The sequence below is a fragment of the Gossypium arboreum genome, chromosome 3, assembly GCF_025698485.1.
Source record: "Gossypium arboreum isolate Shixiya-1 chromosome 3, ASM2569848v2, whole genome shotgun sequence".
Lineage (NCBI taxonomy): Eukaryota > Viridiplantae > Streptophyta > Magnoliopsida > Malvales > Malvaceae > Gossypium > Gossypium arboreum.
The window spans coordinates 46,316,056-46,460,234 of record NC_069072.1 but is presented as its reverse complement, the minus strand read 5'-3'; positions in this window follow the sequence as shown (position 1 = coordinate 46,460,234).

The window sequence follows — 144,179 nt, the reverse complement described above, 5'->3', positions numbered from 1 at the left end:
GATTCGTCTTAGGTTTCATTCCCCTTAGGTATTTAGGGGTTTTAGCTCATACTAATGAAAGAAAACATCTCAAAAGAATAAAAATAACAAAACATAAGAAAACCTAAAACTCCTGAGGGAATTTGAAGGGAGATCTTCAGTCTTGATGGTGAATCCGGCTCCTAAGATGGATCGATCGGCTTTCCTTAAGCAATTCCTTGCTTCCTCCTCTGTGTCCCCCCTATTCTCCTCTTCTAGGGTGTATTTATAGGCTTTGGAATGCCTAAGAGCCCTCAAAATTGGCCTTTTTCAAATTGGACTAAACTTGGGCTTGACAAGGACACGCCCATGTGACACACCCGTGTGTGTTTGCTTAAGGCTGTGGTCAAGGCTGTTAAATGGGCACGGGCGTGTGATCTCCCCGTGTAAATCATGCTTTGACCTTTCCAAAGGGACACGGCTGTGTGGTTTGCCCGTGTGAGGAAGTCTAGGTCGTGTTGATTTTGTACGTTGGCCCATTTTCTCCGTTTTTGGCTCGTTTCTCGTTCTTTTCACTCTCCTATGCTCACCTAAGTATAAAACATGAAATTAAGGCATTAGGAGCATCGAATTCACCAAAACTAAGGAAAAATCATCCATAAAATGTGTTAAGCATAGGGTAAAAATATGTATAAATTACGGTTTATCAGTCTCTATGGAAAAAAAATGTTGAGATTTGGCCGGAAAGACAAATTGAGTTCTCGATTTACTGGACCGTACGAGATCATTGAAAAAGTTAGACCGTTAACCTATCGCTTGGCATTGCCACCTGAACTGGAAAGGATTTATGATGTGTTCCATGTATCTATGTTAAGGCGATACTGATTAGACCCCTCACATGTGATTTCGCCGACTGAGATTGAAATTCAACCGGACATGACTTATGGAGAGGAACCGGTTAAGATACTGGCTTGTGAAGTTAAACAGTTGAGAAATAAAGGTGTGGCTCTAGTAAAAGTTTTATGGCATGGACATGGTGTGGAAGAGACTGCATGGGAGCCGGAAGAAACCAGGAGAAGCCAATATCTGAACCTGTTTACTGGTAAGACTTTCGAGGACGAAAGTCCTTAATGGGGGAAGAAATGTAACATCTCAAAATAGGGCCTAGTCGGAATAGTAGTTTCGAGACCAAAAATCTGACATCAAAATATTTATTTTATGGTTATTATGAGAGCTAGAATATGAGTATATGCATGTGTTAAAGTTTCATGAAGAAATTCTTTAAGTAATGTGTTCAATTGGAAATTAGGGACTAAATTGAATAAATTGCAAAAGTTGAATTCTAGAAGCAATTTGTATGAATTTGCTTTGGGTTATGAATTAGAAGGTCTTGGAGAGTAATTTTCCCAATTTCTAAATTTTTGGACAAAAATGGGCTTGCATGGATGAAATTTTAAAGAAAGGGCATGAGGGTATTTTGGTCATTTGGCTTTTTAATGAAATAAAATGGGAAAAATCAAGCCAAAATCAGCCATTCTTCTTCTCCATGCTGCCGAAATTCTCTTGTCACCATAGCTAAGGTTTTCAAGCTTTCCAAGCTCAATAGTAAGTGCTCCCAAGCCCCGTTTTTAATGTTCTTTGTATTTTTGAAATTCCGGTAGCTTGCTCTCTCCATTTCTGCCCATATTTCATGCTAAGGTTCATGTTTAAAAATTTACCTATGCATGAGTCACTTGTATTTTGATGGATTATGGAGGAACATGAAAGATGAATATGTGTTAAACATCTTTTCCTAGGTGATTTTCATGAAAAACCCTTATAGAGACCATTTTGCAAAAGTTGTAAAATGTGTGGTAGAAGTGTGAAAATAATGGAAAATGAGGGCTACCATAAGAAGGAAAAGTGTTCGGCTAGGCTTAGGTAAGGTAGAAATTGCATGTGTTTCATTATATGAGCTTAAGGACTAAATCGTAAAAATATCAAAGTTTAGTGGCAAAACGGTCATTTGGATCGGGGGGTGAGAATTTGACTTGTGATGTATAATGTGGGATATTAATGATATAATTTTGTTGTTATAGACCTCGAGGAACAAATTCTAGAGGTCGATTGAGGTAAGCACAATGTTTCAGAATAACTGAAACACAACTCCGAAACAAATACGAGGTAAGTTCGGATAATTTAAAGTAAACCCCTAATATGCATAATTGTGTGATTTATGAATGCATGATAATTGCATTTATTATTGGCATGAAATATTACAGAAATGCATATTTGATGGTAACATGTGAAAAATGTCTCGGTTGAGGTTGACAAAGGGAATTTGATAGTAACCTGTAATTACATGTGATTTGAGATCCTGTATGTGTTGCAGTAAGGATTTAGCCCGGACGGGTAATCCATTGATCTCAATTATGAAAAGGATCTAGCCTGGACGGGTGTTCCTTGAATGATCGAGCCTCTCGAAGAATATGTGTGTATTATGGATTTAGCCCGGATGGGTAATCCGATTAGGGTCTGAATTTAGCCTGGACTGGTAATTTAGATCTGAGCTCAGTAAGGGTGTATGTCTATAAGGGATTTAGCCTGGACTGGTAATCCCGACATCACCTTATGAGTTCATGATATGGGGAATTTAGCCTGGACTGGTAATCCTGCCATAAGATGTGAGGTTTGCAGGAGTGCATATATGTGAAATGATTATTCATAAGAATTGAAGGATAATGGGTATTCCATCGAGATTTCCTATAAACTCAACGGGATTAATATGATGCATGTCAATAAGATGATGAATGATGAGCTCATCTACATAAATTACATGATGCTTCGTTATGTGACTAACTCATTGATTGAGTGCTTGTGATAGGGAATCATTTCATAATTGATGATTTCATGATTTAAATATGGATGTATGATAATTACTTGGTAAGTTTACTTTCCAGTTATTCGAGCTTACTAAGCATGTAAATGCTTACCCATTTTTTTTTCCTATCTCACAGAGCTCGAGGACTCATAAGGACTGGAAGACGATTGGAGAGTCGACACACTATCAACTAGTCAAGCTTTGGTATAAAGACATTTTTATTTTGTTCAATGGAATGTATAATATTTTTGAATATTTTTGTTATATGTGTCATTTGATTTTCCAAATGAAGGCATTTAAAAATATATTTATCATTTTGTTTGTGGCCATGAAAATTGGCTTAATTGAAGTAGGCTTTGACCTATGAATTTTTGTATGGTTTTATTTACAAGTGATGGGTTGTTACTAATTGGCAATGAGTTACATGAACGAGCCAATTTCGGACGAATTAAAGTGACATGGAAACCCATAAACACTAAATGGGAAATAACCTATCATGTATGAAACCAATGATATGAGGTTTCCATACAACTAGTTTTATCAAGATTATTTACAAGTGTATAATCATGTTTTCCTTCGAACTTGGTAACCACTAGGTATAAGGAGTAGAAAGGGGTGGCTTAAGGCTTGGAAAATAGCCTATTAGGGTCCACATGGTCGGACATACAGGCGTGTCCCTTGGGTGTGGAATATGGTTGTGTGTCCCTTGCACTTAAAATTTTAAATCAAAAACGCACACGAGTAGGCCACACGGGCGTGTGTCCTTGCTATGTCTAAAAGACTATGTTGTCCATGGGCAGGCAGCACGGGCGTGTGCCACGACCATGTTGATAAGTCATTGTTGCACACGGTCGAAGGGCATAGGCGTGTCCCAAGTCACACTGGCGTGTGAGCCTGCACGGCCCATCTACGCTGGTGTGTAACACCTTAAGATAAGGAAAATTTTTATTGAGGAGCCCAAGGTTTATCGAACGTGCCCAAATTTGTCCCGCACTGCCTCTAGGCACGTTTTAAGCCTCGAAGGCCTATATAAGGGACGAGATATTCATGGTTGAAAGGTTTTAAATTTGAGCAAAAATTTGTGACCCAAATAGTGTGTTATAAGTGTAAAGCCTGATAGTGTCTCGAACCCTATCCTGACGTCGGATACGGGTTAAGGGGGTTACATCTTTTAACATCTCAAAAAGAGTTAATAAATATTTTCTAACTTTTATTGATGGTTACTCTAGAAAAGTTTGGAGTTTATTTCTTGAAATAGAAAAGTGAAGTCTTCGAAATCATCAAACAGTGGAAGACATTATTAGAAAAACAAATCGAAATATTCGTGAAGTGGTTGAAAACGGATAATGGTCTTGAGTTTTGTTCAATAGAGTTTAATGATTTCTACAAAGGGAAAGGAATTGAAAGGCATCTAATTGTTGTTGGAACTTTGCAGCAGAATGGAGTTTTTAGAAAGAATGAACAAAACCTTGTTGGAAATGGCTCGATCCATGCTTTCTAATGTATGCTTAGGGAATGAATTTTAGGCTGAAGTCATAAACCTAGCAAGTTATTGGGTAGATCAATCTCCTGATCGAGCATTGAACAGTAAAGTTCCAGAGGAGATATGGTCAGGTAACCCTCCTAATTATTCCAATCTTAGAATTTTCAGTTGTCTGATCCTCCTAATTATTCCAATCTTAGAATTTTCAGTTGTCTTACTTATGCTAAAGTTAGCCAGGGAAAACTCGAACCAATGGCTGTTGAATTCATCTTTCTGGGATATTTTGCTAGTATAAATGGTTTTAAGTTGTGGTGTTCGGAATCCAACAGAGTAATTGTTAGCAGAGATGTTATGTTTGATGACTATGTCATGTTTCGATTAGAGAATGAGACTTTTACCTTTACAGACACAACAAATCATAGTGTCTCGAGCAAGGTGGAGTCAAAACCCAAAATAGGGGTGACATCACGACGAGCAAATGCCCAATGTCGCAATGACAAGACGAATAGAGGTCTCATCTTGAAGAAGAGTCTCACGACGTCACGGTGACACTACAAAATTTTGATTCTTGCAAGTTTGAAGCTGTTTCAGATCTGTTTGGGGTTCCATCCAATCCTCAAGTATCCTTACCATCTCAGTTAACTAATTATAAGTTAGCTCGTGACAGGAAAAGACAAGAAATACGACTACCACAAAAATATTATGAAGGAAACATAGTGGCTTATGCTCTAAGTGTTGCTAAGATCATTGATTCAACCAATTCTTCGTGTTATTATGAGGTAGTTCAAGCTTCTGATTCTAGCAAATGACTCGTTACAATGGAAGAAGAAATGGAATCGCTTTAAAAGAATGAGACTTAGAAGCTAGTTAAACCATCCATTGGTAAAAGAATCGTTGGTTACAAATGGGTGTTTAAAAATAAGGAAGGATCGGGTCCTAACGACACTAGGTACAAGGCAAAACTAGTTGCAAAGGCTACAATCAAGTGGAGGAGTAGTCTCTTCAGTAATGGTATAAAAAGTTTGACTCCTTGATGTAGATATAAGTATCACATTTGTGTTTATCTACAATGTCTTAATGATGAGTTTTTTTATATATTTTTTGCTTTATGTTGATGATATTTTAATTGCGGCTAAGAATCCATCTGAAGTTTATCATCTTAAAACCATGCTTAATTCTAAGTTTGAGATAAATAATTTAGGTGCAGCAAAGAAAATTTTGAGGATAGAAATTTTGAGAGAGAGACATTCTAGGAAATTATTTTTATCATAACAAAGGTACATCAAGAAGACCCTTAAGCAGTTTGAGATGCAAAATGCAAAAATGGTAAGTACTCCTTTAGCCGCACACTTTAAATTCTCATTTTTAGATTCCCCACAGAATGAAAAAGATGAAAGGTACATGTCAAAAGTACCTTATTCAATTGGAGTTGGAAGTTTGATGTATGCAATGGTATGTACACATCTCGATATTTCATATGTTGCTAGTGTTGTTAGCCGATACATGGCCAATCTTGGTAAGTTGCATTGGCATGCGGTTAAGTGGATTTTTAGATATTTAAGAGGCACCTCTAACATGTGTTTAGAGTTTGGAAGAACTCAAAAGGGTTTAGTCGGATATGTTGATTTTGATTATGTAAGAGACTTAGATCGAAGAAGTCTCTCACAGGTTACCTATTTACTTTTTGGAATTGTGACATTAGTTGTACTACTGAAGTAGAATACATGGCAATTACAAAAGTAGGAAAAGAAACAATTTGGTTAAGGGGCCTTTTGGATGAACTGGTAAGTGAAAAGGGGCAATTGTCGTATATTATGATAGTCAAGGTGCCATATATCTCACCAAAGATCAAATGCATCATGAGAAAATGAAGCACATAGACTTTAATTATCATTTTGTTTGAGAGGTGATCATTCGAGGGGATATTCAGATTCTTAAAATTGACATAGAACACAATCTGGTCGACATGTTGACAAAGAGCCTTCCAGTTTCAAAGTTCGAACATTGTTTGGACTTGGTAAGTATCCGATGAAGAATCAATTAAGCCCGTAACAAGGCTCGGTAAGGGAGTTGGTCCAAATACGACTCAAGGTGGAGATTTGTGGGAGAATGCCTCTTGTTTTGACCAAAATTTATTTTGGCTTTTCTTTTCCTAGTTAAACTCTATTTTTAATTTCCCATTTAAACTCTAATTACCCTAGAGTTGTTGTGGTCATATATGCTACAAATTTCAACCTATAAATATGCTTTAGTTACTCTAGGTTTTACAACAACAAAAAATATTTAGATTGAGAGAATTTTGTTCTTCGTTTCAAAATGTTTTTTCTTCTGGGGCTTCGGGTTTTTTTTTTAAATTCTCTTTATCTTTTATACTCTCTTTTATTATAGTGAAATCTCATTTTGCCCGTGATTTTTTTATCTTCTTTTGAGGAGGTTTTACGCGAAAAATTTGCGTGTTCAGTCTTTTCAATTCTTATTTTCTCACTTTGTTCGTTGTCTAACTGGGTTTATCCCATACACTATATTTATAAAAGTTAAAAAATATTTAAAATTTAAAATTTAAAATTTAAAAGAAACATGATAAATGTCTAGAAAATATGCGTTTAGAATATCCAGAAATAGAATATGGTGGTATGAAATCTCAAGTATTTTGAAATAAATTTTGAATCATTTTCTCCAATGTAAAGATAATTCGTTATCATCTAAAGATATAAGTAATATGCTTAATTGCACAGCCATAGGTAAACATATCTTTTCTTTTCTATTTAAACCAAACTTTATTTCTTTTCACAACTCCAATTTAAATATATAACTTATAACTTTATCTTGAATGTCCTTTTCTTTATTATCATCTTTTTTTCTTCCTTTTCCCATCCTTCTTCAAGCATCTATTTTTTTTTAAAAGTACGTTAGTTTTAATTTAATATTTAATAATTTTACATCTTATTTTTATTAAAATTTTAAATACATACAACTTAAAATATTTTTAAATACTTACGAGTATATCATTATACATTTAATTTTATATAATATAAATTACATAATATATAAATAAAATAAAAATATATTACAAAAGTATAAAATGAGTTTGGCTAAGCCTGAGCCTTCAATTTTAGAGCCCAAGCCCAACTCGTATTTTAATCGAGCATTTTTTTGCCTAAGTCCATTTTTTGGACGTCATACTTTTTTCTAACCATCCTATATTTTGGGTTGGACTTCGAGCTTAAATGAGTAGCTCGATCCTTAAACAAGTCTAATCTGTAACACCCCGAGCCCGAGACCATTGCCGGTGTCGGACGCGAGGGGTTGACGAGCTAAATCCTCTTAAAGTACCGACCAATTTGGCATTTCCAGACAGGCTGAAAAACTGCGTCACTGTCGTCTTAAAAATCATATCTTGAGTTTCAAAACTCGGAAACTGATTCCGTGAATTTTCCATGAATTTAGACTTATATATTCTTCCATGGATTTATTTCTAGAATTTTTGGTTGGGCCAATTGGTACAGTTTATTAGTTAAAGTCACCCATGTTACAGGGATCGACTGCTCTGACCTTCACGCGTTACAACTTGAATATCTCTCTGTACAGGGCTTTAATACTGGTGCCGTTTGTTTCTAATGAAACTAGACTCAAAATTGAATCTGCACATATAAGGCATGACTTCTAATTCTTTCTGGATAATTTATAGAAAATTTTTAAAGTCGCAACAGGGGACCCAGAAACCGTTCTGGCCCTGTCTCACAAGAACTTTAATATCTCTTAACAAGTAACTCCTATGACCGTTTCGTTTCTTCCATATGAAAGTAGACTCATCAAGGTTCATTTACATAACTTATTCACTATTTAATACCATTCCTACAAATTTTGGTGATTTTTCAAAACCATACCACTGCTGCTGCCAGCATCTGTTTTCAAGGTAACCTTTACCTATTTCATGATTTCCACGATTCAATTGGCCCTTTTTGCATACATAGCACAAGTGTGATCATGATTAACCATTCCAATGGCTAATCTTTTCAAAACCATTCCATACCCCATAATGATCATCATACAAACGATTATAGAATCATACTAACAACGATATCTAAGCCATTTTCGCATGGCTATCCAAGCTTACATAAAACCGAAAGGTACATGACCTTCTACAATAGGGTAGTCCTATACATGCCATTTCAAAGTTCAACCAAAATTATACCCAAAATGGAGGCTTTGATAGTGTAGATGACTTCAACTTTAATGATCCCGAATCCGATCGCTAACGAGTAAAATCTATAAAGCAGAGAGCCAAAGCAACGGGTAAGCATTTTTATGCTTAGTAAGTCTCAAGCAATAAAATCAGCTTTAACTAAAGCATTACATTCACATAGCCAAATGAATCATTTCATTAATACACATTCACATAATCATACTTACTTCACACTTCATCATTGTATACTTTCACAAGATATCAACCAATTCAATAGCTGAAAATTCGTTAGTCGATTGAACGAATGTTACTCAAACATATCGACTTTTCCAATGCACATATAAACATACCTTTTCCTTTGGGCTTTTCGAGCGTACTAATTAAATTTATTACAGCAACCAACGCTCACCTTCGCCCAAGCTTCTTGAATACAACCGGATATAACCACATGCACGAATGCCTTGGTCTTAGCTCGGATAGAACGACTTGCACAAATGCCTTGGGTATTAGCCCGGATTTAACAACTTGCACGAATGCCTTTGGTCTTAGCCGGATGAGGTCAACGGCACAATGGCCTTGGTCTTAACCGGATATAATTACTAGCATAAATGTCTTGGGACTTAGCCGGATATCATTCAATTGCTCATGCACACACATACATCAATAATCATTACACATCCATGTTTCATTTTCGTTACTAAGGCTCAAACACAAACATATCACTTGCATAATCGCCTTCGGGACTTAGCCGGGTATCATTCAAATACTCATACACACATAAATCAATAATCATTACACATCCATATTTCATTTCACATAATTCGAGTAGGGTCATTTCTTGAGGACTTACCTCGGATGTTGTCGAACGCTTCGACGGCTAATCGATCACTTTTCCTTCCCTTATCCAATTGTGGCCCTCTAAGCTCTTGAGCTAATTCAAACAAATTCAATTCATTAAAGTCTCGCCATAGCCTTGGCGAATACACATATCATTGACTCAACATCACATAACTAAGCACTTTAGTCAATTTTCTTTAATTACGCACACATTCGGCCTTAGCTCACAACAAGGTAGCCGATTACCTAAGTCAAGAATAGGCATCATTAAGCTTGCCTCTAACCGAATGCATGCACAATAATTCCCCTCATGTGGCCGATTATACTTAGTCATACTTGCACAAAATCAACAATAAATTGCAAGATTTTCACATCATATGTGTACTAGGCCGATTGTACATGCAAATTTCACAACATTCTTCAACAAATTTCTTCTTTAAACAACATATTTATCACTTTCTTCATAATCAAAATATCATGTGCAATCATATATACACATATAGGTGCAAGGTCAATTTCAAGGTGTCCATAGCCATCCAAAACACAAATTTTAACTAACATGCAAGAAGCATGAACCATGCTCATGAATGCATCATGGCCAAATACATCACAATCATGCCCCTTTCAACTTCAATCATGGTTAAACAAAAAGAAAACTCAATGTCTTACTCAAGATGGCTACAAAGAAATTTCAAGAGTAGACAATCCATCATTGCATGTATCATTAGCAAGCTTCACATTTAGCATGCAATGGCTTTAACACAATAACAACTTTGGCCAAATACCATTCCCATGGCATAACAAGGATTTGAACCATGGCTAACATGAATATCAAGTTAGCAACTAAAACATGCATGAAACTCATAACACAACCTCATACATACCTTACTCTTGATGCAAGTTTAGCCAAATTTCCTTCTAGATCTCTTCTAAACAAAGAAAATGAAGCAAAATCTCTTCTTCCTCTTAGTATTTTCGGCCAAAAAGGAGAGAACAAGGATGAACAAAATTTTTTTGTTTTCTTTCTTAGTTGCACGGCAATGGGGGGGGCATCCATGCTCATCTTTTTTTTTGTTCATTTCTTTAATGCTAATTCTTATTTTATTTCTTCATACATAACTCACTAACCAAACATGTTGGAAACATGTTTCCCTTGCCCATCAACACCTACCTTGGCGGCCACTATGCTTCTTTTGGGAAATTTGACATGCAAATCCCTTATTTTTGCATGCATGATCAACTAGTCATCCCACATCTTCCCATCATACTTTCAAAGTTTACTACTAGGCCCTTTCTAGTGAAATTCATATTTATAACACTAAATCAAATCATCAAAAATGTCACACACAATTTAACACATATCATAGGCATCAAAATAAATTTTAAATTATTTTTATGCCTCGGTTTTGTGGTCCCGAAACCACATTCCGACTAGGGTCAATTTTGGGCTGTCACATAATCACTATTTATATACATAAATATGATGAAACTTAGGCTTCTAAAATTAAGTTATGAATAAAATCATATCAAATATTTATGACATAATTAAAATTTAACATTAATTTGATTTAAAAGTTAATAATATTATTCAACATTAACAATTAAAATACAAGCAACTTATTTAACGAAGCAAATAAACCTAGTTAACAAAGTAATATGTGCAAATTGTGGTAACTAAGTATTCAGTTTCACATTTGAAATTTGTAATCAAGAAAGTGTTGTTCATTGTACCTTTTTAACTAGTGATGATAGGATAATATACAATGTTGTAAACAACAAATCGTAGTTGAACTTGTTAAGTCACTAATTTTCAATTTAATCGATTGAATCATCAATTAAATTATAAAAAATAAATTTGATAATGCTCTAGAATAACGTATTTTTATGTATTAATCATGTGTTTATTCTGGGTTTTGTAACACCCCAAACCCGAGACCATCGCCGGTGTCGGACCCGAGGGTTAACAAACCAAGTTCACATGTTTTTGCCCACCAATTTGACATTTCCAGTCAGGCTGGAAAACTGCGTCACTGTCGCCTTAAAAATCATATCTCGAGTTTCAAAACTCGGAAACTGGTTTCGTAAATTTTCCCTGAATTTAGACTCATATATACATCCATGGATTTATTTCTAGGATTTTTGGTCGGGCCAATTGGTACAGTTTATTAGTTAAAGTTACCCAAGTTACAGGGATCGACTGCTCTGACCTTCGCGCGGTATAACTTGAATATCTCTCTGCACAGGGCTTTAATGCTGGTGTCGTTTGTTTCTAATGAAACTAGACTCAAAATGGAATCTGTACATATAAGGTATATCTCCTAATTCTTTTTGGATAATTTATAGTGAATTTTTAAAGTTGCGACAGGGAACCCAGAAACCATTCTGGCCCTGTCTCACAATAGCTTTAATATCTCTTAACCTGTAACTCCTATGACCGTTTCGTTTCTTCCATATGAAAATAGACTCATCAAGGTTCATTTACATAGCTTATTCACTATTTGATTCCATTCCTATGAATTATGGTGATTTTTCACATTCACGCCACTGCAGCTGGCAGCATCTGTTTTAAGGTAGGACTTACCTATTTGGTAGTCTCCATGATTCAACTAATCTTGCCATACATAGGTTCATATATGATCATTTTAACCATGCCAATGGCTGATCATATGACCAACATTCCCATTTCCAAACCATAGCCACATCATGACCCCAAATATATATACATACAACCCACAATAAGTCTAAGTTCATGCTCCCTTTTGAGCCATTTTCGCATGGCCATACAAACTTACATTACAACGTATTTAACAAACAAGAGGTAGTCCTATACATGCCATCTCAAGTTCAACCAAAATTTATACCAAAATGGAGGCTTGATAGTGTGGATGACTTGACTTCAACGATCCCAAATCCGATTGCCTCGGCGAAATCTAGAAAACTAAGAGCCAAAGCAACGGGTAAGCATTTTTATGCTTAGTAAGTCTCAAGGAATATAATGAACTATAATTTACAGCAATACATTCACATAGCCAAATGCATCATTTCATTAATACACATTCTTACTTCATACTTCATCATTGTATAAGTTCGCAAAGCATCAATCAATTCAATAACTGAAATTCATTAGTCGATTGAGCGAATGTTGCTCAAACACGTCGACTTTCCAATGCACATATAACGTACCTTATCCTTTGGGCTGTCCGAGTGTACTAATTAAATTCATTTCAGCAACCAACACTCACCTCCAGCCCAAGATTCTTCGAATATAACCGGATATAATCACGTGCACAAATGCCTTGGTCTTAGCCGGATAGAATAACTCATACGAATGCCTTGGGCCTTAGCCGGATATAACCACTAGCACAATTGCCTTGGTCTTAACCGGATATAATTTCAGCATAATTGTCTTGGGCTTAGCCCGGATATCATTCAATTTCTCATGCACACATACATCAATAATCATTGGACATACATATTTCATTTTCGTTACTAAGGCTCAAACACAATTAATATCATTAGCATATTCGCCGGGACTTAGCCCGGTGGAATTCAAATACTCATACACACATAATCAATAATCATACACATCCATATTTCATCTCACATAATTCAAGTAAGGTCACTTCTTGAGGACTTACCTCGGATGTTGTCGAACGGCTTTTTCGGCTATTCGATCACCTTTTCCTTCCCTTGTCCAATTGTGGCCCTCTTAGCTCTTGAGCTTAATTCAAACAAATTCAATTTATTAAAACCTCATTGTGCTTGCTTATGGCGAATATGACAAGGATTTTAAATGGTCATATGGCCACTCTTTAGCTTGAATACACAATGGTCATGCACATTTTATACTACATCAAGCAATTCAATACAATTTATTTGAGCATCAAGGAAATGCTAAGGCCTTCAATAGGCTACCCAAGGCGAATATTCATGTACATGTTGAGGTCAATTTTGCACTTAATACCTCACAAAAACAGCATGCAATCTACTAATTTATGCTTTGCACATTGTGGCCCAAAACTTATAATATAGCATCAAGCACTTATATGTGTGCTAGGCGAATTGTGCTTGCAATTTCACAAGCATTCTTCCACATTTTCTTCTTTAAATCAATATATTCATCACTTAGTTCATAACCAAACATAATGTGCAATCATATATATGCATATATGAGCATGGCGAATTTTCAAGGTGTCCATAGCCATCCAAAACACAAACTTTTAACTAACATGCAAGAAGCATGAATCATGCTCAAGAATGCATCATGGCCAAGTATGACAATCATGCTCCTTTTCAACTTTAATCATGATAAAACAAAGAGAAAACTCAAAATCTTACTCATGAGTAGAAAATCCATCATTGCATGCATCATCATCAAGCTTCACACTTAGCATGCAATGGCTTTATCACTATAACAACTTTGGCCAAATACCATTTCCATGGCATACCAAAGATTTGAGCCATGGCTAACATGCACATCAAGTTAGCAACCAAAACATGCATGAAACTCCCAACACAACCTCATACATACCTTAATCTTGATGCAAACTTAGCCAAATCTCCTTCTAGATCTCTTCCAAACCAAGCATGAAGCAAAAATCCTCCTTCTTCCTTAGTTTTGGCTCAAAGAAAGGATGAACAAAATTTTTTCTTTCCTTCTCTACAACTCACGGCAATGGGGTATGCCACTCTCTCACACACATTTTTTTTTCATTCTTTTCTTACCCATGCTTATTTGTTTACTATTTCTCCCTAATGCCCAACAAAACATGTTTCATGACATGTTTGACCCATATTCTTTGTCATGGCGGCCATTACTTGTAGAAAGGGGAATTTGACATGCAAGTCCATTATTTTGCATGCATGCTTTAATTAGTCATCACCTATTTTCCTATCGTACTTTCAAAGTTCACTACTAAGTCCTTTCTTATAATTTAGCACCTAATTAATAAAAAATCGAGACACGAAATATTTACGCATACCAATTCCACATACAATAAGTACGGAATATAACACTTAATTATTCTTGTGACTCGGTTTCGTGGTCCCGAAACCACTCTCCGACTAGGGTCACATTCGGGTGTCACAACTCTCCCCACTCAAGAGATTTTCGTCCCAGAAAAGCTTACCGTAAATAGGTTCGGATATCGCTCTCTCATTGAGTTCTCGGTCTCCCAAGTAGCTTCTTCTATCCGTGCTTGAGCCATAACACTTTCACTAGCGGAACCCGCTTGTTTCATAACTCTTTCACTTCTCGTGATAGGATACGAATTGGTTCTTCCTCATAACTCATATTAGCTTGAATTTCAATTTCGATGGACTAATCACGTGCGTTGGATCGGATCTATAACGTCGAAGCATCGAAACGTGGAAGACATCGTGAACCTTTTGAGTTCGGGGGCAAAATCAAACGATATGCCTTTGGACCGACTCGCTCGATATCTCATATGGCCCAATGAACCTCGGGCTCAACTTGCCCTTACGGTAGAACACGAGTATTTTTTCCAAGGCGATACCTTGAGGAACACTTTATCACCCACGATACTCGATATCCTTACGCTTCATATCCGCGTCACGACTTCGACGATCGAAGGCTATCTTCAAACTTTCACGGATTACTTTCACTTTACATTCGGCATCCCTAATCAAATCCACCCGAAAATCTTGCTTTCACCAAGCTCGGTCCAAAACAATGGTGTACGGCATTTACGCCCGTACAAAGCCTCGTAGGTGCCATCTTAATACTCGATTGAAAGTCGTTGTTGTAAGCGAATTCAATCAACGGCAAATACCGTTCCCATGAACCACTAAACTCGAGGACGCAACATCTTAACATATCCTCAAGTATCTCGAATTACCCGCCGGATTGACCATCGGTTTGGGGGTGGAAGGCGGTCTTGAAATGCAACTTGGTACCCAAAGCTTCTTGCAACTTTTTCCAAAACCGCGAGGTAAATCTCGGATCTCTATCCGACACGATAGAAATAGGCACCCGTGTAATTTCACAATCGAGAAACGTACAATTCCGCTAATTTGTCCATTGAAAAATCCGACGACGGGGACAAAGTGGGCCGACTTAGTCAATCGATCTACCACGACCCAAACCGCATCCTTCTTACTTGTCGACAATGGCGGTCCGGATACAAAGTCCATTGTGACTCGATCCCATTTCCACTCGGGTATCGTGATTGGTCAAGTAATCTGAAGGCACCGATGTTCCGCTTTCACTTGTTGACATATTAAACATCTTGAAACAAAGTCGAGATGTCTCGCTTCATACCATGCCACCAAAATCGACGTTTCAAATCATTGTACATCTTCGTACTCCCGGGTGGATTGCCATTCGGCTACAATGGGCTTCATTGAATTATCGAAATGAGTTCAATTCTTTGGGACACAGACGACTTTTGAACCTCAAACAATCGTCATCGTCGATTTGAAACTCCGAGTCCTTGTTCGAACACACGCGCCCGCTTTGCAACCAACTCGTCATCGACTTTCGAGCTTCTCGAATTTGGTGTGTCAATAATGGTTTGGCTTTCATTTCAGCCACTAACACACCTGTCGGATCGGATAGACAAGTGCACATTCATCGTCAAAGTGAATAACGATTTACGACTCAAGGCATCCGCAACTACATTCGCCTTTCCCGGGTGATAGTCAATGATCACTCATAATCCTTTAATGTACTCGAGCCAACGTCTTTGTCGCAGATTTAAGTCTCGTTGGGTCATCAAATACTTGAGACTTTTGTGATCCGAGTATACATGGCACCTTTCACCGAATAAGTAATGTCGCCAAATCTTTAAGGCGAATACGATGGCGGCCAATTCGAGATCATGAGTCGGATAATTTTTCTCATGTGGCTTTAATTGCCTCGACGCGCAGGCCACAACTCGACCTTCTTGCATTAATACGCAACCTAACCCAAGTAGAGAGGCGTCGCTATAGATGACAAACTCCTTGCTGGGACTCGGGTTGCACTAGAATTGGGGCTTCATCAAATAAGTTTTCATTGATCGAAGCTTTTTGGCATTTCTCCGTCCATTCGAACTTAACATCCTTTTGGAGTAAGCCGTCATCGTGGCTATCGTTGAGAAGCCTTTTACAAATCGTCGGTAAGTAAGCAAGCCCCAAAAAGCTTGAACCTCGATAATATTTCTCGGAGGCTTCCAATTTAGTATGGCTGAAATTTTATTCGGTCGACTCGAATACCGATCTGATACCACATGACCCAAGAAGCTTACCTCTCTTAACCGAACTCACACTTGCTGAACTTAGCATATAATTGCTTGTCCCGTAAAATTTGCAAGACTAACCGCGGTGTTCAAAGCATGTTCGGTCTCATTTCTTGAATAGACCAAGATGTCATCAATGAACACGACTACGAATCGATCCAAATATGGTCTAAAGATTCGATTCATTAAATCCATAAATACCGCGAGGGCATTAGTGAGCCCAAAGCGGCATCACCAGAACTCATAGTGACCATATCTCGTTCAAGGCGGTCTTGGGCACGCCCGAATCTCGGATTCGCAATTGATAGTAGCCCGATCTCAAATCTATTTTCGAGAACACCGAGGCTCCCTTGATTGATCGAACAAGTCATCAATACGTGGCAACGGATATTTGTTCTTTATCGTCGCTTTGTTAAGGTCGACGATAGTCGATGCATAGTCGCATGGTTCCATCCTTCTTCTTCACGAACAACACCGGCGCCCCAAGGCGAAAAACTCGGGCGAGCAAAACCTCTATCCACCAATTCTTGCAACCGAGTTTTCAACTCCTTCAATTCGTTGGTGCCATACGACACGGAGCTATCGAAATTGGGGTGGTACGGTACCAATTCGATGCCAAATTCTATTTCTCGAGCATGTGGTAAACCGGCAATTCTTGGGAAAACATCCGGTATTCACAAACCACGGCACAGATTCGGGTTTCTTCTCGATTCCTTGTCATCGAGTACGACGCAAGGTACGCCGCACCCTTTTCTTACATATTTCGGGCCAACATCACGATATTACGGTGGCAACCCTTTAAGTCCGTGGACTCAACCCGAATTATTTCATTATTCGCGCACCTCAAATCGATAGTCTTGCTCTTGCAATTTACAACCGCATCGTGCATGGTCAACCAATCCAAACCAAGAATAACATCGAACTCATCGAATGGCAAAAGCATTAAGTCCGCGGAAAACAAGAACCTCGGAACACTAGGGGACTTTTCTTGCACACTTTGTTAACAAGCACGTAATGACCCAAGGGGTTTGACACCCGAATTACAAACTCAGTAGACTCAATGGGCAAAGTCTTACTGGATGCTAAGGTTTCACATATATAAGAATGAGTAGAACCAGGGTCAATCAAAGCAATTACATTTGTATTGAAAAGAGTGAAAGTACCGGTAATAACATCTGGAGAGGCAGCATCCTCGCGTGCGCGTATGGCATAAGTCCTAGCAGGAGCACGAGCCTCAGATCTGATGGTAGCATCTCTAGATCCTCTCGACCGCCACCGACATTGCCCATATTTCTAGGTGGCCTACCTCGGCGATGGTAGCACCGGGTTTGCACTCGACTTGCATTCTGCTCATGCATCCTCGGGCAATCCTTCATAAAATGGTCGGCCGATCCACACTTATAGCAGAGCGATCACGAAACCAACAGCTCCCGAATGCCATTTGCCACAATGTGGACACTCCGTCCTCTCTCGGCGATCATTTCCGCCACCGCAATCGAGGTGACTCGTGTGGTCACAGGGGTCGATCGCGTCCTCGTCTAGAAAATCCCAAACGCCTCTAGACCGGCTCGCATCATCTCGAAATCTCTTCGATGCTTGTTGAAGAGACTTTCCGAGGACCTCTTCGAATTCTCCAATCCCACATCAGCTTTTTGTTTCTCCTTTCTAAGCTCTTGACTTTACAAGCTCGCTCAACAAGTACTACGAACTCTCGTATCTCGAGAATGCCAACAAACATCCTTATATCATCATTCAGCCCATCCTCGGCGTTTGCACATAATAGCTTCGGACGAAATGCATTCTCGCGTCTGGCTAAGCCTCACAAACTTTCGTTCAGTAGTCGGTAGCGGACATAGAACCTTGCTTAAGATCAAGGAACTCCTCCGCTTTTGGTCGATGAATCTCGGTGATATACTTTTTTTGAACTCGGTTAGAAAGAATTCCCAAGTCACTTGCTCTCTAGGCACTACTGAAGTCGAGTACTCCACCAATAGTAGGCGGACTCGCGTAGCAAGGAGATGGTACACTTTAAGCACTCATCGGGTGTACAGGATAGCTCATCAAGCACCGGATAGTGTTATCTAACCATAATTCAGCTCGCTTCGGCATCATCATCATCCGTAGCCTTAAATTCAGTGGCCCCATGTTTTGAATCCTATCGATTGGGGCTTACCGACCTTATTGGGTCATCACCGGAGGTATTGTAGGTGCGGGGTTGCATTCGTCGGGAATGGAGGTGGTGGAACAGTACCGTGTTGGTTCGAATGTATTGATTAAACCATTCGTTCATCACACTATAAAAGGCTTGCTTAGCCTCGTCATTAGGATTGCTGGCCATAGGTTGAGAGTCCCGGCGCTGTCCCTTCTTGCGGGGCAGCAGCGCCACACTCTCCACATCATCGCTATCGCTTCGGTTGGGATCGGGATCCATTGCTATAAACAAACATGAAGTCAAATTGTCGAATTCATCACACTATCGATTCATCATTTAATGGCATGTATAGCTAGACCCCAAACACATCACGGTAGTCCTAGAATCGACTAAACCGTGGCTCTGATACCAATAAAATTGTAACACCCCAAACCCGAGACCATCGCCGTGTCGGACCCGAGGGTTAACAAACCAAGTTCACATGTTTTTGCCCACCAATTTGACATTTCCAGTCAGGCTGGAAAACTGCGTCACTGTCGCCTTAAAATCATATCTCGAGTTTCAAAACTCGGAAACTGGTTTCGTAAATTTTCCTGAATTTAGACTCATATATACATCCATGGATTTATTTCTAGGATTTTGGTCGGGCCAATTGGTACAGTTTATTAGTTAAAGTTACCCAAGTTACAGGGATCGACTGCTCTGACCTTCGCGCGGTATAACTTGAATATCTCTCTGCACAGGGCTTTAATGCTGGTGTCGTTTGTTTCTAATGAAACTAGACTCAAAATGGAATCTGTACATATAAGGTATATCTCCTAATTCTTTTGGATAATTTATAGTGAATTTTAAAGTTTCGACAGGGAACCCAGAAACCATTCTGGCCCTGTCTCACAATAGCTTTAATATCTCTTAACCTGTAACTCCTATGACCGTTTCGTTTCTTCCATATGAAAATAGACTCATCAAGGTTCATTTACATAGCTTATTCACTATTTGATTCCATTCCTATGAATTATGGTGATTTTTCACATTCACGCCACTGCAGCTGGCAGCATCTGTTTTAAGGTAGGACTTACCTATTTGGTAGTCTCCATGATTCAACTAATCTTGCCATACATAGGTTCATATATGATCATTTTAACCATGCCAATGGCTGATCATATGACCAACATTCCCATTTCCAAACCATAGCCACATCATGACCCCAAATATATATACATACAACCCACAATAAGTCTAAGTTCATGCTCCCTTTTGAGCCATTTTCGCATGGCCATACAAACTTACATTACAACGTATTTAACAAACAAGAGGTAGTCCTATACATGCCATCTCAAGTTCAACCAAAAATTTATACCAAAATGGAGGCTTGATAGTGTGGATGACTTGACTTCAACGATCCCAAATCCGATTGCCTCGGCGAAATCTAGAAAACTAAGAGCCAAAGCAACGGGTAAGCATTTTTATGCTTAGTAAGTCTCAAGGAATATAATGAACTATAATTTACAGCAATACATTCACATAGCCAAATGCATCATTTCATTAATACACATTCTTACTTCATACTTCATCATTGTATAAGTTCGCAAAGCATCAATCAATTCAATAACTGAAATTCATTAGTCGATTGAGCGAATGTTGCTCAAACACGTCGACTTTCCAATGCACATATAACGTACCTTATCCTTTGGGCTGTCCGAGTGTACTAATTAAATTCATTTCAGCAACCAACACTCACCTCCAGCCCAAGATTCTTGAATATAACCGGATATAATCACGTGCACAAATGCCTTGGTCTTAGCCGGATAGAATAACTTCGACGAATGCCTTCGGCCTTAGCCCGGATATAACCACTAGCACAATTGCCTTGGTCTTAACCGGATATAATTTCAGCATAATTGTCTTGGGCTTAGCCCGGATATCATTCAATTTCTCATGCACACATACATCAATAATCATTGGACATACATATTTCATTTTCGTTACTAAGGCTCAAACACAATTAATATCATTAGCATATTCGCCGCCGGGACTTAGCCCGGGTGGAATTCAAATACTCATACACACATAATCAATAATCATACACATCCATATTTCATCTCACATAATTCAAGTAAGGTCACTTCTTGAGGACTTACCTCGGATGTTGTCGAACGGCTTTTTCGGCTATTCGATCACCTTTTCCTTCCCCTTGTCCAATTGTGGCCCTCTTAGCTCTTGAGCTTAATTCAAACAAATTCAATTTATTAAAACCTCATTGTGCTTGCTTATGGCGAATATGACAAGGATTTTAAATGGTCATATGGCCACTCTTTAGCTTGAATACACAATGGTCATGCACATTTTATACTACATCAAGCAATTCAATACAATTTATTTGAGCATCAAGGAAATGCTAAGGCCTTCAATAGGCTACCCAAGGCCGAATATTCATGTACATGTTGAGGTCAATTTTGCACTTAATACCTCACAAAAACAGCATGCAATCTACTAATTTATGCTTTGCACATTGTGGCCCAAAACTTATAATATAGCATCAAGCACTTATATGTGTGCTAGGTCAATTGTGCTTGCAATTTCACAAGCATTCTTCCACATTTTCTTCTTTAAATCAATATATTCATCACTTAGTTCATAACCAAACATAATGTGCAATCATATATATGCATATATGAGCATGGCGAATTTTCAAGGTGTCCATAGCCATCCAAAACACAAACTTTTAACTAACATGCAAGAAGCATGAATCATGCTCAAGAATGCATCATGGCCAAGTATGACAATCATGCTCCTTTTCAACTTTAATCATGATAAAACAAAGAGAAAACTCAAAATCTTACTCATGAGTAGAAAATCCATCATTGCATGCATCATCATCAAGCTTCACACTTAGCATGCAATGGCTTTATCACTATAACAACTTTGGCCAAATACCATTTCCATGGCATACCAAAGATTTGAGCCATGGCTAACATGCACATCAAGTTAGCAACCAAAACATGCATGAAACTCCCAACACAACCTCATACATACCTTAATCTTGATGCAAACTTAGCCAAATCTCCTTCTAGATCTCTTCCAAACCAAGCATGAAGCAAAAATCCTCCTTCTTCCTTAGTTTTGGCTCAAAGAAAGGATGAACAAAATTTTTTCTTTCCTTCTCTACAACTCACGGCAATGGGGTATGCCACTCTCTCACACACATTTTTTTTTCATTCTTTTCTTACCCATGCTTATTTGTTTACTATTTCTCCCTAATGCCCAACAAAACATGTTTCATGACATGTTTGACCCATATTCTTTGTCATGGCGGCCATTACTTGTAGAAAGGGGAATTTGACATGCAAGTCCATTATTTTGCATGCATGCTTTAATTAGTCATCACCTATTTTCCTATCGTACTTTCAAAGTTCACTACTAAGTCCTTTCTTATAATTTAGCACCTAATTAATAAAAAATCGAGACACGAAATATTTACGCATACCAATTCCACATACAATAAGTACGGAATATAACACTTAATTATTCTTGTGACTCGGTTTCGTGGTCCCGAAACCACTCTCCGACTAGGGTCACATTCGGGGTGTCACAGGTTTGATCCTACTAATTTGAGCTATTTGTCTTTTTATCGATTAGGGACTGATTTGGAGGCAAAAGCAAAATTAAGGGACAAAAGTGCGAATTTGGAGACACAATGGGCTGATATGTGACACAGGAAAAAAGATTGTGCCAAAAGTGCAAGCATGGAAGACACAAGGACTAAAAACGGAAAAAAGAAGAGATTTTATTTTATAAGACTCCATTTTATTAGGATAATTAATATTAAGATAATTATTAGGATTATTTAATTTTAGGATTTTATTTTAATTATCTTTAATTAATTGTATTTATCTTTTTAGAATTTAAGTTAAATTGGACTATCTCCCTAGCACTATAAATAAGGGGTGAAGTGACTCTATTAGGTGTTCATCTTTTTCTGTAAACACTCTCCCCCTGAAAGTCTAGGCTTTTGTTTCTTCATATTTTCTTTCAATAAAACTCCCTTTTTCGTTTTTATATTTATTTTCTTTTCCACCATTATCATGAGCCACTAAAACCTATCTAGCCGAAAGTTGTCAATATTCCCCAAAAAGGGTTCTTGAGGCCTAGAATCTGTACTTAGCCTTCTCGCCAAGTATTCATTGTTTCTCCGCACTACGGGCTAACGCTTCCGTCCATGGCCCTTAAGAAGTAAGCTTTTCAGCATATGCAAAGGCGGCCGCTTTGTATGTTTTGGAAGGATTGCATAGTTGGTTCGTTAACTTACTGCGTCAGAGGTTGGCGAGCCAAAGAGATGAAATGGCGTGCGATTTGCCATTGAGAAGCATTGATCTAGCATAGATCACTGGCTAGAGTCAGGTTCCCTAAAAATCGTAAGTCTAATCTTTGGAGCTGGTGGTCGTAGGCGTCCTCTTCCACTATAACTGGCTTACTTAAGTTGAGAAGGGTTATTTAAAAGCCGAGGATTGAACCCAAGGTGGAATGAGACAACTGGAGGCTTGAATCTACCAATAAGAATTTCTTTTCCTTTAACTCTCTTTATTATTTTTATTAATTTCGTAATCACAATTTCAGTCAACTTTAGATTCTGTTTTTTCATTTTTTCCAAATCAAATCTTTAATTCTGTTATTTTTATTTTCCCTTTGTCACGCAGGTTTTCTTGGGCATGATTTTGCCTAGGATTTCGAGAAACAAGCATCTGTATAATCCGGTCCCTGAGGATTCGACCCTACTTCCCATTTACTGTTCTTTTTCATTATTTCTACTATTTTATAGGGAATAGGATATTTTTGGTGCTCTCAACGACCGCATCAAATTTTGGCACTGTTGCCGGGGATCGGTAACGTACTAATCTTGTTTTTTGTTTTTTATGACTAGATCTGCTCTAGGAACTCTTGTGTTTGATTCAGAGATTGAAAAGACTACAAGAGCTAATCGCAAGGAAACAAAGCTAAAGAAAAAATAGTCAGCGGTGGTTGAGACTCAAAGTAATCCACCGCCAAAATCAAAATCGACGACGAAGCAGAGTCTAGGGTTAATGAAAACCCTACTCAAAATTTTGAAGGCGAAAAAGTAGAAGTCGATTCCTCTGAAGAAGTGCTTAACACTAGGGTTGACGAAAACCCTAATTTAGCACCTCAACCTATGGCTCAGACAATTCGGCAACTGGCCGAAGTGCCGACAGAACAACCGCCACTATGCATCGCGTATCCTACTATGGATACTGATTTTGAATTAAAATCAGGCTTGATCCAGCTACTGCCAACTTTTCGGGGGTTACAGAACGAAAATACCCGCAAGCATTTGAAAGAATTCCATATGGTTTGCCTTAGTATGAAACCTCAGGGGGTAACTGAGGATCAAATTAAATTACGCGCTTTCCCTTTTTCCCTAGCAGATTCAGCTAGGGAATGGTTATTTTATTTACCTCCTGGATCCATTACAACTTGGGCTGTTCTATCTCACTTATTTCTTAGCAGGTTTTTCCCAGCGTTGCGTGCAGCCGAGTTAAGAAGAGAAATCGTGGGAATAAGGCAAAAAGACGCAGAGTCTCTGTACGACTACTGGGAGCGATTTAAGAAGTTGTGTGCAAGTTGCCCACAACACGGTATAACGAAACAGTCTTTGCTCCAGTACTTTTATGAAGGCTTGAAACCCATGGAGATGAATATGGTAGATGCCACAACAAGCAAGAGACTTAATCTCCACAATGGTTGCAAATTCTCAGCAATTTCGAGCTAATCCTGAACCCCCTAGAAGGGTTCATCAGCTAAGTAATCCAACCTTAGAAGATAAAGTTGATAGAATTGCTAATATTTTGAATTCTCTTGTTGCAGAAAAAGAAAAAATAGCTCGGTTATGTGGAATATGTGCTACCCTTGAACATACAACTGATGCATGTCCCAGTTTGAATGATGATATTATAGCTCATTTATATACTGCGGGAAATTTTCTTAGGCCACCACAAAGGCGATACGACCCTTATGCAAATACCTACAACCCAGGATGGAGGGACCAGCCTAACTTAAGTTATGGGGCCAATCCACAATATAACCAGCCATACCAAAATTGGGTTCCACAGCAGCAACAAGATTCAGGTAATTCTCTAGAAACATTGGTCAATAAATTAGCAGCTAATATGCTTGATTTTCAACAAAAAACTGAGGCATCTATAAGAGAATTGACCATATCAATTGAGAAATTAAACTCACAAGGGAAGTTGCCATCACAAACAGAACCTAATCTAAGACAACACGCAAATGCAGTGACGTTGCAAAGTGGAAAGGTACTAGAACCAATTCCTGGAAGAAATCTTGGCCAAGTAATCGCCCAGGAAAAACCCGAAAATGACGAACAAGTCCGAGCGAAACCCTCACTGCCGAAAATCCAACCTCCATTACCAGGACAATTAAATCAGTGTCGAAAAAGTAAGGAAGATAAGGAGATCCTCGAAACATTCAGGAATGTCGAGATCAATTTACCACTGTTAGATGCCATCAGACAGATTCCGCGGTATGCCAAGTTCCTCAAAGAGCTTTGCACCAACAAACGAAAATTAACAGGTAATGAAAAGGTAAGTGTTGGTGAGAATGTATCTGCAGTGTTATAGCGGAAAATGCCAGCGAAATGTAAAGATAGGGGCATGTTTGCAATACCTTACAAAATAGGTCATTTAGGAATTAAGAAGGCTATGTGTGATTTAGGGGCCTCCATAAATGTTATGCCTTATTCTATTTATGAATCACTTAACGCGGGTTTTTTGACAAAGACAGGTGTTATCATTCAGTTGGCAGACAGGTCCATTGTGCATCCCGAAGGAGTCCTCAAGGACGTATTAGTCAAAGTTAATGGGCTTATCTTCCCTGCATATTTCTATGTGATAAAAATGGAGAAGGATAACGCTTCTGGGTCTTCAGACATCTTGTTGGGGTGACCTTTCCTTAGTACTGCGAATACTAAGATTGACGTATGAAGCGGAACCCTCACGATGGAGTTTGACGGGGAGATCGTGAAGTTTAATGTTTATGGCACTATTAGTCACCCAAGTGAAGTCTTGGACGTAAACTGTGACAGCCTTAAAACGACCCTAGTCGGAATGTGGTTTCGGGACCACAAAACCGAGGCATAAAAATAATTTAAAATTTATTTTGATGCCTATAATGTGTTAACTCATGTGTGACATTTTGATGTTTTGATTTAGAGTTATAAATGTGAATTTCACTAGAAAGGACCTAGTAGTAAACTTTGAAAGTATGATGGGGAAATGTGTGATGACTAGTTGATCATGCATGCAAAAATGAGGGGTTTGCATGTCAAATTTCCCCATTTAAGAACTAGTGGCCGGCCATGACAAAGGGGGATGGGTAAAACATGTCATGAAACATGTTTTGTAAGTGGTTTATGTTGGAATAAATAAAATAAGGAGTATGGAAAAAAAAATGTGTGTGATGGCTTCTCCCCCCTCCCCATTGCCGTGAAGGTAAGAAAGAAAACAAAAAAAAAAGTGTTCATCTTTGAACATCTTTGGCTGAAAAATTGAAGGAAAAAGGGAAGAATGGAGTGAAGCATTCGGCTATCCTAGGTCACTATTAAGGTAAGTTTGATGTTGTGCCATGAGATTCAAGCATGTTTTAGTAGTTAGCTTGAGTTCTAACTAGCCCATGGTTGAAATCTTCACTATGTCATGGAGATAATGTTCGGCTAAGGTGGATTTGTGGATGTCATTTGCATGCTAAAAGTAAAGCTTGTAATGATGCATGGGATGGTGGATTGATGACTCTTAAATCTTCTTTTTAGCATTTTTAAGTGAGGCATTATGTTCCTTGTTCAACCATGACCAAAATTGAAATGGTATGGTGTTGTATGGCATTCGGCCATGGTAGGAAGTAAAAGAAAAATATGGTCGTTGTTCATGTTATTTGAATGAGAAATGGTAGTAAAGTGAGGTACAAATGTTAGTGTTTGATTTACTAGTGTATATGTGTGTATTAGCCTAGTTTTGAACTTGAAACAAAATGGTGTTTAGTCGATACAAGTGACAATACTTGTAGAATGCATCAAGTGTTGCAATCGGCCTCAACATAGATGTGTATGTTCGGCCACATGAATGAGTACATATGTTGATGTGTATGTTTGGCCTTAGGTAGCCTATTGATGGCTTTAGCTTGACTTAGAAAATTCGGCTAAGGGGGAAATATTAGCTAGTATGTTGAATTCGATTCGTGATTTCGTACACATGTGACTCTAATGTCTAATGGATATATGGGCTAAGTACCTTGAGCTTCTCTTTGATGTTTGAATGAATTGTATTGAATTGCTTGATGTAATTAAAAATGTGCATGACCATTGTGTATTCGAGCCAAAGGGTGGCCATATGACCATTTAAACTCCTTGTCATATTCGCCATAAGCTAGCATAATGAGATTTTAATAAGTTAAATTTGTGTGAATCAGCTCAAGAGCTTAGAGGACCACAGTTGGATAAGGGAAGGAAAAAGTGATCGAATAGCAGTTAAATCGCTCGACCATGTCCGAGGTAAGTCTTGAGTAATGATCCTACTTGAATTATATTGAAATGATTTGTCATATTATGGCGGATAGCCGAATGTGCGTAGGGACTACGTTGTAAAGTCAATTGAAATCATGCTCTTTGTGTGTGGCTATTGAGCCGAAATTGGAAAGGTTTGATAAATGTTTTGTGTTTGAGCCTTAGTAACGAAAATGAAATATGGATGTGTCGTGATTATTGATATATGTGTGCGTGAGCAATTGAATGATACCCGGGCTAAGCCTCGAAGGCATTTATGCTAGTGATTATATCCGGGTTAAGACCCGAAGGCATTTGTGCGAGTTGCTATATCCGGGTTAAGACCCGAAGGCATTTGTGCGAGTTGTTATATCCGGGCTAAGACCCGAAGGCATTTGTGCGAGTTGCTATACCCGGGTTAAGACCCGAAGGCAATTGTGCTTGTGGTTATATCTGGCTAAATTCCGAAGAAACTTGGTTTGAAGGTGAGCGCTTTGTGCTGCAATAAATTCAATTAATACGCTCGGAAAACCCAAACGATAAGGTATGTTTGCATGTGCATCGGAAAAGTCGATTCGTTTGAAACAGTATTCGTTCAATCGACTAACGAACTTTCGGCTCTTAGATAGGTTGATACCTTGTGTGTGTATATGTTGATGAAGTGTGAAGTAAGTATGATTATGAGAATGTGTATTAATAAAGTGATTCATTTAGCTATGTGAATGTAATACTTTAGTCAAAGCTGATTTCATTACTTGAGACTTACTAAGCATTAAAATGCTTACCTCGTTGCTTTGGCTCTCTGTTTTATAGATTTTGCTCGTTAGCTATCGGATTTGGGATCATCGAAGTCGAAGTCATCCACACTATCAAAGCCCTTTTGGTACTCTTTTAGTTGAACTCTGGATATGGCATGTATAGGACTACCCTTTGCTGTTTTTCAAGTACGTTTTGTGATGTATGTGTGTACAGCCATGCGAAAATGGCTCGTAAAAGTGGAGTATGGCATTAGACCATTTGTGTTTATGTATATATGTATGGTTTCATGATGTGACTATGGACTGGAATGGAAGTGTTGGGCAAATGATCAGCCATTGGAATGGCTAAATATGATTATATGTGGACCTATGTATGACAAAACTCTAGTTGGTCCATGGAAACCACGAAATAGGTAAAGTTTACCTTGAAAACAGATGCTGACAGCAGCAGTGGTGTGGATTTGAAAAATCACTAAAATTTGTAGGAATGGAATTAAATAGTGAATAAATTATTTAATCGAGCCTTGATGAATCTATTTTCATATGAAAGTAACGAAACGATCATATGAACAGTATATTAAGAGATATTAAAGTTCTCTTGAAACAGGGCCAGAACGGTTTCTGGATCCCCTGTTTCAACTTTGAAAATTTACCATAAATTACCCAGAGACAATTAGAAGTCATGCCTTATATGTATAGATTCTCCTTTGAGTCTAGTTTCATTAGAAACAAACGGCATGAGTATTGAAGCTCTGTACAGGGAGATATCCAAGTCGTAAGACATGAAGGTCAGAGTAGTCAAACCCAGAATCAGGGGAGATTTTAACAAATAAACTGTACCAATTGGCCCGACCAAAAATTCTAGAAATAAATCCACAGATGGATATATGAGTCTAATTTCAAATAAAATTTACGGAATCAGTTTTCGAGTTTTGGAACTCTAGATATGATTTTTAAGGCGACAGTGATGCAGTAACCAGCTAGTCTGGAAATTTTTAAATGGACTGTGGAATAATTAAGTTAAGTCCGTATGCACCTTGTGTTCGACTCCGGTAACGGACTCGGGTATGGGGTGTTACATAAACCGTGTCGACATAATTGACTCATCAGTAGAAAAAACTTTTGAGTCATCTTATGGAGATAAATCTAAAATGATGTTTGATGATTTTGAATCTGTTAATTAAGTATTGGCTCCTATGAATACTAAACTTCTACCTTTTTTTGTGCAGACACTAGATCTGAAATTAAAACCACTTCCCGAACATCTCAAATGCAAATTTTTGGAGAATAATGAGACCATTGCCGACTTAAAAGGGATCAACCCCTTGGAGGAAAATACGGAACCAAAGAAAGAGGCGCAAGGACGATTAAACCCAAATATGGTGGACGTGATAAAAAATGAGAATTTCCAAGCCCATACGAACGAAAGAATTCAGCTGGAACAGCCCCAATACTAGTTGAGGCGTCAAGCTAGTGACGTTAAACAAGCGCTTGTTGGGAGGCAACCTAATTTTTATTTTTATTTATTTTATCTTATTATTTTATTATTTATTATTTTCAGATATTAATAAAATTCTCTTCTTCTAGGTAAATTGAAACGAAGATAGGAAGAAAGGAGAAACGAAAAATCTATAGCCAAACAGCCCCTACTCGACACTTTTTGCCAGCAACTAGTGGATCTCATTGCAATCATACGTGAACGACAGTAATTACACGGGGAGTTCCTTTACACCTTTTATCCTATTTTATTTATTCGACATCGAGGACTATGTGTTTTAAGTAGGGGGGAGGCATTCCTTATTATTTCTGTCATTTTAGCTGCTGATTTGGTTGTTGCTGCCGATATAAATTTTTTTTAAGCATATTTTGCCTCTTTTCTTGCCCAAGAATTTGACCACGACTTGCCCACTGTTTGACCTACATGCATGAGTCTTATCTACTAAGTTAATTATGATTTTGCTTGATAGATTTCATCTTCACTGTTTTATTTCTTTTAGTTTAAATAATTATGATTAATGAAGTTAACTCTATCTTGATTTTGGTAAATTTGATTAAGTCTAAATACAAGAGGACACTTAATATAATTGCATGCTTAAAATATTTTCATGACTATTAAGGTGGTTACTGAAACTTATTTTTGACACTTGATTGTTTTTCCTAAGTCCACCAAAATTAAAATTTCGTTTAATAATAATAATGTTTCCATGGTTATGAGTGCAGCTTAAGACATGACTAGCTGAGTAACCGGGGTAGGGTGCTTGGGTTGTCATCCTATTTTGCGTCAAAAGGTTGTGTGACATGTTAGGTAAAACTCCGCTAACCGAAATTAATTTCTAAGAATGTGTTGGACTGAGTAATCGGGGTGAGGTGCTTGGCTGTCATCTCTCTTCACGTCAAAAGGTTTGATATGTTTTTAGAAAAAATAAAAATTAGGAGTATGTTGGGCTGAGTAACCGGGGTGGGGTGCTTGGCTGTCATCTCTCTTCACGTCAAAAGGTTCAATATATTCCAAAGTAAAAATAAATAAATTAAATCAAAATTCTATAAAAAAAAGAAAAAAAAAGAAAAAAAGTCATATTAATAAAATGTGAGGACAAAAGGTAAAAACGAATAGGGTGTCTTGATAAGTTTGGTAAATTACCTAATTTTCATGAAATAATCCAAGTCGATCTTAATTTTATGTGTGTTAATTGGAACACTTTTTCAATTTTACTTAAATCAACCTAAAGGTTCTCTTTATTTTTCGTATGCATTTTGACTAATTTTTATAAAACTTTGGAGTAGTATTTCTTTCATGGCAGGATTTAATTTGCACAGTGGACAGGAACCATACTTGAGGGCAAGCATGGGCTAAGTAGGGGGAATTTGATAATGCTCTAGAATAACGTATTTTTATGTATTAATCATGTGTTTATTCTGGGCTTGATCCTATTAATTTGAGCTATTTATGTCTTTTTATCGATTAGGGACTGATTTGGAGGCAAAAGCAAAATTAAGGGTCAAAAGTGCGAATTTGGAGACACAATGGGCTGATATGCGAAGCAGGAAAAAGATTGTGCCAAAAGTGCAAGCATGGAAGACACAAGGACTAAAAATGCAAAAAGAAAAGATTTTTTTTTTATAAGACTCCATTTTATTAGGATAATTAATATTAAGATAATTATTAGGATTATTTAATTTTAGGATTTTATTTTAATTATCTTTAATTATCTTTAATTAATTGTATTTATCTTTTTAGAATTTAAGTTAAATTAGACTATCTCCCTAGCACTATAAATAGGGGGTGAAGTGAATCTATTGGGTGTTCATCTTTTTCTGTAAACACTCTCCCCCTGAAAGTCTAGGCTTTTGTTTCTTCATATTTTCTTTCAATAAAATTCCCTTTTCCCTTTTTATATTTATTTTCTTTTCCACCATTATCATGAGCCACTAAAACCTATCTAGCCGAAAGTTGTCAATATTTCTCAAAAAGGGTTCTTGAGGCATAGAATCCGTACTTAGCCTTCTCGCCAAGTATTCATTGTTTCTTCAAGACTACTGTGGACTTAGTCCATGGCCCTTAAGAAGTAAGCTTTTCAGCATATACAAAGGCGGCCGCTTTGTATGTTTTGGAAGGATTGCATAGTCGGTTCGTTAACTTACTGCGTTAAAGGTTGGCGAGCCAAAGAGACGAAATGGCGTGGGATTCACCATTGAGAAGCGTTCATCTAGCATAGATTACTGGCTAGAGTCAGGTTCCCTAAAAATCGTAAGTCTAATCTTTGAAGCTGGTGGTCGTAGGCGTCCTCTTCCACTATAACTGGCTTACTTGAGTTGAGAAGGGTTATTTAAAATCCGAGGATTGAACCCAAGGTGGAATGAGACAACTGGAGGCTGGAATCTACCAATAAGAATTTCTTTTCCTTTAACTCTCTTTATTATTTTTATTAATTTCGTAATCACAATTTTAGTCAACTTTAGATTCTGTTTTTTCATTTTTTCCAAATCAAATCTTTAATTCTGTTATTTTTATTTTCCCTTTGTCACGCAGGTTTTCTTGGGCATGATTTTGCCTAGGATTTCGAGAAACAAGCATCCGTATAATCTGGTCCCTGAGGATTCGACCCTACTTCCCATTTCTTGTTCTTTTCATTATTTCTACTATTTTATAGGAATAGGATATTTTGGTGCTCTCAACGACCGCATCAATAAAAAATAAAAATTCCAAAATTTTTAAAAAATTCATAAAAAAACAAAAAACTAATATAAATAACAACATTCATTTTATAAATTATAACAACAAAATTAAATATTTAAACTAGCAATAACTTGATTCAACTAAGTATTAGCATCAATTTAATATGTTTACTTACACTTCAATCGATTTTTTTTATCAATTTATGATTCTTAATGAAACGGTTTAACCAATGGATTCATCAATCGAATCAATGTTAATATTCAGTTGAATGTTTATATTTTTATAATTATTTATTCGAGTTTGTTATTTTTTATTTTTATTTTGAATCTTCTAGAATTTTTTTATTTTTTATGATTAAACCAAAAATTCAATTGATTGAACCGAAAATTGGTGGCCTAACCAATTCAATTACGATTCAATTTTTACAACATTGCATACTATCTGCAATATCCTGGTTTTCAGTGGTGTCAGATAAGGTTGCTTTAGAACCCCATTTTTATAAACTGAGTTCGTAAATATCAGTATAAAAGTATATTAAAGTTTGGTTCAGTAATTTTTTAATTAATAGTTAATTTTAGCTGTAGGGACTAAATTGAAAAAAGTCTAATTGTTATATGTTTTTAACTAGCCAAAGGCTTGAGGAGTTAAATTGCAATTAGTCAAAAGTCTAAAATGGTAATTAAACAATTTTGGAATATGTGTTAATGGATGATGGTGGCTTAAGCATTAAAATATGATTAGAAACTTAATTAAGAAGGATTAATTAAGTAAATCAAGTTTAAATCATGGTATAAAATCAAAAAATCAGAGGAAAGACAGAGAATTGTAATCTCCTTCATCATTCATAGCCGAAACCCCATAGCTAAAGAAAAGAGAAAAATCAACCTAGGACTTCAAGCTTTTGATCACTATTAGGTAAGCTCAATTAAGTCATTTTCTTGTAATTTTTATGTTTTCTAAGTCATGGGAGCTTGATTTAGCTAGCCCATGTACCAATTTGTAAAACTATTACAGATTTTGAAAGTTGCCATTATTAATTTCTTGAATAGTTTAGTGTTAAATTGATAGGTTTTAAGCTTAGATTATGAAAAATGAATAGATTATAAACTTTTATTATTAGTTTAGTACATAAGAACTAAAGTGAATAAAATGTGAAATTGTTGTGAAATTTTGGTATAAATAGAAAGTAAAGGGTCCCTAATGAATGAAATTAAAGTCGATTTTTAAACCGAGGCTCAAAATTGAAAGATATGGTTATTTTGAATTTAGAAACTTAAATAAATAAAATGTAAAAATTTAGGGGTATTGAAAAATAAGATTATATAGGTTCATTCATGTCATGCATAATTTATAAATGTTTGGTATTGATGGATTGAATAAAATAATTGTATGGATCAAGAATTGGATCAAACTGGAGATAATCGAGGAAAAACTAAAATTGTCGATTAGTCCTTGAAAATTCAACTTGTTTGGTGTTTTGATCAAGTAAGTTCATATGATATTTATTTATTTAGGTTGTTATGTATTTAATTTGTGTATATGTGTTTGGTTGTGGATTAATTGATTGTGAATTGGTTCTAAAGGCTAGAATTGGGCTAAATTGAAAAGTGCTATTATATATGTAAAAGATGTCCGTGTGAACTTAGTAAAGGTTAAGATAAAATTGGCATGCCAATAGGGTCTTTTTCATGCTTGTTCGAGATTGATTACAAATGTTATTGAGGTCTAGCATTTATTGCAGATTCTTATATATATGTGACACAGGTCTAGCTCAAATGAGTAACCTAATGTGCAGTTTTAAAGGTTTCGCCTGGACGGGTAACCTAACATGTTTGTATTAAGTTTAAATGAGCAACTAGTGTGGTGCAGATACCTATGTATCTGAGTCCGTTTACTAGAGTTCATTGGGCGAAGCGGTTAAGGTAAAAATGAAAAATTGAAATGGGATGAAATGAACTTGTTGTTCAAAAGGAAAATGTTGAATTGAGTATAAACAATGTATTGGAATAATTTCTTGGACATGCATGTGATTATGTTATCCCTTGATTGATTGAGTTTGAGATTAGTTATACAAAATGACATAAATTGACATCTTGAGTAATTGTGGTATCATACGGTTTGATTATAAGATAATGCTCACCTTGTTTGTGTTTGATTTGTTATGTCTAGCCAAAATATGCCAAGTTAAGGTAGCTTATTGTATTTAGATAAAAGATATGGTATGTTTTGTTTAATACCTATAAACTTAATAAACATTATATGTAACAACCCATTTTCAGTGAAATTAGAACAGTGGTTTCGGGACCACAAATCAGAAGTCATAACATTTATTATTATTATTATTTTATTTTCTACAGCATGATAGTATCACCGTAAAAAAATTTCGTTAAGAAATTTTACCGTTTACATGCTCAATTTGATAAAAAGGACTAAATTGCGTAAATTGAAAAAGTTGTGTTCTAATAGCTAAAGGTATTAAATAGCTATAGAACTTTAAAGTGGAAGTATTTATATAGCAATTAAACTGTTTAACTTGATAGTGGATGTACATGGCTTGGCAATTGTGTAATTATTAATGTTTTAAAAGGTTAAATTCGTAAAAAGGTAATTACATGTTAAATTAAATAAAACCAAAGTGAAATATCATGTTTTTCTTCTTATTTTCAACTGAAAGTTGAAGCAAAAGGAAACCATTGTTGAGATAGGGTTCGACTAGTCTTATTTCTTTGATTGGTAAGTGATTTTTGTCCCGTTTTTAATAATTTCTATGTTTCCAAGATCATTGTAGCTTAATCTTACTAGCCTAGGGACTAATTTGTGAAACTGTTAAAGTATTTGAGTTTGTCCATTGATGAACATGTTAGGGTTTTGAATTTTAAAGGTAAAAAATGAATGGTTGTTGTTAGATAAATAACTTTTGTAAAGGAATTTTTTTATGAAATTATCAATTAGGGATTAAATTAAAAAATATGATAAATTGTGTGGTAAAATTGTGTATTTGTGAAATATATAGGCCACTATGAATCTGTTTATAATTCGAATAGGCTTGGGTAGGGATAAAATTGAATGAATTTCATTTTTCGAGCCTAAGGACTAAATTACAAAGAATTAAAAGTATAGGGTTAAAATGGTAATTTTTCCATAAATGTGTGTTGGACTAAATTGAATATGAAATATTGAATTGAGTTAATTCATTAGTATAGATCAGGTTAGACCTCGTACAGAGTTAGATCGAAGCAAAGAGAAAATCTCGGATTAGTCACCTCCATATCTACTAACACTCGTCAAGGTAAGTTCGTGTAATTAAATTGTGTAATTATATACTTTGATTGAATTAGATGTATGTTATTTGCATTATCATCATATATGAATAACGATCGCATATCCAAAGACATACGATGATTACGGAGCCTCATTTGAACCTTAAGAATTCGTAGGATACAAATGACATGTCATTAGGGTTACCGATTTCAGCTCTTATGAGCTTACTGATAGTTAGCTCGTATGAGCTTACATGTACATGAATTGACGGATTACAGTTTAGTACACCTCGTGTGTACTACCCGTGTATCCAACGATATTCTAAATGGTTCAACAGGCACAGTTCTGTTACGAGTTTATATGAGTTCGATATGAACTAGTACAAGTATTTACATGAATTGCACGGAAATGGTTTGTATATGATATATGGATACATGGTATAGATGTTACATATATATGGAGTTTGAATAGTTGTTGAACTCATACATGATTCTCGGTTTTTATATGAATTACATGGCTAACATGGTTGATGAATATGTGTTAGGCTTTGTCCAAATTGAGTTGAGATATGCTTTGGTTTACTTACCTTAAATGTGATTAAAATGGTAAGTTAAATTCTTTGTTATACAAACTTACTAAGCTTAAAAGTTTACTCTGTGTTATTTTTTGTGTTTTATAGTGATTCAGAAGCTCGTTCGGGTTGGAAGCTTGTCAGAGCTATATCACACTATCCATCGGCTCTTTTGGTACTTTCGGTTATTTAATTTCGGTTATAATGGCATGTATAGGTTAATTTCGCCAATGTTGGCATATAAGTATTTTGTTGAGATTAACCACTTATTTGGCTTGTATTTGGTATATTTTATAATAGCCCGATTTTCAGTAATGTCAGAAATAGTGGTTCGAGGCTGTCAAATCCGGCAAGTAAGTTTGTAAATATTATTATTTAATATTTATGGGCCAAAAATGATTTTAGAAAGATTTTTGAATTAGTAATTTGTGTTTTATAAAGATTTATTCGGTTAAGTGGTTTTAGAAAATGAGGTGTTCTATAAATCGAGCCGTAAATATTTTTATAGATCTTTATGGAGTGTAATTAAGGTGGTATTAAAGTTTTGTTAAGAAATTTTAAAGTTTCGATAATAAATTAATTAAAAAGGACTAAATTGAGAGAATTTCAAAATTAGGGATTTATGGTGAAATTAGAGAGTTAAATTAGTTTAAAATGGGAATGAAATGAAAATATGGAATTAGTTTTGAGAATAAAAGTTAGTCTCGGTTCAGGGACTAAATTGTAATTTAGGCAAATATTGAGTAAAAATTGAAATATTTAATGTGAGACTGAATTGTTTGTATTGATGATTTTTAATTGTTTTAATTCCGTAGCTAGCGTCGTACCAGAATTCTCATCTAAAAAGGGGAAAAATATAGTCGACGAAGAATAGCTCGGAATTCCTAGTTTGTATTTCTATAATCCGAATCTAATTATTAATTGTTATATTTTGATTAAATGTTTTGGTAAGTGATTAAGGTGAGAATTATTGTGTTTTATAATTGAAATGGATTGATTTGATATGTGATGAATTTATATTGGTTGAATTCAATTGGTATATAAATATATATATATGTGTAAATGTGGAATTGTGCAAATATGATAATTGGATTATTTTTTATATCTATGAAATTCAACCTTAATGCCCAAGTAGACGAAATTTAGAACTATTGGGATATTAATGGCATGCCATTAAGGGAACCTTAGCGCGTTCTCTGATTATTAGCACATCAGTGCTCTCTGATTATTAGCATGTCAGTGCTCTCTGATTATTAGCACGTTAGTGCTCTCTGATTAGCACATCTGTGTTCTCTGTATAGCACTTCAGTGTTCTCTGCTCATTAGTGCATAATAATGCACCTCTTTATTTGTTCCGTATATCCGGTGTGTTCTATAAAGTCTACTTTGGGCTAAGAATATGAGATTGTGAATTGAAAATAGAATGTGAAATATGATAGTGAATTGAAAATAGAATGTGAAATATGTTGTAAATACATGGAATACATGAGTTATATACTTATGAATTGAATGTGGAATGGATAGTGCTATTGTTTAAATGATATGTGAACAAATTATGGAAAGCTATTAGATATAGCAAGTGATGATAATTGAATATCGTATGATTTTAAATGTTCAATTGTGCTTGGCATTTTATTATACATATTATATTGTTTTATTTTTAAATATTCGGATTATAGAAATGCCACTGAATTTATACTCAGCGTACGGTTTATTCCCGTGCGCAGGTGAAGTTAAAGCCAGATCATTAAATTGGCATCCAAAGCCGAACTCGAACTCATTGTGGTGATGAACATTTATTTTGGTAATGGCATGTACCTAGGATGTCATGTATGTCATTTTACAAGATAATTGTAAACAATGTTAATGATGACATTGGTTACTTTATGCATAAATATACGTACGTTATATTATGATTAAGGAAGAATATGTTTAAGTTGTTATTTAAGTGGATATTAAATATGGGATGATATGATTAAATTATGATGTGAATGTTAAATAATTATGTAATGTTTGTATTTGTACCGATATATCTGGTAATGCTCCATAACCCGGTTCCAGCGAACGATACGGGTTGGGGATGTTACATATTTTGATGTGCATATATATGTGGCCTTATCATATTTGATGTGTGTTTGATATGGTAGAATAATGGAAAGTAAAATGTGGTTTGAATATGCATATAAGATATGTTATATACCTTGGTGTGATTTAGTACTTTGTTATGGAAAACTTATAGATATAGTGATGTGAGTTAGAATGGTATATTTGATACCATTTGGAAATATTGGCATGTTTTGGTAAGTAAGTTAAGTGACACGAAATGATGAAAAATGATTTACCTTGTGAATTGGTATTTTCGGTACCAAATGGTTGAGCTTGATAAGTGACCTACGTGATAGGTTTTGGTACATTTATGCATATATGTATTTGGTCATTTAGGTAAGTTTGGATACATGGTTGACATGTTTTTAAGTTGTCATTTCAGGTGCCTAAGGGTATATTGGTTGTATGTGATTATAGTACATGTGTTAAAGCTTGTTTATGTTTGTTTTGGATGCGTGATTATAGCTAGCATATATGTGCATTTTTTGGGAGTAGGTTGATGTCATTTTTGGGTGGGAAATGTCGCTTAGACAATGGCCTATTTTGGTCTGTATGGGCAGAGACACGGGTGTGTGTATCAGCCATGTGTGACACACGGCCAGGTGACACGGCAGTGTGTCCTCTGTATCTTTTAAACAGTGCAAGTCAGTATGCTCACACTGTCCGACACACGAGCATGTGGCTTGATCGTGTGACCCAAGTCAGTGAGTTACACGAGTAAGGGCAAGGACATGGGCTGGGACATGGCCGTGTGTCCCTATTTCGATTGCCCACACAGCTTAAGACACAGGCGTGTCTCTTGACCGTGTGAGTCACATAGCCTGGCCACACAGCCGTGTGACCCCTGCAGCTTTGAAAATTTTAATTGTTTTCGAAAAATTCTCTGAGTTTCCAGTTTAGTCCTGATTTGTTTCTAATGTATATTTTGGGCCCCGAGGGCTTGTATAAGTGACAAAATATATGATTTTGATTGATTTTCAACATGTATATGTTTTGATATGAAATTTTTGAATTTTCTGTCCGTTTAAATTGTATACTTTAGTAATACTCTGTAACCCTATTTTGGTGACAGATTCTGGTTAGGGGTGTTACATTATATATGCTTATTTTGTTTGTTTTCCTTTTTCCTTGTAGATTAACACCTTGGGGAACACATCAAGTCAGATCATCTTGAAGTTCACACTACCACCAAATCAGTAGTTATACGATCATTTCGAGTCTAGGGTTGTAGAATGTATATTAGTGATGTGGTGTGTATCATAGTATGTGAATGTATTTATTTTGTGGCAAGTTTTTCTTAACCATTACCTACAATATGTTAGTTGATGTTTTTTATTTATATATAGTGTTGGACTTAAATGTATTTTATGTATAAAGATGTGATGATCCATAAGTTTTTGACGTATTTATGTGTATAGGTGCTTATAACTAAAGTGAAATGGCATAATTTAATGTGGTATGACATAGCTGAGTTGAAGTATGCATTGAAATGGTATGTATGATGATTTTGCTTGACTTGTGCATTTGGTGTGTGATTTGCTTTGGTCTATTTTAGGATGACATAGGTATTATGTGCAAATTTGAATGTAACGAAGTGAAAGACTTATTTTTAGTAGATTTAGCATAATTGAAGTTTATATATGAATGCATGAAATGCCATGTTTTGGTTTTGAATAGGTTTAGATCATTATAGTTTTTAATAGGTTTGGTGACTAGTTGGCATGAAATTGCATGAATATTTTTTGATGATGATGGTATAATATGGTTTGAATCAAATAGGTTGGTGTGCATGCTTTGATTTAGGACCAAATGATTCATTTTTGCTAAAAACAAGAGTCTTGTCTCGAGGACCAGCCTTTCTCGTCAAAACGTCAGCTGATAGTATATGATGTTGCAACGTTAAATCGCTTGAGGTCGTGACATGACATACTATTTTTGCGATGTCATGAAGTGGAAGTGATGACGTCATACCGTTAACCCTGAATTGCTAAAACTTTGCAATTTAGTCCTGTTTCGTGCATGAGTCAGAAAAAGAGCTTTCGTAAACATGTATAAGACCCAGAAATGATTTTTTTAACATAATTTGAATATGATTAACACTTGATTACATGTGTAAATGTTTGTTTTCTGTCTAAATGACATGTGGTTGCTCTGGTAACAAATGTAGCATTCCATAACTCGAGCCCGTCGACTAGGTCGGGTGAGGGGTGTTGTATTATCGCTATGTATTCCTATAATCACTATGTATTCCTACAATCACCATGTATGCAAATGATCACTAGTTAGATGAAGAAGAAGAAGAAGAAGAAGAAGAAGAAGAAGAAGAAGAAGAAGAAGAAAATAGTAATAATACTCCATTGTTTACAAGTTTCAAACATAAAGCAGAACACACTTAGGTATCACAATTTGTGCATACAGTCTTATTCAAGATTTGTTAATTAGATTTACTTGATTCATTGCATAATTTGTTTTTATTTTGATTTTTAATGTTATGTAGATTATTAACTTTTAAATCAAATTAATTTTAAATTTTAATTATGTTATAAATATTTGATAGGACTTTATCCAAAACATACTTTTAGGTTACCTAAGTCTCAACATATATGTATATAAGTTGTGATTAGATTTGTCCAAGCGTCAGGCTACTCACTCAGGTTCGAAGGTTAGATTGATATATGGGCAGGTTTAGAGAAAAGTACAGGGATGAAAATGAACTTAGGAAAAAAGGTGCTAGTTTAAAATGTGGCTTGGGGTCTAAAATTTAAGGCCCAGTCCCAACTTGATTTGTGTTATACTTTTGTAATATATCATTTAATTTATTTGTTATATTATGTAATCTATATCTAGGGGTGTAGCTAGAGGGGGTAATGTAACACCCCTTACCTGAGTTCAACTCCGGAATAGGATACGAGGTGTTACCGGACTTAAACACATATATACAAACATTTTCGGGTCATAAAATTTCGCTTGATTTTTAAAACTTTCAAACTTCCTCTTAACGACCCTAATATAGACCTACGAGATCCAAAACGCACTTTAGAAATGGTTCGGGATTAAACTAAATACTTTAGAAAACTTTGTAAAATTTCAAAGTAGACAGGGGCACGCACCCGCGTGGAAGGGCGACACGCCCGTGTGTCTTCTTAACATTGCTAGGTTGAAGGCCTGTGTGGCTCACACGGCTTGAACATATCGGGACACGCCTGTGTCCCTAGCCCATGCGAATTTATTTCTTGATTTAAACCTACAGGGGTTTTCACGTGGCTTGGCACACGTCCGTGTCCCCTACACGGCCATGACACGCCGTGTCTCAGCCCGTGTACAAAAACCTTGACATCTTGTTTCTGACTTCAACAACCTTTTAGGGGCACACGGCCATGGTACATGCCTGTGTACTAGGCCGTGTCCTCTACACAGTTGAGACACACGGCCGTGTCTCCGCCTGTGTGGTTGCTACTGGGTATTTTGTTTTGTCAAATTTAGGTGCAAGGGACACACGACTTGATTGCACGCCCATGAGGCAAACCGTGTGTCACACTGTAACACCCCAAAGCCGGCCTAGGTGTTATGTCCGAATCTATGTGTCACACTGGATTATGTTTTGAAAAGCGTAGTTAACATATCTGGTTTGTTGTTAGATCATAGGTTGGTTTAGCAAAATTTATGTCATATTAAATTGTTAATACATTTGAAAAACATTATTCATTGCGGAAGCTTTAAAACGTGTTGCGTAACGTGGTAGTTGAAAATCATTTATCTTTTGAAACCCAAGTCCTACTGCTAATAGATATAAACCAATTTAAATAAATTCCCAAATAAAAATAAAACTTAAAGCGACCTTATTACATAAAATTTACCCAAATAAAACTAATTTTACTAAAAAGTCAAATACGAAAACATAAACAGAATTGTGGTCATCTCCGAGTCCCTCGCAGTACCGACCCGACTAGGGATTACCTGCGCAGATAAGCAGAAGAGTGAGTTTATGAAAACTCAGTGTGTAATCCCTATTTATCAAACAGAAACTCATGTAATGTAAAATAGTCTGGGCCTAAGCCCTTATCAGTGGCAATATCAATATGGGCCTCAGCCCATTACGGTAACAGTATCAGTGTAGGTCTTAGCCCAATTTCAGTACAGTATTAGAGATGCATACAGAGGTCCTACCTATCCATCCTTTACACTCTACTCCATCCAGCCCTACACTCCATGTGGGGATAAAATCGACCCACCCATCCCTACACTTCAGAATATAGCACCAGTTACGACACTAACAGTATTTGCAGCAGAGCTCCCAGTAATAGGCTTATAGCCTTTCAGTACACTTCCTCTAATATGATATATCCTACCCCATGCAATGCAACATAATATAAATGTACATACAATTAAAATGGCATGCTCAAACAGTCATACATCACATAGTGGTATATCCGTCATTTACCTCATAGGGGTATAATAGTCATATCATAGATTAGGGTCTAGGTATACTTACTAACCCAACAGTAGGTCCAAAGTCGTCTCGGGTGACCCGTGCAACCTTAACAGTTAAACAGTGAAAATGAGCCCAAGCCCATAATATGGCCTATATGGGCCCACACGCTCTTGTGGCCCAATAAGCCCAAATTATGGCCTTGGCCGTGCAAACTACACAGCCGGCCCAATAATCTCCACACATCCGTGCGGTTTGCCCGTGTAACAACCCGATTTTGGGCTTGTCAGAACAGTAGTTTTGAGACCACTAATCTTAGGTCAGAGAAAGTATTTTATTATTATTTTAGAGTTATAACATGTTTATATTAGTGCATGAAAAATTTGGTGAAGTAATTTTAGCGTTTGTGAGCTTAATTGAGAAAAAGGACTAAATCACATAAACTTTAAAAGTCTTAATTTGATAGCTAAGGGTGTTAAACTTCCATGAAACTTAAATTGGGGGTCTTTAAAGGGCAAATAGACCCTTAGACTATAGCTTGGCCGGCCATGAGGCAAAGAAAATTAAATGGTCAATATGTTAGGTATTTGATGACATAATAGGTGATAAAATAATGCCTTAAAGCCTAGCTATCATCTTTTTCTCTACTCTTTCTCCTTAACCAAAAATATCAGCCATTAGAGAAGTTTTTGAAGCTGGAATTTTCAGCCACTTAATCTCCCTACAAGTAAGTGATCTTGAGGGTTTCTCTTGATGATTTTTGTACTTTTAGAACCCTTGTAACATGAGCTTTCAAATGAGGGGACTATTTTGCAAAATGGTTGAAAGTCTAGGGTTTTACCATGAGTGTGTTCATGTTGTTTTCTAAAATTTTATGGAAGAATATGAGTTATGGTAGTGTAATAAACAACTTCTATGAAGAGATTTCTCATGAAAACCCTAAAAAGGACCATTTTGCATAAGTTGTAAAATAGGTGATAAATGTGTGAAATATTGAGAATTTTTGGACTGCTTCTACTATAAAAAGTAATCGAATAGGCTTGGTTAGTGAGAAAATGTGATAAAAAAAAGATTTTCGTACTTAGGGGTAAAATGGTCATTTTACCCAATTTTAAATTGTTGAGTACCTAGATTAATAAAATGATTAAATTGGTGAATTTTCATCATTATAGATCAAGAAGTGTAAAATCCGAGTCTAGACCGGGGAAAAGCAAATCAAGTAGACTAAAACCGAATAGCCGCCTACTTTCTATAATCCGAGGTAAGTTGTATGTTAATAATGCAACTCTATCTTTATGATGTCTATTTTTATTGATATGGCACAAATTGCTTTGATTTTTAAATATGAGAATACATGTTGAGAAATGGACATAGTAGGGACTTTCGTTGAGCATTTGGAATAAACTTGGATATTGATACCTTGATATTGGGTGATATATGTGCTAGTGTAGGACATGTCTGGGACATGCATCGGCTACAATATGAGAGCCAGTGTAAGACATGTCTGGGACATGCATCGACGTTGAGACAAGAGCTAGTGTATGACATGTTTGGGACATGCATCAGCCTCGCGATGGACAAGCTAGTGTAAGACCTGTCTGGGACATGGCATCGACACCGATAGATGAGAGCCAGTGTAAGACCATGTCTGGGACATGGCATCAGTATCTTAGCCCATGTTAAGGCTATTGAGTATCCGGTAGTATTCCAAATGGTTCAACAAAAATGTTTATGATTTATATCGAAATGAGAAATGTTGTGATCATGTGATGAGTGGTACAGATACCAAATTGAAATGTATGAGATATGGGTTCAATGTATGAAATATGAATTGTATTAGACAGTGATGAGTAAGTTGAACTTTTGTCTATTTATAGTATTTGTGAATAAACTAGGAAAGGTTATGAGCATATTGCTTCATGAGAAGTAGTTATTGTTTATTTTTCATGCGACTTACTAAGCTTTCTGCTTACTCTATCTTTTTTCCTTTTTCTCATAGTGCCGCCCAATTAGCTCGTCGATCAACGGACGTCGAAGACATCGATCAAACTATCAAATCGAAGGACTTGGTATAATTAGTTCTTAAATTTTGATTATGGCATGTATAGGAACTTTGATTTTGTTTAGTGTCACATTGTTTTGGGACCAAATGTGTTGACTTTTTTTTAGTAATAGGCACCATTTTGTATTTGGACATGTAAAATGGCTAATGTTGAAGGTTGTTATATGAATACAAGAGGTTCTTTCATGAATGAGTAATTCGTTGGTTGCTTTGGTCTATATATATATATACATATGAAATGTGTAGATGCCTTAGATATGGTTGTTATATTGAGTTTCAGGATGGCAAAGGACTTGGTAGATAGCCCTATATTGTCCACATGGGTAGACACACGGGTGTGTGTCTAGGCCGTGTATGGCACACGGTCAGCCCCATAGGTGTGTTGTCCGACCGTGTGTCTTCTACACGTAAAAATTTCAAGTCAGAATGCATAGTAGTAAACACACAGGCAGAGACATGGCCGTGTATCTCAGCTGTGTGGAGGACACAGCCTCTGGCCACGGGTTTTCAGAAACAGAATGTCAAGGTTTTTAGACACGGGTTAGGACACGGGCGTGTCATGGCCGTGTGAGGGACACGAGCCATAGACACGGGCGTGTGTCAGGCTGTGTGAAAATCCCTGTGGGTTTGAATTTAGAATTGAATTTACACGGGTATGGGGGACTGGCGTGTCTTGAGATGCTTAGGCCGTGTGTGTCACATGGGCCATCAGCGCGGCCATGTCCTAGCGATCACACTGGCGTGTTGGCCTTCCACACGGTCGTGTGCCCTATTTCAAAGGCTATTTTACTAAAGTCGATTAAGTACCCAAGCCAGTCCCGAATGATTTTCCAATGGTTGTTTGACGCCTCATAGGCCCATATTAAGAAATTTAGATAAGGTTTGAAAAAGTTTTAAATTTGGTCACGCCTTGATGATTCGAGAACGTTGGAATGCATGTGTTTAAGTGTGGCAATGCCTCGCATCCTGTCCTGGCATAGGACTTGAATGTAGGGTGTTACAGCCCGTGCGAGCCCATGAGCCCGTAAGCCCACACAGCCTATATTAGCCCAACATGGCCCAAAACGGCCTTGTAACACCCCGAACCCGAGACCATCGCCGGTGTCGGACACGAGGGGTTAACGAGACAAATCCTCTTAAAGTACCGACCAATTCGGCATTTCCAGACAGGCTGGAAAACTGCATCACTGTCGCCTTAAAAATCATATCTTGAGTTTCAAAACTCGGAAACTGATTTCGTAAATTTTCCCTGAATTTAGACTCATATATCCATCCATGGATTTATTTCTAGAATTTTTGGTTGGGCCAATTGGTACAGTTTATTAGTTAAAGTCACCCATGTTACAGGGGTCGACTATGCTGACCTTCGCGCGTTACAACTTGAATATCTCTCTGTACAGGGATTTAATACTGGTACCGTTTGTTTATAATGAAACTAGACTTAAAATGGAATCTGCACATATAAGGCATGACTTATAATTCTTTCTGGATAATTTATATTAAATTTTCAAAGTCGTGACAGGGGACCCAGAAACCGTTCTGGCCCTGTCTCACGAGAACTTTAATATCTCTTGGTATACTGTTCATATGATCGTTTTGTTACTTTCATATGAAAATAGACTCGTCAAGGTTCGTTTACATAACTTATTCACAATTTAATACCCTTCCTACAAATTTTTGTGATTTTTCATATCCACGTCACTGCAACTTGGCAGCATCCGTTTTTAAGGTAGGCCTTACCTATTTTGTAGTTTCCATGGACCAACTATAGTCTAGTCATACATAGGTCCTCCTATGATCATGTTTAGCCATTCCAATGGTTGATCATGTGACCAACACTCCCATTCAATCCATAATAACATCATGAAACCATATAAAATTACAAACCACAAATGGTCTAATTCGTACTCACTTTTACGAACCATTTTCGCATGGTCGTACATATATACATCACAAAAGCACTTGAAAACAACCGAGGGTAGTCCTATACATGCCATATCCAAAGTTCAACTAAAAGAGTACCAAAATGGGGCTTTGATAGTGTGGATGACTTCGACTTCAAGGATCCCGAATCCGATAGCTAACGAGCAAAATCTATAAGACAGAGAAAGCAGAGGAAGCGGAGTAAGCAATTTATGCTTAGTAAGTTTGAGCAAGAAATTCCAGCACAACAAAAGCTTAGCATTCATAAAGCTAACGGATAATTTCATATGTACAAACTCTCAATATCATACTCATTTCACATTTCAACCCCTATGATCATACATAAGGGATCACCTTAGTCACATACCGAAACTCATTACTCGATTGGCGAATATTATTGAAGGAATAAACTGATTCAAGCTCATATGAACATACCTCATTGCTGGAATTTTTCTCAAGCGCATTAACTGAAATTTTACAGCAAGATTGCTTATTCTAGAATCACGTACCTTCGGAATTTAACCGGATATAACGACTCGCTCAAATGCCTTCGGGACGAAGCCCGGTTATAGCGACTTGCACGAATGCCTTCGGGACTTAACCCGGGTTTAGTAACTTGCACAAAGCCTTCGGGATTAGCCCGGATTTATTAACTCGCACGAATGCCTTGGATCCTAGTCTGGATATAGTCACTTAGCACAAAGCCTTCGGGACTTAGCCGGACATCATTCGAATAACCGAGCACAATTGTCAATAAATTATGACACATTCGTATTTCATTTTCAATAGCAAAACTCAAACACAAGGCACTTTTTACACTTGCAATTTCGGCTCAATAGCCACACACAAAGAGCATGATTTTAATTTGCTTTAAACATGATCTAATCATTTTGAATTTAAGCTCTATTACTCAAGAACTTACCTTGGATGTTGTCGAGCGATTCGATGACTACTCGACTACTTTTTCCTTCCCTTTATCGGATTTAGCTCCCTCTGCTCTTGAGCTTAATTTGACAAATAAATTGATTTAATCATTTGAGCATCGAAACAGAATTCAAGGTACTTAGCCAATATATATACTCATTTGGCATCAAAGTCGCATATGTACGAAATCATGAGTCGAACTCAACACATTAGTTAATATTCCTCTTAGCGAATTTTCTAAGCCAAGAATAGGCATCAATATGCTTGCCTCTAACGAGTGCATGCACACCAATTTCCCTCATGTGGCGAATATGCATGTCCATGTTGAGGCCAATTATACACTTTATACCACACCAAAAAAACAGCATACATTTTACTAACTAATGCATTCCATAATGTAACTCAATACACATCTATCATTTCCTTCATGATCGAAACATCATCACAAGCAAATATACACCTTGAAATAGTATATATGTCATACCAATACATCATGTACAACATATATACATATATATATGCTAGAGCCGAATCTCAAGTTGATTGTAACTAAACACGAACAAAATTTCAAAACACAAATCTTACTTTCCATGCAATGAGCATAAATCACACTTTTGGATGTACCATGGCCGAATACATCACAACACCATAATTTTGGTCATGATTAAACAAAAAACTTAGCATTTCATTCGAAAATGCTAAAAGAAAATCTAAGAGTCCTCAATCCCCCCCATCACATGTATCATTATCAAGCTTGATATTTACCATGCAATGGCATTTACACCACATTTACTTTGGCCGAATTTCATTCCCATGACATTGCAAAGATTTGAACCATGGGCTACCAAGAACATCAAGCTAGCAACTAAAAACATGCATGGATTTCATGGCACAATCTCAAACATACCTTAATTTTGATGCAAGTTTAGCCAACCTCTTCCTAATCCTCTTCCAAAACAAACATGAAGCAAAATTCCTTCCTTCCTCTAGTATTTTCAGTCAAGAGAGAATGCAGGGTTGGATGAACAATTTTTTTCTTTTTTCATCTACAATACACGGCAATGGGGTTTCACACTCACACTCACATTTTTTTCTTTTCTTTCTTTATTACCCATGCTTATTTGTTTATTATTTCTCCTAATGCCCAACAAAACATGTTTCATGACATGTTTAGCCCATGATTCCTTGTCATGGACGGCCACTACAACTTGGGGGGGGGAATTTGACATGCAAGTCCTCCCCTTTGACTACATGCACTATTAGGTCCTTATAGATTAGCCTTTCACTTTTCAAAAGTGTCACACAAGTCCTACTAACTGAATTCACATGCAATCGGCTAAATCGGAACTTGAAATTTTCACACATTCATAATTACATATTCTAGACAATAAATTTTACATTCAAACATTTCGGTGACTCGGTTTAGCGGTCCCGAAACCACTTCCCGGCTAGGGTCAGTTTCGGGCTGTCACAGGCCTAAACCCATGAGATCCCTCATGGTGGCCTCTTTTGTCAAACACACGCGTTTATGCGTTCGATTCACCATACAAGCGAGAGTACGCTCGTTTGGTGTCTATGAACATGCCTTACGGCTTTTTCTGATTAACACGCTTTGCAGTGTGATTACACATCTGGTTGCAAAAATGCAATTACTTGCCCACGAGTCCAAAACCTAATACAATCAGAACTTTGGTTAGATACTTATCAACAAATTGCAAGAGACCCTAGCCAACACTTGCTCACAAATTTACCTATCGCCCACCTTCTTTGATCACCCTAGAACCGTTGCATGCAACCGCTTCTAATCCTTAGAGACTACCTGCAACCCAAATAGTACTTGTAAACTACTACCATACACACAATCCACTAACCAAGTGCATAGTGTCTTACTAAACACGAAAACCAAGAGTGAAGAACAGTAGTATTCGACCAACACCCAAAGCACCTCTTAAATCCAAGGCACGAAATGAAACAATCTCACTTCCTAGCAAAAAACGTCAAAGAAGAGAGGTGTTAAACAAACATTATTTTGGCAAGAGAAATAAGGCTAGCAACCGAACCCTCAAACCAAAATGGAATAATCGGTAACAATTGAGAAAGAAGAGAAATAAAGTCATGGGGAGAGTGAAAGAGCCTTACGCTTGAATCCGATTGTTCAAAGAATAACTACAACAACTGACACACAGAAGGGGTGGAGAAGTGCAGTAACCAGTTGAAGTATTATACTGAAAGGATGTCACGAAAATAGGATAAAATGAAGGGTATACAGCATGAACAAAGAACCAAAGATGAAACAAGAAATGGTTAGAGAGGGAAAACAGAGAAGAGAAGAGTAAGTGTTCAGTCACACAGAAACATATGAAGGGAAAAGAGAATGGAGTAGTTCGGCCAAGGTTTGGAAAGTAGAAAAGAGGAGAAAATCGGTGATGGATAAGGTCCCAAAACTGAAAACCTGAAAACACCAAAGCAAGAGAAAAAACACGGCAAGAAGCCCTAAACACCAATCGATTTTCTCAAAGAAATCAACCACCAAATGCAAGGACTCCCAAAATCGAAACTCAAAGGGTGCCTAGAGTCCCTATTCGGCACAACATTCTCTCACTCCTCAACTCCCCATAATCACCTCCCAGAAATCCTCCACAAACATCTCAACCAATCCCTCTCTGTGACATCCCTAATTTGACCCTAGTCGAGATGTGGTTTTGGGACCACAAAACCGAGTCACAAAAATTCATTTTAATTTTAATTGCATATATTTATGTGTGATAGTGTATGTAGGAAAAATTAAAAGTCTCAATTTAGTCTTAGGAATGTAAATTTTTCTTGAAAGGACTTAGTTGAAAAATTTAGAAAAGATAGTAGGTAATTTGTAAGGATCCAAAAACAATGAGGTGAGAAAGCTTGGGTTTGCATGTCAATTTACCCTTAAAGCATGTAGTGGCCGGCCATGAAATGATGCTATTCCACTAAGTCAAATTAAAAACAATTTTAATTGGCAAATGATGTAATAAATTTATAAGAAAAAGATGAATAAAATAAGAAATAAAGGTAAGAGTGTGTTCATCTTCCTTACCTTCTTGCAAAGCCGAAACAAAATGGGAAAGTGGAAGGAATTTGTCTAGGGCATTCGGCTATCTTGGAGGTTAAATAAGGTAGGAGTTCATGTTATTTCTATTGATTTTTATGAGAATCTAGTAGCAGTCAAGCTCTTATTGTAACCCATATGTTGATTTTTCTTTAGTTTTGGTGACAAATTGTGCATACGGTATTATTGGATAAATGCTAAAAGGATGGTGTTTTGATATTTTGGATAGAAATATTAGAAAGGGGAAAATATGAGCTACCTAAATAGATATATGTGAATTTAAAAGATGGTATGAACAAATGTGGAGTTTTGCTAGTTTAGGATTATTCGGCCAAGTGTTTATGTGGTGGAAATTAAGTGTTAAATGAAATGAAAATGATATTATATGGGGGTATGTATATTCGGCCATATGAGTAAATATATAGATGATGTTAAATTTGATTATGTATAATGGGCCCTATAGGGTACACATTGTGATATTAACTTTAATTCTCTATAATTGATCAAGTGGGTGATATTGGTTTATATGGTTGAATTTGATTTATGAATATGTACCTTGAAATAAAATATATCATAGACTATGTTACTTTGGAAGTAAGAATGCATTGGCCTTGAGACAATTTATAAGTATTAGTTAAGGTTCTAATGTTTTGAACAAGAATGGTTGTAAGATGAAACGAAAATTATTAAAATATATATGAGTAATTAGCAAGGGTGGTTGCCGTGTATATAATATTTATGTGTGTTTTATTGAAATATTTATTGGGTTAATTATAGTAATTGGATCTTAGGTGATCAATAGCGAATGGCTTAAAGTTAGTAAAAAGCATAAGGTGAATAAAAATCAAATGTTGCCGTATGATTCTTTTGATATGAAACTATTAATGTTATGGGATATAAATAACTAGCAAGGTAATTAAACTAGTTAATTTATTTATTTAAGCTCAAGAACCCAAAGGACGAGAATCAAGCAAGGGGAAAACAAAGTGTATCGAGTAGCCATTTGGAACCGTTTCATCCGACATAAAGTAAGTCTTTGAGTAATGGAACTTAGCTTAAGATTTGATAAACGATGATATATATTTATATGAACGTAATAAATAAAATGTGACCTAATGGTTCTACTTGAATTACATATTGAAATAAATAAGTTTCTAGCATATAATTTTAGTTATAAATGTATTTAATCCAGCAAAGTTAATTGTTTTACTTAAGACTTACTAAGCCTTGAAAGCTTACTCTATTGTTACGTTTCTCTTTTTTATAGATTATCAAATTTGGCCTTTGCTCGGGGATCGTCAACAACTCGTCACACTATCACTATCCACTGTTTGGTACTGCTATGTTTTGGATTATTTTATGGCATGTATAGAATAAACTAGTAGCAGAATAATATTCTGGTTAATGTATATAAGCCATGCGAAAATGGCATCTTTTGAATGTGTACTTATAGAAGTTTAATTTTATCCCTGGCTGTATTTAGCATTCATCTAAATGAATGATCTTTATTTCAAGAAAAAGTTAAAAATTTTACTGTTCTGACATGAGTTACAAGTCTGGTAATACCCCTTTCCTATTCCGACAATGGTTACGGGATAGGGGTGTTACACTCTCTATCCACATCCCCAATTTCTCTCCTAGAATTTCGGCTACACACTCCCACTTCCCTCAAACACCAACTGCCCAAGCTTCAGAGTCCCGGTAATATACAACCATCCATACGACAACAAGCCAAAATAAAACACTTTAAGCAAGGCAGGTCTCGAACCCAAGACTTCTAGCAATAGCAAGACGCGCTCATCCCTTGGACCAACCACTTTTTCATGACTTGATTTCCTCGCAATTAATTAAGAACCCCAACCTCTAGCAGTAAAGGTTTACTTAAGTAGAAACTAAAAACTTTTTCTAAAGCCTAGGTTTGAACCCAGGTCTTCTCACACTAGTCGGGACCCTTAACCATCATAGCAAGTAAGCCAACATGCAACATAGCACATAATTAAATTACTAAAGATTTTGGGCGTTACACACACGGTCTAGACACATGCTCGTGTGTCTGCCTGTGTGGACAAAAACAAGGTTATTTACCAAGCCTTTTTGCCACCCTTACTTGCACCAACCTACACAACATCAAACATAACCAACCCAAGTATAAACAAAAATAACCAAAACAGCCACAACCATGAGAATTTTCATCAAATGCATTTAATAATAATCAATCTTAGCCAACATCAATGGCCTATACAAAATGAATATCATATCCATATGAGCCAACACTTGTGGCTAAACTAACATGACACTAAACAAAAAGACCAAGTCCCTGTACATGCCACACTAAAAACATTTAAACTAGCTATACCTAAAGCTTCAGGTGATAGTGTGATCGATGCCTCCGTCGTCTCTTGATTCTCGAACTAGCTTGGCGGTACTATAAGAAAATGGAAAAGAGAAGAAGTAAGCATAAAGCTCAGTAAGTTACAAGTAAATAATTAACATTTCTTTACCAAGTAACATCATACTCATAACATATCATACACTTGCACAAGATTCTTGAATGACTATAGACATAACTTACTCATTTCATCCTTACTATTCATATACATAACCCGAGCTCATTCTCATGAGTTTCATGTAGGTACCTGTACCATTCGTAACGTAATCATAACTTTTCTCAATCATGATATAATCTTTAAATCACCCGTTAAACCAGTAGGGAAAAAAATGGATATCCGCTAAGCCTCATACAAAAGGCTAAGATGCCGATGCCATGTCCCAGACATGGTCTTGCATTGGCTCTCATATATCGATGCTGATGTCATGTTCCAAACATGATCTTACACTAGCCTACATATCGAGGCCGATGCCATGTCCAAGACATGGACTTACAGTAGCTCTAGTATAAATGCCAATGCCATACTCCAAACATGGTCTTACACTGGCTCACATATTGAGGCTGATGCCATGTCCCAGATATGGTCTTACACTAGCCCACATATCAAGGCCGATGCCATGTCCCAAACATGGTCTTACACTAGCTTTCGTATAAAATGCTGATGCCATGCTCCAAACATGGTCTTACACTGGCTCACATATCGAGGCTGATGCCATGTCCCAGACATGGTCTTACACTAACTCTCGTATAAATGTCTATGCCATACTCTAAACATGGTCTTACACTGGCTCACATATCGAGGCCGATGCCATGTCCCAGACATGGTCTTACACTAGCTCACATATCCCTAGTATCACGGCATGGATATCCGATCTATTCCTACGGTTCAACCTAAAATTTCGCTACATCAAATTTTGTCATGCAAACTAGTAACAACATCGAACATTTAATGAAATGTCAATAATTTAATGCATAATAACAATAGAATTGTAATATTTACATGCAACTTACCTCGGTATACAGAAATTGGGCGACTAGATTGAATTAGTCTACTAGCTTGGTCTTCCCCCAGTCGAGGTTCGAATTCATATTTCTTGATCTAAAATGATAAAATTCACTAATTTAATCATCACATTAATTAAGACATTTCATAATTTATATTCTGGTAAAATAACCGTTTTGCCCTTAGAATTCCATAAAATTACATTTTTCCCTTAGGCTCGTAAAACGATTTTCATCGAATTTTCACATTAACCAAGCCTAGATGAAACTACTTTAAGCCTCTAGCATCTCACAATTTCAATTATTTCACACATTTGCAACCTATTTTTTAAACTTCACAAAATGGTCCTCTTAGGTGTTTTCATGAAAACCCCTTTCACAAAATTTGTTTATTTAACAACCAAGATTCATTTTCTTCCATAAAAATTTAGCAAACAACATGAATACTCTCATGGCCAAACCCTTTACGTTCAACCATTTTGCAAAATAGTCCCCTCATTAGCTAGATTAAGCTATAAGGGTTCCAAAAACAAAAAAAAATCAACAAAAATGACCATCAAAATCACTTACTTTCAAGGGTAGAAGTTGACGAAATTTTGAGCTCTGAAAAACACCCTCTTTGCTGAAAATTTCGGTGGAGAAGGAAGGAGAATGAAAAAAAATGGTAGCTAGCCTTTAGGTTAATATTTTATCATCAATTTAGTTACCTAACCTTTGACCATTCCATGGATTAAGGCTCCATGTCCAGCCACTAATAAGTTTGTGGTTTATTTTCTCACTAAGGACCTCTAATTTAAGGTTCTCTATCTATATGACACTTTTAATTAGTAGAACACAAATTTCGTATTTTATGCGATTTAGTCCTTTTTCGAAATTAAGCAAGCAATCGCTAAAATTAATTCACCAAAAATTTCAAACACTCATATAATCATGCTATAACACATAAAATAATATTAAAATAATTTATCGAGCCTCAAATTTGTGGTTCCGAAATCACTGTTCCGACGAGGCCCAAAGTTGGGCTGCTATAGGCAAGGCCCTTGGCTCCCTAGCTAAATGAGAAATTTCATTTTAAGCCATTTCAAAAAAGTAAAACTATTAATTTAAGTCTTTTTAATCTTTAATTAAATAGTAAATTTATACTTTTGTCCATTTTAAAAAAATAAATAATTCACAGTTTAAGTCTTTTTACCACAAAATATTTAGTTTTGACCCTCTAATATTTTACAGTTCTATTTGGGCCTTTCTTTAAAAATTCTGACTTTGCCTCAGTCTATATCACATAAAATTAATTTATAATGATATAACATAAATATTAAAAATATTTTAAAATTATGTTTAAATTTTCAATAAGAAATAACATATAAATTATTAAATATTAAATTCAAAATAATATATTTTGAAAAATAAAAAATAATATGAGTGAACTTAAAATAGTGTTAGGTTTATATGGGAAGAAGATCAATGAAAAGGAAGAAAAAAGAATATGAAAGAAGAGGATGTTAAAAGTAAAGTTATATGGTTTATATTGGAATTGTGAAAGTAATGAAGTTGAGTTTAGATAGAGAAAGAGATATGTTGACCATGAATTGTGAAAGTACGTTCATCACGAAGGGAGGCACAATAAACATATTTTTAGATGAGAGAGAATTATTTGTATATTAGAGAAAAAAGTAGATTTTATTTTACAACACTACAAGGGTAAATTTGAGATTTCATGTGGTTAAATTTCGATTCTGAATATTCTAGAAGCATATTTTCGGATATTTAATAAAGTCCAATTTTAAAAATATTATTGAAATTAAAATAATAATAATAAATTCTTTAAATTTTTTTAATTATTTTATTTTTCAAAAACTAAAAATATTTATTAGAATTTGAATTTTCTATAATATTCCATATTTTTAATTTTTAAAATTCAACTAATTGATGATGGAGACATGGAAAACTTTTAACAATTATATGAATCAATATATATAGCTAAAGTTGGATTCAATTATCTTCATAGAGACTAAATTGTCTAGTTTAATTTAAAAGGGTTAAATTGCTCCTACCCTAATATTTATTGGGTTAATATTATTTTTGGCACCTAAACTTCTCAACTAGGTCTAGGTGTCAAAGGCCACGAATAAAAGCCTGTGACAAATGCACATAGAAAAAGCAATGAAGGTCAATTGATCAAATGTGGCTTATTTAACCCATTTGAATTGGCTTGATTTGTGGAACATATGGAAAAACCCTTCTACTTGAAGCCTTGGCGACCTAGTGAAAATACTCTAATGATTTAGAGTTACCATAGTGAATATTGTAAATCCTAAGGGATAAGATTGTATAAAGTTTAAATCTCTTAGGACTCTCCACTTGTAGATAGACTTTTTAACCTCAATCGTCAATGTAATTTAAATTGTACCATTTGATCTGGGGAACTCAACTATAAATAAAGGTCTTCCCCTTCATTTGTAATCACCTAGTATATTCCATTCAAGGTAATCAAACACTGTAAGATTATTCATTCAAACACTTGGTGTGTGTTTGCTTTCATGTGGCTTTTCTATTCTCTTTTTATTCTTTTCTTGAGTGTTAGCTTTTATAATTTGGTGTCTTAGAAAATTTCTTTGATAATTCTTGTCTTTTCGAGAGATAGGTTGACTTTGGCAGATTTGAAGCAAAGGAATTGCCTAAGGGCCCACGGTTTGCCAAACTAAAGCTCTAGCCCTATGACAAGTGGTATCAGGAGCCAATATTTGAAGGTGCCGAATTGAGATAGCGAAAGAAATAAAATATCACATTAATTTGGGGGAGACTCGTGGGAGTTGACTGGTGATGTGCGTACACATTAAAACACTAAATTTATGAAACTATTTTTAAAGCCCGGTTTTATTGCAAATGTACAATGTTAGTTGTAATATTTATAGTTTTGATGGAAAACAAAGTATTCCAATGGGTCAAACCCAAAAGAAGAGACGATTGAGTAATAACTAGCATACATGATAGAGTCTAAGTGGCTACGAATATGATTTTATAGCACGACGATTTATAAAAAGATGAGGTTGCAAGAAAATTAAGTATTCTACTTTAAGGACTATCCAACAAATAACTAATAGGGGTTGGTTAAATTTGATGTGGTTTACTAAATTTCGAACTAGGGACATAAATCGCGTAAATTACCAAGTGGCTCCATTTTATCTTCTGATCTCAATTTTATTGACTTAGACGAATTAGGTTCGGTTTATCTTCTGATCTCAGCAGTTAATCTAGGACTAACGAACGGTTGTGGGACAATATTACCTTCCAGTCTCACTTTATCTTGATATTCTCTTAGGGGAGTCAATACCTAAGTTCTTAGTTCTATTCAAATTAGTCCAACTTGTTACGATTTAGTTCTTTGACTAAAGGATGTTAATTTACCTACATCTCCTTCAACCAACCACCTTAAATGTTTAGCTACACCTGTTCAAAGTAAAGAAAATAAACATAAATATGGAAAACAAGGCAACCATGAAAGTAAAGCTTGAGAAAACTATAAAAGTTAATATTTTTATGCAAGAAAAGTTATATAGAATGACACCCAAAGAATTTAACAAAGAAATCTAAGGCATGAAACATAAAAGGAACAAGCTTTAACAGATTAAAAGTAAAATAAACTAAAATACATTAAACTAAACCTTAAAGAGTCTTGAAAGCAAGGTACAGGGACTGAAAATGTAAATAAATTTTAGCTACTGTGTTAACTAACTTAACTAACATTAAGAACAAAAAAAACAAGAAGTAAATGCCGAAAAAAAAACTCTAACCTAAGGTAGAAGAAGAGAAAAATAAAAACCCTAGAAAAGTGTAGATAAAAACTAAACAAAACCTAGAGAAAAATATACCTAAAACTAAGCTAATATGTGTCTCTCTCCTCCTCAACAGTTTTTGGTTGTTTTGAAATGTATTTTGATGCCTTATTAATTCAAAAAATGCTCTTACACCGGCCATGTGTGATTGGTGGGAAGAATAGACAAAAGCTGCCATTTTTGTCCAAGTTTGTCCCCCTAACAAAGGTGATATCGCGATACCTAGAAGAGGATATCGCAATATCTTGAACAATATTGAAACTTGGGGTCTTCCTTGGAAGGTGGATATCCCGATACCCAAAGGGGATATTGCGATACCACTGAAGGGAATTCTTGATCTTCTACACTACTGGAGGTATCGCATTCCAAGGGTTAGATATTGCAATACCCTTACCATAAGTACCATTCTCACTCATTTTCAACCTCTAACATGTCCATATAGCACTCAAACATATGTTAGGCCTCTAAATGGCATTAGCAGCCAATTTGGGTAAAAAAAAGAGAGACAAAAATGAGACATTTTCACTTATTACCCCAAAAATATGAAAATAGTGAAAAACTATGCTAAAAACTCTATTTTGCTTGAGAAAAAGCTCCTTAAATGCATCGAAAATGCCTAATTTGCCACATTAGATTAGGAGGGCTAGGAAAGTTAGTAGATTAAGGGATATGTTGTCAGCTTTGGAAGGTCGGGTGACCAATCCTGAGGAATTTGTGGGTGGTATAAAGGAAAGCATTGATGTAGTTGAGGGACACATTGTAGAGCTAGACTCGAGGAAAGATCTATTCAGGGAAAAAGTGGAACACCCCGAACCCGTATCCATCGCTGGACTAAGGTTAAAGGCATTACTGGATAGATAGGAACATTTAACATTCATTTCGCAAACATCATAGCATCAAAGATCAAACATTAGCATAATGTCCCTTATTTAGGTCATCAAGACCTTAAACATACATCCAAAAAGGGTCAGGACTAAATGGGGCTCATACAAAATTTTTCCAAAACTTAAACATTTCTCAAAGTAATACAGGTCACATGCCCGTGTGAACAGGCCATGTGCCTCACACGGAATTAGACACGCCCGTGTGTCTAGGCCGTGTTAAAACAGGGTATATATACTGACTTTCTCACACGGCTACAAGACACGCTCGTGTGTCTTGGCCATGGTCAACACTGACTTGAGTCACACGGCTAGCCATACGCCCGTGTGCCTTGGCTTTGCTCAAGCCTGACTTACAATTGTAGGGTAACACACGACCGTACAACATGATCATGTGTCACACACGGCTGAGGCACACGCTCGTGTCTCTACCCATGTGGACAAAAATAAGCCATTAGAAAAGCCAGTTTGCCACACATTTCAATCAAACCTACAAGCAACCAAAATCACAACATTTCTTAACCAATTCACATGTAACTCACAATCAAAACTTTAACCATTCATGTTATATCACTGCCAACCAATTCCATGCTTAATAACTTTACTATTTTATGCCAAAACATAAGATAAAAACATCTCAAAACATATGGTTATTAAACCCTAATACATAGCACTCAATCTCATACTATGTAACTACCAAATACCTGCCAGATTGACCATTTATTTTGGCCAAACAAGAACATGTCATAAACATAACTTCATCATATAACTTATACCACAACTCATTCATAAACATATCCATAATCAAACCAAATCACATGGCGAGATATATACATATTTCAAAACATATTCAAAGCACTTCTAGCTTATACATGCTATACTCCAATATTTACATTTCCAAAATGTACCAAAATGAAGTTCGATAGTGCGGTGATGATCCACAATGATCCCTGAGCTTCTAGTAGCTAAGATATCTGTAATACAGTTAAAAGACACACAGAGTAAGCTTATAAAAGCTTAGTAAGCCATATACAAATAAACTTAACAGATTAAACATTAATTCATTATCAAAATTACATATACTTCAAGTCATAAACTATTACAATTTCTATATTCACATACATTTCATATCTTCCAATTTCCATGACACATATAGCATAATGTCTCATACTTTTACCACATATCATGTTTTGTTCATTAAAGAATACATACTTACCTTTCACTATTAAATATGATACTCATTTTGAACGTACCTGAATCAAATATGTATTTCACAAGTCATTCATTTTTCGGAATGCCCTTTTGAACTATTTAGAAACGTAAGGATACGCAGAGAACTCAGAAAGTATATACAATGCCAATGTCCCAGATGTGGTTTTACATACAATCAAACATCGATTCTACTGTCCCAGATAAGGTCTTACATGAAATCAGATACGATGCCGATGTCCCAGACATGGTCTTACACGTAAAACAGAAGTTGATGCCAACGTCCTAGACGTGGTCTTACACGAAAACATATATCGGATCCTATGTCATGACATATGTATCCTAACTATTCTTAAGGTTCGTATGAGGCTTTTCAGATGTCGAAACCTTATCGATACTTTCTCAACAACGTACATTTTGCTCGGACATTCATTCATCACAATTCAATATCAAATGAATAATAATAATGCAATTCAAACAAGCTTATTTGTATATTGACTTACCTCGTACGGATTCAGATGGATAGAATCGGTTACTCGACAACTTTCGACTTTTCCCGATCTAATTCCGTTTTCTTTAACTCTTGATCTATATAAATTCAAATTCAACTTATTCAATCACAAATTCATTTAGGGCATTTTGCAAACTAGCCCTCACATTTTCACATTTTGATAATTTAGTCCCTATTTCACAAAATCACAAAATACATAAAATTTACATATATCTGTGTTAGGTAGAATTCTCATAGCATTGAAATAACCCATATGTTTCATTTATTTCATATTTTAGTCCCTTAAAAATTCATTATCACAATTTAGTCCATTTTACTCAAATTTATCAAAAATTCAAAGAGTAAAAATACTAACCCAAAACATATCTTTCATTATCCATCAACTGATTTCATAAAGCTTATAAAATCAACAATGGCATAACTCAAAATCATCATCAAAATCAGAAATTAAGACATGGGCTTGATAATATACTAAGCAACGATCACAAAAACATAGAAATTATCAAAAACTGAACAAAAACGAACCTTTAATCAAGCTTTATTATGGCCAAACATTCAAAGCTCAAGAACCCTATTATTTTCTTCTATTTTCGGCTGAACAAGGATGAATATAACACCACTTTCATGTTTTCTTTTATTAAATACTTAATTATACAATAATTACCATTTTGCCCATGATTAATAAACATTTAAAACATTAACATATAAGGCCATTTTAGTCCACTTTCAATATAAATGGCATATTAACAACATAAGGACCTCATAATCAATAAGTCATATCAAAAAGACACTTTTAACAAATAGCAAGCCACTTTTACATTTTACGCGATTAGGTCCTTTTATCATATTAAGCACACAAATGATCGAATTTTTATACAAAACTTTTACACATGCTAATTAACATATCATAAGCATGGAAAATAATATTAAAATATTTTTCTGACTCAGATTTGTGTTCTCGAAACCACTATTCTGACAGGGTCTAAACTGGACTGTTACAAAAAGTGTTAGGTACTATGAATGCTAATGTGGAAGAGATGCATGGAGCCCTCAACCACTGGGAAGAAGCTGAATAAGAGGAATGATGCTTTTGAAGTTATGATGATGACTTTGAAGAAGTAGACTGAAGCCAGGGTGACAACTTTGAACACAGAAATTGAGGAACTCAAGGAAGAGCTCATTATTTGAAGAGATGCTGTTGGAAAAGGGGTATTAGGAGCTGCAGCAAAATGTAAGATGGATTTTCCCAAACTAAAAGAGTTTAAGGGGACATGGTCCATGAGGTATGTGGACAATTTCTTATGTAGGATGGAGCAGTTGTAACATCTTGAAATAGGGCCTAAATGGAATAGTGGTTGTGAAACCACAAATCTGAGATAGAAAAGTTTATTTCGATTAATTTTTATGATTTACCAAGTGATTAGATGCATGTGTTAAAGTATTGATAAGAAATTTTATAGATTGCAAGTTTAATTTGCCTATTAGGGCTTATTTGCAGAAGTTGCTGTAACAGCCCGATTTAGGGCCTAAACGGAACGATGGTTTTAGAACCACGAACTCAAAGTTGAAAAATTTATTCCGATTAAGTTTTAAGGTTTATTTATTGATTAAAATATTGTGTAAAAATATTGTTAAGTAATTTTACTGATAAAGTGCTTAATTGGACTTTTAGGACTAAATTGCAAAAGTTGCAAAATATGTGTTCTAATTCATAAGTACTTGATTTAAATGGCGGTTTAAAGAGGAGGTCCTTAAATGGTAATTAGACCATTATATTTTTTTGGACAAAAATGGGCAAGAATAGGATAAAATTTTAAAGAAAGTCCTTAAGGGCATTTTAGTCATTTGGTAATTAAAAGAAATAAAAAGGGAAAATAAAGCCAAAATTGACTCATCTTTTTCATGGAGGCCTAAATTAGCATGGGGGAAGCCATGGCTAGGGTTTTCAAGCTTTCCAAGCTCAATAGTAAGTTCGTTCTAGCCCCGTTTTTCAAGTTCTTTACGATTTTGGAATCCCGGTAACTTGATTAAGCTTATTCTAGCAATAATTTAAGCTAGGGTTCATATTTGGAAAAATACCCATAGGTGAAATGTGTTTATTTTGATGTTTTATGGTAGAATATGAAGGCTGAAATTATGTTAAACAACTTTTGCTAAGCGGTTTTAAGCAAAAAATGAGTAAAACGGCTTAATCGGTAAAAGTTGTTATTGTTCATAACTATGTGTTAGAGTGAGAATTTGATGTTGCCATAGAAGGGAAAAATGATCAGCATGTCATAAAAAATGAGAATAAGGGATGAAGTTTAATTCCCAAGCCTAGGGGCAAAAGTGTAAATATGCAGAAGTTTAGGGGCAAATTTGTAATTTTTCAAAAGTTTGAGTTAAAGACTATTTTGAATAGTACATTAATTAAATAAGTAAAATATGATGTTTTAGATCCCAGAAAACAAGATTTGAATTTAGATTGGGAGAAAAATCGAAAATCGAGAAAGTTGGTAAAATGGTCGTTTTAGTATCGAGGTAAGTTCATATGTATAATAACCATTAATTTATGCATGTTTCAATGTAAAATTGATATATTTACTATGATTGCCGAGGTGTTGAAAGTAAGTATAATTATGATGATTTAAATGTTCAATATTAATTCGACATGGAAATGAGAAAGTATGTAAGTTTGTATGTAAATAATACATTATCTTTATTATGTTTTTGTATTTCAGCATATTTTATATATTGTAGCTGATTCTTGAATCATAATTGACAATTGGAAGTATGGAATCAAGTATTAGAAAGAGAGAGAAAACCCAGTTGAACCTTCGAAAAGATTGGATGATACAAATGGTATGTAGCTAGGTCACATGTATGGTGCTGAGTGCACATCATGTGTACAAGAGAGCTACGAGACATTATGATGTAGCTAGGTTGTATAGGTGATACTATGTGTACAACATGTAGATAAGAGAGCTACGGGATATATGTAGCTAGGTCGCATGCGTGGTTCCAGGTGAAGGACACCATGTAGACAAGAGAGCTACAAGATAAACTGGCTAGGTCACATGGGTGGTACTAAGTGTTCACCATGTGTACAAGAGAGCCAAAATTTTGTGTACAATCGAGCTAGGTCACATGAGTGGTGCTAAGTGAAGGCCACTATGTGTACAAGAAGCTTTGATTTTAAAGGTGGGCTGTGTGCGATACCATCGCGTATCTGTTATTATTCCGAAGCGTTCAACTAGGAAATTGATTAACTGAAATTGTGTATGACTTTGTGATGATAAGTGTAAGTGTATATGTGTGTAACTTATGAGCAATATGCTCGATATGTGATTGGAAATTGGAAAGATTGTTATGGGAAAGTGATGAATACAATTGAAGTGTGAAAGATCAAAGTTGACAATAAAACTGTTCTAGATAGTTGTAGTGACGTGAATCTAAAAATTTACCAAAAATAGTATAAATTGAATCAAAGACTGAATGAGATATAAAATTAGAGCTTAATGAGTATATTTTCATATAACAGAAACAAAGCAAGCAAAGGAATTCTATATTATGAGATTTTAAGTTTTTGAGAGACTATTCGAATGACTACGTGATCCCTATTCGACTTGGAAAATCATTAAAATTGTAAAAAATAATTAGGGATATAATTTATATGCTTGAAATCCCTAATGAGTCTAGTTTCAAATTCAATAAACAAGAACATCCTTTGAATTCTGTAAGAGGATAGAATTGATTCGTAGTGAAGAGTGGTCGGAACAATTGAGCAGTGAAACAGGGGTAACTTCAATGAATAAACTACACTAATTGGCTGGACCAAAAATTCTGAAAATTTTATGGTAAGAATATATATGAATCTAGTTTCAAGGAAAATTAACAATTTGTAATTTGGAGTTCTGTACCTCCAAAAATAAATAATTTAGTTTCTGGTACTCTGCTAGATAGCTTATTTTGAACCTGTTTATGATTGTAATAGTGAAAGTATGTGTGTTTGTGATGGTAATATTCCAGGAACATATTGTGACTTTGTTTAAAGTATGATAATGTATTTTTTATTAATATTTACATAATTACTTACTAAGCTATAATGCTTACTTCCTTCCTTTCCTTTTTCCTATAGTGTTGCAAATGTTAGCTCGAGTTGGAGGTCGCCGGATGTTAAATCACACTATCAAACTATTGATCGATATATAAAGGTTTTAAAGTATTTTAAGTCTTTGGCATGTATGGAGACTCGTTTAATTGTTATTAAGTTGCTAGGAATTGGCTTAAAATACTAACCTATGTTATTTGAAGGTCTATATTGTATAAAGTCATTTAATGTAGATAGTCTTGATTATGTTATTAATTAAATGATGCAATTTATGAATGTGCATGCTTGCTTGTGTGTGTGGTTGAATTAAAGCATGATATGGGCCTTGTAAGCTCTTTTTAAGGGACAGCTTGAATGTGTTTGAAAAAGTTTTAAATTAGAGTGAAATTATGAATCGGTTTTTATACGATGATTAATGATTAAGTCCGGTAATGCCTCGTATCCTATTCCGGCATCAAACACGGGTAAGGGGTATTACAGCAGTACTTCCATGCGATAGGCATTCAAGATGAAGCCCCTAAGGTAAACGTTGTTACAATTTATTTTATTAATGTCATTATTTTATGGTGGCATCATAGTTCCACAAATGAGAAACGAGATGGTACTGCAATTGGGACTAGGATTGAGTGTTCTAAAATGAATAAAAAAATAGTTTTACCTTGAGAAATTTGAAGAAGAAGCTTGGGATAAGTCGCGCTAGCTTATGTAACAAGGCACAGTTTGAGAGTATGTTTGGGAGTTCAGTAATTTGTTACTCCAAATCCTTGATTTGAGTGAGAAGGAGAGATTTTACTAGTTCAAGGATGGGTTGAAGCCTTAGGCGAAGTAAGATTTGCGTCGACTAGGGGTCAAAAAGCTTACCAAAGTCATGGTTGTAATAGAGTCTTTTTCAAACTTGGTTGGAAGAAAAACAAGTTCAAGTCTTCCAATGTAAGACCCTCAACCTAATCCAATTGACCGGATCTGAATATTAGATATTACCACTCAAATATAGACACAAGCTTGATTTACTAATATGGTTTACAGATAATGACAACTTAATTACAAATTTCAAACTAAAATACATAAGTAAATACAAATACAACATGAGGTAATTAAATTACAATCATATCCAAATTGAAAACCAAAATTATTACAATACCTCAAGTGTGGATTTCTAAGGAGTATTTTAATCTTGGGCCTGCCACCAAGCTCGCTCTGTATGCATAATAACCCAATATGCCGCTTCTTGGTGTAGTCTTCGCATCGTCCCTCCTTGCATGTACCCACAACATCGTGCCTGCAACATAACACACACATATAAGTTGTAACACCCCAAACCCGTGACCGTCACCGGATTTGAACACGTGGTGTTACCGGGCTTACTTCCCTTTTTTCTCTCTTGACAATAATTGATTTCAGTTCCAGGCAGGCTAGCTAACTGCGTCACTGTCACCTTAAAAATCATATCTCGAGTTCCAAAACTCGAAAATCAGTTCCGTAAATTTTCCCTGAAACTAGACTCATATATCCCTCCCTGGATTTATTTCTAGAATTTTTGGTCAGGCCAATTGGTACAGTTTATTAGTTAAAGTCACCCATGTTACAGGGGTCGACTACACTGACCTTCTCGCGTTACAACTTGAATATCTCTCTGTACAGGGCTTTAATACTGGTGCCGTTTGTTTCTAAAGAAACTAGACTCAAAATGGAATCTGAAAATATAAGGCATGACTTCTAATTATTTCTGGATAATTTATAGTAAATTTTTAAAGTCGTGACAGGGGACCCAGAAAGCGTTCTGGCCCTGTCTCACAAGAACTCTAATATCTCTCAGTATACTGCTCATATGGTTGTTTCGTTTCGTCCATATAAAAATAGATTCATCAAGGTTAAATTTCATAATTTATTCACTATTTAATTCTACATCTACTATTTTTAGTGATTTTTCAATCTCATCTCACTGCTGCTGACAGCAACAGTTACTGCAGTAGACTATGCCAATTTCATGAATCTTTCCTTGGCCTTACTAATCATCCATCATACATGACACAAATTATGGCCACCTTATCAAAATTAAAGTTTCTAAGACTCGTGGCTATAGGTTCTAGCATCCCACTCGACGACCACATAGGCCATTTTCACATGGCTTAAAGTTTACAACCCACAATTCAACAAAACATAATAGCCTATACATGCCAATTGTTCTCCTAGTTCAACTACGAAGACAATACCAAAAGGTTTCCAGCCGGTGTGATGACCTCAACGACGGTTCCGAGCACGCGACAACACGAGTCCAAGAGACCTAAAATGGGTGACAAGAAAACATCGAGTGAGTTTATAACTCAGTAAGTCATAAGCATTCATCAACCATCCATTAGTAAAATTTTCACAACATGAAACGAAGAACGAGGCTAGGTACTTCATCCATATCGAACTATACCATAATTCCTCGGACCTTTCGATTCAATCTCATTCCAAGTCATACATCCACATTTCATATTCTATACAATAAGATAATTGAGGCATTTTACACACCAACTCATTTACACCACAATCATACAATTGCAATCATCACATAGATTTAAAGCTTACCACGCTCAACCCCGAGCAAGAACGTATTGCCTATTCGTCATGAGCTCAAGGTACTTACCCGATCCGCTGTCCATACTCAACTCGATGGAGACACACCCTCCATATAATTGTTCGATCGGAGATATATATATATATATAGAGTACGCACACACGTGCTTAATACTCGATTTCGCACACTTAGTGCCATGCGATTTAAGCCCGCACACGATTGCCATACCATTCGAGCTCGCACACTTAGTGCCATATATTTCCAGCATGCACACTTAGTGCCATATATTTCCAGCATGCACACTCAGTGCCATATTTTTCCAGCATGCACACTTAGTGCCAATCTCATCACCGTACACTCGATTGTTCGCACACTTAGTGCCGAAAGCAACTTTCTACACATTTCACTATTTCTTTTACATTCAACAAATGTCATCATTCCATACACATACATTTTCATTTGTAAATATATATATCATCCCATTAAACACAATTGCATAAATTTTACAATCATTTAAGCAATATCAAATCGTGCTTAATGACTTACCTTGTGTTCGGTAAATAATTCCAAGTCGGCTACTCGATGATCTTGATTTCCCTTGTTGGACGCCTCTCCTTTAGGATCTTGAGCTTAAACAAATAAATTAGCTCATTCAACCACTTTGGTACATATATTGGTATCCACATTTTAATGATCTTATGACATACGGAACGACATGGTAAAATTTTTATCTTACTACCTTACGTTCTTAGCTATTCGGCTAATAGCCTTATGCAATTACCATACTATCAATAATCCAATCATATTCATTACTCAAGTATAGTATTTTCACATTCGGCAATAGTATTACATACAATAGCCGATTCTTCTTACTTTGTATTTATGCATCTATTTGATCATTAGTTTAGTTCAAACACCCATACACCAAGATTTATCAAGTTTAGCATGAAACATAACCTTAATCCTCAATGACCACTATGGCGAAAATCCTAGTCAACCCAAAATCACAATTTCTAACACATAATTGTTCATAACACAATTAAAGCATCCTCTCCATTCCAACACTTCAAGCCACATACATTTCCCACAAATCTCCAACTTCATATTCGGCCTTAGTGTACATACACAAGCCGATTTTTTCTTCCTATCATCCAACCTAACTATATGAATATTTAACTAGCTCACACTTCACCCATCCACAATCACTCATTTAACACAAAGAAAATAATCAACTCCCTTCACTATCTACCATGGCGAATACTTCATGCACCACCCAAATCCAAAATTTTAACATGGGCTAGTTAAAGAACTTAGTAATCAACTTACATTAAGCTGAAATTTCAAAATCTAACATGAATTACTAACCTTGTTTTGAGCTTAAAGTTGACCGAAATCTCCCTCCCCTTTCTTTCTTCAATTCGCTAAGAGAGAACCAAAGGAAATGAAGCTCTCTTTTTTCTTTCTTTGCTCCATTCACGGCAAGGGGGCAACCACACACACACACACATTTTTTTTGTTTCTCTTCCTACAACCTTAATATTTTATCAATTTTGACATCAACCATTAACAAAACATGTTTATGACATGTTTTCTTTTGCCCATCATCCTTGTCATGGCCGGCCACTAGGCTATCTTTAGGGAAATTTGACATGCAAATCCCTCATTTTCACAACATGCATTATTAGGCCACTTTGCATTTGCCTAGCACATTTCTAAATTTTCTCACACAAGTCCTTTCTAGTGAAATTCACCTTTATAACACTAAATCAAATCATCAAAAATGTCACACACAATTTAACACATATCATAGGCATCACAATAAATTTTAAATTATTTTTATGCCTCGGTTTTGTGGTCTCGAAACCACATCCCGTCTAGGGTCAATTTTGGGCTGTCACATAAGTGCATAAGAACTTAGTGAGGGTATCATCTTTTACCTGGGTCATATTTGCATATAACAACTGACATTTTAGTCTGACAATCTCATCATTCTTAACCTTTAACTTTGTTTCTAGCAAATATTTGCTCAAATCTTATTCTCTGATGCTTGTTCGTTCCCATGCAATACTATGAGATTATTTCCTTCTCTTCATTGTCATTGATACTTTACTTACACTCTTTAAATCTATGAGCAATCACCTCATTGTGAATTAAGGAGGAGCACATGCACATGTCACATGTATTTCCTCCAAATATACAAAGGTTATGTCTATGTTCAGAATCCATCTCAATACTAGCTCATTACTTCACCATATTTCTTCAATTCACTATCTTTGACCAAGCTTTAGCCTTTGTGGCCTACCTTACCATATAGTCTATATGTACAATTTGTACTTCTGACTTTACTATTCATGTTTAAGGGAAAAACAAAGCACACCTTTTACTGAGCACATAACCCGCCACAAGGATGACCTTTGTAGTTCATTTCTGAAAGCCTTTCTAGATCACGCCACTAGAGCAGCCCATCCGGAGTGCACCATAAAATTTATTCTTGCAGGACTCACTATAGAGGCTATTCCTTCATAATTCGCCACAAAGGCTTTCATGTCAGAATTTACCACACAAGCTATTTATTTATGGTTTGCTGTTAAAACGATTCTTAAGAGTGTGACACAAAGGTTTTACTTATGGAGTTTTCCAAAAAGGCATTCCTTTCATATTCTACCATAAAGACGTTCCTTCCATATTGCGCCATAAAGGCATTCATTTTATATTATACCATAAAGGTTTTTCTTTCCTAGCATGTTAATGATATGGATTCACCTAGGCTCACACTATGTCAGGTTTGCCCATCGTCATCCAAGGACACGTAGGGATCCCCATTGGGTAATCATCTACCTTTAGTTCCCTTTAGAAAGTGCCATAGCCATGGGCTTTTCCTTTCAGAGATCATGTTTAAAGTCCCAACGGACCTCTTTAAACTCCACCATGGTGAACAGACATAGACTCACTTGACAGACCTATCATGCACTAACACAGTTCATATTCATATTTAATTCCAAAACTTTTGTTTAATCAGAGCATACCATAGCATACATCTAAGACACACATATATGACAAAACCTAAACTTCTCAGATTCCATACCAAAACACGCATTCTATCTGTAGTATTCGTTCATACAGTTGTATGGCCATCACACTATACTTTTCTAGTTTCGGTTTCATCGTTCAATTGATTTCTATAGAGATACCTCATGTGAATAGTATACATGCAAAAGTCGGTATAGAGACTCACTTTACAACTACGGGTAGCAGTTTGAACTCCACCTCCAACCTTCATCAAGATAATACTGTAATCACTATTTATAAAATAGAGGAACACCATTAAAGCTCTTTCAAGTAACCATACTATCACTTCAAACCCAGACGAAACCCATACAAAGCTTTACTCTATCTTACTATTCATGAACTTCTTCCGACCTACTCTTTCGTAACACAACATTGAGAGTCATAAAACTTACTTTGGCACGGACCAATCATTGATAAAATCTAGGATCTCAACATTAGCTTAGATAAATACCTTTTGTTCCTCAAGCCTCAGATAACCTTATCTGTAACATCCCTAACTCGTATCCGTTGCCAGAATAGGGTTACAAGGCATTATCGATCGAATCACATCAATATTACATACTTTAAACATTCATAGTTATAATTATGAAAACACAATCATATTTTCCCTTACGAGACTCTTCAAGGCCTCAGAACATACTTAGAAGTGGTTCGGAACTAAACCGATAACATTTGCAAACTTTGTGAAACTTATAAAATTTTTAAAAATTCATGGGTCTCACGCCCATGTGAAAAGGTTGTGTGCCTCACACAGCCACCAGGCACGTCCGTGTCACAGATCATGTGAAAACAAGGCATACATACTGTCTTGCACCACACTGCTGAGGACACGCTCGTGTGCCATGGCTATGGGAAATCTCAAGGGGTTATTGACTTAGGTCATACGGCTAGTGACACACCCATGTGCCAACCTGTGTGCTATACATGGCCAGTAGACACGCCCGTGTGTTTAGATCGTGTCAAACCTGTAGGGTGTACTGACTTAAATTCGAAGGCTACCTCAAGGGATACACGGCCGTGTAGCATGACTATGTGTCACACATGGTTGAGACACACGCCTGTGTCTCTGCCCGTGTGGACAAAAATAGGCTATTTGCTAAGCCAATTTTCCACCCTTTCCTCATGCACACCTAGCCACCAAAATGGTATCATTTCAATGCACTTATAGGCAACCAAAACATACCAATTCATATACAAATCATGCCATTTCATCTTCAACCATTTCACTACTCAAATCAATACCATTTTTACATTCAAACACATACTAACTAGCATGATTCATTCCTCATTACTTACCTATTCAATCATATACCTAAGTACATATCATACTCACCAATACAACTTATTTCAATATGTGTTTTTACTACCATCAAGCACAAACAAATCTTGACTCATAAATCACCTATTAGCCATTCATTTATTAAGTCCAAATTCATGCTTTTCATAAGTAAATACTTATCATATACCAATTGACCAAATGATCATCTTGAACAATCACCAACCATACCAAATTATGCCATTACACAAGGCAAATTGTACATCAAACATAAGTCATTAACAAGCCATATAAAATGGCCAAATACATCACCAAAACCTTTATAAAAAAGACTCAAGCCTATACATGCCATATAACAAAGTCATAAGTGCAAAAATACCGAAGTCAAAAACCAGATAGTAAGCTATAAAACATAGAAAAAACACAAAGTAAGCTATAAATCTTAGTAAGCTCGTATGGTAATAAACTCATATTATTAAATAATTTCATTTAAAATCTTAGGCGAAGCCTATTCTACCTATCATATTACCTTAGGACCATACGCCAAATCTTGTACCTGCTGGAACTGGGGTGTTACATCCAAGCTCAAAAAAATGGGTAATAGTGGGGGAGACCATGGGGAAGAACATGTTATAAATGGAAATGGTGGCAATGATAACAATAGTGGTAATGGTAAACTATGGAATGGGAAAAGGAAACCTAACAACCACCTGAAGGGAAAGGAGAATGAAAAGAAGCCAATATAGTGTTTCTTATGTTGTGGTTTGTTTATGATGTAAGACTGCCTACAACGATTCAAGCTGACCATAATCAGTGAAGAAGAGGAAGTAGAGCTTGGTGGGGAAAATGTATTAAGACATGGGTCAATGATACTCAATTATGCGAAAGCAAAGAGGGATCACAAGTAGAAAAGATTGATGTTTGTGGAAATAAACATCATAGGCTAAAGAAAGAGTGCTCTTCTTGATATAGAGGCATCTGATTAGTTCATATTAAGGAGAGCTGCGGGTAAACTTGGTCTTTCGGTTGGAAAAATAACTAAGAGAATCGAGACTATAAATTCCAAAGCGTTGGGTAATGTGCCCATATTGTAATAGACATGTAATTATTTTCTATGTATTTGAACGATGAGTAAATAAATAAAGTTAATTTCACATTTCATTATTATGTCTTTTGTGTTTTTGTCTTTCATGTTTTGCATACATAGAGAAATTGTGACAAGAAAATATTAGCTTATTGATTGTCTAAGTTCAAACTAATGATAAGTGGCACTGTAAGAACGTTTACATTGTGAGAAAGAAAATTTACTTCAGTAGATAATCTAAATGAGTCTGTAATCCCGTAAATGAATTAAAGTGAGCATTTGATTCAAATACTTATAAGGATAATTATGTCATCTACAATTCCAATATGAGAGATGGCTAGTCTTGGTGATTGGAGCAGTTGGCTCTACGGGTGGAGACATAGATGTATTCATTGAAAGAATGATACATTAGATTGGACCCAAGATGAATTAATTTTGAATCAATTTGTGAATTAATTCACTTGTGACATTCATGGTGTGATTTACCTAAATCCTAAGTTAGTCGCTGGCCATGCGTATGTAACTTATGCGCTTTGATATAAGTGAAGGCTTATGCTCTAAAGATGATCGAGCCCATAGTCGGTATGTAAGGTACATGACTTGTGTATGGCATGGCTTTACTGGCAACAATGAAATTCATAGCTCAATTAAAGAGTTAACGATATCCTCTCATTATCATTGTGTGGATTGATAAATATAGAACGTGGCTATGGGTTGTTTGTTCTCGAACAAGAATTTATCACAGCTATTTGTTGACAGTGATCATGTTAATCATTGAAAATACAAAATGGTGACAATGAGAAAAAAAATATGATTGCATTAAGTGAACTAATTTAACTCAAAGGAATCAAGGAGATCATATGAGGGTAACACACACATACGAGGTCATTGGACAAAGCAGTTGGATGAATTGCTTTCGTAAAGAGTACAAAATAATGAGTTTTCAATCATGGTACTTCTTGTGGACTGGCTCCATGATTATGTAAATTTCGAATTATCAAAACGATTACTAGAGCCTAATTTATAAGTCTGATTGGTCCCTCAGCTAGCTTAACAAGAACTCGATTGGACTGGATTTGAATCGATAGAAAATTATATGACTTTGGAAATAATGTAATTGAGTCTATTTATTCGATGTTGAATTAAATTAGGTGGTCATGAGAATTTTTCAACTAGAGAATTTGATTAAAGAATTTTCTTGAAAAAATAATTTAGAAAATCTAAGTGATTTTTGGGAAAATTAATTTTATCAAGTAAAATTAAATTTAAAAATTAATTAAAATTAATATGATTTTTTTGGAAATTAATTTTTCAAGTTAGACAATTGGCCTAATGGGTAATTGAACTTTAAAATTGGATCTGAGATAAAAAATTGGGAACCTAAAACTGAGATCAAGACCCAAAAGCTGATTGAACCGGGTGTGGTATTTGAAATCTGGCTGGCGGTCCAATCGGTGGTAGGATTGGATCGATTGGGTCGTCATTGACTCGAACCAAACTGCAGCAACCAAAGCAGTTCGGAGTGTCATAGAGTGTCGCATATACATTAGCTCCATCGGACACGACGGTATCAACGACAGTGATGGCGACATTCTGATGGTCAGCGGGTGGTCCTTTGGTGGTTGAATAGTGGAGGAATCACACTCTTACTAGGATAAAGACAATTTAAGCTGAGGCAAATGTTTCAAGGGAGGGAACTACACAACAAAGAGGCCAGTTGGGAATCAGCTGAGGATTGAGGCAGTTTCGAAATGAGTTAGGCCAGATTGATTCTAAGGAAACGACGAGAGTGTTACGAGAATGGGTAGGGGAGAATATCATAGGTCATGGATCAAAGCTCGTGAAGAATGCACACAAAATAACCCATAGAGATCAATTGATCAAATAGGGCTCATTAACCCACTTGAATTGACCCTATTCGTAGAACATATAGAGTCCCTAATGAATGAATGTGAACTTTTATCCGATGCTAGATATTGAAAAATATGTATAGCTCGAGAATACGGGCTAAATTGAATAAAATGAAAAATATGTTCCGCTTTGCATATGAATTCTAGTTGGATGTAAACTGATATTGTTTCTATTATTGAACTATCAAATGTAGCTAAAGGCAACATCGGGCCATCACGAGAGAAAAGAAAAGCGAGAGTTTTTGACAAGTGACAAGAGAAATTCATTTTGTATTTTTATGGTTCAAGTTCAATATATATACATATACACATGATTGTTGCATAATGGTTATTGAAGTAAGATGATTACTTGTTTCATGAATTGAATTATGTTTGTCGATATTGAATGCCAAGAATTGAAATGCTCTAAGTATGGTGGAAATGAGTATTATATGAATTGCTAAATGATATGTGATAGAATTGATGATGAAAATGGTATGAGATCATGATATGTGAATTGGTTTATAATGTGTAATTGAAATATTGCTTGCCCTATATAGTTGGCATGCTGTAGTGCCCTAAAACTCACCAAGTCAGTTCGGCCCGAGTTAAGAATGTCACATTAGTCCCTTACGTGACCACACCACAGACAACCAGTCAAACTAAAACATATACATACTTAGTAATCAATCAACAATTAAGGATACAAACTTTAAAATCAAGCTTTGTTTAGCAAAACCATCAATACAACAATTAAGGGTAAAATTGTCATTTTTTATTCACAATTAAGCATCCCATTACTTTATAAAATTTTATTGTAAACAATACTTGAAAGAATCAGATTAAACCGATAAGTAAAACTCGATAAACTTTAAAACAAATTTTATATAAAACTCAGTCATGCAAATTTTCATAGCATAAAATGTTATATAAAACTATTTAGCAAAATTGAAAATAGAATTACAAAATTAGTTATATAAAACTCAGTCATGTAAATTTTCATAGCATTTCATAACATTTAAGGATTCTAATTTCATTGCATAAAAATTAGGACTATATTGCAAAGGAAAACAAAACAAGACTTAAGCACACAGTGAGTCACGTCATGATGCCGCAAAATATAGCGTCCCGATGTTGATCCCTCGTCATGACGTCATATGAACGTCGTCACGATGTTGTCTGCAATTTCTGTAGATATAATCCAACAACTTGCAATTGACAATTTGGCACAAACTATACATACCATTTCATGCACTTAACCCTATTTCTTGATTCTAACATGTCATATAGCATACATACAATGATTAAAACATTCTCAAACACTCTAAAACATACAATAACCTAACTTAACCCCTCAAGTAATTGATTATTCTAGCATGAAATCTTACATATCATAATCCAATTACTCAACATGCCAAATTTGCATCTCATGCATTTCTAAAGGCAATACCTATTCATTTTATACCATTTGGTCAATTCAAACTTGTCTCAATGTCCAGAATTCCATTCTAACCCTCTTATCAAATGCCAACCATCCTTATGCATTTCTAACACTTAAGCTTTGAACAACACTTAGAATGCATTTTAAATATTATTCCAAAGCACTCAAACAATCACAATTCAATCATAAAAGTCCTTAAAACAATCCATAAAGTCCATTTACAGTACCGACAAAATGAAAGTTTGAATCCCTAAAAAGTAGTCCCACATTGCCTTCATTTTTATAGTTGAAAAAACATCATATACTCAAGTGGATAGCCTTGTAACACCTCCTACTCGTATCCGTCATCGGAATAGGGTACAAGGTATTATTAGAACTTATCGAATCATTATTAATTAGGGGAAAAAGTAAAACAAAGTAAAACAAAGTAAACATGTAATATTTAATAAATTCATATAACATGGTAATTAACTTACCGCTTCTCTATATTCAACATAATTATGCAAAGCATAATTATTCGAATTGATCGTGAGCCCTAATACCTATTCTTATCACATTGTTAGTCAGATAATTCATATAAATATCAAGAAACATGTATGGGCTCAACTTTCATTAAATTTCTCATATGCATATACTTTTACACATCATTTATTCACATAAATTATAACAATCATATCTATTTATTTTAAATACGCTTTCATAACAATTTGTCTTGATTTCAGACTATCTCATATTGGAGCTTTACTCATCAAATCATTTGAAATAATATCTTTATACAAATAGTACACTCGAGTTACACAATTCTATAATTATGAACGAGCACATTTATAAAATATATTCCATGTTCATAAATCATAGTCTCATGTCACCATATATCAAAAATATAACCATCATTTCCTTAGTGTTTCAGATAAATACATATAACCATACATAAACATGCCATTCACTAGTTCTTCCTATCTATCACAATTTCAAATGACAGATTCATGTGAATGAGCTTAACAATAACCATGAAAATACTTACCACATTCTTTCAAACATGTTCCACTTATAACATATTTTTTTTTATATTTGGCTTGACATTGACTAAGCAATATTAGATATTCAGTTATTAGGCAATCTCAAATATTCAAATTATTCTTTAACATATATAACATTCAATTGAAACATGAATTTATAACATGTTTCATTTTAACAAAGTTTAACAATTTACCAAATATAATCGAGCATGTAATCAATTTATGCATAAGTCACTCACATATTTTCCTCCTCCTCCTCCTCTCCATTCCACATCCTTAATGTATATAACACGCTTATAACATTATCTATAATTTCACTATTTACTTATATTTATATTCCAAAGTTGTCCATCCGTGCCATAGTCACTAAATTATTTTTAACTTGAGCTATGGAGTTCCAAATTAAGATCTGCTAATTTTCCCTGAAACTAAACTTACATATCTTTTTACCATAAAATTTTCATAATTTTTGGTTTAGCCAATAAGTACAGTTTATTCTTTAAAGTCACCCCTGTTCTGCTGTCTGACAATTCCGATCTTTCTTCACTAAAAATTAATTATCTCCTCATACGGGATTCGAATAATGGTCCCATTTGTTTCTCTTAAAAATAGACTTATTCAGAATTCTAAACATATAAATTTAAGCCCATAATTATTTTTGATTTTCAAAATTCTAAACAGGAGAACCCGAAATCATTCTGATCTTGTCTTACAAAATTTATTATATCTTATGATTTACAATTCTATTTCTTACATCGTTTCTTCTATAAGAAACTAGACTCAATAAGATTTAATTTTATATTTTATTCATCCTCTCATTCGATTTCTAAAATTTTTGGTGATTTTTCAACGTTAGACTACTGCTGCTGTCCAAAACAATTTTAATGCAAAATGTTGATTTCCATTTTACTCCAAATTTCACAGTTCATACAATTCAGTCCTTGCTCAATTAACCCCTCAGTTGAGCTAAATTTTCTCAATTAATACTTTAGTCTATCATTTTAAACTACTTTATAACCCTTGAAAATTAGAACTTTAGCAATAGACCTTAATTCTAAACTCTTTCATAATTAGGTGTTAAAATCAATTTCCATCAATTTTACTTGATACAATCATCATATATCAAAATTAAAGCTTCAATTCTATTTTTATTCATCATATGCTTCCAGCACTCATCCATAGAAACTTTAAAAATTAGCCATGGAATAAAAAAACTAATGACATAGTAAGTTGGATCCAATTGTAAAAGTCCAAAATCTTAGAAATTTCAATGAGAAAGAAAGAATTAAAGTTACATGAAGCTAGAGTATGAAAACCAGTTTGAACCCTCTTCCATGGCTATTTTTTAGCTGATGAAAATGAAGAAAAAATGAAGAGAAATCTGGATATTCCAATTTAGTTACATTTTTATTTAGTTAATTTTGGCAATTTTCCAATTTTGCCCTTATTTCACCCATTTCCTAATTTTTCTCAGCTATAGCCGCCCAAAATATCTCCTTTGGGCTTATTTGCACTTTAGATCCTTCCTCATTTGACAATTGAGTATTTAATCCTTCTGGAAACTTTTACACCTTTTTCAATTTAGTCTTTTTTATTTAATTAATCACCCAAACGTCAAAATTTTCTAAAGAAATTTTAATACTACCTTATTGACACTCTGTAAATATTTATAAAAATATTTATGGCTCGGTTTATAACACCGAGATCTCGATATTTTTTTCTCATACTTCTTGACCAAATAAATCTTTATAAAACACAATTTACTATTTCAAAAATCTTTTAAAAGCTACATTTGGCTCATAAATATTAAATAATATAATCTACGAGTTCATTTTTTGGATTTGGTGGTCTCGAACCACTATTTCTGACATTGCTGAAATTTGGGCTATTACAAGCCTTGTTTGGATCACTTGGCTTGCTCACTCCCCCTCCCCCCGATTTAGCATTTTTTCTACAAAATGTTAGTATAAGAGTGTAAGCTTATCTAAGATCAGAAAGTGTTCAAGATCGCCACAACGAAACACATAATCCACAGTTAAGAGAAAACATACTAATGCTAACATTCACGGCATTAAAGTAAACATATTTCGTGCCATTTCATATTGATATATTGGCATCTTGTGACTATGAAACACGTAATAATACATAATACAGTGAATAATCGGATCTGAAAACACACCAATGACTCAATGAGTCTAACATAGTCCCATATAAGTGTAGTATGAAGCTAACACTCCAAACACACCATGTTGTCTCGATGAATGGAGCTATGCTCAATATTCCCTTATCTCTCCAAATTCAATCCTAATATCAAAACACATATGAGTACTCAAATCCTATGGCATGCTAATGATATCTAATGGTTCCAAGATATCACAATGCCAAGATATCCACATATCAAAATTTCTTACTATTTTATTTCATTTGTCAAAATACATATTTACACACTTTCACATCACTTTTAATTCACTCTCATATGCTATAACAATGCTCATGGAGCTACACTCACTAAAGTTCACATAGGTGTGCAAAAGACCAGCAAGTCAAACACCACAATCTGATATAAACATATAGTATTTTTTCATCATTGCTCATCCTTCACATTTCTTATAACATTGATGCATTATTTGCAAGATAATGTAAGCTTGAGTAAGAACACTTACACTTGGAACTTAGGATAGATGGTTAGGCTAACCTAAGCTCCCATTGAACTCATTTGATTATTCTTAGAAGCAACAATTCTAGATCACTCACCATATCGCTTTCTCTCGATCCTGAAAGTTCAAACAAGCTTCTCTTTACCCTTTGCTTTACTCGCAGATGCTCCCAATGGATCTGACACTTTGCACACACATGAAACACAATATATACCAGCCATTCACAACTTTAAACCCATTTAAACAACCACAAAATCGTAGATCAATGCTCTCCCCTCTTAATACTGAAATTTAACAAGTTTACCAAAATAAATGATTTCCTCACTCAATTATTGTTTCTAATTCATAAACATGTTTCTAAACATACTAAACATCATATTAGATCATATCTAAACCATCAAAAACACTTAATTTCACAAATCTAACTTTTTCGAAAAATTAATCATGCATGAACACTCTAAAAGGGAAAATTCTCAATTCTTTAAAATCCTTTAACGATCTATCAAATTGAGTTTAAAAACCTTCTAACCAGTTCAATACAAGTTGAAAATAATTTAAAACCAATGGTTTGAAATAGAAATTCAGATTTCACAATTTTCAAGCTCATTTTCGGTTTAAAATTTTAAATCCATGTAAATCTCAATATAATTGATCAAATCTCTATTTATAAAAACAAAAAGCATAGAATTATCATTAAGAATCAGAATATTAACTCAATTGAAGAAGAATAATGAGTTGATACTCTAATTTGATGAAAAATAGTTGAAGAGAAATTGAAGAAATTGGCGATGAAAAAAATAGTGTTATTTAAAATTGAAAGATGATTTGGTGTTTGGAAAGTAGGAAAATCAGAATGGTTTGATTAATTTGAGAGAAAATGCTCAGATAGAGATTTGAAAATAATTTCAAATAGGAAGATGAGAAGAGAGGGAAAATGTGTAACTGTAACACCGCTTACCCGTATTCTACACCAAAACAGCGTATGAGGCGTTACTGGACATAAACTCACACAATCATACAAAACCGAGCCATAAAATTTCGTTCAAATTTCAAACTTTTCAATCGCATGCAAATTGTCCCTTATAAGGGCCTATGAGGCCCAAAACATACATCAGAAGTGGTTCGGGACTAAGCCGAGAACTTTCGAAATCTTTTCGACACTTAGAAAATTTTCTTGTTTGGAGGGTCACACGCCCGTGTGGGTGGGCCATGTGGTCACCCACGCCCGTATGGCTTGGGACAGGCCTGTGTCCTCAACCCGTGTAACTCTCTGACTATGACATCATCATACAATTAGAGTCACACGCCCGCATGCTTAGGCCATGTGGCGAATTAAATTCTCAAAATTAAGTGCAGACTTCACACGGCTTGGGCACACGCCCATGTTCTAAGTTTGCGTCCTCCACACGGCTGAGACACATGGCCATGTCTCTGCCCTTGTGTTTACTAGTAGACATTCTGTTTTGCATTAATTAGGGTGGAGGGGAGACACGGCCAGAACACACGCCATTGGGGCAAGCCGAGTGTCACACATAGTCTAGACACACTCTCGTGTGGCTATCCGTGTGGACACATTTAAGGCTATTTTCCAAGCCAATTTCCATGCTTATTTGCACAACATATTCATGGCTCCAAAGGTACTTAAACATTCATGAACCTAGCTCAGGCATGACAACTTCTCATCACATTATACTAAATTAAGACTCCATATAATAACAAGCCCCATTTTACCAACACACATAGTAACCATCATCATTCAACCATCAACAACCAATAATCATATCATAATGGAATTGGCACATACATACATAGATGAATAGGTTTACAACCCAATAGTCATTGTGAGCCATATCTCATGGCCTTATACAAAATGAATCATAACACCATCAAAAGCCAACACATTGGCTAAAAAAATATGACATATAACGAAATAACGAAGTTCCTATACATGTCATACTCAAAATAATGAGACTAACTACACCCAAAAGATCCAATTGATAGTGTGACCGAGCCTCCGATGTCCCTTGATCCCCGAGCTAGCTTGGCGACACTATAAGAAAATTGAAAAGAGAGGGTGTAAGCATAGAGCTTAGTAAGTTTGCATGTAAACAATAAGCAATAAAATATGCATTTTCATACACATACATAACATAAATTAATTTATCTTATTCTCAACAATCATTTTAGTCATATCTGATCTTATTCAATTTATAAAAGTTTCAATAGAACTCAAGATCATATTTCCTTCTTTCTCCTCTTACTAAGGCTTAATCATTTCGTAATCCCAATAACTACGAGCTTGGCATACATACCTATACTCTTTCAACATGATCATACCTCGTTATTTCTTTGACAAATCCTTGGACTACCCGCTGAACCACTTGGAATACTAAGGGATACTTAGGAAATCATATTCACATAGTAGGGTGCCAATGCCATATCCCGGATATGGTCTTTCGTGGGACCACTTATTGATGCCAATGCCATGTCCTAGACATGGTCTTACACGAGATCACCCATATCGAAGTCGATAGCCCAGCTATGGTCTTACACGATGTTCTCATATTGATGTCAATGCCATGTCCTAGACATGGTCTTACATGGGATCACATAACGATACCAATGCCATGTCCCAGACATGGTCTTACATTGGATCACACATATCAATGCTGATGCTATATCCCATATATGGTCTTATATGGGATCTCATCAACCTAAAGGTCATGATATTTATTCCCTAAGTATTCCCTAGGTTCAACCGGCTTCCATCGCCTCAAATCTTTGTCGGAAAATATCAATAATACTCACAAAGGCAAATATACAATTCATGCAACATTAAGTATTAAATATTTAAAAAATTTCTGTATCAATTACAGACAAACTTACCTCGGTACAAAAATGTAGCTAACTATTCGATTTAGTCCACAACCTTGTTCTTCCTTCTGTTTAGGTCAGGACTTCGTTTTTCTTAATCTATAATAGAAAATTTCACTTATTTAATTATCACATTATTAAAATCAGTCTATAAATCATACTTTGGCAAAAATTACAATTTTTCCCCTAATATTTCACATATTTACACTTTGGTCCCTAAGCTAGTAAAATGAAATGTGTGCAATTTTTTTGTTACCCAAGCCTAGCCGATTCATATTCCCTCTTATAACAGCCCACATTTTTCATCAAATCACATTTTTAGCACCTATTTTTACATGTTTTAAAAACAAGTCCTTTTAGGTGTTTTCATGAAAAATCACTTAGAAAAATATGTTTATCATGCATCAAACTTTCATATTTCTCCATTAAACACCAAAATACATGCATGTTACACATGGGAAAGTTTTTTAACATGAACCTTAGCTCAAAATAATGGTAGAAATAGCTAGATCATGCTTCAAGGATCTCAGAAACATAGAGAACATAAAAAACGAGGCTAGGATGTACTTACTTTCAAGCTTGAAAAGTTGAAGAAAAACCCTAGTTATGGTCCTTAGAAATTTCAGCACACCCTTGAAGAAGATGGACAAGATTTTCACTTCATTTTCCCTTTTAATTCTTTTATTTACCAAATGACTAAAATGCCCTTTTCATTAAACTTTCAATTTTTATCCATGCATGCCCTTTTTTTCCATAAAAATAGAAATTGGAAAAATTTATATTTAAGGACCTCTAATTAATATTCCAAAGCTATTTCATACTAAAAGTTTCTAGAAACACATATTTTGCAACTTATTCAATTTAGTCCCTAAAGTCAAATTGGACACTTTACGTATAAAATCTCTTCATGAAATTTTCACACGAGTATGAAATCGTATCATAGACCACATAATAATCATAAAATGATTATTTCTACCTCAAATTTATGGTCTCAAAACCATTGTTCCTACTAGGCCCTAATTCGAGATGTTACAATAACACCTTCTACTCGACCCGAATCACCTGTTACAATACAAAAACATTCATCAGAAATTTATTCATTTGGCATAACCTATTTTAAACACACTTCTTATTTCTTTTTGTATTGTTCTTTAAAATAAAAGTGGATATTAAATATTTACATTAAAAATTTGAACAGCATAAAATGTTACAACATAAAAATTCATTAAAAATAGACTTTTCATGGCGTAGTGTACTATACACCACACTGCTATGATGCTTTATGTATGCATAATATCACAAATCTTACTTAAGACTGGGCGTAATCCTAGCTTGGTCCCTCCCGGTGTACCCACTCATATAGCAGAACCTGAAACATAAACCAACACTTGTAAGCTTGAGCGGACTTAGTGAGTTTTAACCTATATTACCTTGAAGCCTTTTTAGTTGAACTCTTCATTCTAAAGATTTTGGATTTCATTTCTGTCTTTGACGGATACTTTCCTAGTATTAGACATAAACATATATGCTAGTTTCTATACTTAACATATCTACTCACTTCACTCTTTGGCTGATTCTAGATTTTATCAGTCTATACAGATCATATGCCTTCTTATAAAAACAAATGTACATCTCAGAAGAATATTCATACAGAGCCCACTTTCAAAGGTTTCTTCTTCAAATAGACATTGAATAATTTTTTCCCAAGATGAGTACTCACAGATACTATTCTCAACGGATAATTAAAATAACCGATATTTTATAATGAACTCCATACTGATCTTACATTTGGTAGATTCTCATATTGAGCTTGATAACTATCAGAATACCAATCAGAACATATCTTAAATCAAACCCAAATTATAACTTATACTAATGAATGAAACAATCTAAATCATATAAAAGAATTCCAGAAAATTATGTTACATATCACGAGAATGCCTAACTTAACAAAAAACTTCGATTCCAGATAGTCTCTATACGTGACATGAAAACTATTTAGATTTGGCGAATAACAGATAATTTTGATACTTCCTTTCATAACGTAAATAAACCCAGATCTAACGAACACATAAACCATCCATCTCTATAATTACACCAAGTTTTCTATACTGATGAATTACGATGGTGGAGTCCTATTTTAAAAACACTGTTGTGAACTCCTTTCAGGAAACACCCCTTAAAGCATATTAAATTTCATCACAAGGCTAACCAAACAAAGTTATCTTTAGACTTATCAAATCTTTATCCTAGATTTAGTTAGAAAAGAATTCTCAGAGTTTACTTAGATCCCGCTACAAAGGCGGTTAATCAGATTGCCATGAAAGCATCATCAAATATGCCACCTAGGTGTTACGGTATACGCCACAAAGGAATTTCAGAGTATGCCAATAAGGCTTTACAGATCATGCTGCAAAGGCATCATAGAGAGTTACATGTTTACTTTCTCAGCGAACTTTCTTAGAAGGAGCCATGGGTTTCTCCCTCATGGTCTTATACATATCTTCATGTCGTGATTTGCGAGTTTGATTTACATCTCATCGAAGGAAACTCTATGAATATCTTCATTGCCGTTCTATGCCATGGGTCTCAGCCACATGTACTTACACATCCTCATGTCGTGTTCTTCCAATCCGATTTACATTTCACCGAAGGCTACACTATGAGTATACTTGTTGTCAACGTGATCTACCTGTCAGGTTAAAAATGTACCTGCCATACCGAAGGCATAAAAAATGAATGATTTACTCACATAACACCAATTACTCTTACCTAGATTCATTCACTGTAACGCCCCGATTTTTGGGCCTAGAAGTATTGGGCCTTAAGTCTGGGTTCGGGTAGAAGACGGCCCGAATAATTTGGATGTTATTATTATTATTATTATTTTGTATGTTTAGATTAGTAATTAAATAAATTGCGAAGAGTTTATGGTGTGGGGAAAGTCCGGGCTCGGCCCATAGCTTTAACAAAATTCTTAAATTTTGCCTCTTAAGGGAATCTAGGCAGTAGGCCTTATTAATAATTTGGCCTGAGTTTTAGCACAAACAAGTACCTGGCCCAGTGGCTAAGCATGCTAGGAGGGCGTGGGAGGTGCCTGGGATCAAGGCACGGTGCGCGCAAAATGGTTGTGTTTTTTAATATTCAGGTTGCGGTTGGAATAGGGTTTAAGAGGAGTTGCGAGCATAATCCAGCACAAGGAGCACCGTGGCGTAGTGGCAGCAGCGTGCTGGGCAAGCAGAGAGGGCGCAGGTTAGAGTCCTTACGCGGGCAAATTCTGTTTTATTTTTAAAGCAGGCCAGAACTGAAGCAGGTAAGGGTTATAAATTAATTGTGAAGGAATTATGTCATGAAAGGAACTTCGGTGCAGTGGTAAGCAGCGTATGTGTGGTTAGTGGGTCACAGGTTTGAGATGTATAGCAGGCGAAATTTCCTTTTTATTTCGCAAGTAACCGAGGTTTCAGCAGGAATAGATTAAGATTAATTGTGGCCCTATATTAGTAAAGAAAGAAGCGTGGTGCAGTGGCCAGCAGCACGGGCGAATGCGCAAGGGCGGACAGAGGTCTGGGGTTCGAGCCTCACCTTGTGCACAGAAGGCTTGGTTTTTTGCTACACGTGTGGGGAATAAGTTGGGGTCTGATCAGGACTCTGGGCAGCATGCTGAAGCGGTGCAAGGATGTGGATAAGGATGCTGCTGAATTGGTTAGGAGTTTGAATGAAATTCAAACATTGAGTTGGCCAAGAATCAAGGAGCAATTCATGGAATTGGAATTTAGGAAGAATTTTTATGCCGAAATGCACTCATTCGGCCATAGCAAATAAGTGTCGTTTATTTTTGGCCTTTATGATTCATTTTCTCTTCTTTCATTCTCTTGCTCTCTTAGTTCTTCAAGCCGAGGCCATTAACCCATTCCTCTCCTTTCTTTTATCATCATCTTCCCATCTTCTTTGCTTTACCAATCATAAAGGAAAACCTCTCCCATTCAATCACCTTAGCCGATCACTCACAAAAGCCGAAACCGCAACTTTTGTTTTCCCCTTGTGCCGATCTCTTTTACTTTTACTTGTTTTTTCGTTAAAGCCAAATCCCCCAACTATGTTAGCCTTGTCGACATCTACTTCCTCTCATCATCGAGTTTCCATTTTTTCTTCCTCCCTTGTTTGTTGAAAAACCGAGGTCACCATACTTTAAGAGGTTGGAAGCCAAACACCTTTAGACCTCTTGGACTCATCCTTTGCTCGTGTTAGGGGTAGAAAAGTATTGGAAATGTTCTTTATCGAATAGATCTAGTGGTAAGTATTTGTAACCCTCTTTCCATTCGTATCTTGTGGTTCTGGAAAAAAAAAGCCGAGAAATCCCTAATCGTTTAGGGAGGCTATCTTTTTGGACTAAAGGGTTTATTGGGTTTATTTATCATTCTATTATGAGTAAGGTGGAATAAAGGCTGTCGATCAAGGGGCAGTGGGAAGCGAGGACATCGAAACGACTGGATCCAGACTTAGTCATTATTTGCGACAAAGGTAAGCAATCTAACGCCATTAAGGGTGTTGGCCGAATATGGTAAGGAGGCTAGTATGTAGTTTGTTTTTGACATGTAGACCGACGTTTTAGTAACTTAGTTGTAGGCAACTCGTGTGTTCATCTCACCAATGTATTGTTACAGATCAGGTGTGTAAATGACACCACTAGTAGACTAGATCGGCAAAAGCTGAAATACCGAAATGCCGAAAAGCTGGCATTTCGAGAACTTGCGAGTGTGCGAGCGCTCGTGGGATTATTTTTATTGATAATTTTGGTAACTTAAATGGTAAGATTGCAGAGTGTGCAATTTCGTGCACTTCGGTATATTTGGGCTTAATGGGCCGAAATCGGTTAATGGGCCAATGGGCCCAATTCGGTAAAAATGCTCGGTAAGTGTTTCTGTTAATACGTTAATAACTGTAATGAGCATGAAACCCTAAAAAGACTGATAAAATTACTGAAATACCTCTGTAAGGTAGAATTACTGTAATACCCCTGAAGGGGTAAGTTTACGATTATGCCCCTCAGGGGTAAATAACTGTTCTTACGCTATAATCTGACTGTCTTTCTGAAGCATGCCTTGTTAATGATATATATATTCTGCATACATGTCATACTGCTTGGGGTTGGGTTTTGTTATGAAGGAAGAACCAGTTCTGGTGGCTGTGCCATATATTTTGATATAAGCGACTTTCTTTGCGGATTATAGTTAGTGCAAGAACGGTGCTAACAATCGTAAGTGTAGGGATGGCGTGGGTGATTTATTCTCCACAGGAAGTGTAGGGATGGACAGAGGCAAGTGCAAGGTTGGATGGGGTTATCATGCATTAATCATATAAGACTGTTTTGTTATGGGCCCAACTGTGTTAGTATGGGCAAGGCCCAATAGATCTCGACTTGTAATACGGCTACAGCCCAGATTGATACTAATATGGGCTAGGCCCAGCATACTTTGATATTGTAAGGGGCTATGGCCCAGATTAATATTGACATGGGCTAAGGCCCAGTTAACTCTGATTTCTGAATAGGGCTTAGGCCCAGTAAAGCTTGAACTGATTTGGGCTCTAGTTAGGGTACTTTACACACTGAGTTTTCCAAACTCACCCCCTTTTTCCCATCTTTGCAGGTGAGCCTTAGATTGGTGGACTTGGTGCTAGAGGGATTCAGAGTGGCCATGTGGACAGTTTAAAATAAGTGTTTATGCCTTCACTTTTATTCTAGATTATTTCCTTTATGTTTTTGGGTTTTAATTTGTAATAAGGCCGTTTTAATTATTTTTAATTCTTTTTAGTATGTTTTGTTAGCTTAGATATGATATTGTTTTAACTGTTTGACATTGAATAGCTCTAGGGCACGTTTTAAAAAGGTTACTTGATTTCAAAATATCACGATAACAAAGCAAGGCTTCCGCAACGAAAACGTTTTCAAAATTAATAACCTTTCCCAATGGTTTTAAACGAAATGGTTTTCCCTGAACAATCACTCAGTTAAAGTGTGGCAATGGATGTGTGCATGTCTAGGAGTGGATCCGTGGAGAGATTGGTACTTAAGTAGTCTAATAGACTCACCTCCTCTTTTCCGGCATCCTACCTGGTGCACAGCTTCCATTCACTTTAATCTATAACGAAAAATACTCTTTAAACACTAAGAAAGATTTTAGATAAAACATGACTTTTATAGTAACGCTTCAATGTAACACGCCGAATTCGGCCGTAACTTCTGGGCTGGGTTTGGGGTGTTACATTCACTCACTTGACAAATTTATCCTCTTTCATACTTGTTTTTACATGCGTTACATATCATACATCATCTTATTCATGCAACAACTCATATAACTAATTTATAAACATGTAGAGTTTTATAACTTCACACATACATACTTCCACCAGTTATCCGTGTTGACATCTGCATATTATTTTCCAATATAAATTATTACTCATGAGTTAGGATAAAGACTCACCTAAAACTCACCTTTGTCGGACTAATACCATAAACTTGATCCTTAATGATGACCTAGTATTAGCGTGTCACTACCTTAAAATTCTTTCTCTTAAACTTGTATAGACATGGTCTTCATAAAAATACAATTCAAATAAATATGAAATACAAATCCTTTACGAAGTTAAAGATAAATAAGGTTATACATTTTCAAGAAATATGAAAAACAAAGAAGCTCTATTGGAAGCTCTTAAAATCGTATTTGGTGTAAACCTATATTTCACTAAAATGTTGTGACCATATATATATAATTAGACGAATCATTAATCATGCAAAGTAAATAATTTGATTCTTTGTAACAACATAATCATTTAGTTGAGGTTTCATTAAGTTAATGGTTTAAAAAAAAGCCTTAAAATACAAAATTCATTCTTTGAAACGACACCATCTTAACACCACCCCATACCATGCATAATACAAAATACTTAGAAATCTCACGGCAAAAGATGTCCTCTAGAAAAGTCTTCGAGAAGTCATTTACTTTGTCAGCAATCTTGAAAAGGAAAGGTAACTAAATAAGTTCAAAGAACTTAGTGAATTCTAGAGCAACCATACCAATAGCTATAAATATAATACCTACAAACCTTTCCAACTCTACAATTTATATAGTTTGCCAATTGGCGAATACCATAAGCATACAAACTTTACTACAGACACTATTTCTTTGGTGCATATACTACAACCATACAGACTACCTTTTTCATGCTAGCCATACCCAAGTCCATGATCAAGCCTTAGAATTTATTTCTTTCGTTCCATCATGATTTGCCAATCTGGTTTGCAATAACTCTTGCCTTACTAGAGGCTACACGATCCCTTTTTTCATTTATCACCATTTGCTAGTTCAATACTCATTTCATTGAAGGCAGCACTATGATTTTATTTTTGTAACTTAGTTCATTTTGCTCATTCTATAAACAATAGGCGGTGGCAAAACCACTAAGAAAGACCCTTACTCCATTTTCATAAACAACTAATTCAGACTTAACTATAAACCTTTATTACGCATACACAAACATATCATCTTATAGGATAAGAGTGCTTACCTCAATCAAACAAAAACGAGAACATTATACACATACATGGAAGCAAAAAGGAACTTACCAAAAAACGTAGTAAGATTAGGCAATAAAGCTCTTGCCATTATTGTAGTTTTTAAAAGTTTATTGGGCTATAATATAAAGAGTTAACTTGTCAATTTATTTTTCTAGAAAACTAAACAAGTTAAAAAAGAACATTAATAAGAAGCCCAGAATCTGGAAGTTTCCTCCCATACAACCCAAACTAACCCTAAAGCATAAAACCTTAGGGCCTTGTAAATAACCATGAAAATAGCTTGAGTTTCATCGATATTTACCAAGTACCAAAGAAAGATGGAGTTGGCTGAGTACAGTGAACCCAAAATCTTCAAGCAATTCTTAGGTCTAGGATTTTCTAAGAGAAAATTTCAGAGAAAGTTTGGGAAGAAAATATGGCTGCCAAATAAAGCATAAAACTTGCTTAGGAAGCTAAAACTTGCTCTATACAAATATACACAAAAAGAAAAACTTAGTGAATAAGTCTAATTTTGCTCTAAACCTCTAACCAAGTACTTCTCTCTTTTCATAAATGCGGGTTTAATATGTTACAGAAACTTAGCCTTAAACTAACCAAATTCTTGTTGTCTAACCAGATTGTTCAATCAAGAGAATCAAATAATAACAAAATATAAAGTTCTTTTCCAATTAAGTCTTAATGCTAAGGACCTAATGTTTCGTCTAATAGCTGGGGTGGCATGTACTCTTTAGAAGCGTTCGCCAAACTATCAAATTTGCCTACTATAGACTTCACTCTAAGACGTATCCTTAGGCTCATATACTTAGTCAAATTTAATACCTACCTACTCAAAACTTCCTCTATGTGCCTTTTTTCAATAACCAGTATTTGAACACTAAGGCTTTGTCGAATGGGGTGTTACAACTCTCCTTCACTGAGGAAATTTTGACCTTGAAATTCATACCATAAAATAATTGAGGTTAATGATATTTCATTAAGCTTTCTCTTTCCCACATAGCTTTTTCAGTGCTATGATTCCTCCATAATACCTTAACCAAGGGAATTCTTTTATTTCTCAACTTTTTAACTTCTCTTGCTAAAATATAGATAGAGTTTTCCTGATAAGAGAGGTTTGGTTCAAACTCAAGTTCTTCAATCTGTAACACATGATCAGGATTGGTTCTATATCTTCTTAACATTGATACATGAAACACATTGTGGATATTTGATAACTCAGGAGGCAACACCAATTTGTACACCATTGGTCCAACCTTTTCCAAAACCTTATACGGTCCTACAAACCACAGACTCAATTTCCCCTTTTTACCAAAATAGATAATCTTTTTCCATGGAGAAATCTCCAGAAATACTTTATCCCCTACCTTAAAAAAGATTTCTTTCCTTTTTAGTTCTGCATATAATTTCTGTTGGTCCCGTGCAGTAATTCAGTGACTGCAGATGATGAAAACTTTCTCTTCTGTTTCACATGCCAAGTTTGGACCCACTACCTTACTTTCGCTCAATTTCATCCAACAGGTAGGTGTTCTACACCTTTTACCATACAAGGCTTCGAATGGATACATCTTTAGGCTAGCGTGATAGCTATTATTAGAGGCGAATTCAACTAGAAGGACATAATACTCCCAGTTTATTCCAAAATCAATCACATAACAATCTATAATATCCTTTAAGACCTGAATAACTCTTTCTAAGTGCTATCAGTCTAAGGGTGAAACGCAATGCTAACTTTCGACTTAGCTTCTAACAATTGTTGTAACTAATGCAGAACCTTAATGTAAACCTCAAATTTCTGTCTGACACTATGGACGAATGGGGATGCAGGCGTACTATCTCATCAATATACAATTAAACTAACTTCTCTAAGGAATAAGTTGTATTCACTGGAAGAAAATGAGTTGGCTTGGTAAACAGGTCAACTACGACGCAGACAACATTCTTCTTAGACTGACTGAAGGGTAATATGTAACACCCCTAACCCGTTTCTGTCACCGGGATAAGGTTACATAGTATTACTAAACAATCAGAAACATTTGAACATTATCACATTCAATATTAGAGTCACATCACAAACCATTCATACACTGGCATGCTGTCTCTAAATCGAGCCATCGGGGCCCTAAAAATAACTTAGAAACAATTGGGACCAATTTGAAACAGTTTGAAAATTTTAAGAAGAAGATGCAAAATTTAAAAAACAGGGGTCACACGGCCGTGTGCCTCACACGGTTGAGACACATGTCCATGTCTCAGGCTGTGTAACAATTGAACTAGGAAGACACGACCATGTCCTAGCCTGTGTCCTCACTTGTGTAACTCTCTAAGTAAGGTCACACTGCCATTGCACATGCCTATGTGGTAGGCCATGTAGCTCTCTATGTTGAACCTATACACCCATGTCTTAGGCCATGTGTTAGGCCGTGCAACTCACTAACTTGCACCTTAAAGAAATCATCAGATAACACACGGCCGTGTCGCCAGGCTGTGTGTCTCACACGGCTAAGTCACACATCCGTGTCTCAGGCCATGTGGACCTGAATTAACCTTAATTGATAAGTTTACCATTTCGAGCTTACTTGGACCTTAAGTAATCCATTTACCAGCTAAAAGACCTATTTAAAATGACATTAAACAAACTCAAAATATGGTAAATCAACCATCCTAAGTGCCTAACCAATGTACTCTCATTGGTACCACAAATAACTCAATTTCACAACAAAATGAACTATCACCCAAAGCATGTTAAATCACATAAACTAACATTCAACCAATATGCCTATCATAGGCACCTCGATCATAACATTCCATAAACACATACCATAAACTTGCTCTAAAACATCTTCCTTATTTCACATATATCATATTAAATGAACTACTTGCATTTAAGATCATACTTTAAAGTTTTACATATAAAAGAAAATAGTAATGACAAACAAGCCTATTACATGCCATATAATCCAAAATGAACATTCCAAAAACTACCAAAAATAGGAGAATAGTGTGATTTGAGTGTCGATCCAACTGTCCAACCTTCAAAGAATCTACAAGATTAAAAAATAACATAAATAAGCTTATTGAAGCTTAGTAAGTTGATGTACAAAAACGATAAAGCTTATCGAAGTAATACAATAAATCATTCAATAATAACTCAACTACATGTGTTCCATGCCAACCAAAATCTCAACCCGGTGAATTGCATAGTTCAATTCAAAGCTCAAATACATGTTATAACTATCTATAACACTAGACAAGTTATGATTCAGAGATTTATGATTTGATGAACGACTTACGGATATGAGTACTTATATATTCCAACCAAGCACACCAATCACTCATAAGAGCTAATCTAAACGATAACACGCTAGATGCTCATAAGAGCTAATCCATCCAATAACACGCTAGATGCTCATAAGAGCTAATCCAACCGAAAACAAGCCAAAGTAGGGAGTATAACACTAGAGTTCGCAATAAATGCTGAACCTCGGTCTACTCGGGAAAAATATATATATCACTCCACAACAATCTCCACTCTAATGCCCTCATAACACGTTGTAATTTAATTGTACTCTATCCCGCTTTCATCCGATTCAAGTATTGAAATTCATCAATATTTCTCAAACAACTTTATATCAATGATAAAAACAATTATAAATATTATATCATCACACATTTCATATAGATATGAAACTGTAAATCGTACAACTTACCTAGACTGAATTGTAGTTATTGATTTTTCCTTTTCCATGAATATCAACAGGGTCTTGATCTCAAATGTAGAATTCCTCAATTATTAGATTACCTTTTACATTCCAATTCACTTTACATTTTGTACCCTTTTTATTTTTCAAAATTACATAATTACCCCTAACTTTTACAACTTTTTCAATTTATCCCTTTAACCCGAAAATCATCAAATTAACCATTCTTCCCCAATCAACATTTCAGCCGAATATATTAGGCCCTTAAACAGTCCCTATTAAACATCAAATTCACTAATAAACCCTAAATTTTGACATTTTCACAATTTAATACTTAAATCAAAGTCTAACAAAAATCACTTCACAAAATCACCAAATACCACAATCAAAGCTTCAAACACATAGTTATCATAAAAAAAATTCAAGATTTATCAATAGAAACTTCTAAAATTTGTAACATATTCAAAAATGAAGGTACTGGCTAGCTAGACCTAGTTGCAACAATCTAGAAAACATAAAAATTACAAGAAATGAGTATGAATTTCACTTACATGCAAAGGAATCAAGAAAATCGAAGCTTTTCTTCTCTTTAGCTATGGCTTTGGCCATTTGAAGAAGAAATGAAAGTGAAATTGTTTTATTCATTATTTAATTTTGTTTAAATTACAAAATTACCATTGATCATATTATATTTTATCAATTTGAACTAAGTTGTCGTCCCACAATAATAAATAAGGTATAATTTCTTGTTAAGGCCCTCCTCATTTATTAATTAAGCTATTAAATCATCTAAATGCAATGATTGCTAAGTTTTGTATATTTTACAATTTAGTCCTTTTTCTTTAATTAGCTATATAAATGTTAAAATTTTTTAACAAAATTTTAATACAATTCTATTGTCTCTGTAAATATTCTATAAATAATATTTACGCGTCTACACGATGGAAATTTGTGGTCCTGAAACAACTGTTTTGTCACCACTAAAAATTGAGTTGTTACAACTCTCCCCCATTAGGAAATTTCATACTCGAAATTATTACGTGAGAATAGATTCGGATACTGTAGTTTCATCGATTCCTCGATTTCCCAGGTAGCTTCTTCTGTACCATGACGATGCCACAAGACTTTTACTAACAATTCTTATTTATTTTGCAGTTCTTTGACTTCCCAAACCAAAATTTTCACTGGTTCCTCAGAATGCGTCAAATCTGGCTACAATTCAATCTTATTTTGTGGAATCGCATGTGAAGGATTAGATCTATATCGCCTCAACATTGAAACGTCGAATACATTGTTAATTTTCTCAAGTTCAAGGGACAAAGCTAGTCTGTAAGCTACAGGGCCAACTCTTTCAATAATCTCATACGGCCCGATAAATCTCAGACTTTCCTTTCCTGCCAAAACGTAGCACTTTCTTCCATGGAGAAACTTTTAGAAATACTCGATCCCCAACAATAAATTAAATATCTTTTCTTTTCAAGTCCGCGTACGATTTTTGACGATCAGATGCAGCTTTTAAATAATCTTGAATAATTCAAACCTTGTCTTTAGTTTCACGAATCAAGTCAATTCCCACCATTTTGGGTTCACACAATTCAGACAATACAACGGTGTTTTACACTTTCTTCCATATAGAGCTTTATACGGTGCCGTTTTAATATTGGACTGATAACTGTTATCATAAGCAAATTTAGCTAACGGTAGATATTTTTCCCAGCTACCTTCAAACTTGAGTATACAACATTGTAACATGTCTTCAAGAATTTGTATTACTCGTTCTGATTTACCATCTGTCTAAGGATGAACCGCTATACTAAAATTGCGTTTCCTAAGCCTCGTGAAATTTACTCTAAAATCTCGTTGTAAACCTTGGATCACGATAAAAAATAATATATGTCAGAACTCCGTGTAATCTCACAATCTCTGACACATATAATTCCGCTAATCTCTCGATGTAAATCATTGGTATGCTTTTTCCTTCTAGTAAAGACACAACGCATCTAAGACTATCTACTTGATTACATTTTAATTTCTTAATGACCTTACACAGACAAGACAACCACTCTTCAGCCACCGTGGGGTCATGTCCCTTATCACGAAGATATTGCTTAGCACCTCTTTTCCTAATCACCCTAACAGGATCGACATTAGGAAGAGCCTTCACAGGTGCAGGTGGCGTGGGCTGAGCTGAGCGAACGACTTCAAGTTGTGGTTGAGGAGGGTGTTAAGGATGTTGTGGCTGAGGTTCTTGTTAATTCCCCATAAAATGGTCAAATAGCTGGGTCATCATAATGAAAAGCATGTTTTTGACTGAGTTTCTTGCATTCCTAACATTGTTGTTATTGGTGGCATTTGTAGCTTGTTCCTGTGTGGAAGATGGCTTTCCATCTCCTCACTCGTTGCTTCCTATCAAACATGTTTCTTTTCTCACTACAAAAGAGATATTATCTTAGTAAAAACCATTAAAAACTATGTCAGAGGGATACTATGCATGATAGGGGTGTGACACTACCTTCGGTTTCTCTAAGAATCGACTAAACCTAGACTCTGATACCAAACTTGTAACGCCCCAAACCTAATCCTTAAGGAGGACATAGTATTTGTGCTTCACTACCTTAAAATCCTTTCTCTTAAACTTGTACAAGTGTGGTCTTCATAAAAATACAGTTCAAATAAATATGAATTGTAAATTTTTTGTGAAGTTAAAGATAAATAAGGTTATACATTTCCAAGAAAAATGAAAAATAGAAAAGCTCCACTAAAAGCTTTAAAAATCATATTTGGCGTAAACCTATCTTTAACTACAACATTTTATACATATATATAATTAGAAGAATCATTAATTATTCGAAATAAATAATTCAATACTTTACAAAAGCATAATCAATTCATTGAGTTAACTATTGCACAAATAATAGTTTTAAAATAAAAAATTCATTCTTCGAAATGACACCATCTTGACACCACCCTCATGCCATGCATAATACAAAATACTTAGAAATCTCACGGCAAAAAATGTCCTTTGGCAAAGTCTTCGAGAAGTGATTTACTTTGTCAACAATTTTGAGAAGGAAAGGTAACTAAATAAGTTCAAAGAACTTAATGAATTCCAGAGCAACCATATCAATAGCTATAAATATAATACTAATAAACCTTTCCAACTCTGTGAGTTATACCAGAAGCATACAAACTTTACTATAAACACTATTCCTTTGGTGCATACACTATGCCTATGTAACAATGCAAACAACCTTCTTCGTGCTAGCCACACCCAAGTCCATGATCAAGCCTTAGAATTCATTTCATTCATTCCATCATGATTTGCCAATCTGGTTTGCAATAACTCTTGCCTTATTAGAGGCTACATGATCCCCTTTTTCATTTATCTCGATCTACCACTTCAATGCTCATTTCATTAAAGGCAACGCTATGATTTCATTTACGTGACCTAGTTCATTTTGTTCATTCTAGAAATAATGGGTGGTGGCATAACCATAAAGAATGGACGTTACTCAATTTTCATAAACAACTAACGTAGACTTAATGCTGAACCTTTATTACCCATACACAAAAATATAATCTTATAGGATTAGAGTGCTTATCTCAATCAAACATAAACAAGAACATTATAAACACACTTTGAAGTAAGAAGGAACTCACTAGAAAATGTAGCAAGATTTGGCAGCAAGGCTTTTTCCCTTATCACGGGAGTTTTCAGAAGTTTATTGAGCTATAATATAAAGAGTTAACTTGTTAGATAATTTTTCCAAAAAAACTAAACAAGTTAAATAAAAACATTAACAGGAAACCCAAAATCTAAAAGTTTTCTCCCATACAACTCAAACTGACCCTAAAGCATAGGCCACGTAAATAACCATGAAAATAGCTTGAGTTTCATCAATATTTACTAGGTACCAAATGAAGATGGAGTTGGCTGAGTACAGCGAACCCAAAATCTTCAAGTCATTCTTAGGTCTAGGATTTTTCGAGAGAAAATTTTGGAGAAAGTATGTGAAGAAAATATGGTTGCCAATGAAAGCATAAAACTTGTTCAGGAAGCCGAAGCTTGCTTTATACAAATATACACGTAAGGAAAATCTTAGTGAATAAGTCTAATTTCCCTCTAAACCCTCATTTCTTGTGGCCAAGCACTTCTCTCTTTTTATAAATGCAGGTCTAACAGGTTATAGAAACTTAGTCCTATACTTACCAAATTCTCATTCGTCTAACTAGACTGTTCAACCAGGATTATAAAATAATAACAAAGTACACGATTTTTTTAAATTAAGGTCTTAACGTTAAGGGTCTAATGTTTCGTCTAATACCTGGAGTGGCATAAACTCTTCAGAAGTGCCTGCCAAACCACCAAACTAGCCTACTATAGACTTCGCCTGAAAGCGCATCCATAGACTCATACTTAGTCAAATTTAAGACGTACCTACTCAAAACTTCCTCTATGTGCCCTTCTTTTATAACCAATATTTGAACACTAGGGCTTCCCCGAGCAGGATGTTACAACTACAGTTTAAAGTTCCAACCCAAATATCCTTCACGAATCATCAAAAAAATTTGCTTAAAGGAACATGTAATAATCACCGTTAAATCCCATTTACTGACAATTTATTATCATCTCAATTATAAATCACCCCTATGCATGACTTATTTTTCATATCTTACTATTTTTATACTTCTTACATCCTCACTCTTTCAAAATCCTAACATGCAGAGTTGCTAGACTTACTAGGATATTGAAATGCCCACCGATGACCTCAAAAACCTTAACTTTCAGTTTTAAAAAGGAAGAAGAGAATATTTAATTTTGAGAAAGCCAAAGCATAGAACGGAAGGAAAAAAAAATCTAAACATTCCCTTCCTACAATATATCCCCAATACGTCTTAGCGGATTTTGATAAGTGTCAAATGTATATAGAATTTGTCCCTTTAATGTCCTACAAAATTGAGGAAAATATAAAAGAAAATTCGATGTCGATACTATTTGACCTATCAATCCATTTAGTTGACTCTTAATCAATCACATTACAGAACCCATCTTGCACATCTGTCGAGCAAACTTGGCGTATCATACCTATGGCTATAACTCAAATATGGCATGTCCTAAAAGACATTTTAGTCCCTTAACAATGTTTTGGTTCGATTAACCAATCCATACCTAGGATAATATCAAAATCATCAAATGATAACAACATTAAATTAGCTGGAAAGTCACAACCTTAGATTTTTAGTAGACATCGATTACAAATCTTGTTAATAAAAACACACTGACCTAAAAGATTTGTTACCCTAATAGTGTAATCATTGTACTCTATCAGTATATTCTTCTTGTTTATCAATGCTGTGTATATATAAGAGTGAGTTGACCCAGGGTCAATCAATGCATATACGTTAACATCAAAAAGGGATAATTTACCAATAATAACATCAGGAGCTGAAGCCTCTTCATGAGCTCTAATAACATAAGTTCTGGCAGGTGCTCTAGCTTCTGATCATTCTAAGGTAACAACTCTTTACCTTGACTAACACCAAAGTTTTAACCATTCACGGATCATTTTCCTCTCTATGGATTTACATCAGTTTTAACATTTTGACCAACTGGAACATCAGGCCTGATTGGGCAATCCTTCAGGAAATGATCCATAGAACCACATCGGGCAGAGTCTCTCATTTAAGTTCGACATTCACCATAGTTATTTTTACCACAGTGATCACAAATAGGTTTTTCAACATTGTGAACACTGGCAACACTAGCAATAAGAACATATTAGAATCTCGAATCACCTTGATAGAGTAGTTTGGCGACTACAATCTTCTCTTGACTTCTTTGATGGAGGAGCCAAGAATGATCGGGATGTACTTTTTTAACGAAATTCTCAAGTTCTCATCTCATACTATTTCTTTTTATCACAAATTTCTTCCATTTTCTATGCTCGATTTGATGAGACTATAAATTCTTGTATTTCCATTACTCCTACTAGCACTTTTATCTCATCACTCAACCGGTTTTTGAAATGGGTGCACATCTCATCTTCTATCGGCACAATCTCATGAGCGTATTTACTAAAAGTTACAAAAAATATCATTCGTATCCAACAAGTGATTTTTTTTCTTAGCCAAGTACCATTTATTGACATATTTCTTTCTAAATTCAATTTGGAAAAAGTCTCAGTCAACTCTTTCTTTTAGCACAATGGCTATCACTGTGTACCACCACTGATATGCCTAATCTTTCAACAAAGATAATGCACATCTCAAGCTATCATCAGGTGTACAAGCTAACTCATCAAACACTCTCTGAGTGTTTTCTAACCAATACTCGACTCTAGCAGGATCATTGTCTGTCTTGCCTCTAAATTCTTCTACCCCACACTTCTAGATTTTATTGATTGGAGTCCTATGTACATGTACAGGTGTAGAACTTTGAGGACTAAGAGTTGTCGAGGAAGGCACAATAAGGGGGGAAGGTTGTGTAGCCATAGGGTTGGCTTGCATGAACTCAATAAACCACTAACCTATCATACCAAAGAATGTATTTTTCGCATTGTTCTTTGACATTTATGGAATTGGCATACTAGAGTTTGCTCCCTCATTTGAAGCTGGCACGCTATTGTCAAATTCATCAGTTACAACATAATTTGATCCAGCAGAAATCTTTAAATTTACAAGAAAACAGGGTCAGATTGAATAAAAAACATCATATTATCACACTACAAACAAGCTACATTCAATCCTAGAATCTACTAAATCTTAGTTTTGATACCACTAAAGGCAGCACTCCATACTCGATCTAGTCACAAGACTGAACCACAAACAACAAAGACCAATCTAGCCTAGGGAAACTCTAGAATAAGTTCAGGATTAAATGAGGACCAAATTAAAACTTTTGAAACAAAGAAGAGAAAACATGAAAATAAAGGTCACATGGCTGTATAGATAGACCGTGTGAAAAACTGTGCCTGTGTGGCAAGGAGTTGCACGACCGTGTGCTCAACCGTGTAACTCTCTATGATCGTGTAAACCTAAAACCTCCCAAAAATTAACAAAAGTCACATGGTCGTGTGGGTAGACTGTGTAACCAACAGTATCCACATCTATACAAGAATTCACGTAATTCATTATATGCTTTCTAACTCAACTCAAAACATATCTTCTTTACATTTCCTAGTCTTCTGACCAATACGCCTCAATGACACTTTTTCACACAAGATGATATACATTCCAAAACATTCATCTCAACTTTTATGGAACATACTAACCTTCAAAATCACACCTAGCATAAATGTCAATAATAGTTCTTCAATCAAACATGTTTATACATATCCAAAACATACATGTATACACATTTAAAAAACCTTAAAAGAAAAACAAGAATTCATATGACTTAAAACATTTCTTCACAAGATGACACTTATACATTTAGCCTATATACATGCCACATAACCATAAAGATCAATCAAAAGAACTACCTAGTCAGATGCTGGATAGTGTGAGCTTTGAGCTAATTTGACAGTCGTGTTCTGCAAAATGTTAACTACAATAAATAGGAAACAATATCGAGTAAGCTTTCCTAAAGCTTAGTAAGTTCATGTAATAACATGTACATTAACTTACTTTATCAACCAAAAATACAATTATATAACTAGGTATTCATGGCATTTTCAATCTCATTTCACAAGAAACAAGTGAGTTCTTCATAAAAATCATATAATGGGACATTCAATATAACATTTCAATCAATTAAATCCAAGTATTCAATATTCATTCAAGTTAACAAGTTATTCACTTCTTTTATTTAATCATGATAGCCCAATAAACAATAGTAAAAGGAATCGATAGACAGTAAATATATCATTAGAATTAAGTGACCCAAATTCTTATTTAAATAAAATACGATGGAAAATAAAATAAAAGTAAAATCCATATAGAACTAGACTTCTTTTATTTTATTTTAGAATAAGGTTTTAAACCTTATTAAACTCCATCTATTTTATATTGATTAGGATAAGGTGTTTCAATCCTACTAGAATATGGCTTTGCAAGCCTATAAATAGACATAGTCTATTCCTCTTGTATTTGAGTAAAATTTTTCGACATAGTGAATTTTCTTCTCCTCGCGCCGTGGTTTTTTTCCGAAAGGGTTTCCACGTAAAATTTATGTGTTCTTTATTTTTATTTATTTTATTCTATTTTATTTTTCACAAATTGGTATCGAGCTTAGGGTTATTCATCTCGATCACGGTAATGGCGTCTTTGAAGTATGAAATTCATTGTTGGATCGCAACACCGATTTGCGTTGTGGCAAATTAAGATGCAAGCGTTCTTGCAGATGGATCTAGAGGATGCCCGCTAGGATAGATAAGATGCCTTCGACATTAACAGATGAAGAGAAGAAGCGTAAGGATCAAAAGGCATTAACACAATTACATCCGCATTTGTCCAACGAAATTTTGTAGGATGTGATGAAAGAGAAGCTCGCATTGCATTATGGAAGAGGCTAGAACAAATATGTATGTCGAAAACTCTAACAAGCAAGTTGCATATGAAGCAGCGTCTTTATGCTCATCGTTTGGAGGAAGGTGCGTCAGACACGAACACTTAATAAAGTGTTTAAAGAAATTCTCTCAAACTTGGAGGCCATGGAGGTTCAAGATGATAAGGAAGATCTAGGGTTGATTCTACTTTGTTCGTTGCCCCGTCTTATTCAACCTTTAGAGACACGATTTTATATAGCCATGAGTCTCTCACAGTTGATGAGGTTTATGATTCTTTAACCTCGTATGATAAGATGAAGCATCTTGTGGTTAAACCCAACTCTCGGGAGAGGGTCTCATTGTTCGTGGGAGACAAGACCGGAATGTTGATGATGATCGTGGTAGAACACAGAACGGAATCCTCGTGGTAAATCTAAGGGTAGATCGAAATCTTCAAGCAGAGGTAAAACTTGCAACTTCGCAAGAAGAAAGGGCACATTAAATCTGAGTGCTATAAGCTACAAAATAAGATTAAAAGGAGGTGCGAATCAAAAGGAAAACAAACCGAAAAATTCGGTGAAGGCGATGTTGTAGAAGACTACGGCGATGGTGAACTTCTAGTTGCTTCATCAATGATTCTAAAGTGGCGAGGAATGGATACTTGATTCAGCTGCACCTTCCACATGAGTCCCAATCGGGATTGGTTTACAACTTATGAAACGAAGATCTGAAGGTGTTGTTTTGATGGGAAATAATGCTTCATGTAAAATCGCGGTGTTGGAACAATTAAAGTTAAGATGTTTGATGGAGTTGTCGAACACTTAGTGACGTGCGGCATGTTCCGAATTGAAAAGAAATTTAATTTCGTTGAGTACTCTTGATTCAAAAGAATGCAGATACACGGTGAAAGTGGGGTTTTAAAGATTTCAAAGGGTCCTTGTTGTGATGAAAGGGCAAAGAAAGATTGCCAAGTTATATGTTTCTGAGGTTCTCTCATATTCTTGGTGATGCAATTGTCGCTTCCTCTTCCTTGTCGATGATGATATTACTAAACTTTGGCATATCGCCTAGGGCATATGAGTGAGAATGGCATGGCGTAATTAAGCAAAGAGGACTTCTTAATGGGCAAGGAATTTGCAAACTGAATTTCGTGAGCACTGTGTGTTTTGGGAAGCAAAAGAGAGTTCGATTCACTAGAGGAATCCATAACACGAAGGAAACGTTGGAGTATATCCATTTCGATCGTGGGGGCCGCCCAGAGTGCCTTCGAGAGGTGGAGCTAATTATATGCTAACCTTTATTGATGATTTTTCTAGAAAAGTTTGGGCGTTCTTCAAGGAAAAGCGATGTGTTTTCCATATTTAAGTCTTGGAAAATTATGATTGAAAACAGACGGAAAAGCAGATAAAATACCTCCGCATGCACAATGGCTTAGAGTTACGCTCGATGAGTTTAATAGATTGTGCAAGTCGAAGGGATCATGAGACACTTGACGGTTCGTCATACTCCACAAACAAAAGCGGCGTTGCGAGCGAATGAACGAGCGATCATGGAGAAGGTTCGATGTATGTTGTCAAATGCCAACTTACGAAGTCATTTTGGGCGTAAGCGACCTCATCGCATGTTTTTGATCAACCGATCTCCATCCGTTGCCATTGAGAAAAGACTCACAAGAGGTATGGTCCGTAATCCCGCTAATTATTCGATTTAAAGATTTTTGGGTGTCTGCGTATGCTCATGTTGATAATGGAAAATTGGAACCGAGATCCATTAAATCGTTTTCTTGGTTATAAAGTGGTGTAAAAGGCTATAAGTTATGGTGTCTGAAAATAGAAAAGTTGTGATTAGCAGAGATGTTGTTTTGATGAAGCGCTATGCTACCTAACTTATCTCTTAAAGACTCTTCCAATAAAGAAAACCAAAAGCGGTGGAGCATCGATTAATCTGTAATCAACTCCTCAAGCCAATACAAAATTGAGAATAGAGTTGCTTCTTCACCGCAATACTCTATCGCCAAAAACAGGACAAGAAGAGAAATTAAACCTCCAAAGAAGTATGCCGAGGTTGATCTAGTTGCTTATGCTTTAAATGTGGTGAAGATATAGATGCGAATCAAGAGCCATTTAATTATTTCGAGGCGATTAGTGTGAAGACTCGAGAAAAGTGGATGTTTGCTATGCAAGAGGAGATGGAATCACTCCACAAAAAGCAGAACATGGGATCTTGTAAAACTTCCTAAAGGTAAAAAGGCATTCGTTGTAAATGGGTGTTTAAAAGAAAGAAGGGACTTGAGTTGAAGAACCCAGATATAAAGCAAGGCTTGTTGCAAAGGGTTACTGATCAAATTCGAGTGGACTTCACAGATGTGTTCTCTCCGGTTGTTAAGCATAGTTCGATTCGAGCTTTGCTTGGTATTGTGGCCATGCATGATTTGGAGCTTGAGCAGTTAGATGTAAAACGCATTTTGCATGGAGAACTTGAGGAAGATATTTACATGCAACAACCAGAGGGTTTTATAGTCTCGTAAAAGAGGACTATGTTTTCTTCTGAAAAAGTCCCTTTACGGTTTGAAACAGATCACCAAGACAAGTGGTACAAGAGGTTTGATTCCTTTATGACTTCTCATGATTTCAAAAGAAGTAGTTTTGACAGTTGTGTCTACTTTAAGAAAAATGTTGATGGTTCTTTTGTGTATCTACTTCTTTATGTTGATGACATGTTGATAGCGAGAAAAGATAAAAGAGATAAGAAAGGTTAAAGCCCAACTAAGTGAAGAATTTGAGATGAAAGATTTAGGACCAGCAAAGAAGATACTTGGTATGGAGATTCTCAGAGATAGAAAAGCAAGTAAATTGTACCTAAGTCAGAAGGGGTACATTGAGAAAGTTCTTTGCAGGTTCAATATGCAGAGTGCTAAGCCTGTTAGTACTCCTTTAGCAGACCATTTCAGACTTTCATCGGCCTTATCTCCTCAATCAGATAATGAGATTGAGTACATGTCACATGTTCCATACTCTAGTGCAAGAGGATCTCTCATGTATGCTATGGTTTGTTCACGCCCGATTTATCATATGCGATCGGTGCGCTTAGCGATACATGGCGAATCTGGTAAAGAACACTGGAAAGCAGTTCAGTGGATTTTAAGATACTTACGAGGCACTACTAATGTTTGCTTATAGTTTGGAAGAACTAAAGATGGAGTTATAGGGTATGTTGATGCTGATTTTGCTGGAGACCTTGATAGAAGAAGATCTCTCAAAGTTACGTCTTTACAATTGGAGGTTGTGCAATTAGTTGGAAAGCCACTTTGCAAACTACGATCGCTTTGTCTACCACCGAAGCTGAGTACATGGCGATTACTGAGGCTTGTAAAGAAGCTATTTGGTTGAAGGACTATTTAGTGAACTCAATGAAGACCTTCAAATCAGACACGATTTTGTGACGGTCAGTGCCATCTTTCTTACAAAAGATCAAATATTTCATGAGAGAACAAAACACATTGATATTCGGTATCATTTTGTTCGTGATATTATTTCTCGTGGTGATATTGTTGTGAGCAAAATTAGCACTCATGAAAATCCTGCAGATATGATGACTAAGTCACTTCCTATAACCAAGTTTGAGCATTGCTTAGACTTGGTTGGTGTTCATTGTTGAAGTTAAACCCTTAAGGGGTTTTTGGAAGAGGTGAAGAACTTGTTTATTGAAAGTTCGCGATGAAGAACTTGTTCATTGAGAATTTGTGTCAAGGTGGAGATTGTTAGAATTAAGTGACCCAAATTCTTATTTAAATAAAATACGATGGAAAATAAAATAAAAGTAAAATCCATATAGAACTAGACTTCTTTTATTTTATTTTAGAATAAGGTTTTAAACCTTATTAAACTCCATCTATTTTATATTGATTAGGATAAGGTGTTTCAATCCTACTAGAATATGGCTTTGCAAGCCTATAAATAGACATAGTCTATTCCTCTTGTATTTGAGTAAAAATTTTTCGACATAGTGAATTTTCTTCTCCTCTGCCCGTGGTTTTTTTCCCGAAAGGGTTTCCACGTAAAATTTATGTGTTCTTTATTTTTATTTATTTTATTCTATTTTATTTTTCACAATATCTGGGAGCACTGCAGTGTTAAACAAGGGCAGAATAGTGTATAAAAGGGCATCAAAGTGTAATTAGGGCACCAGTGTAACACCCCGAACCGAGACCGTCGCCGGAGTCGAACACGAGGTGTTAACAGACTTCAAACCACTTATTGAAAAGTTCCAGACAAGCTGCCAATCTGTGTACTAGTCGCTTCAAAAATCATAACTTGAGTTTTAGAACTCGAAAATCAGTTTTGTAATTTTTTTCTGAAACTAGACTCATATTTCCGTCTACATATTTTTTTCTAGAATTTTTGGTCCAGCCAATTAGTAAAGTTTATTAGTTAAAGTCTCCCATATTACAGGGGCCGACTACACTGACCTTCATGCGTTACAACTCAAATAACTCCCTGTGAAGGGCTTCAATACTGGTGTCGTTTTTTTCTATGGAAACTAGACTCAAAGAGGAATTTATACATATATAGTATGACTCCTAATTATTTCTGGTTAATTTATAATGAATTTTCAAAGTCGGAACAGGGAATCCAGAAACCGTTCTGGCCCCGTTTCATTTCCTCCATATATCTCTTAACATACAACTCATATAACCATTTCGTTTCCTCCATATGAAAATAGATTCATCAAGGTTCATTTACATAATTTATTCACTATTTAATTCTATTCCTACTATTTTTAGTGATTTTTCACATCCACGTCACTGTTGCTGCCTGCATCATTTTCTAGGATAGACTTTCTCTAACACATAGTTTCTATGATTCAACCACCCCTTTTTCATATATGGTCCAAAATATAAGCATGATGACCCATTCTAATGGCTGGTCATTGCCAAACACTTCCATGCCTCTTAATGAGCATATACATACCAAATGATTATAACATTATGCTCAAAACATTTATAAGCCATTTTCGCATGGCTATTCAAAATTTTACATACCAAGTTCAAACAAAACATAATAGCCTATACATGCGAAATGTTTTCTTAAACCATCTAAGAAGAAGATACCAAAAAGTCGCTAGATGGTGTGATGACTTCGATGACAGTCCGAACACATAAAATGGATCAAGAACCTAAATAAACAACAAATAAGCACACCAAATGAGTACATAACTCAAGAAGTCGTAAGCACTACTCTACCATCCAACAATAACAATCATAAGTGAATAAACAAATAATACAAATCGATGTTTCCAACCATAACAACCTATACTACAATTTCTTAAATTTTGGTTCGATCTCATGCCAAGACCTTCAACCGAATCAAATGCCAAGTCAGCCCAATCGATTTGGATCCGTTTCCTCAAGTTGGAGCAACAACGTGCTAGATAATTTTATGCATACACCGTGCAGGTCCCAATTTCGATATTTAGTTAGTAGCTCAATCACTTACCTCGTTCATGCACAAGTTATTTCCACAACCGAATGTGGCACACATAGTGCTTATTATGTTCGCACACATAGTGCCATAGCGAATCGCACACATAGTGCCATAGTAAATCGCACACATAGTGCCATAGAAAATCGCACACATAGTGCCATAGTAAATCGCACACATAGTGCCATAGTAAATCGCACACATAGTGCCATGGTAAATCGCACACATAGTGCCATAGTAAATCGCACACATAGTGCCGTATATTTCCAGACGCACACTTAGTGCCAATCTCGTCACCATACACACGATTGTTCAAGACACTTAGTGCCGAAAGCAAACTTTCTACACATTTCACTATTTCTTTTACATTCAACAATTGTCATCACTCCATACACATACAATATCATTTATACATATATAGCATTCCATTAAACACAATTGCATAGATTTTCCAATCATTCAAGCAATATCAAACATATATGCTTAACGACTTACCTCGGATGTTGTCGCATCGTCTTCAACGGCTATTCAATTACTTTTTCTTTCCCTTGTCCAACTTGATCCTTTGAGCTCTTGAGCTACATCAAACAAATTTACTTCCCAATCAATCACACACATACATAAAAATTTATTCATACATGACCCATAGTTCATTTGGTCATTCATCTCTCAAACCTATCGAAGCTTCCTATCATGCTTCCTTGGCGAATACACATATAAGCACACTTAGCATTTGATACATTCGGCCTTAGCATAATTTCATTTAAAAGTCCCTATTAGCCACTTCCCCATCAATTATCTCATCTACTTAATATTTCGTACCTATCATGCTAGCGAATATTACTTATTCAAGTTCAACATCCTCCTATATCGACACTAGCATCAAAGATGATATCTAATTCTTCTCTTTTCCTTTTCATCAAACAACCTATATGAACATTTAACCAATCCAAACTTCACCCATTCACACTTATTCATTTAACATAAAGGAAATAAATCACCCGCTTCACTATCAACTATGGCGAATGCACCAAGCATTACCTAACTAAGATTTCACAAATTTTAACCTTATATCGACCTCTACTTATTCAATACAACATGAAACAACCTCTTCTCCTAACCTCTTGATACACGGCTTGATGTTCCAACCACCATGAAAGTTTGATTTTTCATGACATTGCCGAAATGCACTTTGACAATTAGCTCACAATGCAAAGAAGTTAAAGCCAACATCTCAAGACTTACCTCCAACTAGAAGAAGGGTTGTCGAATTTGCTTAATGAAGAGCTCTCTAATTCCTTCCTTTGGTTTTCGGCTTTGGCAAGATGGAGAAGAAGATGAACACTCCTCTTCTAATTTCTCTTGTATTACTATTATTTTTTTTTTTTGTTTTCTTTGCTCATTCACGGCAAAATGGAGAAATTTGGTAGGTAAGTCTTCCTTCACCTTTGTTTTCTTTACTTTATGAAACTAATATTATTTTATCTAAATTAATGCCACTTCTTAATTTAATATCTATTAAACATATATATTTGCCCATCCACATCCATCTTGGCCGCCACTAGAGAATAAATTGGGTAATTTGACATGCAAGGACAACATTTTCTAGCATGCATCAATAGGCCACTTCAACATTTGCCAATCACATTTCTAAGTTTTCTCATACAAGTCCTAATTGATAAAATTCACTTACAATTAACAAAATCCAAACATGAAATTTTCACACATGCATATATGCATATAATGAGCATCAATTATGATGGTTAATTATTATTACGACTCGGTTTAGTGGTCCCAAACCACTTTCCGACTAGGGTCAATTTAAGGATGTCACAACTCTCCCCACTTAAGAAATTTTCGTCCCAAAAATCTTACCAGGTAAATAGGGTTGGGTATCGCTCATTCATAGAGTCTTCAAGTTCCCAAGTGGCTTCTTCCATTCCGTGTTTATGCCACAACACCTTCACTAACGGATTTTCCTATTGCGCAATTCTTTTACTTCACACTTCATAATGCAAACCGGTTCCTCTTCATAGCTCAAATTAGGCTGAATCTCAATCTCAGATGGAGCAATTACGTGCGATGGATCAGACCTATATCGTCGAAGCATCGAGACATGAAAAACGTTGTGAATCTTTTCGAGCTCAGGGGGCAAAATTAATCGATATGCAACTGGCCCAACTCGTTCGGACACTTCATATGGCCCGATGAACCTCGGACTCAATTTGCCCTTACGACCAAATCTAAGCACCTTCTTCCAAGGTGAAACTTTGAGAAAGACCTTGTCTCCAACTTGATATTCAATATCTTTTCTTTTCAAATCCGATACGACTTTTGGCGATCCGGCGACTTTCAAACTTTCACGAATCACTCGAACTTTTGCTCGGTCTCCTTAACCAAATCAACCTCAAGAATTACCTTCACTAAGTTCATCCAGAATAATGGGGTGCGGCATTTACGATCGTATAAAGCCTCGTAAGGCGCCATCTTAATACTTGATTGAAAGCTATTGTTGTAAGCGAATTCAATCAAAGGCAAATATCTTTCCCATGAACCACTAAACTCAAGGATGCAACATTTCAACATATCCTCCAGATTTGAATTATCCGTTCGGATTGACCATCGGTTTGGGGATGGCGGTGCTAAAATGCAGCTTGGTACCCAAAGCCTCTTGCAACTTCTTCCAAAATCGCGAGGTAAATCTCGGATCTCTATCGACACGATGGAAATAGGCACCCGTGTAGTCTCACAATCGAGAAAGCGTACAATTCGGCTAGTTTTTCCATTGAAAAATCCGTACGTACGGGGACAAAGTGAGCCGACTTAGTCAATCTATCTACAACGACCCAAATCGCATCCTTCTTACTTGCTGACAATGGCAATCCGGATACAAAGTCCATTGTGACTCGATCCCATTTCCACTCGGGTATCGTGATCGGCTGAAGTAATCCCGATGGCACTTGATGTTCCGCTTTCACTTGTTGACATATTAAACATTTCGAAACAAAATCAGAGATGTCTCGTTTCATACCATGCCACCAAAACCGACGTTTCAAATCATTGTACATCTTCGTACTCCCCGGGTGGATTGTCATTCGGCTACAATGGGCTTCATTTAGAATTATCAAAATAAGTTTCGAATTCTTTGGAACACACAGATGACTTCTGAACCTCAAACAATCGTCATCATCAATTTGAAACTCTGATTCCTTGTTCAGAACACACTCAGCCCGTTTTGCAAGCAACTCCTCATCAACTTTCTGAGCTTCCCGAATTTGATGAGCCAACAATGGTTTGGCCTTTAATTCAGCTACTAACACATAGTCGGGTAGGATTGACAAGTGTACATTCATCGCTCATAAAGCAAACAGTGATATTCGGCTTAAGGCATCCGCAACCACATTAGCCTTTCCCGGGTGATAATCAATGACGAGCTCATAATCTTTTAACAACTCGAGCCATCGTCTTTGTCGCAGATTTAAGTCTCTTTGAGTCATCAAATATTTGAGACTTTTGTGATCCGAATACACATGGCACTTCTCACCAAATAAGTAATGTCGCCATATCTTTAAGGCGAATACGATGGCAGCCAATTCGAGATCATGGGTTGGATAATTTTTCTCATGTGGCTTTAATTGTCTCGACGCATAGGCCACAACTCGACCTTCTTGCATCAATACGCAACCTAACCCAAGTAGGGAGGCATCACTATAGATGACAAACTCTTTGCCGATTAAAATTTGTACTAGAACTGGAGCTTTCGTCAAATGAGTTTTCAATTGGTCGAAACTTTTCGACACTTTTCCGTCCATTCAAATTTGACATCTTTACAAGCGGTTTTGTCATGGGTGTGGCTATCATCGAGAATCCTTTACAAACCGTCGGGTAGTAAGCAAGTCCCAAAAAGCTCCTAACTTCGGTAACATTCCTTGGAGGTTTCCAATCAACTATGGCCGAAATTTTGTTCGGGTCGACTCGAATACCGATGCAGATATCACATGACCCAAGAAGCTAACCTCCCTCAACCCCAGCTCACACTTGCTTTGAACTTAGCATATAACCGCTTATCCCGTAAAATTCGCAACACTATCCTCGGTGTTGGTGTTCGGTCTCATTTGCGAATAGACTAAAATGTCATCAATGAAGACAACTACGAACCGATCCGGATATGGTCGAAAAACCGATTCATCAAATCCATAAATACCGCGAGGGCATTAGTAAGCCCAAATGGCATCACTAGGAACTCGTAGTGACCATATCTCGCTCAAGGCGTCTTGGGTACGTCCGAATCTCGAATTAAGAATCGATAATAGCCCGATCTCGGATCTATTTTCAAAACACCGAGGCTTCTTCGCTTGATCGAACAAATCATCGATACGTGGTAACGGATATTTGTTCTTTATCGTCGCTTTATTAAGTCGGCGATAGTCGATCTGCAACCTCATGGTTCCATCCTTCTTTTCACAAACAACACCTGGCGCACCCAAGGAGAAAAACTCGGGCGAGCAAAACCTCTATCCACCAATTCTTGCAACCGAGCTTTCAACTCCTTTAATTCGTTGGTGCCATACGATACGGAGCTATCGAAATTGGAGTGGTACCGGTACCAATTCGATGCCAAACTCTATTTCTCGAGCAGTGGCAAACCGGCAATTCTTCGTGGAAAACATCCGGTATTCACAAACCATCGCATGATTCGGGTTTCTTTTCCGACTCCTTGTCATCGAGCACATACGCAAGGTACGCCGCGCCCTTTTCTTACATATTTCTAGGCCAACATTATCGATATTACGGTGGCAACCCTTTAAGTCCGTAGACTCAACCCGAATTATCTCGTTATTCGCGCACCTCAGATCGATAGTCTTGCCTTTGCAATTTACAACCGCATCGTGCATGGTCAACCAATCCAACCCAAGAATAACGTCGAATTCGTTGAACGGCAAAAGCATCAAGTCCGCCGGAAAACAAGAACCTCGAAACACTAGGGGACTTTTCTTACACACTTTGTTGACAAGCACGTAATGACCCAAGGGCTTTGACACCCGAATTACAAACTCAGTAGACTCAATAGGCAAAGTCTTACTGGATGCTAAGGTTTCGCATATATAAGAATGAGTAGAACCAGGTCAATCAAAGCAATCACATTAGTATCGAAAAGAGTGAAAGTACCGGTGATAACGTCGGGGAGGATGCCTCCTCTCGTGCGCTGGATGGCATATGCTCTAGCAGAGCGCTGGTCTCAGATTGAACAGCCGTGTCGGTAGCCCCTCTCGACTACCACCCCTACCTCCCGAAATTCTTGGTGGTCTACCTCTAGCTGTCATTCCACTAGGTCTCGACCTTGCATCCTATTCTTCTCATCAAGCTCTGTGCAATCTCTAATGAGGTGGTCCTTGAACCGCATCCGTAACAAGCCTTATTGGTAGACTTACCCCAACATTCACCTATGTGTCTTCTCCCACATTGGGGGCATTCAGGGTTTCTCTTGACGGTTATTGCCCACACTAGCTACCAAGTAGCTCTGAGTCCGTCAATGGTCGTGGTCTAATGGAAATCCCATGATTGTCCTCGATCTATTGGTGTCCTCCACGAACTTCTTTCTGACCAAGAACGGAGCTTTACCGTCGATCTTTTGCGATAGTCTCTAGCTTCAAATTCACCTTCTTCTTCTCCTTTCCAAGTTCCTCCGCCTTGCAGGCTCGTTCAACTAGTGTTACGAATTCTTTTATCTCCAAAATACCCACTAGTAGTCTTAGATCTTCATTCAATCCTTCTTCAAACCTCTTCCACATAGCAACCTCATCACCACACACTCCGGGCATACTGATCGAGTCTTACGAACTCATGTTCAGATTGAGATCTTGTCATGCGGCCTTGCTTGAGTTCCAAGAATTCCTTACGCTTTTGATCGATGAACCGTTGACTAATATATTTCTTTCGAAACTCCGTTTGAAAGAAATCCCAAGTAACTCGTTCGTTTGGGACTATGGAAATCAAGGTCCTCCACCAATAGTAGGTCGAGTCCCGCAACAAGGATATAGCACACTTTAGACATTCATCGTGTGCATGATAGTTCATCAAACACCGAATGGTGTTGTCAAGCGAACTTCGGCCCTTTCGGCATCATCGATAATTACTACCCGAACTCTTCAGCCCGCGCTTCCTAATCAAATCTACGGTAGCTTACGGCCTCGTGGTCGATGGATGGCATTACGGGCTCTTGGGGTGGATTATTCAAATTCGGGAATTGTTGGACAGCCGGATTGGATCGGGCATATTGCGCGACCCACTCATTCATCATGGTAAAGAAGGCTTGTTTAGCCCCCTCACCTTGATTATTCGCAGATGACCGAGGTTCAACAGTGGCGTCCCTTGTGCAAGAGGCCGCTACACTTTCAACGTCATCCGCCAAGGTTCTCTCTACATCGGGATCCATTTACTAATCAAAACAACAAAAAAAAAACATTTTAACCGTCAGAAGTCATCACACATTTAAACATTAACATTAAGGCATGTATAGCTTGTGACATCCCTAAATCGACCCTAGTCAGAAAGTGGTTTCGGGACCACCAAACCGAGTCATAATAATAATTAACCATCATAATTGATGCTCATTATATGTATATATGCATGTGTGAAAATTTCGTGTTTGGATTTTGTTAATAGTAAGTGAATTTTTATCAAATAGGACTTATGTGAGAAAATTTAGAAATGTGCTAGGCAATTGTAAGGTGGCCTATTAATACATGTGGGAAAATAGTTGTCCTTGCATGTCAAATAACCCACTTCCTAAGGTGAGTGGCCGCCATGACAAGAATATGGGCAAGGAATATGTTTCCAACATGTTTAGTTAGTGGATTATGTAGAAAAAATAAAGAAATGAAAAAAATGAGCATGGATGCCCCCCTTTGTTGCCGTGAGTAGAGGAAAAGAAAGGAAAAAAAATTGTTCATCCATTCTCAAAATCTTGGCTGAAAATACTAAGGGAAAAAGGAAGGATTTTTGCTTCATGCTTGGTTTAGAAGAGAACTAGAAGGAGATTTGGTCATACTTGTGTCAAGATTAAGGTATGTTTGAGGTTGTGTCATGAGATTCATGCATGTTTTAGTTGCTAACTTGATGTTCATGTTAGCCCATGGTTCAAATCCTTGTTATGCCATGGAAATGGTATTTGGCCAAGGTTGATATTGTGTTAAAGCCATTGCATGCTAAATGTGAAGCTTGTTGATGATACATGTAATGATGGATTGACTACTCTTGAAATTTCTTTTAGCATTCTTGAGTAAGACATGGAGTTTTCTTTGTTTAACCATGACCAAAAATTGAAAGGGGGATGGTGTGGGATGTATTCGGCCATGGCATGCTCATAAGTGCGATTTATGCTTGTTGCATGATAGGTAAAATTTGTGTTTTGATATATGTGTATATGTGTTTGTACATGATGTTACAAATGGATGTGAAAATATATGCTAGATTGGGAAAATTTGATTAAATGTTCATGAGATGAAATTAGGTGATTAAAAGATGTTAGTTGACATTGTACATGTATATATATTCGCCATTAAAGTGAGTATGTAGGTAATGTTGAATCAAGTTTTGGTGCATATTCGGTTAGGTGTATAATCGACCAAATGGGCGATTAGTAAGAATGGTTGCGAATATACAAGCATACATATGCATGTGTAGTTGAATTATGAATGTTTAGCAAGATGGTTAAACTAGTGATTTATTGATTAAGCTCAAGGAGTTAAAGAAGGAGAATCAAGCAAGGGAAAGACGAAGGTCATCAAGTAGCCGACTTGGAACTATTTTACCCAACACGAGGTAAGTCATTAAGCACGTATTTGATATTGCTTAAATGATTGTAAAATTTATGCAATTGTGTTTAATGGGATGATGTATATATATAAATGAAAATGTATGTGTATGGAGTGATGACAATTGTTGAATGTAAAAGAAATAGTGAAATGTGTAGAAAGTTTGCTTTCGGCACTAAGTGTCTTGGGCAATACGTGTGTACGGTGTGAGATTGGCACTAAGTGTGCGTGCTGGAAATATATGGCACTAAGTGTGCATGCTGGAAATATATGGCACTAAGTGTGCGAGCTCGAAGGGCATGGCACTGTGTGTGCGGGCTTAAATCGCATGGCACTAAGTGTGCGAAATCGAGTATTAAGCACTGTGTGTGCGTACTCTATATATATATATAAATATCTCCAATCGAACAATTATATGGAGGGTGTGTCTCCATCGAGTGAGTATGGACAGCGGATCGGGTAAGCACCTTGAGCTCATGACGAATAGGTAATACGTTCATGCTTGGGGTTGAATTTGGTAAGCCTTAAATCTATGTGATGATTGAAATTGTATGGTTGTGCTGGAAAATGAGTTAATGTGTAAAAATGCTTCGATTATCTTGTTGTGTAGAATATGAAATGTGGATGTATGAATTGGTACGAGATTGGACCGAAAGGTCCGAGGTATTATGGTATAGATTCGATATGGACGAGTACCTAGCCTCATTTGTTGTACATGTAGTAGTAACTTTATCGATGGATTGACGAATGCTTATGACTTACTGAGTTGTAAACTCACTCGGTGTTTTCTTGTCACCCATTTTAGGTCTCTTGGACTCGTATTGTTGCGTGCTCGGAACCGTCGTTGAAGTCATCACACCGCTGAAATCTTGTGGTATTGTTTTTGTTGTTGAAGAACATTTGGCATGTATAGGCTATTATATTTTGTCGAATTGTGGGTTGTAAATTTTAAGCCATGTGAAAATGGCCTATGTGGTCGTCGAGTGGGATGCTAGAACCTATAGCCACGAGTCTTAGAAACTCAAATTTTGTTAAGGTGGCCATAATTTGTGTCATGTATGATGGATGATTAAGGCCAAGGAAAAATTCATGAAATTGGCATAGTCTACTGCAGTAACTGTTGCAGACAGCAGCAGTGAGATGAGATTGAAAAATCACTAAAAATAGTAGAAGTAGAATTAAATAGTGAGTAAATTATGGAACTGATCCTTGATGAATCTATTTTTATATGGACGAAACGAAACGACCATATGAGCAGTATACTGGGAGATATTAAAGTTCTCGTGAGACAGGGCCAGAACGATTTCTGGGTCCCCTATCGCGACTTTGAAAATTTACCATAAATTATCCAGAAAGAATTAGGAGTCATGCCTTATATGTACAGATTCCATTTTGAGTCTAGTTTCATTAGAAACAAACGGCACCAGTATTAAAGCCCTGTACAGAAAGATATTCAAGTTGTAACGCGCGGAGGTCAGAGCAGTCGATCCCTGTAACATGGGTGACTTTAACTAATAAACTGTACCAATTGGCCCAACCAAAATTCTAAAAATAAATCCATGGATGGGTATATGAGTCTAAATTCAGGAAAATTTACGAAACCAGTTTCCGAGTTTTGGAACTCGAGATATGATTTTTAAGGCGACGGTGACGCAGTTTTCCAGCCTGTCCAGAAATGCCAAATTGGTCGGTACTTTAAGAGGATTTGTCTCGTTAACCCCTCGTGTCCGACACGCGTCGGTCACGAGTTAGGGTGTTACAATTTTATTGGTATCAGAGCTATGGTTTAGTCGGTTCTAGGACTACCATAGCGTGTGAGTCTATCTATACATGCCAAATTGATAGTGCTTAATAATGTGATGACTTCGACGGTTGAAATTTTTGTTTTGATTAGCGATGGAACCCGGGTAGAGAGACCCTTGGCGGATGACGTTGAAAGTGTAGCGGCTGCTCCTGCGCAAGGGACACCGCTGTTGAGCCTCATCATCCGCGAATAATCAAAATGAAGGCGAAACAAGCCTTCTTCACTATGATGAATGAGTGGGTCGCATAATATGCCCGAACCAACCCGGCTGTCCAACCATTCCCGAATTTAAATACTCCACCCCAAGAGCCCGCAATGCCTCCGATTCATCGATCCTGTGAGGCTGAGTAAACCACTGTGGACTTGATTAGGAAGCGTGGGGCCGAGGAGTTCAAGGCCATAGTTTCTTGATGATGCCGAAAAGGCCGAGTTTCGCTCGATAACACCATTAGAGTGTTAGATGAACTGTCATGCACACCCGACGAATGTCTTAAATGTGCTATATCCTTGTTGCGAGACTCAGCTTACTATTGGTGGAAGACTTTAATTTCCATAGTCCCAAATGAACGAGTTACTTGGGATTTCTTCCAATCCGAATTTCGAAAGAAATATATTAGTCAACGGTTCATCGATCAGAAGCGTAAGGAATTCTTGGAACTCAAGCAAGGCCGGATGACCGTATCTGAATACGAACATGAGTTCGTAAGACTTAGTCGGTATGCTCGGGAGTGTGTGGCTGATGAGGTTGCGATGTGCAAAAGATTTGAAGAAGGATTGAATGAAGAGTTAAAGTTACTAGTGGGAATTTTGGAGATAAAGGAGTTCGTGACACTAGTCGAACGAGCATGCAAGGCGGAAGAACTTGGGAGGGAGAAGAAGAAGGCTGAATTTGAAGCAAGAGATTACCGTAAAAGATCGACGAGTAAAGCTCCGTTCTCGGCTGTAAAGAGGTTCGGGAGGACACAAGAAGTCGAGGACGATGCGCAGAATTTCCATTAGAGCCCGACCATTGGCGGACTCCGAGCTACTTCAGTAGCTAGTGTGGGCAATAATCGTCAAGAGAGACTGAATGCCCCAATGTGGAAGACGACACCTAGGTGAATGTTGGGGTAAGTCATTAATAGGGCTCATTATGGATGCGGTTCGAAGGACCACTTCATTAGAGATTGCACGAGCTAGATGAGAGGAATAAGACGCAAGGTGCAAGACCTAGTGGAACGACGGTGGAGGTAGGCCCCGAGAATCTCTGGAGGTAGGGGTGGTAATCGAGAGGAGCCTCTAATACTGGCCGTCCGATCCGAGACCCGTGCTCTGCTAGAGCATATGCCATCCCGCACGAGAGGAGGCATCCTCCCCGACATTATCAACGGTACTTTTACTCTCTTTGATACTATTGTGATTGCATTGATTGACCCGGCTCTACTCACTCATATGTATGTGAAACCTTAGCATCCAAAGAAGACTCTACCTGTTGAGTCTCTCGAGTTCGTAATTCGAGTGTCAAACCCTTTGGGTCAATACGTGCTTGTTGATAAAGTGTGCAAGAGATGCCCCTAATAATTCGAGAATCTGTTTCCTACCGATCGATGCTTCTACCATTTCATGAATTGATGTTATTCTTGGTATGGATTGGTGACCAGTACATGATGCAGATGGTGGACGCAAAGGAAAACCATTAATTTGAGGAGTGCAAATAATGAGGTAGTCCGAGTCGAGTCTCTTGATTTAAAAGGAGTGCCGCAATAATATCTTCTATGACCGTCAAGATATGTGAAAAGGGTGTGAAACATACCTTGCGTATGTGTTTGGGAGTAAAGAGACGGAAAGGAAACTCGAATCGGTACCGATGGTTTGTGAGTATTGAGATGTTTTTCCGAGGAGTTACCGGATTGCCACCGGTTCGAGAAGTGGAATTCGCATCGAAGTTGTACCGGTACTACGCCGATTTCAATAGCCCCGTGTCGTATGGCATTAACGGAATTAAAGGAATTGAAGGTTCAATTGCAAGAATTGACGGATAGAGGTTTCGCTCGACCGAGTTTTTCTCCATGGGCGCTTTGTATTGTTTGTGAAGAAGAAGGACGGAACCATGAGGTTGTGCATCGACTATCGTCAACTCAATAAAGTGACGATAAAGAATAAATATCCATTGCCACGAATTGACGATTTGTTTGATCAATTAAAGGGAGCCTCGGTGTTTTCAAAGATAGATTTGAGGTCGGGTACTATCGGTTGAGGGTCCGAGAATCGGACATACCCAAAACCGCTTTTAGAGCGAGGTACGGTCACTCTGAATTCTTGGTGATGCCGTTTGGGCTCACTAATGCCCTGCGGTGTTTATGGATTTAATGAATAGAATTTTCAGCCATACTTGGATCGGTTCGTAGTTGTATTTATCGATGACATTTTGGTCTATTCGAAGATGAAACCGAACATCTTGAACACCGAGGCTAGTGTTGCAAATCTTACGAGATAAGCGATTATACGCAAAGTTCATAAATGTGAATTTTGGTTGAAAGAGGTTAGCTTTTGGGGCACGTGGTGTCGCATCGGTGTCGAGGTGGACTGAACAAAATTTCGCCATAGTCAATTGGAAACCTCCAAGGAATGTTACGAAGTTAGGAGCTTTTTGGGGCTTGCGGTTACTACCGACGGTTTGTGAAAGGATTCTCGATGATAGCCACACCCATGACAAAGCGCTTGAGAAAGATGTCAAATTTGAATGGACGGAAAAGTGTCGAAAAGTTTCGACCAATTGAAAACCCATTTGAAAGCTCCGGTTCTAGTACTGCCCGAATCGGCAAAGAGTTTGTCATCTATAGTGATGCCTCCCTACTTGGGTTAGGTTGTGTATTGATGCAAGAAGGTCGAGTTGTGGCCTATCGTCGAGACAATTAAAGCCACATGAGAAAAATTATCCAACCCATGACCTCGAATTGGTCGCCATCGTATTCGCCTTAAAGATATGGCGACATTACTTATTTGGTGAGAAGTGCCAAGTGTATTCGGATCACAAAAGTCTCAAATATTTGATGACTCAAAGAGACTTAAATCTGCGACAAAGACGATGGCTCGAGTTGTTAAAAGATTATGAACTCGTTATTGATTATCACCGGGAAAGGCCAATGTGGTTGCGGATGCCTTAAGTCGAAATCACGCTTGTTTTTCTGACGATGAATGTACACTTGTCTATTCTACCCGACAATGTGTTAGTAGCCGAATTGAAGGCCAAACCATTGTTGGCTCATCAAATTCGGAAGCTCGAAAGTTGATGAGGAGTTGCTTGCAAAAGCGAAGTGAGTGTGTTCGAACAAGGAATCGAGTTTCAAATTGATGATGACAATTGTTTGAGGTTCGAAGTCGTCTGTGTGTTCCAAAGAATTGAACTTATTTCGATAATTCTAAATGAAGCCCATTGTAGTCGAATGTCAATCCACCGGGTAGTACTAAAATGTACAATGACCAAACGCCAATTTTGGTGGCCGGATGAAACGAGACATTTCGAATTTGTTTCAAGGTGTCGATATGTCAACAAGTGAAAGCGGAACATCAAGTGCCATCGGGATTACTTCACCGATCATGATACCCGAATGGAAATGGGATCGAGTCACAATGGACTTTGTATCCGGACCGCCATTGTCGTGAGTAAGAAGGATGCGATTTGGGTCGTTGTCGATAGACTAACTAAGTCGGCTCACTTTATCCCCACGCACGGATTTTTCAATGGACAAATTAGCGAATTGTACGTTTCTCAGATTGTGAGATTACACGGGTGCCTATTTCTATCGTGTCGGATAGAGACCCAAGATTTACGTCGCGATTTTGGAAGAAATTGCAAGATGCTTTGGGTACCAAGCTGCATTTTAGCACCTTTTCGTCCCCAAGCCGATGGTCAATCCGAACGGATAATTCAAATACTCGAGGATATGTTGAGATGTTGCATCCTTGAGTTTAGTGGTTCATGGGAGCGGTATTTACCTTTGATTGAATTCGCCTACAACAATAGCTTTCAATCAAGTATTAAGATGGCGCCTTACGAGGCTTTATACGGTCGTAAATGCCGTACCCCATTATTCTGGTGAACTTAGTGAAGGTAAATTCTTGAGGTTAATTTGGTTAAGGATGCCGAGCAAAAGTTCGAGTAATTCGTGAAAGTTTGAAAGTCGCCGGATCGCCAAAAGTCGTATGCGGATTTGAAAAGAAAAGATATTGAATATCGGGTTGGAGACAAGGTCTTTCTCAAAGTTTCACCTTGGAAGAAGGTGCTTAGATTTGGTCGTAAGGGCAAATTGAGTCCGAGGTTTATCGGGCCATATGAAGTATCCGAACGAGTTGGGCGATCGCATATCGATTAATTTTGCCCCCGAGCTCGAAAGGATTCACAACGTTTTCATGTCTCGATGCTTGACGATATAGGTCTGATCCATCGCACGTAATTGCTCCATCGAGATTGAGATTCACCTAATTTGAGCTATGAAGAGGAAGGTTCGCATTATGAGGCGTGAAGTAAAAGAGTTGCGCAATAGGAAAATCCCGTTAGTAAAGGTGTTGTGGCATAAACACGGAATGGAAGAAGCCACTTGGGAACTTGAGGACTCTATGAAAGAGCGATACCGAGCCTATTTACGGTAAGATTTTCGGGACGAAAATTTCTCGGTGGGGAGAGTTGTGACATCCCTAAATCGACCCTAGTCGAAAGTGGTTTCGGGACCACCAAACCGAGTCATAATAATAATTAACCATCATAATTGATGCTCATTATATGTATATATGCATGTGTGAAAATTTCGTGTTTGGATTTTGTTAATAGTAAGTGAATTTTTATCAAATAGGACTTATGTGAGAAAATTTAGAAATGTGCTAGGCAATTGTAAGGTGGCCTATTAATACATGTGGGAAAATAGTTGTCCTTGCATGTCAAATAACCCACTTCCTAAGGTGAGTGGCCGCCATGACAAGAATATGGGCAAGGGAATATGTTTCCAACATGTTTAGTTAGTGGATTATGTAGAAAAAATAAAGAAATGAAAAAAATGAGCATGGATGCCCCCCTTTGTTGCCGTGAGTAGAGGAAAAGAAAGGAAAAAAATTGTTCATCCATTCTCAAAATCTTGGCTGAAAATACTAAGGGAAAAAGGAAGGATTTTTGCTTCATGCTTGGTTTAGAAGAGAACTAGAAGGAGATTTGGTCATACTTGTGTCAAGATTAAGGTATGTTTGAGGTTGTGTCATGAGATTCATGCATGTTTTAGTTGCTAACTTGATGTTCATGTTAGCCCATGGTTCAAATCCTTGTTATGCCATGGAAATGGTATTTGGCCAAGGTTGATATTGTGTTAAAGCCATTGCATGCTAAATGTGAAGCTTGTTGATGATACATGTAATGATGGATTGACTACTCTTGAAATTTCTTTTAGCATTCTTGAGTAAGACATGGAGTTTTCTTTGTTTAACCATGACCAAAAATTGAAAGGGGATGGTGTGGGATGTATTCGCCATGGCATGCTCATAAGTGCGATTTATGCTTGTTGCATGATAGGTAAAATTTGTGTTTTGATATATGTGTATATGTGTTTGTACATGATGTTACAAATGGATGTGAAAATATATGCTAGATTGGGAAAATTTGATTAAATGTTCATGAGATGAAATTAGGTGATTAAAAGATGTTAGTTGACATTGTACATGTATATATATTCGCCATTAAAGTGAGTATGTAGGTAATGTTGAATCAAGTTTTGGTGCATATTCGGTTAGGTGTATAATCGACCAAATGGGCGATTAGTAAGAATGGTTGCCGAATATACAAGCATACATATGCATGTGTAGTTGAATTATGAATGTTTAGCAAGATGGTTAAACTAGTGATTTATTGATTAAGCTCAAGGAGTTAAAGAAGGAGAATCAAGCAAGGGAAAGACGAAGGTCATCAAGTAGCCGACTTGGAACTATTTTACCCAACACGAGGTAAGTCATTAAGCACGTATTTGATATTGCTTAAATGATTGTAAAATTTATGCAATTGTGTTTAATGGGATGATGTATATATATAAATGAAAATGTATGTGTATGGAGTGATGACAATTGTTGAATGTAAAAGAAATAGTGAAATGTGTAGAAAGTTTGCTTTCGGCACTAAGTGTCTTGGGCAATACGTGTGTACGGTGACGAGATTGGCACTAAGTGTGCGTGCTGGAAATATATGGCACTAAGTGTGCATGCTGGAAATATATGGCACTAAGTGTGCGAGCTCGAAGGGCATGGCACTGTGTGTGCGGGCTTAAATCGCATGGCACTAAGTGTGCGAAATCGAGTATTAAGCCTTGTGTGTGCGTACTCTATATATATATATAAATATCTCCAATCGAACAATTATATGGAGGGTGTGTCTCCATCGAGTGAGTATGGACAGCGGATCGGGTAAGCACCTTGAGCTCATGACGAATAGGTAATACGTTCATGCTTGGGGTTGAATTTGGTAAGCCTTAAATCTATGTGATGATTGAAATTGTATGGTTGTGCTGGAAAATGAGTTAATGTGTAAAAATGCTTCGATTATCTTGTTGTGTAGAATATGAAATGTGGATGTATGAATTGGTACGAGATTGGACCGAAAGGTCCGAGGTATTATGGTATAGATTCGATATGGACGAGTACCTAGCCTCATTTGTTGTACATGTAGTAGTAACTTTATCGATTGGATTGACGAATGCTTATGACTTACTGAGTTGTAAACTCACTCGGTGTTTTCTTGTCACCCATTTTAGGTCTCTTGGACTCGTATTGTTGCGTGCTCGGAACCGTCGTTGAAGTCATCACACCGGCTGAAATCTTGTGGTATTGTTTTTGTTGTTGAAGAACATTTGGCATGTATAGGCTATTATATTTTGTCGAATTGTGGGTTGTAAATTTTAAGCCATGTGAAAATGGCCTATGTGGTCGTCGAGTGGGATGCTAGAACCTATAGCCACGAGTCTTAGAAACTCAAATTTTGTTAAGGTGGCCATAATTTGTGTCATGTATGATGGATGATTAAGGCCAAGGAAAAATTCATGAAATTGGCATAGTCTACTGCAGTAACTGTTGCGGACAGCAGCAGTGAGATGAGATTGAAAAATCACTAAAAATAGTAGAAGTAGAATTAAATAGTGAGTAAATTATGGAACTGATCCTTGATGAATCTATTTTATATGGACGAAACGAAACGACCATATGAGCAGTATACTGGGAGATATTAAAGTTCTCGTGAGACAGGGCCAGAACGATTTCTGGGTCCCCTGTTGCGACTTTGAAAATTTACCATAAATTATCCAGAAAGAATTAGGAGTCATGCCTTATATGTACAGATTCCATTTTAGTCTAGTTTCATTAGAAACAAACGGCACCAGTATTAAAGCCCTGTACAGAAAGATATTCAAGTTGTAACGCGTGGAGGTCAGAGCAGTCGATCCCTGTAACATGGGTGACTTTAACTAATAAACTGTACCAATTGGCCCAACCAAAATTCTAAAAATAAATCCATGGATGGGTATATGAGTCTAAATTCAGGGAAAATTTACGAAACCAGTTTCCGAGTTTTGGAACTCGAGATATGATTTTTAAGGCGACGGTGACGCAGTTTTCCAGCCTGTCCAGAAATGCCAAATTGGTCGGTACTTTAAGAGGATTTGTCTCGTTAACCCCTCGTGTCCGACACCGGCGTCGGTCACGAGTTAGGGGTGTTACATAGCTAGACTCATACGTGCCATGGTAGTCCTAGAACCGACTAAACCATAGCTCTGATACCAATAAAATTGTAACACCCCGAACCGAGACCGTCGCCGGAGTCGAACACGAGGTGTTAACAGACTTCAAACCACTTATTGAAAAGTTCCAGACAAGCTGCCAATCTGTGTACTAGTCGTTTCAAAAATCATAACTTGAGTTTTAGAATTCGAAAATCAGTTTCGTAATTTTTTTCTGAAACTAGACTCATATTTCCGTCTACAGATTTTTTTCTAGAATTTTTGGTCAAGCCAATTAGTACATTTTATTAGTTAAAGTCTCCCATATTACAGGGGCCGACTACACTGACCTTCATGCGTTACAACTCAAATAACTCCCTGTGCAGAGCTTCACTACTGGTGCCGTTTGTTTCTATGGAAACTAGACTCAAAGGGGAATTTATACATATATGGTATGACTCCTAATTATTTCTGGTTAATTTATAATGAATTTTCAAAGTCGGAACAGGGAATCCAGAAACCGTTCTGGCCCCGTTTCACTAAAACCCAAATATCTCTTAACATACAACTCATATAACCATTTCGTTTCCTCCATATGAAAATAGATTCATCAAGGTTAATTTACATAATTTATTCACTATTTAATTCTATTCCTACTATTTTAGTGATTTTCACATCCACGTCACTGTTGCTGCCTGCATCATTTTCTAGGATAGACTTTCTCTAACACATAGTTTCTATGATTCAACCACCCTTTTTCATATATGGTCCAAAATATAAGCATGATGACCCATTCTAATGGCTGGTCATTGCCAAACACTTCCATGCCTCTTAATGAGCATATACATACCAAATGATTATAACATTATGCTCAAAACATTTATAAGCCATTTTCGCATGGCTATTCAAAATTTTACATACCAAGTTCAAACAAAACATAATAGCCTATACATGCCGAAATGTTTTCTTAAACCATCTAAGAAGAAGATACCAAAAAGTCGCTAGACGGTGTGATGACTTCGATGACAGTCCGAGCACGCAAAATGGATCAAGAACCTAAATAAACAACAAATAAGCACACCAAATGAGTACATAACTTAGTAAGTCGTAAGCACTACTCTACCATCCAACAATAACAATCATAAGTGAATAAACAAATAATACAAATCGATGTTTCCAACCATAACAACCTATACTACAATTTCTTAAATTTTTGGTTCGATCTCATGCCAAGACCTTCAACCGAATCAAACGCCAAGTCAGCCCAATCGATTTGGATCCGTTTCCTCAAGTTGGAACAACAACGTACTAGATAATTTTATGCATACACCGTACAGTCCCAATTTCGATATTTAGTTAGTAGCTCAATCACTTACCTCGTTCATGCACAAGTTATTTCCACAACCGAATGTGGCACACATAGTGCCATAGCGAATCGCACACATAGTGCCATAGTAAATCGCACACATAGTGCCATAGTAAATCGCACACATAGTGCCATAGTAAATCGCACACATAGTGCCATATATTTCCAGCACGCACACTTAGTGCCAATCTCGTCACCATACACACGTATTGCCCGCACACTTAGTGCCGAAAGCAAACTTTCTACACATTTCACTATTTCTTTTACATTCAACAATTGTCATCACTCCATACACATACAATATCATTTATACATATATAGCATTCCATTAAACACAATTGCATAGATTTTCCAATCATTCAAGCAATATCAAACATATATGCTTAACGACTTACCTCGGATGTTGTCGCATCGCCTTCAACGGCTATTCAATTACTTTTCTTTCCCTTGTCCAACTTCGATCCTTTGAGCTCTTGAGCTACATCAAACAAATTTACTTCCCAATCAATCACACACATACATAAAAATTTATTCATACATGACCCATAGTTCATTTGGTCATTCATCTCTCAAACCTATCGAAGCTTCCTATCATGCTTCCTTGGCCGAATACACATATAAGCACACTTAGCATTTGATACATTCGCCTTAGCATAATTTCATTTAAAAGTCCCTATTAGCCACTTCCCCCATCAATTATCTCATCTACTTAATATTTCGTACCTATCATGCTAGCCGAATATTACTTATTCAAGTTCAACATCCTCCTATACGACACTAGCATCAAAGATGATATCTAATTCTTCTCTTTTCCTTTTCATCAAACAACCTATATGAACATTTAACCAATCCAAACTTCACCCATTCACACTTATTCATTTAACATAAAGGAAATAAATCACCCGCTTCACTATCAACTATGGCCGAATGCACCAAGCATTACCTAACTAAGATTTCACAAATTTTAACCTTATATCGACCTCTACTTATTCAATACAACATGAAACAACCTCTTCTCCTAACCTCTTGATACACGGCTTGATGTTCCAACCACCATGAAAGTTTGATTTTTCATGACATTGCCGAAATGCACTATGACAATTAGCTCACAATGCAAAGAAGTTAAAGCCAACATCTCAAGACTTACCTCCAACTAGAAGAAGGGTTGCCGAATTTGCTTAATGAAGAGCTCTCTAATTCCTTCCTTTGGTTTTCGGCTTTGGCAAGATGGAGAAGAAGATGAACACTCCTCTTCTAATTTCTCTTGTATTACTATTATTTTTTTTTTTTTTTTTGTTTTCTTTGCTCATTCACGGCAAAATGGAGAAGCTGGTAGGTAAGTCTTCCTTCACCTTTGTTTCTTTACTTTATGAAACTAATATTATTTTATCTAAATTAATGCCACTTCTTAATTTAATATCTATTAAACATATATATTTGCCCATCCACATCCATCTTGGCCGGCCACTAGAGAATAAATTGGGTAATTTGACATGCAAGGACAACATTTTCTAGCATGCATCAATAGGCCACTTCAACATTTGCCTATCACATTTCTAAGTTTTCTCATACAAGTCCTAATTGATAAAATTCACTTACAATTAACAAAATCCAAACATGAAATTTTCACACATGCATATATGCATATAATGAGCATCAATTATGATGGTTAATTATTATTACGACTTGGTTTAGTGGTCCCGAAACCACTTTCCGACTAGGGTCAATTTAGGGATGTCACAACTCTCCCCCACTTAAGAAATTTTCGTCCCCGAAAAATCTTACCGGTAAATAGGCTCAGGTATCGCTCTTTCATAGAGTCTTCAAGTTCCCAAGTGGCTTCTTCCATTCCGTGTTTATGCCACAACACCTTCACTAACGGGATTTTCCTATTGCGCAATTCTTTTACTTCACGCTTCATAATGCAAACCGGTTCCTCTTCATAGCTCAAATTAGGCTGAATCTCAATCTCAGATGGAGCAATTACGTGCGATGGATCAGACCTATATCGTCGAAGCATCGAGACATGAAAACGTTGTGAATCTTTTCGAGCTCAGGGGGCAAAATTAATCGATATGCAACTGGCCCAACTCGTTCGGACACTTCATATGGCCCGATGAACCTCGGACTCAATTTGCCCTTACGACCAAATCTAAGCACTTTCTTCCAAGGTGAAACTTTGAGAAAGACCTTGTCTCCAACTTGATATTCAATATCTTTTCTTTTCAAATCCGCATACGACTTTTGGCGATCCGAAGCAGCTTTCAAACTTTCACGAATCACTCGAACTTTTTGCTCGGTATCCTTAACCAAATTAACCCCTAAGAATTTACTTTCACTAAGTTCAGTCCAGAATAATGGGGTACGGCATTTACGACCGTATAAAGCCTCGTAAGGCGCCATCTTAATACTTGATTGAAAGCTATTGTTGTAAGCGAATTCAATCAAAGGCAAATATCTTTCCCATGAACCACTAAACTCAAGGATGCAACATCTCAACATATCCTCTAGGATTTGAATTATCCGTTCGGATTGACCATCGGTTTGGGGATGAAAAGCAGTGCTAAAATGCAGCTTGGTACCCAAAGCCTCTTGCAACTTCTTCCAAAATCGCGAGGTAAATCTCGAATCTCTATCTGACACGATGGAAATAGGCACCCCGTGTAGTCTCACAATCTGAGAAACGTACAATTCGGCTAGTTTGTCCATTGAAAATCCAGACGCACGGGGACAAAGTGAGCCGACTTAGTCAATCTATCTACAACGACCCAAATCGCATCCTTCTTACTTGCGACAATGGCGGTCCGGATACAAAGTCCATTGTGACTCGATCCCATTTCCACTCGTATCGTCGTGATCGGTGAAGTAATCCCGATGGCACTTGATGTTCCGCTTTCACTTGTTGACATATTAAACATTTCAAACAAAATCGAGATGTCTCGTTTCATACCATGCCACCAAAACCGACGTTTCAAATCGTTGTACATCTTCGTACTCCCCGGGTGGATTATCATTCGGCTACAATGGGCTTCATTTAGAATTATCGAAATAAGTTCAATTCTTTGGAACACAGACGACTTCGAACCTCAAACAATCGTCATCATCAATTTGAAACTCTGATTCCTTGTTCAGAACACACTCAGCCCGTTTTGCAAGCAACTCCTTATCAACTTTTTGAGCTTCCCGAATTTGATGAGCCAACAATGGTTTGGCCTTTAATTCAGCTACTAACACATTGTCGGGTAGGATTGACAAGTGTACATTCATCGCTCGTAAAGCAAACAGTGATTTCCGGCTTAATGAGCATCAATTATGATGGTTAATTATTATTATGACTCGGTTTAGTGGTCCCGAAACCACTTTCCGACTAGGGTCAATTTAGGGATGTCACAACCAGAGTGCATAACAGGGATATGAATGTGAAATCAGGGGCACCGGAGTGCAAAACAGGGCCACAAATGTGCAATCAAGGCACCAGAGTGCAAACAGGATAAGCGCGCAACTAACCTTATTGTCATGTCAATCATATCCTAAACATTTACTAAGTTCAAATGGGCACTTATACAAGATTTCAAAACATTTACAATGTGGTAGCATTTCTAGGAACCAAAGCATGTATCAAAACCATTTTAAAATCATACATTTCTATACATAGGGTATAATCATCACATCTGTAAGTCTTTTCAGTCTAGTCCAAACTCACCTTTTATACTAGTTACAAATAACTTAAAATATATTAAGTACTTACAAGCAATTATAATGTAAAAGAATAATATTTAGAACATTTATCTACCATATGAACTTACCTAAGACAACCAGCTAATGAGCCGAAAGCTAGGGACTATTCTATAGTTTTTTTTTTTCAATTATCAACAACTTGATTTAATCCTTAATCTATATGATAATTAAATTCAAAATGTCAACTCCAGGTACTTTATGACACTCAATTACATGCATATGACCTTTTAATTTTATTTTACATAATTTCTCTAAACTTTTACATTTTATTTAATTTAGTCCTTAAAACCGTCACAAGTATACTTTTCACAATTGAACTTCATTTTTCATTCTGATTTCAATTATATCCTTTTATATCCCTCTATACTCTAAATTTATAGAATCTTATGTCAATTTTGTTATATTCACGAACTAGTCCCTAATTGCAATACTAACAAAAACTACTTAACAAAATCATCCCTAAACATCTTCAAGCTTACAAATCTACCAATTTCTATCAAGAACATTCAAATTTCATCAAGGAAACTTTTACAATCTTTAACAGTTTTAAAAGTGGAGATACGAGTTAACTAGATTAATCTACAACAATCTCAAAAATATAAAATTTACGAAAGACGGGCTTTGTTTACTCACCTTGCCAGAGGGTCGAAAGCTTGAAGAAAAATGTCTATCGCTTTCCTAAGTTTCTTGTAGTTTCGGGTAGAAAAGAAAGAAAATAAACGTGGATGATAATGTTTTCTGTTTTTCTTTTACTTTAATATTTTAATTATAAATTTTAACTTATAAAATCACATATTTAATACACCCATATATCCAATAAAGATTAATATGGCTAAATTTCCATTTTAACCCTTGCACACTTATTAATTAAACCATTCAACTAATCAAACTCAATACCGATTAATTTTTTTATGATTTTTATGATTTAGTCTTTAAACCTTAATGAATTATCCAAACATAAAAATTTTCGGAACAAAACTCAATTCACTTATATAATAGCTCTGTAGATATTCTTGTAAATATTCAATAGAAATATTTATGAGTTCGATTTTATAAAAAAGAGGTCCTGATACCTTCTTTTTCCAAAACCATTGAATTTCAGTACAAACCACTTTTACTATAACTAATTGTTTTAGTAGAAAATTTTTCTAGACCAGGAATCAATAGAATACCACATTAGCCTCAGACTCACTCATTGGATTTGTGGTCCCAAAATCACTATTTCCGATACCACTAAAAAACAGGCTGTTAAAACTTTTCCCTCCTTAGAAAATTTTGTCTTTAAATTTTCTTACCTAAAAATAGATTTGAGTACCAAGATTTCATCAGCTCTACTGTTTCCCAAGTAGCTTCTTCTGCACCATGTCTGTGTTGTAAAACTTTCACCAATAGTACTCTTTTGTTACAAATTTATTTAATCTCTCGAGCTAAAATCTTTAACGATTCCTTGGAATATGATAAGTCAGAATGTAACTCAACTTCATCAGGTGATAACACATGTGAGGGATTTGAATGATAACGTTGCAACATAGACACTTGAAAAACATTATGAATATTCTTGAGTTCAGAAGGTAATGCTAATCAATAAGCTATCGATTCAACCCTTTTTAAATCTCATACAGCCGGATGAATCTCGGACTTAGCTTTCATTCTCCGTTGAATTGTAATAAATTTCTACAAAGTGAAACTTTTGTGAACACTTTCTCACTGACATTAACCTCAATATCTTTTCTTTTCAAATCGACATATGATTTCTGGCAATCTGAGACAACTTTCAAACATTCCTGAATAACTCTGACTTTATCCTCAGTTTCATGAATCAGATCAGTCCCTACAAGTTTTCTTTTACTAAATTTAGACCAGTATAATGGAGTTCTATATTTCCGACCATATAAAGCCTTGAATAGAGCCATTTTTATACTTGGCTAATAGTTATTATTGTAAGCAAATTCTATTAACGGTAAATACTTTTTCCCAGCTACCTTCAAACTTTATCACACAACAATATTCCATGTCTTCGAGTATCTGAATTACTCGCTTAGATTCTTTATTTTTCTGAGGATGAAAGTTGTGTTAAAGTGTAGTTTTGTACCCAAGGCCTCATGTAGTTTACCCGAAAATATAGAAGTAAATCTCAGATCTCTGTTAGAAATTATGGATAGTGGTACACCATGTAATTGAACAACCTCTAAAATATATTGTTCTATTAACCTCTCAAATGAGTAATTGGTCTTGACTAGAATAAAGTGTGCATATACCATTAATTTGTCAACAATAACCTAGATAGCATCTCTCTTTTTCGAAGTCAATGGTAATCCCAATACGGAATACATCATAACTTGCTCACATTTCCATTCTAGAATCAACACAAGCTATAATAATCTCGACAAAACCTGATGCTCGTTTTTACCTGTTGACACACTAAATATTTAGCTACAAACTCAGATATATCATATTTCATTCTTGGTCACCAGTACCTGTTGACACACAAAATCATCCCTAAACATTTTCAACCTTACAAATTTACCATTTTCTATTAAGAACATCCAAAATTCATCAATGGTAACTTTTGCAATCTTTAACAATTTTAAAAATGAAGGTACAGGTTAGCTAGTTTAAGCTACATCGATTTTAAAAGCATAAAATTTATGAAAAACAAACTTTATTTACTCACCATGAAAGAGGATCGAAAGCTTGAAGAAAAATGGCTATGACTCTCTAAGTTTCTTGTGGTTTTAAGTAGAAAAGAAAGAAAATGAAAGTGGATGATAATGGTTTTTGTTTTTCTTTTACTTTAATATTTTAATTCATAATTTAATTATAAATTTTAACTTATAAAATCACATAGTTAATGCACCCAATCATCCACTAAAGATTAATATGGCTAAAATTGCCATTTTAACCATTGCACACTCATTAGTTAAACCATTCAACTAATAAAATTCAATACAAATTAACTTCTTTTTTTATGATTTTTATGATTTATTCCTTCTACTTTAATTAATTATCCAAAAATCAAAATTTTTGGACCAAAACTCAATTCACCTATATAATAGATATTTACTAAGCTTGGTTTTACAGAAATGAGGTCTCGATACCTCATTTTTCCAAAACCACTTACTCAATTCACTTGTACTATAACTAATCGTTCTATTAGAAAATTTTACCATACTAGGAATCACTATAATACCACATTAGACTTGAACCCACTCTTTAGATTTGTGGTCCCAAAATCACTATTTCCAACACCACTGAAAAATGGGTTGTTACATCAAGACCTTATAAACAATCATTTGAATACAAATTCATCTTCAAATCATGATCAAACCAATTCAATACAAAAAGGCTTAATTGGAAAGCTTGAAACACATTACATATTCCATGAAAACACCTCAATATTTTCAAGCTTTATAAAGGATACACTCAATCTATGCACATGCCATTCCAAACCTCAATTACATGAATTTCTTTACTAATTAATCTAGGTTCTTTAAATCTCATTCGGGGATGTGATACTTTATTGACATGGTCACTAGCTTTTCAAAAAAGTATTCCACCTACACATTTAAATCACTAACAGATTATGCTCGAAGAGCTTAATAAGTTCACTAAGATTTCTTAGTTTGTGTTATTCTATTTTAGTATTGAGTCTTATGCCACTAACGAATTGAACTTTATTAAAGCCACTTATTAATGGAACTTTGGTACTCTTAGCTTATAAGTTCATTCATTAAGGCCTGAGGCATCCAAGTATGGGAACACATATAGTGGTTGTCAATACATCAAATCTTTTATCACTCGTTAAACATTCATATAGTGATTGTCAATACATCAAATCTTTTATCACTCGTTAAACATTCATTTAGATTTCCTCTGTCTTAGCCCATCAAATTGGTCATTCCCATTTGTCATTTAGGTCTCATAGTTTCCATCACTTTTAATATTATTTAAACTCAGATTACCAATAAATCGTTAAGCATTCCATTGACAATTTCCTATACAAGTAATATGTTAGTTAATCTCTTTTTTGTTCACATGTATTCAATAAATCATTCATTTCAAATTTAAACAAGTTATTTCATTCATGCTCATTTTATTACATAATAAATTCATTTTCTTTATATTAACAATTACAAACACTTAACATATCACTTCTGTTCCAGTTATAGTAGGACTTTTTTTTAATAACTCTTATTAGCCAAGTTTTAAGTGCTTTGTCCTTAGTAAACTTTAGTAAAATACACTCAAACACAAGAACAAGTTAACTTTACATATATTACACATAAAATGCATCCTTATACACTACACATAAAAGAGGGACCCAATGCAACTTTTGTGCTATTCTTAAAAAGCATCACATCACATCATCGTTTAAATATGCATGATCGTTTCAAGTCGTGCATACATTAGTCTCTATTGACATATCAATTATATCTTAGCTATTTTACTAAGTTTATAAATACAATTCATTTTATGTACACTTTATATAAAATTCAATTTCACAATTGATCATATAGGCACTCTTATAAGAACATCAAGTTCACATATATAATCAAAATCACTTTTAAATGCTCAATAAACACCAATTCATTATCACTTCACAATTGATTCACAATTTCACTTTTCAACTAGGTGTATTACATCATGAATTTACTTTCACATAAATAATCAATAATCGTTTTCACTTGGCCAACATTTGACCAATCATTTTATATCACTCCACTTTTTCCACTTTATGATATTATAAGACATTATTTAACTTTCTATTAACTAGATTTCCACTTTTATCGTTGTTTCATTTCATTATATCAAATTTTTATGCCTTGACCTAATCAAATCATATTTTTATATTCATTTATCATATATTTAATTACTATTGAAATTAATTTATTAAATTATATCTATGTAAAATTAATTCGCTATTATTTAGAAGGTTTAGTGGAAAAGAAATTGATCAAAATATAAAAGTAAAAACAAAAGGAAAGAACAAAAATTTCATCACAAAGTTATGTCCCGCCATTTGTGGGTCTATATATATATATATATATATATATATATATATTTATAGATTTGGAGATATTTTAATTATCAATCCAATTGTGTTATATAATAACTAATTCTAGTTCTAATTATTATCTATTGTAATTGTGGTACTATTAACTTAAAATAAATTTATATATATATATATATATATATTAATTTGAAAATTATATTATTTAAACATATTATTATAATAAAACATAATGCAATTTATAATTTAATTTAATAATGATTAAAATATTTTTAACTAATTAGAATTTTATTATTATTTTAATTAAAATTTATTGAATATAAAGATTAAAGATAATTAAAATAAATAGAATAATAATTAATAAAAGGTTTAATGTACACTTTAGTCCTTGAAGTATATCACTTTTCCCACTTTGGTTCTTAAAGTTTTTTAATGGCCCACTTCAATCCCTAACCTTGCCAGATGTTACCAATTTAGTCCCTAACTCTATTAGATATTCTTGATTTTATCCTTTAGACTTTCAAAAAAACCAACTAGGATATTCAACCAATCATATGCTACCATGTGTCATACAATGATATCAATGTGACATCATCGTTCAAAAAACCTTTAAAAATCTTTCAAAGAGAAATAAATTTACAAAAGAAATTTATTAAAATTATTAAAAACTAGAAAAAAAAGGTTAAAAAACCCTTTTAGTCCCTCTCAATTTCAAAATCGAACAAATTGGTCCCTCTCAAAAAAACTTAGCAATTTAGTCCCTTTCAATTTCGAAAATGAGCAATTACAAATAATTAATCACGACATTAATGTTTTACATCAATTGTACATTATTTTGATTGGTATACTAATAAATTTAACCCTCAAAATTTACACATTATGTCAATTTGGTCTTAATTTAACAAATTTATCCCACAACTTTTGTGTAAATGTGTAAATGTCGAGGTTGACGTTGAATTTGTTGGATTTTGTAGAATTAAGGCCAAAATGACAAAATATATAAACATTGAAGGCTAAATTTATTATTATATCAATAAAATACATGCACAATTAATGGAAGACATTAACGTCATGATTAATTATGCTTAGCTGCTCACTTTCAAAATTGGCAGGGATTAAATTGCTTCATTTTTTTAGAGGGACTAATTTGCTAAATTTGGAAATCAAGAGGGACTAGAGAAATTATTTTATCAAAATATAAAATTAAAAAATAAAAATACTTAATTCTTTTAAAAGATATTAAAAATTTTAATATTTTTAAAATTTTAATATTTTTAAAATTTTATAAATCACATTTAATAGAGCTTGAACACGAAACCATTGTCTCTTGAAATATATTAGCTACGATAATTAATCTTTTAGGTGATAAATTAATTTTTATTATTTAAATAATTTGAGAAAAATTCTATCAATTATAAATTCATTGAATTATAAAACAATTATCGTAAGTGGTATCCTTCCAAGAGACGATTACATCATGTTCAAACTCTAATAAATGTTATTTATAAAATTTTAAAAATATTAAAATATTAATATTTTAAAGTTTTCAGTATCTTTTATTATTTTTATATTTTTAATATTATTTAATTTTTAAATAATATTATTTAATTTTTATAAACTTTTATTTTTAAGATTTTTAAGGATTTTCAAATGATATTGTGATAACACCATCATATGGCACATGGTAGCATATGATGGATTAAATGTCTCAAGATAATATTGATAACATTAAAGATGGGTTTGGATATGTGGTGTATTTATCTGTGGTTAGTGTAAAAATAGCGGTACCGATGAGAATAGATATTGTAGTGTGAGACAAAAAGCAAACTAAATATACCGCATCACACTCAATTATCTATCCAAACTCACCTAAGTAATTTGGCTAAAAAACTTTAAGGATAAAATGGGAAGAGCGATATCCCTAAAATGTGCATTAAACCTTTCTTTTAAAAAAAATGTTTAATAAATAAACTAGTGTATAAATACATATATTTCAAAACTGCAAATGCCTCTATATTTATGACTTTCAGAAGGGAAAAGGACATAGTTGTTATGTTTTCCAGGTAAAAGCCAAAAGGACAATGTATCACTCGGGCTCCAACTGTTCAAACACCATCAATTATTGTAGTAGTAAAACAGTGGCAGGTAGAAATACTTTTGCAGTATATTTCGAGAATATTGATATCATCATGCATTTATGTGTTTGTGTATATTATATATTTATATAGAGAGAGATAAGGCTATTGGCTGATCATCATCAGCAAAATCAGCAGCAATTCTGGGATATGATCTCTGCCCAAAATCAAAGCTGTCACTGAGCTTTCTTGTTTTCTTCTGCTAAGTTCTACCACTTTCGTCTCTGCGTTGTATCTGCAAGTGTGGTCCCTGCTTTTGCACGTGTATACACCAACTATTGCAATTTGCATGGATCCCTCTAAAGGCAGAAGAAAGAGGTTTCGGTGTGAACTGGCAATCAATGTTTTTAAACATTAAACATAGGATGCTTGGGGTTGCCCCCATTTCTTTTGTCTTGGTGTCGTGCTGTCCAACGCGTCGGCTAAATACCTAGTATATAGTAATATACATTACGATACCATTATGAATGAGATCGTTGTTCGGTATGATCTTTGTTCAACTTAATAACACTGAATTTATACATTACGTCACAGCATGATAATTTAGTAAATGTACAGGGATTTGTTTTACCCTCATATCTTCACTCAAGCGTCAGCAAAACCAATCCTTCATCACGTGATGATGGATGCCCATGTCCATAAATGCTTGGTCATGTGCATTTAAGCTTGACCATTAAATTTAAGGATATAACGCTCCATAAATGGACTAATTCAATGCGAAGTCTCAAAGAGTTTAAAAGCTCATTGCCTTCATAAAGGTCTAAATTTATGAAACAGGAGGGCGTGTGTTGGAACTAAGAAATTTGACAGAAACTTGAGCTAGAAGGTTCGATGTCTTGCTGAGGAAAACATTCAAAATCAGCTTAAGAACTTAAGTAAAAAAAAAAAAAAACTTGAGAATGAAGAAGAATTTTTGAAAGATTTCATTACAAATGAATTGTGGCTAGAATTTTTGAAAGATTTCATTACAAATGAATTGTGGCATAAAGCCATTACATATACCAGTCAATAAGCTAGTCAAAATAAGCAAATGTCACCTAAACATTTACCTAACACACTAAGTAACCTAGTAAATTGATAAACATAACTTGCACACATAGTAAAGCTGATTTATCAATCCATCAGCATCTAATTACATCAAATATGTTACCAATTTAGTTCAAATCTAACTAAGTAACCAAATATTTCCTTGAAGAACAAAATAAGCAGTATAGGCTCTAGCTGCAACATGCATGGCTCGGGCTATATGGTCTGCTCCTTGTGCTACTCCCTGTCTTGCATGGAAGCCAACTTCAACACTCCTCATTGGCTTGCATGCTACAAACTCCCAACTTTGCCCTCAGATCTTTGAACCTTGACACAGAAAGAGGCTTTGTCAAGATGTCAGCTAATTGATCTTCAGAATTGCAATGAATCAGTTTAACTTCTTGAGATTGTTCCATTTCTCTAATAAAATGAAACTTTATCTTGAAATGCTTTGTTCTCCCATGGAACACTGGATTCTTTACAATTGCAACAACAGATTGGTTATCACATTTGATCTCTATTACTTCCCTTTAGTGTAGATTCAAATCTGCCATGATTTTTCTTAGCCAAAATAACTTGGTTAACAGCTCATGCAGCTGCCACATACTCTACCTCAGCTGTCAATTGAGCAACAACACTTTGCTTCTTTGAAATCCAACAAAAAATAGTTGAACCAAGGTAAACAGATACCCTGAAATACTTTTCATATCATCTATCGATCTAGCCCAATCACTATCAGCATAACCAAGAAGCTTCATGCTATCAACCTTGGTGAACATGATTCCAAAACTCAGTGTACCTCTGATATACCTGAGAATTCTTTTAGCAACTTGAAAATGACTTGCATTGCAACAATGCATGAACCTAGATAGGAGACCTACAGCAAACATGATGTCTGGTCCTGTGGCTGTCAAATAGAGCAAACATCCTATCAAGCTTCTATAGGTTGATTCATTCACCTTTTCGAAATCACCTTGGCTTGATAGTTTTTTCCGATAGCAACTGGTGTGTGATAGCCCTAATTTGACCCTACTCAAAAAGTGGTTTCGGGACCACAAAATCGAGTCACAAAAATAATTAAATGTTATATTATATGTCTATTACAAGTGAAATTGCATGTGTGAGAATTTCATGCTTTGATTTTGTCATTTGGATGTGAAATTGTTAAAAAGGACTTGTGTGATAAAAATTAAAAATGTGATAGGTAGAATTTAGAGGGCCGAATAATGCATGGTATATTACAAGGAGGACTTGCATGTCAAATGGACCACTATTAAATTAGTGGACAGCAATGATGATAAATGATAAGTAATATATGTATTTTGTATTAGTAAAATAATAACTTAATGGATATTATATTCATTCCAAATTAGTATTATAATATTTAATGATTTTATAAGAGGAAATATATAATTAATAAAAGTAAATAGGTGATGAAAACAAAGTTTTCATCCATTCTTTCTTTCATTTGCCGAAATCTAAAGAACAAGGTAAAACAAAAGGCTCTTTGATATTCGGCATTGGTGAATCTAATTGGAGGTATGTTTGATTTTATTTCTTGATAATTTATGTGAAATTGAGTTAATTGCTAAGCTCTTTTCATAGCCCATGACTCAATTTTTGTTATTGGTTTGAAGTGATGCATTCGGCTATGGGTTGTTTGAGTGTCTTTGAAGGTGTTTGATGTTTTTGGTATTAAATGTGATGATAGATGAGTTGAGCTTGATGAATAAGGATAGTTGTGGTTAGATAGATAGATGGTAATCGGCTATTATAGTATAATGAAAGAATTGTACATGGTAGTTTAAAATAAGGCTTGAATGGGAGATATAATTGCCGAATGATCAAATAGTTAATGAATTAAATAAGTGTTTAAAATGTTATTCGGGTATTGGTGTTAAGTTGTAAAAATTCTTGTTAATTGTTGGAAGTATGTGTTTATTTGTTAAATTAGCTTATTCCATGGTCGAATGTAATATTTGGTCAAGGAATGGTTTAATTGAATAAATAAAAGATGAGAGCATTCGGTCATGGTGTTATGTGCTCGCATGAAATGTATATGTATGAGAGTTTTAATAGGAATTTCGTGTATTATGAAAGATGATGTATATATTTAATCATAGGATGGTCTTGGTAACCTTAGAAAAGAATGCATGAAAATTAAATAGGTTGCTCTCATGGCCGAATATGCTAAAAGCTAATACATAGACTAGTTGATAAATATGTGTTAAAGAAATGTGAACAAATATCTATTTGATTGGTATTCGGCTATAGTTAATTGTATAATTAATTGACCGATTGTGAAGTAGTGAATCTATTTAAATTGTGAGTGCATGAATTGATTTTAAGGTGGCCAAAATTGTTTAAATGAAATATTTGTAAAGATGCATAGTGCCGAATGTGTTCATGAATGAATGAGTTATGTGGGTTGTTTAAATGAAAGAAATGGATAAGTTAAGGTATAATTGAGTGTTTGAATGTGAATTACAAAATACATGAATTTAAAAATGAAATGGTGATAGACTTAAGTGGACAAATGATGCGAATGAATTAGCTTTTGAAATGTATATGGTTGCCATACGTATGTGTTTGATTGAGAAGTTAAATTTGTTGATTTTAGCTCAAGAGCATAGAGAACCAAGGTTGGACAGGGGAAAAGAGAAAGTAGTTGAATAGCCGATCCGAGACTGCTTGAAAATATTCGAGGTAAGTTTTAAGTAGTTAAACATAAATAATATTCGATAATGACATGACATATTATGAGAATCAAGTATTACTTGTAATGTATGTATATGGCCGAATGGAAAATATAATATGGAAGTACAATGTGATATGCTTTTATGATCAAATGATAAGTGTTAGATGAATATGAGTGAGATGTTATGTGTAAACTATCAAATGATAAGTGTGAATGATGAAATGAAATAAAAGTGAATAAAATGTAGGATGATATATTCGAATGATGCTAGTACCTAATTTGGTGTGATTATGTTATATGAACCTTGTTGATATGAATATCGTACGGTACTATTCGGGCCTTTGAGCCTAGCAGGCTATGATGCCGGTGAGATACTATTCGGGCCTTTGAGCCTAGCAGGCTATAATGCTGGTGAGATACTATTCGGGCTTTTGAGCCTAGCAGGCTATAATGCCGGTGAGATACTATTCGGGCCTTCGAGCCTAGCAGGCGAAATGCCAGTGGATGAATTCGGGTTTAAAACCTAGTAGGCTAAATGTCGGTGATTTGATAAAAGTCTAAGACTAAGATACCTCGTGTTAGAACGACAAATGAATACATTCAATACGTTAAGTTGGCCAGGTACGTATTATGTACTTATATGTGAGTTTGATTTGAATTGAATCATAAGTGTATAATGTGATACATATGTGAATAAACGTTATAACTATATCTATGATCATGATACATTCGGTCAAGGTGTGAAAGTATGTGAAAGTATTTGATTTATTTATGTTATATGAATTCAGATTAAGTGAAATAAGAATGCTAAATGTGCATTATATGCTTGTGTATATTCGGCCATATGGCAATATACCTAGAAAATGGCCTCTTGAGAAATTGAATGATCGAAGTATAATTGAGTTTATTTGTTTGCATTGCTTAAAACTTACTAAGCTTATGAAAGCTTACTCCGTTTGTTACGTTTCTCTGTTTTATAGATTGTTGACTCTAGTCACCTGCTCGAGGGGATCATCAGCAACTCGTCACACTATTTATCATTTTGGTACTACTATGTTTTGGAGGTAGTATGGCATGTATAGAATAGACTTAAGTGAATGATATTTTGAGATGTTGTTGTATATAAGCCATGTGAATATGGCAACTTTTGAATGTCGGTATAAGTCTGAATTTTGATCTTTGATTGTGTTTGGCTATGCATATAATTGCTAATGAACTTATGTAAATGTGAAGGTACAAAGGTAGTGTTTTGGATTGGTAACTCTTCATAACCCACTCCGGCGACGGATACGGGTTATAGGGGTGTTAAATGGTGTGCTTGCTGCCTTGCAATTTTGCATAGAGAATCTGTTTAGAATTTTCAAGGAAAATGCCTTTTGACTCAAGAAAATTCCATGTTGCATTTGAGATACTTTCATGCCAAGGAAGTATGACATTTTTCCCAAGTCAGACATTTCGAACATGCTTTCCATCTTGTCTTTGAAGTCATTCAACATGACTTTATTTCTCCAGTTACCAGCAGGTCATCTACATACAAGGAGACTATGAGCACAGTTTCCTCACCTTCCTTTTTCGCATACAAAGTTGGCTCGTTGATGCTTCTCTCAAACCCCAAGCTAGCTAGGTAGCTGTCGATTCTGTCATACCAAGCTCTTGGTGTCTGTTTTAAGCCATACAAGGCCTTCTTCATCTTGTACACACTTTTTTCCTTGCCTACTACTTTAAAACCTTCAGGCTGTTCAACATAGATCTCCTCATCAAGTAAACCATTGAGGAATGAAGATTTTACATCGAGTTGATGTATCTTTCATTGCTTCTGTGCAGCCAAAGCAACCAATAGCCTAATTGTATCAAGTCTGGCCACTGGTGCAAATGTCTCAAAGTAGTCAATGCCAAACTTTTGATTGAATCCATTCACAACTAGCCTAGCTTCAGCTTGTTTAGAGTTCCATCAGTATTGTGCTTGGCTCGAAACACCCACTTTACTCCTATCACCTTTCTATTAACTGGCCTTGCAACTAACTCCCAAGTCTAGTTCTTGTTAATCATGCTCATTTCATCGAGCATGGCTTGCTTCCATCCTTGTTGAGCTTTAGCCTCTTCAATGCAAGTTGGTTCCACAATAGCCACTTCAGTCGTCTCATATATCTCACTCAAAGGTCTGGTTCCTTTGACTAGCTCATGGTCAATGTCCATTTCAGGATCATTATGATCAGCTTCAGTCTGATCTATCATCAAGTCTTCAGTAGTACTTTCAGGCTCATTCTTATCCTAGTTCTAGTTCGATATCTCATCAAAATCTATATCTCAGTCCACAAAAACTCTATTGGATGTAGGATCTAAAATCCTGTAGCCTTTCTTCACACTGCTGTAGCCTACTAAGATGCCAGGGTGAGCCTTCTTTGCCAGCTTGTCTCTCTTGACTGTAGGAATGTGTGCATAGCAAATGCAGCCAAAGACCTTCAGATGAGCAACTGATGGCTTGAAACCAAACCAGGCCTTAAATGGAGTTTTTTGAAACAAAGACTTGGTTGGTAGCCTGTTTTGGAGGTAAACTATAGTGTTTACTGCCTCAGCCCAAAAATTCTTAGGTAAATTCCTTTCAAACATTAAGCATCGAGCCATATCCATCAATGTTTTATTCTTCCTCTCACTGACACCATTCTACTAAGGTGTGCAGGTGTTGGTGAGCTGGTGCTTGATGCTTGGTTCATCACAAAAGCCCTGAAACATTGCTGAAGTGTACTCTGTGGCATTATCTGACCTTAATGTCTTCAGCTTGCACCCTGATTTTGTTTCTGCTACAGCCTTGAATTTCCAAAATACTGAGGCCACTTCTGACTTGTGCTTTAAAAAGTAAACCCAGCAAAACCATGAATAATCATCAATGAAGAGGATGAAATAACTACTACCATTCAAAGACTGTGTCTTCATAGGGCCACACACATCAGTGTGGACTAGCCATAGCTTTTCTGAGGCTCTCTAGGCCTTGTTAAAAGGAAATGGCTATCCAGTTTACTTTCTTAGCTGATACACTTCACAAACATCCTCTTTCTCAACTGATTTTGTGAAGTTTTCAACCAAGTCCCTTTTGGTCAGCTAAACTAGTAACTTGTAGTTGGCATGGCCTAATCTCTTGTGCCACAACTTAGGCTCATCTAAGATAGTTGTGTAGGCACTCTCTAAACTTTTGTTCCAATCCACAACAAAACTTCTATCATTCATGGTCATTGACATGAGTTTGGATCCACTTG